This window comes from Myotis daubentonii, chromosome 9 (genome assembly GCF_963259705.1).
Source record: "Myotis daubentonii chromosome 9, mMyoDau2.1, whole genome shotgun sequence".
Lineage (NCBI taxonomy): Eukaryota > Metazoa > Chordata > Mammalia > Chiroptera > Vespertilionidae > Myotis > Myotis daubentonii.
Window position 1 is genome coordinate 66477415 of NC_081848.1, and position 114057 is coordinate 66591471.

At 40.6% G+C, this 114057-nt stretch overlaps 4 protein-coding genes across 7 annotated transcripts; 2 read left to right on the forward strand and 2 right to left on the reverse strand.

Moving 5' to 3' along the window:
- Positions 1-5103: 5103 nt before the first annotated feature.
- CNTF (ciliary neurotrophic factor) lies at positions 5104-12534 on the reverse strand. The gene is made up of 2 exons (XM_059709280.1): positions 11877-12534; positions 5104-10445 (listed from the first exon to the last, which is right to left on the reverse strand). Exons 1-2 carry the CDS (start codon positions 11988-11990, stop codon positions 9957-9959), a joined length of 603 nt encoding a protein of 200 aa, XP_059565263.1. The 5' UTR covers positions 11991-12534; the 3' UTR covers positions 5104-9956.
- A 1278-nt stretch (positions 12535-13812) lies between these two features.
- Positions 13813-45659, reverse strand: ZFP91 (ZFP91 zinc finger protein, atypical E3 ubiquitin ligase). Of its 3 annotated transcripts, none has more exons than XM_059709278.1 (11): positions 45182-45659; positions 41702-41730; positions 25731-25943; positions 24824-24860; positions 23846-23944; positions 22928-23062; positions 21649-21699; positions 21168-21246; positions 19644-19758; positions 18599-18698; positions 13813-17252 (listed from the first exon to the last, which is right to left on the reverse strand). In XM_059709278.1, the coding sequence occupies exons 1-11, from the start codon at positions 45526-45528 to the stop codon at positions 16742-16744; spliced, it is 1716 nt and encodes a 571-aa protein (XP_059565261.1). In that variant the 5' UTR covers positions 45529-45659; the 3' UTR covers positions 13813-16741. The 3 variants fall into 3 exon arrangements, with proteins under 3 accessions (XP_059565261.1, XP_059565259.1, XP_059565262.1); XM_059709276.1 differs by having other exon boundaries at positions 23846-23947; XM_059709279.1 differs by lacking the exons at positions 41702-41730; positions 45182-45659 and adding an exon at positions 29672-29822 and having other exon boundaries at positions 23846-23947.
- A 3400-nt stretch (positions 45660-49059) lies between these two features.
- LPXN (leupaxin) lies at positions 49060-81496 on the forward strand. 2 transcript variants are annotated; one of them, XM_059709281.1, is made up of 9 exons: positions 49060-49198; positions 55362-55513; positions 58822-58868; positions 65855-65954; positions 68985-69152; positions 71101-71274; positions 71391-71472; positions 79876-80024; positions 80352-81496. In XM_059709281.1, exons 1-9 carry the CDS (start codon positions 49186-49188, stop codon positions 80619-80621), a joined length of 1155 nt encoding a protein of 384 aa, XP_059565264.1. In that variant the 5' UTR covers positions 49060-49185; the 3' UTR covers positions 80622-81496. The 2 variants fall into 2 exon arrangements, with proteins under 2 accessions (XP_059565264.1, XP_059565265.1); XM_059709282.1 differs by lacking the exons at positions 49060-49198; positions 58822-58868.
- A 19629-nt stretch (positions 81497-101125) lies between these two features.
- Positions 101126-102135, forward strand: LOC132242251 (olfactory receptor 5B21). Its single transcript, XM_059711153.1, has one exon. The coding sequence runs from the start codon at positions 101129-101131 to the stop codon at positions 102077-102079; it is 951 nt and encodes a 316-aa protein (XP_059567136.1). The 5' UTR covers positions 101126-101128; the 3' UTR covers positions 102080-102135.
- The last annotated feature ends 11922 nt before the right edge of the window (positions 102136-114057 follow it).

Sequence of the window (114057 nt, forward strand, 5' to 3'; positions counted from 1 at the left end):
GTTCTCTTGTCTGTTAAATGGAAATGATTGCATCAAGTGTGATGGGGTGTTATGAGGATTACTGAGCTGCAGAGCATCTAGTTCAATGTCAGAATTCAAAATAATCATTGTTGTTAGTGGCAGTGGTAGTAACAGTAGTCAGAAGTAGATGCAATAGTGATAGAGAATGTATAAGATCACAGCAAAGATGACGGGGCAGTGATATAAGCGTATTGACCAGGGATGTTTTCACAAAGAAGTTGAAATATGATCTGAATCTTAAAGCAGGACAGGACTTACTCATGTGGAGAGGGAGGTAGTGGGACAAAAAATAAATAAAAATAAACCCTTTTGGGGAGATGCAAATTTGCCCAAGATGAGAGAGGGAGTGTGGGGTGGTTTTCTGATATGCCTTAGGTCTACTAAATTCTGGTGACTGTCGGGATAGAGGACGCTCTGCACTTGGATTTAGACAAGGGGACCCTTGCAGTTCCCTTTAAGACTAAGGCAGAAGAACTGACCTGACCCCTGGTGATTTTTCCTTCTTTCCTTTCCCTTCCTTCTTATTGTGGTTTCTTTTATGCTGACTATAAGAGGGTCACTGATCTAACACCCGTGAATGGCCCTACTGGCTTGGCCAGTAGATAGAATGTTGGCCTGTGGACTGAAGGGTCCTGGGTTTGATTCCAGCCAAGGGCACATGCCTGGATTGAGGGCTCGATCCCCAGTGGGGGGCATGCAGGAAGCAGCCAATCAATGATTCTCTCTCATCATTGATGTTTCTATCACCCTCTCCCTCTCCCTTCTTCTCTGAAATCAATAAAAATATATTTAAAAATAATAATAATAAAACCGTGAATGCTTCCACATTGCCTATAAAATGAATCTAAAGTTCAAGGCCCTTACAGTTGAGCCCAGTCTTCATATAGAACTTAATATAATTCCCAGCTATTCCTCTCCCCACTCCTTCCTCCATATATTTTAAAATTTTATTTATTGATTTTAGTGAGAGAGAGAGGAAGAGAGAGAGGGAGGAAGAGAGAAGTTTGTTGTTCTAGGCTTTGCATTTTTAGCTTCTAATTTTGCCAAATTTCTGATAAAAAGTTATCAAATCTGTCAGATTTCAGTGTAGATAAATATTTCTGGCCATATTAAATAATTTCATGAACTCTAGAGATTACGCAGGTCCTTATCTTCCAGGGTCATTTCCTCTGAGAGCCAAAAGAAATAATTGACAGCCTGCTCCTCCCAGTGAAACTGAGGGTCCCATGACTTCCATTAGACTTAGTTTTAAATTCTAGCTCTAGAAACCATCTCTTTCTTTTTCCTTCTACAACCCTCAGAGACCTACCCTTTCCCCCTGCTCATCAGCAACCCCCAGGCAGCAGAAGACAGTGCCTAGACCTCTGCAGGCTAAAGATAACATCTTGACCTAAGTTATGTTTCAGCTCCTGAGCCCTGAGGTGGAATAACCCTCTGGCTACTTCCCAACAGAGGGACACTGAAATAGACCTTTGAACTGTCCTCAAGACCTGAAGAAATGATTCACTATCCTTACCTCACTTCTGATCAATCAGCTCCTAAAAACCCCAATCTCAAACCCATGGTGCCTTGTATTTTGCCTATATAATCTGTTACTTAAAGGCCATCGGGGAGTTTGGGCTTTGAGTATGAGCTTGCCGTTCTGCTGGATGGTGTCATTCATAAATAAATAGCCAATATTTCTCCACCGCAATATTTTTTGGTTCCTAGTGTTTGGCTCTGCCAGCCCTGGGTGGATAAACTCTTTCTGTTCAATAACACCAGGCAGGCAAAAAGTCAAGCCAAGCCTTCAGGGCACAGGCAACAGCTATCCCCGGGAGAGACAGGGTAAATACCAATTGGTCTTACAGACTTTTGTTTTAGGTACTTCTTACATCTTCAATTTTTTTTTTGTTAGCCTATTACAGGAGATTCTTGCTTTTTATTACCTGCTCAGATGATCAAAGTTTCTTTTGGGATTCTTCTAGAGATGTTTTTTTAAAGTAAGTTTGGTTTTTTTTAGAAGCTTTTGCAAATCAAAGAATACATTCCATCGTCCCTGAGAGGTTTAGAATTCCCTCTCTAAGGAAGGGCCCTGGAGGTGGAATTAAAGTTATTCCTTAATGGCTGCTAGAATTTTAAATTATTTTGGCTAAGTTGGTCGGTTTTATTCAAAAGGCAGACGAGGAGGGACCAAAATATTTGTACATATAACTAGCTAGAGTTCCTGAGGAAAGAGCTTTTGGGGACTTTTAGAGGTTGAAAATTCTATGTTAAAGATAAGTTTTGGCCCTGACCAGATAGCTCAGTTGGTTAGAGCATGGTCCTGATATACCAAGGTTGTGGTTTGATCCTTGGACAGGGCACATACAAGTATCAACCAATGAAAGCATAAATGAGTGGAGTAACAATTTGATGTTTTTCTCTCTCTCCCTTTCTCTCTCTCAAATCAATCAATAAATTTTTTTTTTTAAAAAAAGATAAATTCTCCTTAAAGGTGTCACAGCTGGGAAAAAAGAAAAAAAAAGACAAAAGAGATATCAGTCAAAAGCCCCAGGGAGTTTATCTGCAAGCTCATTAGTTTTGGGAGTGGGAGTGGTCCTGGAAAACAGGTTTATAGAATGTATATCTGTGTGCTCCCCTATGAAATCTTTTTCTTATTGGTTGGCCAAGGAAGCTGCACAATAATAAGTGAGTTTAAATTTCTTTTTGTTTAGTCCAGAATTTGCTGTAGTTAGTTTCAAATTTGTTTCTTGGAGGGAGGCTATCTTTGAACCATTGAATTTCTTAGGGGCCTCTAAATATCACTCAGCTTGTTTAGCAGAGCTAAGATTTTCGAATTGTGCATGTAAACATATTAATTTCAGAATCTCAAAAGATACACAAAGTGGCCACTGTAATTTCAAACGGTCCTTATCAGAAGTCCATCAAGGCAAATATTTTGCAGAGGACAGCCTATAAAATCAGCTGGCACTGTAAAATGAATGTGGTTGTCCCTCCATAAACAGACTTAGAAAGTGTGCGCTTGTTACTAGAACCAGTATCAGAGGAGCCAAGAATGAAAGCTCTGAACCAATAGAACTCACCACTGGAATCCAGGAGCAGTCAGGAAGCTGACAGAGCACCAAAGGCTCAAGAAGGTACCCTGCTGGAATCCAGCGGAAGCGCCAGATGCCATGATATTGACACCATATATGTTGAAAGGACGTGAAGAGGCTTTGGCTAGAAACAAATAATAAAGATTTATTCAAGAGTCTTGGAGTTTGCAAGCTTGGAACACAGCTAGGCAAAAACCGACAAGTGTTCCTAAAAGAAAGAAAAGTTAAGGGTTCTTTTAGTAAAAAGTGCATTGTTGAGAATAATCAGTCCTATATTCTTAGCCCTAGGATTGGTCTAGGACGGTTATTAGTCAGATGTTGGCCAGTCTGGATGACGAATGTCAGTAGGTCTGGATACATGTGTCCTTTAGGGGGGTATTCAGAGAGTTATCTACAGGACTGAAAAGTTCAAAGAGTTTAACTTCCCAGGCTAGTCAGAGCAAGAATGCTCAACTTTCATAATGTCAATCATTTTAGCATCTTGTTTAAGTAAAGTTTGTGTTGAGTTGCTGTTTCCAGGCTTCCAAAGGCTGATTGGAGATAAGGATGCTAGAGAGCACTGGGTGAAGAGTAATGAGAATGTAAACAGAGATACCCAGTGTTTCCTAAGATGAAGTTGGTCTAATGGGGAAGCAGGGAGGTGCAATGGGAGGGAATGTCCCGGACTAAGTTCTATTTTCTAGCTAGGACACTGGAATGGATTACTGAACCTTTCTGACTCCATTGTACTGTGTTTAATGATGGGATAGAAATAAATGAACTTTGAGTTCCTTCCTGTATTAACAGGAGGGTGCTGACATATGGCAGGATAGCTACACATCCAAATGCAGGCTTTAACAGATCCTGGGTGGTGCCTTGGTTTGCATGTTTCCTTGGCTATCCAGAGAGCCCGCCAGGCTTCTCCAGAACTTGTCCGACCCGCCTACTGTGAAAGCCATCTTCTGGGTGCAGTGAACAGCCTGAGTCTCGACTCTTCACAGGTAGATGACTCCTGGAGGCTGTGTGAGACTGGGTCAGTCTCTAGTGGCCAAAGGCCCAAGGGCAGGGCAGAGCAGAGTAGGCTGTGACCAGATGGATCTCTGAAAAGCTTACAGAACCCTCTCCTCAGTCTGAAGTCTAACATTAATCCAAGTTATTCCAGACCTTAAATACACTGGATGTTTGTATGTCATTTATAAGCACTTTCAGATACTCAAGTTTGTCTAAATCATGTGATGACCTGTGAAGATAGTATTTGTCCTTTCTGTTTCATACATGAGGAAGCTCAGAAAAAGTAATTTGTCCCAAAGTTTGGAGACTTCATAGCACTTGCCATAGAGCAAGATTTGGTATAAGTCTGTACTGGCTTTGCCCAAGAACAAGTGAATTCCAGGATAAGATGATCTCAATTACTAGATGTCCCATGGCAGGAGGGTGGAGTGACCTTCATAGACAGAACTAAAACTGCAGTCCTATCAGATAGCATTGGAGCAGGGGGCTTACACCAGTAATGTTCATTCTCATTCCCCTTATTGTGAAAGAGAGATGGTACCTCAGAGGATTAAATGACATGAAACAGTGTAGAGATGCCTGACATGAGTAAATGCAGTATTCATTTTATGCCACCTTAAGCAGGTAGTTAAAAACACAGAATCCATTAGCAATTTTTTTATATTTTCCCCTATGCGATTTTCCACAACTCAGTTTCTATCCTCAAACTGACCAGAAATGAGGTAGTCAGAGTTCTTCTGTTTTTGAAAGGCTTGATTGGAGTTCAAATACTTGAGATTAAACCATATTAAAGAAAATCTTGCCCATCTGCAAGCGAGCTGGCGGGTATAGGGGCAGTCTACCTTTCCTAAGCTGAGTGGCCTGCAGAGATTTACCCTAGGGCCTGGCTTCATGGAGATTTACCCAGCACGCCTGATTGAGTCTGGCCTGGCTGGGAAGATTACAAAGTTGAAATCACTTGAAATTCCTCTTGTTCATCCAAAGATACAGAAATAAAAGAAGCAAACTCATGATCTTGCTGAGGTGAGATCTTTATTGTGAGCCATTCCTGCATCTTTTATTTTCTATTTGCCCAAAATTGATCCACCCAAGTACTATAAGAATCACATGCACGTGGATTTTCTTATCTCATGCCCCACACACATTACATCAAAAGAACAAATTTTTTTGGGTCTGTATTTATCTGTAGACCTTTGAGCTCTATAGAAGCTTTTAAGCAGATAGAGGAAATTTTTGTCACATTCATTTTTTTGAATGTACCATCATCATTCAGAGGGTCCATTCTTGGATCTGAGGCTTCAAGCCTAGGTGGAATGAGACAAAAGGCCAAACCATTCTTTTAAATGTCCTGAGCCAAACAATGCTGGCGACACACATGTACGTACATATGCACCCATGCACACAATAAATCAATTGAAGTTATATCCAAATTCTATTTTCTTTCTCCTTTTCCTCTTCCCAACCCCTTTCTTATCCTGATGAAAGCTCCTTCCCCCACCACCACCCTATTCTCAGCTACTTCATAAGGTGAGGATTTACAAAAATCATTCTAAACATTTCAGATATGTCTCCCTGAATATTTACTTGTCCTCTCATAGTTTGACCAGCAGTCACCAAGATGAGTCATCCACTGGGCTTTAGTCCATAGCGTCCTGAAATAACAGCCATACCAGGGCTATGACTTTACACTTTCCATTTTTATTAAAACTCTCACTTCCCTCAAACTTGATTATCTTAAAGCTAATTTTATTCTATGCTTGGCCTTCAAGTTTGTGCTAATTTGCAAGTCTATTCCAAATGGCTCTCTTGAATTAATGCAGGAGGAAGTTATCAACTCTCACACGTGTGGTTCTTTGTCAGTCAGGAAAATAGTCTCTTTCCCCATGAAAGGAGCGTTTCTGGAGGCAGTGGGATGGAAGGAATCCTCTTTACAAAATAAGAGATAGGGGCGCCGTGGCCGATTTGGCTCAGTGGATGGAGCGTCGGCCTGCGGACTGAAGGGTCCTGGGTTCGATTCCGGTCAGGGGCATGTACCTTGGTTGCGGGCACATCCCCAGTGGGGGGTGTGCAGGAGGCAGCTGATCGGTGTTTCTAACTCTATCTCTCTCCCTTCCTCTCTATAAAAAAAATCAATAAAATACATATATTTTTTAAAAAGAATTAGGGGCAAAGAACTAAATTGGTGCATTTTAATCATATACACACATATAGGATATGGCTATATGTACATATTTATATATAGAGTTTATATGTATATAAAAATATTATTTCCCCAGAGATCCTATCCATATACAGATCTGAGGAAAAGAACTGATATCTAAAGATCAAATATCTCTTTTGGATTGTGGATGGTTAAAAACATATAGACTCCCAGGGTCACCATTTTCCCTGTTATAGGACAGGCACCTACAGCCCTGGCCTAATGTCAAACCCTCATTCAGTCTGTTTCATCCACTTCAGGTAGGCATGATGCGATGTCTAACGTGCAGATCCATGCATGCTCGTCTTTATTATTATAGCTAAGTGCTCATTTCCCCCTTCCTTCATCTTTTTTTTCTGAGGAGTCTCCCCACACGTCTTTGGAGGATCCTGTGAGTTTCTTGAAGAAATGGATACACAGCACAGTGCTGGAGGTGCACTCAACAGACCTACCACTTACACATCTTCCTATTTCCTTCCAGTCAGTGGTTAGTACTTGTACCTTTTCTGGACTCTCTGCCACTTCAAATGTGCCTCTTATGCATAAACAGTCCTTCACGTGCAACTCAGCAGAGCTTATGCCATGCTCCAAGGATCCCTGAAACTTCTGCACTGCAACATCCAAATATAGAAGCAAAACCCTTGAAGAGGGGTCATGCTTTTTAGATTAAGCAAGTTTGTAATAGTTTTTATTTCCCATTAAGAAATTTTATGGTCATCTTTCCCCATTAAACAAAGAGCCCAAAATACTATATAAACTTAAGAACTTCACACCAATACGCAGGACTTTATCAATCAGAAATCAGAAATACTGCTTGTAAGCAGAAGAAACAATTCAAATAGGAAAAGCTTGAATTAAATAAACCTCTATGCACTCACTAGGGACTATCGACCTACAACAAAATCACAAATGAAATAAAACCAAACAATAAACCTCAAGGGGCTAGCTGTTCCTCTAGGGATATTATTGCCTCACATTCTTCTTTTTCCTGTTTCTCTCTTGATTTCTATTGATTTGATACTCATCCAACCACTGAGGCACAACTAACTCCTCCCTCCTCCAGGAATAAGTGATTTCTGGTCCTCATTGAGCTCCTTCTTGTTTTTAAACATATTTTATTGATTTTTACAGAAAGGAAGGGAGAGGGATAGAGTTAGAACCATTGATGAGAGAAAAACATCAGCTGCCTCCTGCACACCCCACATTGGGGATCAAGCCCACAATTAAGGTACATGCCTTTGACTGGAATCGAACCCAGGACCCTTCAGTCTTCGGGCTGCTCTATCCACTAAGCCATACTGGTAAGGGTGAGCTCCTTCCTTTAATTCCCTAACATTTAAACCCACGCCCAACTGCAACCTACTACTGATCTCTTATATGCATTCAACTTTGTTTTCATACTAAACAACAGGGCCTTACTTCCCTTGTATTGCCTTAATTTCTACCACAGAGTTTTCACATATTGACTTCGTGCACCCATGTGGGAAAGGACACAAGGTAAGTCACCCATTCCATCTCATGCAATCTATGTGAGCTAGCTCTCTCTGACACATGACTCATTTAAGAATTCAAAAAACTTCAAATAGGTATGTGAAATTTATTTGGACCCCCCAATCCAAGGTCTTGCATCTTAATTGATTGGTGTTATGAAATGATACTCCTACCTGAGAACTTTTGGGCTCCCATTTGTACTAGTTCATAGGCCCAACTGCCAGTGAACTTTTCCATTAATGCCCTCGTTTACTGGTTGGCGCTTGTCCTACTCTTTCTCTCAAAGACATCAAACACAGAGTGCTGCCGCTTTGTTGTGAAGCATGGAGGCTTTGCTGTGTATTGTTTTAGTATCACTGGCTTTCCCACTGGGAACAGAGTGGGCCTCACCCTCTCCTCATGACTAAGCCCAGAGAATGTGTGGTGAAGTAGTTCTGTGACTTTTTAACCTGAGCAGTATTCCCCCCATCGTCCATGAATGCTTGGGTTAGTAACTGTATTGCAGCATTGCTGATTACAATAAATGTGTGCCCAACCCCAAACTCACCAACATTGGTAGACATTTTGAAGCACGAAGCATTACAGCACACCCCCAGCTTCCCGAGTGTAGAAGTTAAGGGGGCCTAATCTTTTCCCCAAGCAGAATCTGCACATCTCTCCTGCTCTCTTCTTTGACGAGAATGGAAAACATTGACACTAACATTGTGCCCTTCAGGACATGTACAGTAGTCCCCCCCTCATCCATAGGGAGTCATCCAAAACCTCCAGAAGATGCCTGAAATGCAGATAGTAGAGAACCCTGTTTTTTCTTAACAATAAAAGATGAACAATAACGAAGAAAAAAACAATTATAATATCCTGTAATAAACGTTAAGTGAATGTGATCTCTCTCTAATAACTGAGATGGCTAAGTGACTAACGGGTGGGTCAGTGTATACAGCGTGGCTACCCTGGACAAAGGAATGATTCATGTCCAGGGTGGGATGGAGCAGACTGCATGAGATTTCATCACAGTACTCAGGACAGCACACAGCTTAAAACTTATAAATTGCTTATTTCTGGAATTTCCCATTTAATATTTTTGTACTGCAGTTGACCATGGATAACAAACCATGGAAAGTGAAACTGCAGATAGTGGGACTACCGTAAGGGGGTTGTTTTTTTCAGTGCTAGGGACAGACTCCATGGATCCATTTTCCAACCCTCTGTGGCAAAGGTGCAGTGATAGAGGTTCATATCAGGCCTCTAAGTGAGGAGCATATAGGCTCTGAAATCAGAAAGATCTGAGTTCAAACTTAGTGCACCATTTGCTAGGTGGGTCGTCTCAAACAAATTATATGTTTCTGTGAACCTGTTACCTCATCTGCCGAATGGAAATAACACCACGTCCCTCATCATGGTTGTAAAAATGGTAATATACATAAAGCCCCTGGCATATTGCTTCAATATAGTAGATACTCAATAAATGTTAGGTACTATCTTTATTTTCCAAGAGTTTGAATTGAATAGAGTCCATGATTCTTAATTTCCTCTTATAGTCCTCTTAGTAGAGTCTTCCAGAACTAGAGTTAAAAATATATATATGTGCCCTGTGAGGCTGTTAAATGTCAAATGTCTGTAGAGGTTACTTAGTGGGTAGGAAAGGTTAGAGCATTGAGGTGGAACAATGGTGTCCCTGCCCCATTCCCATACGGTCCCAGCATCACCCCCATACTCCCACCAACTAAACCTGTATTCCCATTTGTCTAGGTCTCCAACCTTACTTGATGAAAATGCCTGTGGTCTCAAAGGTTTTAAAAAACTTAAGAATGGGAAAGTGAGGCCTCAGAAAACTATAAATATTCCATTAGGAAAGAAGAGAGAGATGGGTAACTGCTACTTTTGTTGTTGTTGATCTTCACCCAAGGACATGCTTAGAGAGAGGAAGGGAGGCAGAGACAAAGGGAAGGAAAGATGAGAGAGAGAGAGAGAGAGAGAGAGAGAGAGAGAGAGAGAGAGAGAGAGAGAGAGAGAGAAGGAGAACGCAAAGAAACATCAATCAGTTGCCTTCTTTCTATATGTGCCCCAACCAGGGATTGAACCAGCAACCCAGGTATGTGCCCTGACCAGGAATCAAACCAGCAACCTTTTAGTGCACAGGATGACACTCAACCGAGCCACTCCAGCTGGACTAACTGCTATGTTTTCTTGTCATTAGCAATATACCGGCTTCCATGTGCTGAGATCCCAGTCTGATGAGAAGAAATGACACGAAGGTCATGGATGGACCTCACTGTCCACTGGGAAAGCTCTTGCAGCACCTTTAGGCCCCACAGCTTCTTCTCAAAGAGACCACCGTCTCCAACAATTTCAGGCATCTCATCAGCCTCACTCGGGGGGATCTTGAGTTCCAGGAGCGCCATTAATTCCTCCAGCTGGTAAGCAAAGGCAGCAACTTGGAGTAGAAGGGTATGTATTGCTTGATGGAAGTCACTGTTAGCTGGAGTAAAATGCACCCGTTGGTCATCTAAAAGCCTGATCAACATACCATGGAAGGTACGATAAGCTTGGAGGTTCTCTAGGAGCCGCTCTGCCTCAGGCAGCTCACTCCACCGATCAGTGCTTGCCATTGGCACACCATCCACGGAATCCAGGTCCATGTCCTCATTCAGGCCCTGATGCTTCACCTGGCCAAGGATACAGAAAAACATCACATTCTCACTTAAATAATCCCCTAAATCTCATATAAAATCTTATTCATCTCCCTGGTCATGGATCCAAATGATAAAGAAAATAAAATGTAGAACAGAAACCCTTGATTCAGGGTCCACGATTGGACTTTTGGGAGATACTTTTGTCCCTGAAATTATACAAATTGCTTTGACTACCTGTTTATTTTTCTTGGGAGAATGTGCCATTTTCCTTAGGTTCTCAAGGTTGAAAACCACTGGTCTGGATTAATTTGTCCTTCCCACTTCAAACTTCCTCCTGGCCATTTTAATCATACTGAAGTTTTTAAGTATTTTAAACATACTTGAAGACACTGGCCACAGTGAGGAAGCCCTAGAATGTAGCCATAGGATTTTTCTAATTATCTCTTCTCCATTGCCTACTCTCCATAGTGAGGACAATCCTTTAGAGCAGTGGTCACCAACCGGTGGTCCGCAGACCACTGGTGGTCCGTGAGATCCGAAAGGTTGGCAACCGCTGCTTTAGAGGATGCAGTGGAAATCAGTTGGAAAAACTGGTGGGGCTGTGCAGATATTCTCCACAGGGTCTGTAGTGTTTTCACAGCAGCTCTTAGAGAATCTCCTACTATCAGAAAACCAATCTGGCACCCATGGTTAATGTTTTAAGAATATAACACTTCCCAGAGAATCTTAAAGGAAATCCTCTTGATAGTGTAGGTGACCTTTCTGTTTAGACCCAGAAACACTTTTTTCCTTTTATATTTATTTTACAGAGGCAGGAATGGAAGGAGAGACACATCAATGTGAGACACATCGACTGGTTGCCTCCTGTACATGCCCCGACTAGGGATCAACCCCGAAACCTAGGTATACCCTGATCGGGAATGGAACCCTCCACCTTCTGGTGCATGGGACAATGCGCCAACCAACCAAGCCAGGGCACTCCAGAAACACTTTTGATGTGTATAGTTAAAAAGTGGGTGGCTAATACTATATAGGAGAAATTGGTTGGGTTTATACTGCTCGTCTCCCAATCCTATAAACCTTACTCTGCCTTTCATTTACATAGTTCAAAAATTCAGAACCTATATGAAGAACCCAAACTTAAAGGGCTCATAGTTAATCTATTCTGATAGAATTCAGATTGTAGGCAATCAAATTAGAAACAGCTTCCAAGACATATAGCCAACTCTACCTAGCACCCATGGATATTTTCTTACTCAGGAACATATCTCCTAAAAAACCTAGAGGAAGGAAATAAACTCATGTAAGTTTCCTTAAGGGAAGGGGCCATATCATATATGTGCCCACTATACAACTGACTGTATTAGGGCTTTCACAATTGGTAATGGTGCTGAAGCATGATGGTAAAGGGTTGGATCAGAATAGATGAAGTCAAAATAGACTACAGCAAAATAGGCAACTTACATAAGATTCCATAAGAGCTGTCAGGTCTGAACGAATCTTCCTTGCTAGCCAGATGGAGCGGCTACAGAGATCCCGACGGTGAGGGGTCAGCGGCGAGTGCTCTGCGAAAGCCATCCCCTAACTCAACTGTCCCAGGAAACAAGTGAGCTGAGTTTGTTTCTATCTACACTGTTCCAAATAAGAAATGTGACACTCAGACTAAATCCACTGGGCATTCTCTAAAGGAATGGTGTTCCCCACCCCCACCCCCTGACTGACTCAGAGGTGGCAGCAAATTCCTGGCTGTGGATTTTTGTGCCTGTGGAATCAAAGGCCCCTTTTACTCAGCTTTTTTTTTCCTGCAGCGTCTGCCTCCATCTCTCTCTGCCACTGAGTGCCTAGCCTACTTGTTTTTATGTCATTGTTTTGCTTTTGCACTTAGCAACAAGGTCACTATCACACTAATCCTCATGATACCTAATGCAATCTATTTTATATACACATATAATCAGGTCACTTTATTACCACTCTCCCTTGTGCTCCCCATGTCCTTTTCTTTTTCTTTTTGGCTTGGTAAAGTCTTCAATAATATTCATCATTATTATTGATATGGCTGCTATTTAGTAAGAACCTATCCTGGACCAGACACTGCTCAAGACTGTAAAGCCTTTGATCTTCAGAATGAATTTATGAACACAAAATACAATAACTTAGGCTCAAAATTTAAATGTAGGTCTTTGATTCTATATCTGTTTCTTCCACTGACTTTTCAATTTCATTGTCTAGGTAGCTCACATTTTGTTCAAGAAAGTAAGTTTATGTGAAAAAGGTCCTTTAAAATAAATCCAGCTTTTTACTCCCATCCTTTTGCTGTGTATTTAAAGTTAATTTAATTTGATTAAAAATTAGCTAAGAAGGCATCTCTGATCTCAATCACAGTGCCTTCCTCATAGCTCCAGGATGAGGAAGATACTGTTTAGGCCTGTTCTTTTCCAAAGGACAGTAAACACCCAACCCTGACAGGGTAACATTACTAAGGCAGCCTCACTCAAGTGACAACACGTTTTTCTTTTTCTTCCTTATCGCAGTTATACCACATGCTTCTTAACTAAATAAGATAATGAGTTGGGCTTTGAAATGAGGGCAAAAGAGTTTCAAAGCAGCTGTAGAGTTGCTATTCTATTGCATTTAACTCAGTAGGTTAGAGGATGGTGCGAATTGGTAGAAGGTCCAAGTCTCAACTTCAAATGAATCAATTAGCTTTCACTACTTCCTATCATAGACATTGCCTCTAAATTGAAACATGCCTTCTCAAGGGCAAATGTCCATATGTGAACAAAAGAGGAAAACAAGAGAGAAAGAAATGAAGCATGGGTGGCTGTCACAGTAGTCTTTCACATAGGTAAAAGGATACGATTTTTTTTTAAAGTTAGTACTTTGCCAACTGATCACATGGCATATCAGCATTAGAAATCAAGAACTAAACATAGTCAAAAGTTAACCCCCCGATTTTCCACAGAGCAAACAGTATCTGCCACATAAAGCCTGCTCCGAGGGCACCTGGTTTTCTTATTTAGCAGTATCAATGTTTCACCCTGGGACAACTGTAACTCAGTACAACCAAGGAAGACCAGTTGCTTCCATGAAGACAATTTTATTTTCTTCTTTACATATTTATTTTGGATATGTCTTACCTAGATTAATAGAAAACAAGAATTTGAAAAGCAGATTATCCCTTTTATTATAATTTCTTTTTACATAACTTTTTCAACCTAGATTCAGGTAACTACCTGTCTCTCCCATAAAAGGAGAAGGGTCCTGCACATTACAATAGGCAAAAAGGCTTTAAGGAAATAAAAATATTTTAAATTGATCCATTACAATTTTTTAATCTTCTTGAGTACATTGGTAAGTGGGAAAAAGACAGGAGAGAAAAATGGAATTTCAAACAACCAGACTGTAATAACCTCAGATTTAATACACTTTTATATTTTTTTCTCCAAACAAGTACAAAGGAGGTTCAAGTGCTCTATGTGGATGCCTTTCCATACCTTAATATATATATTTTTTACTCCCAGTAATCCTGGCCAGTGTTTATCTAAACGTTCTGAAGCATATTAGGTCTCAATTATGCAAAATAATCCTGGGCAATCAAACAAGGGGGAAGCACAGCAATAATGCTTATATCTCAACTACATTTTCAGAATCTAGAATTTCCAATTCAAGATGGAGAATATGCAGTGGGGGAAAAAGATAACAGAATTGACTAGAAGTAGGAAATGCAGAATTTTAAGATTCAAAGAGCTCCTTGGAAGGACAAGTAAACAGCATGAGAAGCAAAAAAGAAAAAGGGAAGAGGGCCCAGTACATACACCAATTCTTTCCTATGCTAGCATCCTCATCTCAAAAGGAAAAAGATAAAGTCCATGAAAAATACTTAAAAGTTTATTGCAAACTGCTATAATAATTTATTGAAGCATATTATAGGCAAATGGTAGCTATGAAAAGGACAACAAAGGGAGAAAGAACAGATAGTTTCAATTATTAGAACTCTGACAGGGAGAGGAGTGTGAGAACATATTTACCTCTATCTCATAAAGATTTTTTTTTAATGCAGTTTGCTTTCATGTACATGGCTAAAATATCTCATTACTAACTACCAAAGATGTAATTTATGGACACAAAGGGTAAAATAAATGTAACAAATATAAAGGTAAATATGGGGAATGGATGTTAGCTAGTGAAACAGTACAAAACAGACTTCTATGGGGGAGGGTGGTAAGGGGAGAACAACTTTGTAGTAGACCCACCCAGTCAGTCATATATATTTTCATATCTAATCAACATACCAAAGTCAACTCCAAATCCTTACTGTGGGCAGGAAAGCACATTCTACATCCCTTCTATCCTTATTCCTTTCTACCCCCACACTGGAGGGATGGCAATGCTGCCACATGCTGAAGAGAAACAATGGTGCATTTAAGACTGTGCACTGTAGGTGTCTCACTCCCCACTCCCTGGTATCCCAGCCATGGACACTCGTGGGTGTCAAGTAAGTCTCTTTCAGAGATGACATTTTGTTACCCTCTTCTTGGGGAAAAAAATCAAAAGAGAAAATTGATAAACTTTGTAGTTTTAGTGTTTGTGAAAAACAAGCTGTTCCTTTTGTTCTCAGCAAAACTTCATTCTTTCCAACAGCCATCACACATTTCTGACAAACAATGCATAGGGCAAGCCTTGAATTCCAACTTCTGAGGTACACAGGACAGAAATTGCCCTTTTAATTCCCTAAAAATGAGCCCAAATAGGTTTTTGTCTTCTGGGAGTTACGAACTTATACACAGTAGTAAGCAATCCATCCCATGAAAATCCCTATTTCAAGGGAAGTGGTCATTCCAAGGATTTCAGGTGGAAGCCAAACCTATTATTACATTGATTTTGTCTATTGAAGCCTTTTTTCTTCTCAAGTGTTACTAAATTTAGGAAACAAAACAAGAGCATTTTCTTTGACTTAAAATTGTACAGCTCCTAGACTATTCCTTCAACAATGGCAGTGTCCTTCACTAATCGGGAGCTGGAATGAACCAATGATAAAGCAAAGCAAAAACAAAAACAAAGCAAGGGGCCAGAGTTGGGCCAATAGGGAGGTATGTGTAAAGAAATGATGGGGACAAAATAAAAACAAGAACAAATTCACAAGAGAAAATCTCGTATCTGTAATTCAGACCCTGAACAACCTTCCTCATCCCCTCAAAATTCCTAAATCTCAATGTTCTAAAAACTCACAGGGCACTAATGACCACAAATATAACATTCTCCCCTAAAAAGGCTTCTGAAAAAGCACTAAGCTACTGTAGTGATTTTTTTAGTGCTGAGGACCAGCTTCAAGGCCACTGGAAAGCTATGATTTTAGAGGCTGGCTGTGCTTCTTCAACCTTTTATCTTGCCTTCAAAAGTACCTCTTATGGAAAGGACCCCATGTCAGAATAATGTAATCTCTCCCAGCCCCACAAAATATAGCAACAAAGACAAAAAAAAGAAAAAAAAAAATCAGACTTTCCGTTAATAAATAAAAAAATCTCAGGTTCCACAACACAAAAACACACATGTTCAAAGTGCAAATTTCTGCCATTAAACTGGGACTTTTCTGTCTCACTGATATGCAGCCCTGTCCTATGGTCAAAGGGACCATGTAAAGGGCAGTCCCCTCCCTGTTGGGAGCCTGCTTCCAAGCAAGTGAGCACCACTGAGAGCCATATAAAGGTGTTGGGAGGAGGACTGAGGTGGTGGGGTCAAAGTGGTCCCCATGTATGTATCCTTCCTTTCTGAAACCAGGTGAGGAACGGAGGAAAAGGGGGTGAGAGATGTGTGCTGTTTTAACAGCTCACCCTGCTAAGGGGCCCTAAAGTGCCAAGTCAAGCTGCCAGCCTCCAGAGATTAGAATTATATGATACTTTGAGAGTAAGTGTGCTGCAGTGGGTAGAAGCCAGACCATAGGGCAGCAGTAAAGGAGGAGAAGGGAATTATGGGACAGTATATATTACTAAGAGTTAAAAGCTGATCCAGAACGTGTAAGATTTACAGGTTGGGAAAGGGAATCTGCTAATCAGCAGAAAGTTTGCCTGGCTGGAACCGAGCATGAGGATAACCCTCGCTTTAAGAGCTTTGTGTTTTTGTCTACCTTTCTGGTAAAGGCAACATCAATTTTATAAAGGGGACAGGAGGAGGAGAGAGAGTAGATATATGTGTGTGTGCTGTGATCCACATTGGGAAGAGCAGGCCCTTCAGTTATTTTACTAGATCTTAAATGCTTTAAATTTTTTTTGTCCTTTTTATCTTTTAAATACAAAGTCTGAGCTGTCCCAGTGCCTAAAGTCTTCCCTCTACTAAGGTCCAGTAGAGTCTGAATCTTCAATCAGAACCTCTGTGGTAGCACCGAGTATATCCGAGTTCATGACCAGCCCTTCAGTGCCCCCACTGCTGCCGCTTCCCACAAAGATTTTCCCATCAGCCATCAGGCTCACCCGTTCTGTCCCACTACAGTATGATTTTGACATCCCTTCGGCCTCTAGCAGGAGGCACTCTCCAGAGGTGGAGTTTCCCAAGGGCTCAGGAAGAAGAGGAAGACCCTGACCATCTGCAGGTTGTGTCAGAGACTCTGGGTTAGTGCCCAAGATATCCGTGCTGGTGATGAGGGCGCCTGCATTGGCAGCCAGAGCTTCGGCAATCAGCACCTCAGGGTGGCTTTTTGCTTTGTGTGCCACTACGCTGTCCTTCTTCTCAAATTTTTTGCCACAGATATTGCAAGAGAACTGGTAGAAGGAGTCTGCATCATGTTTCTTCATGTGCCAATTAAGAGATGCCTTTTGCCGACAAGTGAATCCACAGATCTCGCATCTAAGGAGAGGAAAAGAAAATGGTTGATCAGATAGAGAAATAAAGAGTTCTTATTCAAAGTCAGGTGTGATTTAGAGATCACACACATAAGCAATAGAGTAACATATACTTCTTGTGAGAGACTAGAAAAAGTTACCAGATGGAATGCCGGGAGCCGGTCCATCCTTGCTGTTTCAAGGGACCTGGCATATATAGCATACGGTTCTTAATATGCTTGCTCACCTTCTTGGCGCTGTGTTTTAACCAAGGTCACCTCTCCGAGAAAGGTTGAATCCCCAGGTAGGGATTTTCCCCTGAAGTTAGGGAGGGGATGAAGCTCCTTAACTAAGTGCCAGGCGGGTAGTTAATCAATTTAACTACAAACAATCATGCTTAAGCTACATAATCTTTACTCCCTGGAATGGAGATAAGAAACGCCCTAACCTTTGTAAAAGAAATTGACAGGATTAGAATTAACTGGTATAAATACAGATGCAACAAGACAGCAAGAGACAGAATTCAGAACACAGAACTCAGGAGACAGAATTCAGAAGACAGAAGAACTCAGAACTCAGAACACAGAACTTAGAACACAGGGCTTGGAAGACAGGACCAAGAGAGACAGAGCCTAGGCACAGAACCTACACAGAACGTTCTCTAGGGACAGAAGAACTTTGCTGGCGAGAGCATGCCGGAGGAGCCTGGAGGCGGAGCCTGGCGAGAGAGCATGGCAGGGGATCCTGGACTGAACCTGACTGCAGAGATTGGCAGGAGAGCCTGACTAGAACCTGGTGACCGAACCTGGCTAGAGATCTCAGACAGAACCTGGCTGGAGAACCTAGCGAGGGAACATGGCTACAGATCCTGGCTGGAGGACCAGCAGAACCTCTCTGGAGATGCAGACCAGAACTTGGCTAGAGATCCTGGCTAGGCTGCTGATCAACTGAACACTGTAGCCGTGTCATTCCTTCTTCGCCGACTCCGTCCACACCTTTGGGGACCCCTGGACCTGCTGGGGTTGGACCCCGGCATATGGCGCCCGAACAGGGACCCCTAGGTAAGCGCCCCACACTCGGGACGGATCGGACTCCACCGTAGGAATAGGGTGGATAGTCTTCGCCGACTCCGTCCACACCTTTGGGGACCCGCTGGGGTTGGACCCCGGCAATGGAAAGCTAATCTGACTTCTTCTGTTTGTTTAAACAAAAGAAAAAGTTCACTAAGTAGGCTCACCCAAACCATACCCACTCTAATTTGGTAAAAGTAAAGAATAGCAGAAGCTAAAGTGTATATAAAGGGGCCAACCCTCAAGTGGGGTAAATAAATGTACTTCTCACCCAGATGTTTACCAATAAATAAATACTCACTGTAATGGCTTCTCGCCTGTATGGATCATCCGGTGCACTGCCAGATTGTGGGAACTCTTGAAGGCCCGAGCACAGTATTCACAGATATAATCCCTTTGATCTAGAAAGAAAAAACTGTGGTTAGTGTTCCATTCAGAAACCCTCTAAGTATTTTTTTCCTAGTTTACAGTAAGTAAGCAGATGATTGGGCAGGTCAATTCAGAGTAAGAGCAACACTATCTTCAATGTATAAAAATTGGATAAACAAAAATTTAGAATGAAATAAAAAAACCAATAGAAATATATGAGAACTAAAATCCTAATCTTAATTTTACCAGCAATCCAGATCTTGGATAAATCGCGTGGTAAGTAAACAACTACATTTTCATGGATTTTATTCTTTAAAAATAAAGATAAACAATTTATACTTCTCTCGAATTGCTGCTATCAAATATACAGCACAGTACCTGTATTTACCTTCTTCTCCTACCCCACATCATCTGCACCATTCAACCACCACCCTCTGTCATTTCACAAGCCCTTCAAATTTCACAGGATTTTTGATGAATTTGATAACATGGTGTGGAATCTAAGTGGCAAAGGAGCATCATACTTAATTATTTCTTCATCACTTGGTTCACAAGGGAGTGCACAAACAGATGCTTAATACCATTTGTTCAATGACCAGTACATTTTCTATGTCTTCACTTAAAATTACTACAAATAGAGTGACAACACAAAGATAAATTAAAAGGCAAAGAATAACAAAATTAATCCTATATTCCATCCCAAGCAGTTTTAAAATTAAGTAGGGAGAAGAGCCAAGTTTTTCTCAAGCTTGAATGTACTTAGAAACCACCAAGAGACCTTATTAAATGCAGATGCTGATTCGGCAGGCCATCCCTTGTAAAATTTATGTCATTACATTTTACTTTCCCACCTTTCTCTCATATATTTGACTATAGATTCTTCTAAGATTTATGTTAGAAAAAGAATATAATTACCACCTGCACTTAAAAGTACAGTGCATTTATATACTTGCTGAAAAATTTTATTTTGAAAGTACCTGTATGATGTTTGGCATGTCGCAGAAGTTGCTTCTGGAGCCTGAAGAGTCGCCCGCAGGAGGGATGAGGGCATACGTATTTCTTCTTCAGCAAATGCTGATATTTAATGTGGTGCTAAAACAGTAAAAGTGTAGAGGGATAAAAATGAAAACTTCTTAGATATCTGATCCTTTGCTAAGTCAAAGTGCTGAAGAAAAATCAAATACTTTGTATATGGATAGAGAGGCTATATAATCAAACTAGAGGCCCAGTGCACGAATTTGTGCATGGATGGGGTCCCTCAGCCAGCTGGCTGGTGGGAGGGACAGTGAGAGGATGACCGGCAGTGTGAGCACACTGACCACCAGGGGGCAGCTCATGAGTTGAGCACCTGCCCCCTAATGTTCAGTGCATGTCAGAGCAACCGGTCAATTGGTCGTTTGGTCATTCAGGTCGCTCAGGCCTCTCTAGATAGATAGATAGATAGATAGATAGATAGATAGATAGATAGATAGTTAAGAACACAGGCTACAGAAATAAACTTGAATTCCAATCAGGGCCTGTCATTTACTAACAGCATGATCTTAGGCAGGGGTCCTCAAACTTTTTAAACAGGGGGCCAGTTCACTGTCCCTCAGATCGTTGGAGGGCCCGACTATAGTTTAAAAAAAAACTATGAACAAATTCCTATGCACACTGCACATATCTTATTTTGAAGTAAAAAAACAAAACAGGAACAAATACAATATTTGAGGGCTATAGTTTGAGGACCCCAGATCTCAGGAGATGTGCACTTAATACTGTAAGCTCTAGTTCTCATTTGTAAAATGGAGATCGGCTGTCTTGTAGTGTTGTAAGCATCTAGAGATCATATACTGCGTGGTGCACGGTGCTTAGTGCAGTAAATGACACATAGCACAAGAACACTAGCTATCATTATTGTAACAGAACCAAAAACAGAAAGTAAGGCCTGAATCTCATGTTATATTTGCTGCTAAACTAAATATCAAACAGGCATTTCCTAGGCTTTAGTGACTTGTATTCATTTACAGATTTTCTGTGACACCTAAACATAAGCTGTTATATTTATTCATATTTTTAAAAACCTATTCACTTCTAAAAAACTTTGCAAACTAAAAATTTTAAATTTATTTTAAACAGTATTCAAGAAATCACTGGTTTGAGCTACTAAATTTATTTTTTAAAAACTACACATTAAAATAAAATCTGTTCTCCTTTGTCTTGGTGTGTCATTATAATAATCTCATATAAAAAAATATTTGCACTATAATGGGAAACACTGGAATTTTCAAAGATTCCAAGGAAAATCCTCCATTTGGGCTCAGGTTCTTAGACACTTTACTTCTTCGTTTTTTTTAACCAATGAGTAAACTAATTTTATGTTTAAATAAAGACTTTTCTTGACATTGCATGTTAATAATAAAGCTTACACAAAATCACACATTCTAAAGTCCCATGAAGCTTGAGAACTAAATAAGTAATGGGACATAACCTGGAAGGCTGTCTTACACAACTTCACTGACCTGTAAATAGCGAGGGTGAGCAAGAACGGTTCCACATCCTTCCATTTCACAACGCACATACTGGATTGGAGGTTTTTTCCTAAATCAGCATGTAGGAGAAAAGTTAGCAACAGAGAAGACACAGTCTGCCCAGTGACCTTCAACTCAAACTGCACTATTAGGAAATAGCAACTTTATACTATCATTATAGTTTCCATATAATTTGTTAGAAGTAAACAGCAATTGCAAAATGTTTAAAATAATGTTTATACAAAAAATAACACAAAATAAATTAGTAATCCCATACCCTCAATGGGTAAAAAAGTATTAAGATTTTTAGAAACACTCAGATCCTGCAGTGGAAATAAAAACACAGTAACTTTGTATCACGGACATTAATAAAGTTGCTTTTGTCCATTCCTGCAGCATTATTATAAGGGCATATGTGAGTAAAATACCTACCACCAGAAACAAGGTAAAACACAGGAGTACAAATCCTCACCTCCTTTTGGGTAATCGTGGACTTTTGTCATCTTTTCGTCTTCTTCCTCTCCTATAATAATAATAATAATAAAAAAGAGTAAACTGTACACATATTCTGGATTGACGTTTATTGAGTGAAGGACGGCTGAAGACATATATACTCAAGACCAAAGAGCAGGTAGCAGAATACATAAAGTTACAAACATATCTGGCAAACCAAACCAAGATTTTACTCCCAAGTAATTTTACTTTCCAAAAAGTCTGCATCACAAGTTAAAAATATACTGTTCATAAACTATACAATACTACAGAAGATTTGGATAAATCTCAAGGTTACTACTTGAAGAGTTGTTTCAGTGAAAAGTATACCACTTAAATATTAATTTAAAAAGTAGAATAAAAGAATCTATTATCTAAAAAAACCCTAAATATATAAACTATAGTTTCCTTGCACTAGAACCAGAAAGCCTAAACACACAAAAATCTTACTGCTGCAACGAGAAATGGTTACTAGACAAGAAAGGTTTTACCTGATCAAGGTTATTACATCATTTGCCCTTCTTTTGAAGATCCACATTTGCCATACTTTTTCTTGCTGTTCTACTCCTTCTGCATCCCTATAATTTACTGACTTGCCTATTCATTTGTATGTCTTTAAGTACTGCCTCTGAATTACACTTTTCAAGCTTTTTTGAGAAGAGTCTCTGCAATACAATAGTTAGCTGCTCAAGGCATTGGAATACAGGATGGGGCAAAAGTAGGCTTACAGTTGTGCGTACAGGAAACAGTTTATTACTGTATTAGAGACCCAGTGCACGGATTAGAGCACTGGTGGGGTCCCTCGGCCTGGCCTGAGCCTCTCTCAATCTGTGACCCCTTGGGGATGTCAGAGAGCCGGTTTCAGTCCAATCCCTGCAGGCCAGGCTGAGGAGCCCCACCGGTGCACGAATCCGTGCACTGGGCCTCTAGTATGTATATAAGATATTTTGTTAATCTCTTTTCACCCTCCCCTCTGAGGTTCATCAGCCTGTTCCACGTTTCCAAACCTATGGTTTCTGCTCCTGCGCTGTCTTCCCCCTGGTGGTCAGTGTGCATCATAGATAGCGGACGAACAGTTGGACGGTTGTTTGGCTTTTATATATATAGATTACTTATTTTATTATTTTCCATAAGAACTGCAAACCTACTTTTGCCCCACCCTATATGTATATGTCAACATCTCCCCTCACACTCCCACCTTTTTTCCACCATGCTTTCAAAATGTAAGTTTCCATTTTTAGTAGTAATTGCTCACTCACTTTCTAGGAGGTTCCTCGTCTTCCCTAATTTCATTCTCTTCTTCTTTCACCTCTACCTCTACTTCCACTTTAATTTCTTTCTTCTCTTTCTCCTCTTTCACTTTTCCTGATTTTCTCCGTGGCTTTGGGGTTTCCCTGAAAGCACAAATACATTTCAACATTGGCATCTAGCAAAGTATCCTTTCAAGGAAAACTTGATAAGGTAAAGCCTGAGGTTATCATGGATTTATTATAAAATGATGATCCTTGGCTCATAAAATGTGATTTCCAGCTAACCATTCCTCATAAGCACAGTAATGACAAATATTTCAAGTCTATGGGATGACCTCCACCCAAGGCTAATGATGCCCTAAAATGAAATCTCACTATAGTTACAAAGATAAACAAAAGCAGAAAATTCCAAGTATTCAAGCAATTCATATCTTGTTATGATAAAACACACAAACATCATAATAATATGGATATGATCAAAGTAAAGTTCTATAATGGAAGAAAGGATTTTATGAGGGGTAGGTAATTAAGAATATTAGATTTGTAAAATAAGTGCATAATTATCCATTTAAAATTAAGTCTAGCCCTAGCTGGTTTGGCTCAGTGGATAGAGTATTGGCCTGTGGACTGAAAGGTCCTGGGTTTGATTCCAGTCAAGGGCACATGCTTAGGTTGTGGGCTCAATCCCCAGTAGGGGGCATGCAGGAGGCAGCCAATCAATGATTATCTCTCATCTTTGATGTTTCTATTTCTCTCTCCCTCTCCCTTCCTCTCTGAAATCAATAAAAATATTTTATAAATAAATAAATTAATTAAATAAAATTAAGTCTATACCCATTAGTTTGGCAATAAGCCAAAATAAAAACATGCAACAGTGCTTTCCAAACTTATTTTTCATTGACATGTCTAGAGTAAAATGAGACATACCTTTCTAAGTGGGGCTTATAGGTCTCATCTCTTGGGTCATCCTTGAATGGTATTTCCTCTTCACTGATTAACATTTCTTCTTCTTCTTCTTCCTCCTCACTACTAAAAAGAAGCAAATAAGATTAGAAATTCTAGCTGTAAAGATTGAATCTGAGGGGATTTTCTAATTTAGTATATGTTATTAAGTAAATATTTTTGGAGATAGCCAAAGATTTACAGTAAGTTTTTATCCTTATGATCTAGTTGAACTGCATCTAGCTGCTCTATCCTGAAGAAAAAAATGTAACTAAAAATCCTAGATATGCTATCACTTTATTAAACAAAGGCAAGGTGATGACTGTTCAATGGCATGATGGGCTAAAATCCAATTGACTTCATAATACTACGTTTAGTAATCTGTTGTATCAAAAAACACCTATCAACACACAAAAGAATAAATAAAAATCACATGACTCACCACCAAAGATATTGATAACATTTCAAAACCCTGGTCTAAACAACCTCATTTCATATTGGTGCCAAGCATGGAATAAACCAGAACATAGAAGATGCCTGAGACAATGATTTCTGAACTCTATAACTACGATTACCTGGTCATGGCTCTAATCAAGAACAAAGTGGGCCCTGGCAGGTGTTTGGTTAGAGCCCTGGCCTGAGGATCTTGGGTTCAATTTCCAGTCAAGGGTTGCAGGTTCAATTCTGGCCCTGGTTGGGGTACGTGCAGGAGGCAAACAATAGATGTGTCTCTCTTTCGTCACTCTCTCTCCTGTCTCCCACTCCCCTCCACTCTCTCTTAAAATCAATGGAAAAAATATCCTCTGATGAGGATTAAAAACAACAAAGTGGGATTTAAACTAAATACCAAAACTGAAGTTACTTTCTCTGTTATAGCTCAAAATTCAAATAGAAAACAACTTTAAGAATTTAATGTGACTGTGTTCTATGTTCCCAAGGGATGAAATATCAAATGTTTCTTACCTGATGCCACCTGGAGATTGATGCTCTTCTGCAACGTCTGGAAAAGTAAAGCCAAAACAAAGCATTACCTATGTAGTTTTCTTCCTGCAGCTAAGAGACCAAATTGCTGCCTAAGATAATCATGCAAAAGGAGACTATCTGCAAATTGTTAACATAAAAAAAACATTGAAACCTGTACAGAATTTTTGTGAATTTGAGCCAAACTGTCGACATATGCCAGAAGCAGAACCTCAAGGAATTGAGATAATGCTCTAGAGAATGGCGTGTTACATCTGTATTATACATTGCAGTCAAAGGAGGGCTATAGGTGGGTTACATGAAATTCATTGGTGATAGATTAAGGAGGTGGGAGAAAGCAAAGTGGGGAAACCCCTGGGACTGGATAAAAAGTAAAATGATGGACACATACTTAGGTGGGTGCAGGAACAATTAACATGATAATGAAGGAATTTGTGGTATCTGTCCTGGTGCCCGCCCAGCACATTTGGTTGTACCCCAAGGAGTCCAGAAAAAGGGGAAGTTACAAGTTACCCAGACACTTCAAGGGTATGTTATCCTAGATACAAAAAGACAGATAGGCTCAGTTAAGGTAAAGGTTGACCTTGTCAGTGAAGATACCGGCCTAGAACCTAACTGCCCACCATAACTGCTTTTACTTCAAGTTTTATTTCAGACCATCCTTTGTGGTAACTTTAGGTCTCTAAGTTTGCAAGACTGCCATGCAGATCTCCCCTGAGCTGACCAGATCAGCATGTGGCCCCCTTCGTCCACATTGTCAAAAAAATAACCCTTCCTATATCACCACACCTACCCCTGAAAGTTAAGCTGTTTTGGTAAATGTTTAGCATTACATTTAAAACCAACAGACAACTGGTTCTTACATAACCATTATCTGCTTGCCCCATACCATAATCAAGCTGATCTGTATTTGGTTCTGACTTGCAGATGAGCTGCAATGAACCAGTCTTGGACCTAGAGCTTCGGGTGTTCTCTGTGTCACGATGCCGAGAGACAGATGTCCTGCTGCTACTGCGCCAGCCTCGGCTAGGCCTAGTTGTAGCAATGCAAACTTCCTGAGGGAGGGTAGAATCGTCTTCTTCCTTTTTCTCTTCCTTGGGATCTAGATGAAAACATCATTCTTTTTTAAGTTGACAGTTAACCAAAAACTATCCTTGTATATCTACTATCATAAATTCAGTCAAGAAGGTAAACTTTTAAAAAAATATTTATTTGTATTGATTTCAGGGGAAGTGAGAGGGAGAGAGAGAGAGAAACATCAGTGGTGAGTGAGAATCATTGATTGGCTGCTTCCTGCTAGGGATCGAGCTCACAACCTGGGCATTTGCCCTTGAACAGAATCAAACCCGGGATCCTTCAAGTCCACAAGTTGATGCTTTTTCCACTGACCCAAACCAGCTAGCACAGTAAACATCTTCTTTTTCTTTTCAGAGAAAAAAAAAACCCTCAGCTTTTTAAACACAATAGAAACAATAAAATGAGAGAAAAAGCAGATAAAACTTATCTTACTATCATCTCTTTAATGAAAAAACTTATTTTATACTTCTTTACTAAAAAGTGGAATGCTTAGAGGAGTATATGAAATATACCCAAGTAATTCAATTCATGGATTCTAACTTTTAGATCGAAGACAAAAGAACCTAAATTAAGTGAGTGATCCCAGAAAGATGACTGAAAAAGTACAGAGGCATTAGAAAGAAAGAATCATAGCTCTAGATGTTTTAACAACCAAGAAATTCCTTAACAGGAATGCTTCCCTTGATTCTTGTTACCCTATACTTTCCCCATACTTTAAAAGGAGAATAGGTGAGGTAGGGTCACCCCAGTCTGCACAATGTGCAATAAAAATTTAGCATTAGAAATTGGATTTCAAACCTAGAGTAGTTTGTTGTTTCTATATAAGTTAGTATATTAAAAGTGAGCCTGGAAGATTCCTTTAATAATTTCAAAATAAAAAAGGCCTTTCTAAGAATAGCACAAAATTTCACGTCTTAAGACTAATACAACTGACTACATAAACATAAAATATGGCTTTCAAACATACAATAGGAAAGCTCAATCTACTCATAACAGCAGAAAACTCAAATGAAAATGATAGTATGACACAACTGTTCCCCTATCATGTTGGCAATGATCCAAATGCTTGACCACACACTAAGTATTAGCAAAGCTGTAGGAAAACAGGCATTCTACTACAGATGACAACGGCACGTGCATTGGCAAAAACTCTAAGGCAGTGGTTCTCAACCTGTGGGTCGCGACCCCTTTGGGGGTCAAACGACCTCTTTCACAGGGGTCGCCCAAGACCATCAGAAAACACATATATAATTACATATTGTTTTTGTTATTAATCACTATGCTTTAATTATGTTCGATTTGTAACAAGGAAATTGGGGGGTCACTACAACATGAGGAACTGTATTAAAAGGGTAGCGGCACTAGGAAGGTTGAGAACCACTGCTCTATGGACAATTTGGCAAAATCTATCAAAATTATAAATGCACACACCATTTCACGTTAATTTTAACTACTAGGACTTTATCCTACAAAACTGCAATCACACTTATAAAATGACTTAGATATAGTCATCCTAGCACCAATTTTGGTAGTACAAGAGTAGAAAACTAAATATCAGGGAGGGACTGGTTATATGAATTTTGACATCTCAAATACACATGTAATATATATAAAAGATAAATTTCTTACAGATGGTAATACTTTTGGAGGACTATACAAGAAACTGACAAATATTAGTCACCTACAGGGAAGGTCCAAAATACATCCAGCAATTATACTTCTAAGAATCTACCCAAGGAAAATAAACTGGCAAGAGGAGGTTCACTGTAGCATAAAAGGCTAATATGCAAATAGACTGAACAGTGGAACAGAACAACTGGTTGCTATTTTGTGCACTGACCACCAGGGGGCGTGTGCGGAACATGGCAGGCTTTGGCTGCAGAGAGATGGTGGAGCAGGTGAGTGGGGGTGGTGGTTACTAAAAATGCTTTAGGTGCTCACACCTGCTGCCGGCGCCGCCCCACTTGTACCCTGCTGGTGTCAGAGCCACCACTCACACCCACTGCCAACGCTGGCCCCACTTGCACCCGCTGCCTGGCACTGGTCCCAATCACTTGGCGCCATCAGTGGGTGCGAGTGAAGGCTATTGGTCCTGATTGCCCCTGAGGGCTTCTCCACCTCCCCCTGCTCCTGAGTGGTGATCAGGGCAGAAGCTGCTGCTCGCACCCACCGACGGCACTGGTCCCAATTGCTCCGCACCGTCAGCGCATGGGGGCAGTGGCAGAGGAAGCAGGGCTGCCAGCAGACAGGGGACCGGGGTGGAGACCACGGTAGGAGGGGCCAGGCGGGGGCACGGAGGATGGGCTGAGACCTGCCCCTGTGCCTACTGCAGCCTCGCAGCCCACAGTTCCTTTCAAGGTGCACGGATACATGCACTGGAGCCCTAGTCAACACTAATAAAAGAGAAAAATGGTAATTGACGTACGAGCTACCCTTTTCATTGGCTAATCAGGGCTATATGCAAATTAACTGCCAACTAAGATTGGCAGTTAACTGCCAACAAGATGGTGGTTAATTTGCATATGTAGGCACAATGCAGGGAGGCGAAAGGGAAAGCAGGAAGAAGCCCCCTGCCACTGACAGTGATCGGAAACCCAGCGGGGAGCTAAGAGCTGGGGGGCAGGGCAAAGGCGGCCCTGCCCCCCAGCCATGATCGGAGAATTAGGTGCCTTTTCCGCCCTGGCCAGTGATAGCAGGAAGTAGGGGTGGAGCCAGCGATGGGAGCTGGGCACGGTCGAAGCTGGCAGTCCCAGGAGCTAGGGGTCCCTTGCCTGGGCCTAAAGCGAAGCCCACGATTGTGGGGCCACTGCAGCTGCGGGTCCCCGCTGCCCGGGCCGGACGCCTAGGCCAGAGGCGTCAGGCCTGGGCAAGGGGCCGATCCTGCGATTGGAGGGTGATGGGGGTCAACGCCTGAGGGCTCCCAGTATGTGAGAGGGGGCAGGCTGGGCTGAGGGACACTTCCCCCCACACACACCCAGTGCACGAATTTCGTGCACCGGGCCCCTAGTGTTTATATAACTGAAGAGTGAAAACAACCTAACCCTCCATCAACAAGAAAGTGTTTAAATAAACCAGGCTATATTAGTAAGATATTGTATAGAGAAATTTGTAAAAATTACATGAAATTATTGGCAAAAACATTGTTAAATGGAAAAACTAAGACACAAATAAATCTACCCACCTACCCAGCTAACATTAAAAACAACAACAACTAAGTACTAATGAGTGCTAAAACATGAATAATTCTTGAAAATAAGAACCAAGTTTCTTCTGTATGATACTTCAACAGCAATTACTATTGTTTCTCATAATAGCAGCTATCTGAGGAGGCTTCCTGATATATAAATAATAAAAAGAGAGAAAGCCACAGCAGCCTAGGTCAGTGGTCAGCAAACTGAGGCTTGGCAAACTGCGTCTCGCGAGCCACATGCAGCTCTTTGGCCCCTTGAGTGTGGCTCTTCCACAAAATACCAACTTCTGCACACGGGCCACAAAGTTTCAATCGCACTGTATGTGCGTGCCCGCATGTGGTATTTTGTGGAAGAGCCACACTCAAGGGGCCAAAGAGCCACATGTGGCTCGCGAGCCGCGGTTTGCTGACCATGGGCCTAGGTGAAGGACAACATCAGATAAGCCAATGCCTGAACACGCAGGCACAGTGAATACAACCATGTTCTTGAAAGAGGATGAAGGGACAACGTAAGGATGGTTGATAGTGTGAATTTAGACAAAAAGATAGTAATTAGTACTTACTACTGGCAGGTAATGTTTCTCCTAATTCTTGTAGGTAGCAAAAGATGAAATGTAAGTGATTTATGTCCATCCCACAGCAACAGATTCTTTCAAAGCAACCTAACTCATTAAATTCCAAAAGATGATAGCCACTTCATCATGATAAAATACTTGTAGAGGATCATTCAAATACGATCTGGTCCTCCTCCAGGTTGCCCCATTTTTCTAACTGAAGCTTAGAGTAATGAAACGATTTCAAGATTACAAAGCTAACACAGACACTATTGGGTGAAACGGAGTGGTTGGTTGATAGGCTAGGAAGAAGTTGGAGTAAAGATCTTCCTCTGAGAAATTAACAAATCTTAAATACTGGTTAAGTACTTGGCAGTATATATATTTTTCATCTTTCTAAATTTAGTCTTCATAACCTTGTCAAGTAGTTATTATTCTTACCTTTATAGTTGAAGAAAGCAAGTAGTAACGACTTCTCTAGGCTCACATATAAAATTATAGAGCTGAGATTTGAACCCAGGTGTATGTAAGTCCAAAGTCTATATTTTTTTCATATAATACACCTAACCATATAAAAAAGGCCCAGGGCTTCCTTCAGATTTGGTTCGTTTTCACCCAACCTTAGGTTCAAGTGCCAAGAGAGGGCCCTGTTTATGTAATATACTGGTCTAAAAGATCACAAGAATCCTATATAATAAAAGCCGAATATGCAAATCGACTGGAATGACCGGTTGCTACGATGCATACTGACCACCAGGGGAAGACGCTCAATGCAGGAGCTGCCCCCAGCTCCGCAGGCCCCAGGCCAGCCAGGGCGGGTGCCAGTGGGGCCCCCAAATCGCCCCCCCCAGTTCGGCCCTGATCGCTGGCCAGGCCTAGGGACCCTACCTGTGCACAACTTTCATGCACCAGGCCTCTAGTTACTCTATAAAAGTGAATTTTAATCTAAAACTGTATGCACTATTTTTGTTATGTTGCAAAACAGAATGGAAGAAAAATTTTTTAATTAAAACCCAGCAAAAAAACTGAGATTTTTTTTGTGCATTCCAATCTGACTTATTCTCTTTTAAAATATGTTTTTATTGATTTTTAGAGAGATAGGGCGAGGAATAGAGAAATGGAAACATCAATGAGAAGCACCATCGAATGGCTACCTGCTGCACGCTCCTAGGGGGATTGAGTCTGAAACCTAGGCATGTGTCTTGACCAGGAATTGAACCAGTGACCTCTTGGTTTGTGGTTCGACCCCCAACCACTGAGCCACACGAGTTGGGCAAGTTTATTCATTTTTAAATCAACAAGACTGTGTATATATGTGTGTTAATTCTTAAATTAGATTTTTTCTTTTTTGTTATAGTCACCAGATTCACTGTTTACTACATCTATGTTTTGATTTTATTCCCAGCAGACAACAGGAACACTAAAAGGAAACAAAATATTAATGAGCATTAGCAAAATTTCTATAGATAAATTAGAATCACAAACTAGTGCCACTTACTTTCAAAGTACAAGCATTAGGTAAATACATCCAGTCTCTTCAACACGTTAAAAGACTGCTTAGACATAGGTTTGAGAAGGTGAAAGGATGCTTTCTCTTTGAAACTACCAATCTGAAAACATGTTAATAACTGAATGGTTTCTATAGCTAACAATTAGCTCAAAATTTAACATTTAAGTTTGAATAAATACGGTTGGACTCTTGAGTAGACGGGTGGGTGACAGAGTAGGAGAAAGTAGGCATGTAATTGTCATGAGATGGAAAATGAAAATAAGACCAACATGACTGGAGCAGAGAGAACATGTTGCTGAAGAGGCAGGAAAAATTCTAATAAAAAAGGTAGCCACAGAAAGCCAGGGAAGAGTTTAAGTAGAAAGGCAGGATCAGATTTGGTTTTAATGTTCACTCTGGTTGCAGGTGGGAGAATGACTTAGGTAGGTAAGAGTAGATTCATGGAGACTTGCTAAAAGTCTGCTGCAATAGGCTAGGCCAGTGGTCGGCAAACTCATTAGTCAACAGAGGCAAATATCAATAGTACAACGACTGAAATTTCTTTTGAGAGCCAAATTTTTTAAACTATATAGGTAGGTACATTGTTATTAACTTAATTAGGGTACTCCTAAGGCTTAGGAAGAGCCACACTCAAGGGGCCAAAGAGCCGCATGTGGCTCACGAGTCGCAGTTTGCCAACCACTGGGCTAGGCAATGAATAATAGCTTGATAAAGAATAATATCATGGGAGATGGAAAGAATTAGAAATATGTGAAATACTTAGGAGACAAACCAGACAAAGACTTCATAAAGGAACAGGAGATAGAAAGGTGTCATGGATTTAATTGGTTTCTAGATTTATGACTTAAACAATAGGATGGATGGTGGGAGCATTCACAGAGAAAGACAGGTGTTTTTGTTGTTTTGAGGAAATACTAGAGAGAGTGTGTTTCATTTTGGACATGTAAGTTAGAAGTGTCCACTGAGTAAAACTGTGCATACATAGATCTTCCAATCAGCATTTTAGTACTTTACTCTAAAAAAAAATAAATAAAAAATAAATCAAAAGAAAGTTAGAGAACACCTGAACCTTGAGGAAAATCTCTAATCAGAGGTTAAATAAACAAACAGGAAAAACAACTTAAGAAATGGGCAATTCAGGGAACAGAAAAACATGTTTTTTACATATCCTAGAATGGGAGGCAAGTACACCATTAGATAAAAACAGTATACTACAGGGTTGGGCAAAAGTAGGCTTACAGTTGTGAATACACGAAACAGTTTGTTCTTGTATTATTATTTATTATTGTATTATTTTCCATACAAACAACCATAAACCTACTTTTGCCGCATCCTGTATTTAACAGAAGTACACTGGGGGAAAAAAGTTCTTGGGGAGGAAAAAAGAATAGCAAAAATTAAAACCTTGAAGAAGAGTTTTGAAATTAGGCAAAAAGAACAGAAAACTTGCCCAAAATTAATGATATGAGTGTAATGATTAATTTTATGTGTCAACTTGGCTAGGTTATAATGTGCAGGTATTGGGTCAAATACCAGTCTAGATGTTGCTGTGAATATATTTTTTAGATGTGATTAATATTTAAATCAGTAGACTGTATAAATTATCTTCCATAATGTAGATGGTACTAAGAGCAAAGAAAGGGATTTGGCCTCGAGAATTCAACTAGAAATCCTGAGTTTCCAGTCCTGTGGCTTTTAGACTCAAGACTATAACACCAGCTCTTACCCCACCTTCATGTGAGTTAATTCCTTAAAATAAATTTCTCTCTTTTTCTCTCTCTCTATATATATTCCATTGGTTGTTTCTCTGAAGAACCCTAAAACAGACTGATACTGAAAGTGATTCCAGAGGACGAGAACCTTAAGAGATTCTGAATAGGTTCTGTGGGCTAATCAGATTTAAAGGCATTAAATCAACTAGTATTTCCAGTAATAAAGTGAGCACTGAAAGTCCATTTTATGATGTGACAACAGAAGTAGGCAAAAATATCAGCAATGGATACTCCCAAATAAATACTTATAATGAGGCCAAGTTGATCATGTATTTGATACCTTAGAACACTTCAAACTAACAAGTATAATGAGATTGGCCTGTTACTCCTAAATTGTGCTTGATAAAGTGGGGAAAGGTGAAGATGTGCTCAGAGATTCAAATTCCCAATTCAAGTATCACATAAATGATCTGAAAGAAATCCTTATCTCCTATAGCTGCAGAGCTGAGGTTGCTGAAAACCAAATCCAGGATCTCACACCAAGGCAAAATTGCCGATAGCTACTGCTACCTATAGTCTAATGAGCTAAAGGCAGAGACCAACACTGAGTCCCTGATATGGCCCCATTCCTGGTGACAGGCAGGCTCATTACACTGGACCACTTCTATCATGGAAGTGGCAGTGTTTTGTTCATATTGGATTAGATACTCACTCTGGATATGTATGTTCCTCCCCTACACACAATATTTCTGCTAAAACCATTTGTGGACTTACAGAATACCTTATCCACAGTCATGGTATTCCACACAGCACTTCTTATGATCAAGGAAATGACTTCACAGCAAATGAAACGCAGCAATGGGCCCATGTTTATGGAATTCACTCGTCTTACCATGTTCCTTCCCCACCATCCTAAAGAAACTAACCTGAGAGAATAGTGGGGTGGAAATAACAAAAATTGGTGAAAATTATGAAAAAGCAGAAGCCCTCATTTATAGATGATGGGACATAAGTGTCACAGCCACTATGGAAATGTTTGCAGTTTTTTAAATTTAACATACATTTACCATACAATCAAGCAATTTCAGTATTAGATATCTACCCTAAAGAAATAAAAACATTTTTCTGCTCAAAAACTTTTCCATGATTATTCAAAACATCATTATTCATGATAGCTAGAAAGTGGACAACTGATGAATGGATAAATCAAGTGGATTATCTATATATATATATAAAGCCTAATATGCAAACTGTCCCCTGGGGATTTCGACCGGGAATCCAATCGCTCACTATAACATGCGCTAATAGCCAAGAGGGGGCAGCGCGGAACAAAGGAAGGCCCCCGCCAGCAGGGGAAGGGAGGCCCTGGCCAGCAGCCAGAAGGCCCTCATCTGCCCTGATTGCCAGTCAGGTCTAAGGACCCTACCCATGCACAAATTTCATGCACCAGGCCTCTAGTCTACACTAATAAAAGAGGAAAATGGTAATTGGTGTACGACGATACCCTTTTCATTGGCTAATCAGGGCTATCTGCAAATTAACTGCCAACTATGATTGGCAGTTAACTGCCAACAAGATGGCGGTTAATTTGCATATGTAGGCACAATGCAGGGAGGCGAAAGGGAAAGCAGGAAGAAGCCCCCTGCCACTGACAGTGATCGGAAACCCAGGGGGGGAGCTAAGAGCTGGGGGGCAGGGCAAAGGCGGCCCTGGGGCCGCCTTTGCCCTGCCCCCCAGCCATGATCGGAGAATCAGGCGCCTTTGCCGCCCTGGCCAGTGATAACAGGAAGTAGGGGTGGAGCCAGAGATGGGAGCTGGGCACGGTCGAAGCTGGCAGTCCCGGGAGTTAGGGGTCCCTTGCCTGGGCCTAAAGCGGAGCCCACGATCACGGGGCCGCTGCAGCTGTGGGTCCCCGCTGCCCGGGCCGGATGCCTAGGCCAGAGCCGTTAGGCCTGGGCAGGGGCGGAGCCTGCAACCACGGGGAGCTGGGGATCCCCTGCCCAGGCCTGACACCTCTGCTGGAGGCCTCAGGCCTGGTCAAGGGGCCGATCCGGTGATTGGTGATCAGAGGGTGATGAGGGTCAACTCCTCTGGCCGAGGCATCAGGCCTGGGCGGGGGGCTGAGCCGGGGATTGGGGGGGATATGATGGTCCCCTTGCCCAGGCCTGAAGCCTGGGTCAGAGGCGTCATGCTTGGGCGGGGGGTGGAGCAAGCGATCAGAGGGAGATGGGGGTCCCCTGCCCAGGCATGATTCCTGGGCCAGAGGCCTCAGGCCTGGGTGGGGGCCAGAGTCAGTGATCGGGGGGAGATGGGGGGCCCCCTGTCCAAGCCTGACACCTCTGGCGGAGACGTCAGGCCTGGGCAAGGGGCCGATCAGGTGATCAGAGGGTGAAGGGGGTCTACGCCTCTGGCTGAGGCATCAGGCATGGGCAAGGGGCAGAGCCAGCAATCGGAGGGGTCTGGGGGTCCCCTGCCCAGGCCTAATGCCTGGGCCAGAGGCATCAGGCCTGGGCTGGGGGCAGAACCAGTGATGGGGGGAAATGAGGGTCCCCTGCCCAGGCCTGATACCTCTGTCAGAGGCGTCAGGCCTGGGCAAGGGGCCGATCCTGCGATTGGAGGGTGATGGGGGTCAACGCCTGAGGGCTCCCAGTATGTGAGAGGGGGCAGGCTGGGCTGAGGGACACTCTCCCCCGCCCACACACACACAGTGCACGAATTTCGTGCACCGGGCCCCTTGTTTTAATATAAAGCAATATTATACAAAGGAATGAAAATACCAATACATGCTACAACATGGATTAACTTCAAAAACATTATGCTAAATAAGAGACACAAAAACAATAAACACATATTTATACAATGTCTAGAAAAGGCAAATCTATATATAGAATTGCATACTTGAAATGGGCAAATTTTATGGTGTATAAATTATGCTCAATAAAGTTGCATTAATAAAATATGCGCCCTAGCCTGTTTGGCTCAGTGGATAGAGCATCAGCCTGCGGACTGAAGGGTCCCAGGTTCGATTCCGGTCAAGGGCATGTACCTTGGCTGCAGGCACATCCCCAGTGGGGGGGTGTGCAGGAGGCAGCTGATCGATGTTTCTAACTCTCTATCCCTCTCCCTTCCTCTCTGTAAAAAAATCAATAAAATATATTGAAAAAATAAAAATTAAAAATAAAATAAAATATGCATTGCAGCACTAGTCATAAAGGCCAATAATTAGTTTATGGGCATCTGGGTAGTCATAAGCTACCCAAATGCCCATAAATAGTAAGACGGATAAATAGTGATGTATTCCCACAACGGAACAATATACAGCAATAAAAATAACCTATAACAAACACAACACAGAGGATTGTTACAGAATGGTGAGCAAAGAAACCCTGCACCAAAGAGCACATATTGTATTATTTCATTTATATAAAATTCAAAAATGGCAAAACTAAATTTTGCTACCAAAAGTCAAAATGTTGTTTACCCTTGAGGGTGGTTGATCATGTCCTGCTTCTTAAGACCTGTGAACATTCACAAAACTATACATTTATGGTAAGTGCGCTTTTGTATATCACCTGTAATCCCAGAAAAGAAATACTGAAATATCAAATGTCCTTTAATCAGGTATAATTAAATAAATTATGGTATACATATGTGCAATAGCCATGCTTGGATGCCCACAAAGTATCTCTTCACCTCTTCTTTCTTCCTTAAGAAATCAATCCCACTCTTAGAAAGAGGGTGGAATTCCCTGATTAGTGTAAACTAATAGTTTTCAATGTGTAAGTTATATACTCCAGAGGTACCCCAAGAACTTTTCAAATTTTCTCCACAGAAAAAACCCTGTTGGAATTTTGATTAAATTGCATTTATAGATTAACTAGAGGCCGGATGCATGAAATTCCTTTGTGGGGGGGCTGGGGTGGGGGTCCTTCAGCCCGGCCTGCCACCTCTCGCAATCCAGGACCCCTCGCTCCTAACCACCCGCCTGCTGGCTCCTTACCACTTGGCTCACTGCTCCTAAGTGCTGCCAGAGAGGCACGGGAGGCTCCCGCCACTGTGTCGCCAGCAGAGCCCGGTTTCTGGCTGAGAGGCACTCCCACTGTGGGAGCGCAGTGGCCACCAGGGGGCAGCCTCTGCATTGAGCATCTGCCCCCCCTGGTGGTCAGTGCGGGTCATAGTGACAAGTTGTTCTGGTCGTTCTGCCGTCAATGGTCACTGGGCTTTTATATATATAGATATGGGGAGAAATTATCTTTTTTAAATTAAAAAAAAATTTTAAATTTTAATTTTAAAAAATTTAACTCTAAGTATAGTTGATGTACAATCTTATATTGGTTATATTAGTCTCAGATCTATAATACAGTGATTCAACATTTTTATACCTTACAATGTAATTGCCCCACTAATCCTAGTAATCATCTGTCATGTGTAAGCATCACACTATTAACTATATTCCCCTTCCCCTTTTTACCCGTTCCTTCAACCCCAGAGTCACTGTAAAGAAAAGAGAGTTTAGTGGCAAAATTACAAACAGTAACAGCCAATAAGAAGTTAGGATACAAATTGGGCATATAACTAGGATCAAAGGAGCAACGCAGGTTTAATGAGGTAGGCAGGCAGAAGACTAATCCATAGTCACCCATAAGGGAATTAACTGTACTGAAGATAAAGGGGTCCTTGCCAGATGTAATTAAATCAATCTGGCTAGTTTGAATTCAGAGGAACTTGATCCTTCTTGGACTTAAAATGTCAGGGAGTATATTACATTAGTGCTAATTTCTTTTTGTTAGAGGTTCTGGTCCACTCAGGATCATCTCAGTGTGAGAATAACATTAGGGACTCATGTAGAGATGGATGTCTCTTATGGATTTTAGATTCTTATTAACTGAATATAGGTTTCCCCACTCAGCACCTTAGATTTTCTGTTTCAGTTTTCTTCTACCAGGGCATTCTGATGCAACTCTCAAGTAGTTCTGGGATGGAAAGGGATTTCAATACAAAATAATTACTATATATAACAAAATAAACTTATAGCTGTGTTATAGAATCTTACCTAATAATAGACAAACACGTAAATTGACCATCCCCCCCACTATGCTCACCAGCCAATCAGGAGAGTATGCAAATCAACCCAACAAAGATGGCAGTTAATTTGCATACATAGGCACGAAGCTGCGGAGCGAAGACCGAAGGCTCTGGCCAGAGAAGTGAAGGCCTGGGTCCCGGGTGCTGGAGGAAAACCGGTGCCGGCAGTCAGGGGAAGGGAAGGCCTATTGCACGAATCTCTTCGTGCAATGGGCCTCTAGTCTATATGTATAAAACCCCAATATGCAAATAGACCAAATGGCGGAACAACCAAACAATCGGTGGCTATGATGTGCACTGACCACCAGGGGGTGAGTGCAGAACATGGCAGGCACTGGCAGCAGGCAGCAGAGCGTGGAACATGGCGGGCATCAGCCATGGCAGGATGGTGGAGCAGGTGAGTGAGGGCGCCAGACCAAGGTGGGGCACCAGTTGCTGTCATTGGGGCAAGCCTCTGGTAGTTACTAAAAATTCTTTGCTACCGCATGCTGTGGTCCCACTGGGCGCTTACACCTACTGCCAGCACCGGCCCGCTCACACCTACAGCCAGTGCCTGGTGCCAGTCCCAATTGCTCGGCACCGTCAGTGGGTGCGAGCAGCGGCTGCTGGCCCCAATTGCCCCTGAGGGCTTCTCCATCTTCACCTGCTCCTGAGGGGCAATCGGGGCAACAGCTGCCACTCACACCCCGACGGTGCCAGCCCTGCTCACACCCGCTGCTGGTGCCAGCTCCAAACGCTCTGTGCTGTCAGAGTGTGTGAGCAGGGCCAGCGGGGCCAGCGCCACCAGCGCGAGGGAGTGGGGCTGCCGGCAGACAGGGGACCAGGAGCTGCACCGGGAGGGGCCAGGCAGGGGCGCGGAGGATGGGCCCAGACCACCCCCTATACCCACCGCAGCCTTGTAGCCCAGTTCCTTTCAAGATGCACGAATTTGTGCACTGGGCCCTGGTGTTCTTATAATGTAACTGGCACAGTGTTATAGTTACTTCTTTGTAGGTAAGAGACAGAAAGACTCATTTATATAATGTCCTATAACTGAAATGAGCTGATAATCAAGGCTCTGTAAGCCTGTTTGACAATTCAGATACATCATAAATGAGTTATGTCTGTACTTCTGGGTGTCTGAACCAGGAAAAGGATTTAAAGATATAGGCCATCCTAAGAAGGAACAAGGGTGCCCAAGTAGATCATTCTCACACTGAAAGAAATAATATGGTTTCTGCCATCTTAAGATAAAAGGTTAGGAAGGAAACAGGGCAAATAAAATGCTTATCTAATGTACTGTCACCCATTTGAGACATAAGCATTATTGTAACAGTCAAACACTTGAGTTTCTGAAACCTGATCAGACTACTCTGTGTATTTCTATAATTAGCTCTACTTTTTTCCCCATAAATAATTAGTAAAGTCCATATTGAAATATTAGACAAGCTCAGAAGTATTAAGAGAAGTCAGGAAAAGTGAACTGTTTTTTTAAACTAATATCTAATCCAACATTAGCACTAATTTAATTTGTGCAGGAGAGTTGCTTCAATATTAATAAAACAAAGAGTTGTACCTCTAGAAAATATCACAACCTGTTCAAAGTTTTTAAAAACCTCAGCCTTTGGAATCAGTATGAGTTACTTCAGTTAAAATTCAGTAGACTGAACATGAAAATTATTCTGGAGTAACAGAATAACTTTTTGAGAAGTTAAAAGACAAGGAAAAGGGAAAGAATTGAGGTGAATTCTAAATATTAAACAGCACAGAAAAAAGTGACTACTACACTCTCCATTTCTTTATTCACTGATCTAGCTGTTGAAAGCTACTGTAACAGATAAACTAATGAGGAGGAGATGGAGATGGGAGTTAAAGAGTATCCATTTCTTCAAAATTTTACAAACTTAACAGCTACTATTTACTGAGTGCTCACTGGATGCTAGGCATTGGAATTATTTGCAATAAAAGACAACTTGAATTCAAACCCTGAGCTCTAACTCTAGATCCAGAGCATTTAACTGGTGGATTAGAGTAGGATTGATATCATGACTAAATAAACCATGATGCCGTTTTAATCTCTCCACAGCTGCACAACTACTGTTTAAGTAGTTGCCAACTTCTGGCTTAAGACATCTATACAAAGAGCAACTAATTAATTCAAAATTTCAACCACACTCTCCAAGTTATCCTCAAGGCAATCTAAATTTTTTAGACATATTCTTTAGATACACGAAGTACTTTTAGCTCTGATAAAAGCAGGATGGGATTTTGTTTTGCTGCTGTTGTTTTAGTAAGAACTGCTCTGATACTTGATTGCCAGCTGTCTCTACATTTTCCCCACTTAACAAAATTTCCAAAATGAACACAAGCCCTTCCCTTCTTGGCAGACATACCCTATTTTGCAAGTAGCAACAGTAACAAAACCAAAAACTTGCTAGACAAAATAGTCACATAAAAAATTCCACACAAAAATTTGCCTCATACAAAATACTTCTGCCTGATACTATGGAAATACTAGCCTCAGAATCTAAAATTCAGAGAAAAAGAAACCTGAGCATTAACATCTAATTATTTACAAAACAGCCACCACTTCAAGTTACTGAGGCCTAACACATTGTCATTCTCTAAAACAGCATAAGATCCAGGTTTTAACTTGATACACACACACACACACACACACACACACACATTTATAGTAGAGGCCCAATGCACAAAATTCGTGCAAGAATGGGTCTTCTTTCCCCTGGCTGCCGGCACCAGCTTCCCTCTGGCACCCGGGACTTGGGCTTCCCTCTGGCCGCCAGCAGTCACCAGGGACCCATGCTTCCCTCACAGCTCCAGCTTCATCTGGAAGGTCGTCCGGAAAGACATCCGGTCTAATTAACATATTACGCTTTTATTATGAGAGAGAATAGGAGTAAATTAACCAGTCACACTTCAGTTAAGTAGATTCCTGTCAGATACGATAAATGAAAAATACTTTTAAAAAAAATGCTTAAAGAATATATCTGTTCCAGTTTTAAGACGGATGCTATACATTTAAACTTAGCATCAAGGAACACAGTCAATGACTAGAAAAAATAATTGAAACAAATGAGCAATTGGCCCAACATAATAGGATCAATTTTAATAACCCAATCTGCAAAGCCAGAATGAAGTCTCCTTTAAAAAGTGTTAAAAAAAGGAAACGTGAACATTAGCTTTCCTTCATAATTCAAATAAGAAGACTATATTCAATATATACATTTGGTTTGGTAAAACTCTTTAAAGAGAAACGACCTAATGACCTCATTTAATTATTCACCAGGCTGTCATCTTAGAACACTTTCTTTCCACATTCTTCAAGCTGCATTTATAATTTGAGTCTCTATCAGAATCAAGATTTTGCCTATACTTTACTCTGATATTGTGTATCATTCCTTTTTTTTTGTTACGAGAGAGAGAGAGAGAGAGAGAGAGAGAGAGAGAGAGAGAGAGAGAGAGAGAAAGCTTAAAAAACTGCAATAAATTGGTATCAAATAACCTGCTTTTTCCATTATTAAGTTTCTAAATAAAGTCAAAACGTTCCAATTACCTAAACCTGCCTTTGTCTAAATAGGTTCTATCTATTCCAATAATTCTTAACTAAATAAAAGTCACTTTTAAATGGGAACAATTTAAATGATCCGGCTGAAGTTAATTCTATATTTCTATCAGGTTATAAGACAATTATCAGTGTAATGTACATTAAAGATTAGAATGACCAACTCTTACCTTTGTCTGTTGTTACTTTTTCTATACATCTGAAAGAAAAAAAAATTAAATGAACAATCTTGCACACTTTCTTAAAGCACAAATATTTATCTCAGATTCTTCTACAGTGATTCGGAATTATTGGCTAAAATACAGAAAGTGATGAGTCTAATTTTTAGAGTACTGATATAAAACCTTTCTTCAACTTTGGTTTACCTTTTCTTAGCTTTAGGTTTTTATTTATTCTCTTGAGCGCATTCACTGAAAATTTATTTCTCTTCACAAAAATTTCCTACTCTTTTCATTAACTTCTGAACATTTCAATGCAAATGGAGTTTTTATAAATTTAAGAAAGTTTATAAAAACTGTAACCTATCATCTAACTATAAATCTCATTTCACAAATCATAAATTACCAATTACAGATGAAAAGATTTAAAAAGGTTAAGTGACATGTCCAAGGTCACTTAGTGAGTTGCAAAAAGCTGGGACTTGAAACTTTCTAAGTCCAATGCTTCTGCCACTGTATTATTTTGCCTTCTAATAGGAAAAGAGGTTTCAATCAATCCAATTTGCTGTATTTATTGACCTTTCAAGCTGTTGCACATTTTACTGTCTCTTCAATCATGAGAAAGAAATGTTGGTTAAACAGATGATTACCAGGAGTTTATTGGGGGGGGGGGGGGTAATGTTGAGATATGGAAAAAAGACCTGAATAAAACAATTAATAGAAAGATTAAATTTCTTACTTCATTTTTTAAAAATGTGTCATGTTATTAGGAAAACAGAGATGAATCAAGGTCAGAAGGCACTTGACCAGGGTTTAGAAAAACTGAAACTCAAAAACGCTTGAAATGTCTTAAAAGATTAAACATCCTACTTAGTTTTAAATTTTGTTTCATCACTCTGAACATCTATAATCCAGACACATATTTATAAACCTCCACTAATCAATGAATCTTCCCCTTATACCACAAGGTCCTTGGTTAAGCCTCACTCAAGGATATTTTTCCATTGATTTTTTAGAGAGAGTGAAAGGGAGGGGGAGAGACACAGAGAGAGAAACATCATTGTGAGAGAGACACATCAATTGGCTGCCTCCCGCACTGGGAATGGAGCCTACAACCCAAGGCACATGCCCTTGACCAGAGTCAAACCTGGGACTCTTGAGCCCGCAGGTCGATGCTCTACCACTGAGTTAAATGGACTAGGGTTCATTATCTTTAAAAAAACTCTAGCTCACCACACCATCAGGCCCAGTTACCACTCAATCAAGGTTTACCAAACTCCTTTGATTTCCAGGGCATGCGGCAAATTGAAAATGTGTTAACAAAAAAAATCATGGGAGGTACACTAAGAATTAAGACTATTCCTCCCCACAGAAATATTGTGGAGGAAAAAAAGATTTAATTTAATAATCTTATCCAAGATTGAATGTTGTAACATTTATATTGTGGAGGTAAAGACTCATTTGGTACTTTTTGGTCAAGAATCAGGGAAAAAATAAACTTTTATGGTAAAGCTACAACCACTGTAGTTACAATTATCTTAAACTTAAGAGATCATTTTTATAAGCAAAACTGTTGAAACAGAAGGAGGGGAAAGTTGTCAAGGAGATAGGTATATTGCACTCTCAAATGGGTGGGTCAGAATAAAAGGGAATGTTAAAAAACATATTAAGTTATTAACCTTCCTATGTATGGTAATAGGGGAAAAAAAGAAAGAAGTTCAATCTTACATGAAAATACACCCCTATACACTTATCCCTTTTTCATGCCATCACGATTAAAAACAATAGCTTTTAAAAAATATTCACTATGTAACAGACTTTGTGCTAAGTCAGTGATTTTCAACCATGTGCAGCAAGAATTTTTAAAACATGCTATACCAGACCAATCAGAGGCACTGACCTCTTTTTCCTTAGATTATTAAATAATGACAACAGCCAACACAACAATAGTCATCCGATGTGAGTGAATCAAAATTATAACTATTTTGCCCTGGATGGCTTGGCTCAGTGGATAGAGCGTCAGCCTGAGGACTGAAGGGTCCCAGGTTCGGTTCGGGCCAAGGGCACATGCCTGGGTTTCGGGCTTGATCCCCAGTAGGGGGTGTGCAGGAGGAAGCTGATCAATGATTCTCTTTCATCATTGATGTTTCTATCTCTCTCTCCCTTTCCCTTCCTCTCTGAAATCAATAAAGAAATAAAATTTAAAAAAATTATAACTATTTTATTTGGTCAAATTGGCAAAAAATATATTTTTGGTGTGCCGCAGAATTTTAGTATTTATGTGTACCATGAGATATAAAAAAGGTTGAAAATAGCTGTGCTAAGTGCTACACATGCTGCATTTAATTCTCATAAACTAATCTCATAGGGATTAACATTATATCTTATAGATGAGGAAAATGAGGCACAGGCTGTTTACGAAATTTGCGCAAGAAATTGAGATCCAAATAAGGCTCATAGTAACTAGCTCTTATTTTGGAACAGGTGTGTTTTAAATCTACTGGGTCTGGTATAAACCACATCTTGCCACCCTCTATCAGGAAACTGGGGGACTTAAAACTCTGATTCCTTCCCCTCTTCAACTTTCCCTGCTTTTACTAACTTTTTTCACTTGAAAGTCAAGACACAAATGATGTTATCCGTCACGAATTCGATGGCTAACGTGATTAACTTCTAGGATTTACAAATGTGTGCTTCTGCAACATAGGAAGGTTATTTTAATAAACAGCTTTAAATATTGATGTTCCTGGTTCCTCTATTATCTCTAGGAAATAAAGGAATTCCTTTCAGATTAGTCTGATTTTTAAGGATGAAGTTCCTACATTAAAACGTATGCAAAAACAAACAATAAAACATGTTACTTGGCAAAAAAAAAAAAAGAAAAGAAAAGAAAGATTACCCATTTAAGCGTGCTCTAGGAAAGACGACTACATTTAACAAAACTGGCAAAGTCACGTTTTTTTCCTGCTAGTAAGCACCAGATTTCTAAAACGTGTACAAAGTAATGTGAAAACTTAGTGAGAAAAAGCTCCATGGAGCTACTAGTACAACGGGCTCCCAAGCTAATTAAAGGGGAGGGGAGTGGGGGACGGACCCCCTTTTGAAGGCAGGATCGCGCTGAGCATTTCCTAATGGGGATGTGATGTAATACTGGAGAGCCGCGCACGGAGGGAAAGCGATAGGCTGACAAAGGGATGCAGATGCCCGAGTGCGGGATCAGCCTGCGACGGCAGGGAAGGGTGAGTCACGAGGGAGCGGAAGGGGTATCTGCTACAAAGACCGACTTCACGGAGTGGGGAAGTGGCCCCGCAGACACGCCAACAACGAGGAAGATCAGGCAGCCACCAGGGAAGCGGCGTGACATCTGTCGTGCGAGCCGGCAGGGGGCAGGGCAGGCAGGATGTCACGTGGAGTGGGCACTACGGGAGCCGAGAGGGGAGCGTGCGGACACAGGGGGGTCTACCTCACCGCCTGAAAGACTGCGTTACTCACACGAGTCGCGGACTCTTCTTGCCCTGAGCTGGAGACGCGGGCTTCGCGGCCTGGGACTGCAGCCCCGTGGGGTCCGGGGGCCTGGCGCTGGGGCTGCTCCTCCGCCGGCGGGGATACTCGGCCTTCCTCCGACGGGACACAGCGGCGGCGGCGGCGGCCGCAGCGGCCCGGCCCCGGTCCCGTCCTCCCCTCAGCACGCGGCTGCTAGTGGTCCCCGCAGGCGCCACCGCCTCCGCCTCCAGGGGCTGTTGTTGGAGCTCCTCTGGAGCCGCCTCGGCCACCGCCGCCTCTCCCCCTTCCTGGTCCTGCTGCTCCGGGGGTCTCGGCTCTTCTGTCTCCCCCGGCATCGGGGCTCGCCCGTCCCCCACCCCCTCGTCCCGGGCGGTGGAGGCGGAGGCGGCGGTGGCCGCGGCGCTGCTCCCCCCGCCCCCTGTCTCCTGGAGCGTCCTGCACTCTCTCACTCTGCGCTCCTCTCTCCCCCCCCACCCCTCCGCCCGGCTCAGAGCGTACCCCCCGCCCCCTGCCACTCAAGGCCCCCTACCCCTGGCGCCGCGCGCGCGCGCCCGACAAAACGCTCCGCGAGCCAATCGGAGAGGAAGAATGGCTTCTTCGCCCCGCCCTCCCTCACGCAGCAACGTACCGGGTTCCCGCCCCCTCCCCTTCCTTGAGCCAATCAGGGGACAGCTCCAAGGGAGCGCGCGAGGTTTCCTTCCCCGCGCACCCGTTCTCACCGTTAAACGGCCGCGTCCCGCGACAATCCTAGTGACCTTTCCCTCTCCGGAGTTCCACGCGCACTAGGGGCAGGGGGTGGGGCCGGTTTCGCGAAGAGGTTGGTGGGAAAAAAAGCACCTCTTACCCCGCCTCGCGAGCTCCCTGGAGTGGCTGCGCGCGCACCTGCCTCCCTAAGGATCCGCTAATGCCACAAGGGCTCTTTCTATCCTTCCTCAAAGGCACGGAAGTAGCCCCGGCGTTCTTCTACCTCCACCCAGACCCCACTTTCCTGTATGTGGCCTTTCTGTCCCCAGCGTTGCGAGGTCTTGAGGGAGACGGGGGAAATTTTTTTGAGCTGTCGCTTCTCCTTTAAGAAAAAAAGCCCCGTCGCTGCCGGATGAAAGTCTCTGAAAAAATGGCGGCGGTAGAACAGAGGCGGGGTCGTGAGGGCATGGAGGATCCGCCTCTTCGACGCATGCGCAGAGTTACCTTGCTCAAAAGCATTCTGGGAGTTGAAGTCCTACTTAGCCTGTGGTTTGGTGGGGGCGGGGCATAGAAGGTAGGAAACCAGAGGCGAAATGGTTGCTGGGAGTTTTTGACCGAGGCAGGATGGGGAAAGTAGTTTTTAGTATTTCCACAGTCCAAGTGTACTTTTCCTGGGAGGCAGTGTTTCCGGGTTAAGGCGCGACACCTAAGCAGATCCCGGCGCAAATTTTGAGCCTTTTACCTGTCAGGATTTCCTGGGGAGGTTTTCCCGGCTTGTTTTCTTGGCGTTGGCGAAGCATTTCTAGGGTGGTCACGTCATAGCTCTTACCTTGGTCTTGGTTAGGTGGCTCCTCCGGCTGGCGCTCATGCCTGCAGTATTCGTCTCGTCCTCCTGTGTCTGACCCTCCAACCTGGGAGCCCCTGGAGGTCAGGGGCTGAATCTGGTTCTGTCGGATCCTCGGGGGCCTACCCGTCAATTATTTGGTTACTAATAAAAGTTTGGGGAAATCACTGTGGAGTTGCGTTTCTACTGGGTACCGCGCCCCCGGCTTCACTCGGCGGCGGTCACTGGGCTGGAGGGAAGGTGTTAGCGTGTCGCGGCACCAACCGGAGAAACCTGAGGGCCTCCCTCGGGCTCCCTGCTCTGAAGCCGACGGGTTCTGCGGCTTTTAAATGATTCGGCTGCGCAGGAAGCACAGTCAGATGAGCCCCTTTGCCGGAATTTCTTTTCCGCCCAATAACGTGTGCAACTAAATTGTCCTAATCCGACAAACGGGGGTTTCCGTTTGCTTATCTACAAGATGATGGTCGTGGGCCTCTCACATTCCTTTCTTCTTTCGTCCGTTATAACCTGGGAGCGATTTGCAGGACCACGTTCTTACCCCTGGAAAATAAAGCATCCGGGGGTAACATGCCTAAAAGAAGCGGATGGAAACAAGATCTGGGGAATCCAATTTAAATTTCACATTAATCATTCAGTTAAAGCTGCAGATACAGTACAATCTATGCAAGCCAAGTGCTGACGTGCGATTTTCCTTCCAGTGCTTTGGCTCAGTTATCACTTCAGATTAGGGCGGCAAATGTTTTCTGTTTTCTAATGAGTGTGTTTGCGCTTTCATGGGGCTAAGGGCATTTCAGTTGTAAAAGCTGGCATAGGTGGATGGGAATTTGTGCAAATCCATTTTTAAGGTATGCAGGCTTTGGAACAGCACTGACATCCAATGGCTGCTCGAAGTAATGCAGAGTGGGAATCTTCATTAAAAAAAAAGTCTTGCCCTAACCGGTTTGGCTCAGTGGATAGAGCGTTGGCCTGCGGACTGAAAGGTCCCAGGTTTGATTCCCGTCAAGGGCATGTACCTTGGCTGCGGGCACATCCCCAGTGGGGGGTGTGCAGGAAGCAACTGATCGATGTTTCTCTCTCATTGATGTTTCTAACTCTCTATCCCTCTCCCTTCCTCTCTGTAAAAAATCAATAAAATATATTTAAAAAAAAAAAAAGTCTTCAGCGTCACTAGGGAATGGAGAATGAATGATTCCTTTTCAGTGGCTCTCAACCTTCTGGCCCTTTAAATACAGTTCCTCATGTTGTGACCCAACCATAGAATTATTTTCGTTGCTACTTCATAACCAATGTTGCTACTGTTATGAGTTGTAATGTAAATATCTGATACGCAGGATGGTCTTAGGCGACCCCTGTGAAAGGGTCGTTGGACCGCCAAAGGGGTCGCGACCCACAGGTTGAGAATCGCTGCTTTAGATCATCTGAAAAAAAAAGACCATTGTGTTATAGAGGAAAGTTCACAGGCTTTGAAGTTAAATATAGATTATATTAGGTAGGAAAGCTACCTATTAACTCTATTACTTATGCAAGTTACTATTCCTTGAATATTTCTCACTGGTAAAAATGGGGTAATACCTATTTCACCAGGCCATAATTATAGTTCTTCCCATAGTAGGCCTTTGTAAATGTTTTATTTTGTTGAAGGTGAATAAAATCAGTGGTTTAAAAAAAAGGTAAAAGTTAATCTCAGCGTCACTGTTCAGAAAACTGCTGTAAAGCAATGTGAGTAGGTAGGAATTACTTATATGCTTAATTGAGATGCCTGCAACTTAGCACCTGAGTCTTAAATCTCCCAGTCTCATTCTTCATGACTCCTTTGGTTGTTTGCATTTGGACCCCTGAAATGAACCAAGCCCTGAGAATCCAAAAGTGAATACATCTCCGCTGCATTTAATGGATTTTACAATCTATTCGGCAAATTAGGTAAGCAAAATTTCTGGATAATTAAATAAAGATAGCAAAATGAATCGGGTGCTAGCTATGAAGCAAACAATGCCTCCATGGCTCACCAGCTTCACGGGGCGGGGAGGGGGGGGTGGGGACGGGGGGAGGGAGTTTCCTGATGCAAAGTCGCAGTGCGATACTTACATTGAGCAAAAACACAAGCGCAAATCTGCCATTCCCATGCATTCCAGATGAATTCTGGCATGTAGTAGGTGCTCAAATTTTTCAAAATTACTTTTGAATCTTAATTGCCCTGGCCAGTGTACCATCAGAATTCAAATTTTACTACCTGCCTTTTTTTCTATGTCAGTCCCATTTTAAAAACTCTGACCTATAAAAAAAGAAAAGAAAAGAAAAGAAACCAAATCAAAAGAGAGGAAGTGCTAAGCAAATACAGGAACCAAAAAAGGTTATAGAGGCTGCTTCGCACTGTCTCATTCAGTTCCTTTGCGGTCCTCTTCTTCAGCCAGACCAAAGCGGTTCCTCACAACCTGTGGCACCAGAGCATCTTGGGTGTGTGGCGATGGAAGAGTTGGGTGAGTGAGGAGCTTCGGCGGGGAGAAACTCTGAGGGAATAAAGACCTGGCTGCCATCTCCTTGTGTGGTGGGGTGTACTACCAGCCACATGGAGGGTAGTGCAGGGAGATCTTATTTTCACTTCTCTCCTGACCTCGCTAAGAGTAAAGCACGAGGAACTATAATTGGGGAAATATGGGTTCACTGTTTCTGTGGCACAGAAGGCGGAGAGTTTGGTAAACTCCACACAAATACTTCTGGATTGAATTGTGATTAAAACGGTCATTTTATTATGAGCATTTGCCCTTTGGGGGCTACTGGAGATCATAGAGTGATCACACGGTAGGCAACGGTAGAGATGTGATTTGAGGAGAAAAAGAAAGAAATGAGTGTTATGAGGAGAAGAAGAAAAAGTACAAGAATGAGGGATTCACAAAGATTGGAGAGCAGCCAGGGTGGTTTCAATTGTTCTAGGATTTAGTATTAAATCACGACAACATAGCACTGATAACTCCAGGGATTTTATTGCTCAGCTTTTTATTCAGAGGAACTCTGAAGGAACAGATTTCTATGGCCTGCAAGTGTAATTCCTCCTTCCATTCCAAAGCAATAAAAACCGGCAGTGGAATTATTGGCCATCTTGCTCAAAAGAGATCTCTGATTTCAAGCCTTTGGAGTAACGTAAGATTTATCATTCTTGGGAATGCATTCCATATCCGTTGCCAACGTTTGTTGCCAACAGCCTTACTAACACTGAGTCACTAACCCAGTTTCCAAGCTGTATTAATTACAGGGTGTCCTGGGTTTTTGTATATTTGGGGCATGTCAAAAGTGCAAACAATGACCAAAAACATATTTTACATATTGTCTTTTTTTAAAATTGTGTAGAGTATAATTTGAGAGTTGGAGGAGTAGAGGAAGGAAGGCAAATTGGTGGAGGGAAGAGGAAAAGGTGGTGTTTGATAAATATGTATTGAACTGTTTTGGAGGTAAAGTCTATTTGGATACTTGGGGTAGAATCCAAATTCTTTTTTTTTTTTTTTAAATACATTTTATTGATTTTTTACAGAGAGGAAGGGAGAGGGATAGAGAGTTAGAAACATCGATGAGAGAGAAACATCGATCAGCCGCCTCCTGCACACCCCCTACTGGGGACGTGCCCGCAACCCAGGTACATGCCCTTGACCGGAATCGAACCTGGGACCTTTCAGTCCGCAGGCCAACGCTCTATCCACTGAGCCAAACCGGTTTCGGCTAGAATCCAAATTCTTATCTTGCGTGAGGGTTGGGGAATTTCATATTTCTACCTGAGTTCCACTAGAGTTCAGCTCTGCTTTTTTATGTTAGGGATACCTAATGGCCTTTATGCAGATAATTAAAAAAGCAAGTAATACTTTTTGTGGTCAGTTAAACTAAAACTAGACATTTTTACATATGTTAACCATTTTAGCAATCCACTAAAATGGGTATTATCCACATTTTTTTTTAAAATGAGAAAACTAAGAAAAGCAAAATAACTATTTCAATGACACCAAAACGTATCAAGCTACAAGCTATTCTCCTATTTTAGAAATGTGTTGGCTCAGATGTTCTGGCTGACAGAATAACCTAGGTAACAAAAACATGAAATAAAAAGATTTGCACAGCTTTGCATTTCTTAAGCAAGAAAAATTATAGAGAAATCTGGTCCAGAAATATAGAAAGAAACACACAGCTTGGAGGGTAACATTCCTGTTGATGATTCAGGTGGCTAAACCTCTTCTTCAAATTGTCGTCAGCCCAATTGCTACCCTAATAACTTAGGATGGGTCTCTTCCTGCTGGAGAGAGGTAGCATGAAGGGCAGGTCGGCACAGGTATGCCTGTATTTCCTCTTTGCGTCCTTCTTACACGGGGATACTAGATAAAGAGAAACCAAGAGCAAACTCTGGCTCTGAATGAAATCATTACAATCCAATGAGACCCCCAAGAAACCTTGCTTTACAAATCTTTTCATGTTAATACCGATGAGTATTTGATTTCTGCAGATGAAGGGCTACAGAGAAGGACTGTAGAATTTTCAGTCTAGTATCCCCCACCACCAGTCATCCCATATTTGTCATCCTGAAATTAGTCATCTTCAAATTACGGAATCTGGCAAAAGGCAAGATGATCTTTGGGTGCTGGTGATACGTGCACTCAGGAAACAGGAAGAGAAGGGCCTGTTAACTCCTGACCCAGAAAGAGAGTTGCAATAACTTTAGCGAGCAGGTCCTTCTAAGGGTAACCTTCTACTCTTAGTGGTATGGTTTGTTTCTCTTGTAAATGGTATCTCCTCTCTCCTAATCTTTATTGTAAACTAGTGGCCTGGTGCACGAAAATTCATGCACTCGGGGAGGGGGTCTTTTAGCCCAACCTGCGTGCTCTCACAGTCCGGGACCCCCTCAGGTAGGGTCCAGACCAGCCATGGGCAAACTACGGCCCGCGGGCCGGATCCAGCCCGTTTGAAATGAATAAAACCATTGAAAAAAAAAGACCATACCCTTTTATGTAATGATGTTTACTTTGAATTTATATTAGTTCACACAAACACTCCATCCATGCTTTTGTTCCAGCCCTCCGGTCCAGTTTAAGAACCCATTGTAGCCCTCAAGTCAAAAAGTTTGCCCACCCCTGGTCCAGACCCATCGTAGCATGGCTCTGGTTCCCTGGGCCTGCAGGCAGGGGGGAGGGACCAAGAGGCCAGTCTGATGGCAGCATGGCTCCGTTCCCACAGCTCCCTCCCGTGGGCAGCCAGGAACCAGGACTGACTCCTGCCGCACCAGCCAGAACCCTAGCCTGGTGTTCAGTCATCCATCTGGATGTTTAGGTTGTGACGGATCCTTATATATTAGGATGCCTTTTTATTTTGAATCTAAGAGGATCCATGACTTCTAGTTAGAGAAAAGGTTAGAAATAGAAAAGAAAGGGGCTATATCTTGATGGATATAAACTAAAGATTTGGAATTCAGTCTGACTGTATGAGAAGAGAAGTTTTGCTTTTTCTTTCTACCTCAGTTTTTGTTTTATTTTCTTTTCTGTAAAAATCTTTTAATATAGAGAATTTAAGAATATAGTTTAATGAAATCTGATGTACCCCTCAACCAGTTTAAACTATCAAGTCTTGGTCAATCTTTTTTCATTTATAGACCCTCCCATTCCTTTAATAACTGTATTATTTTAAAACAATCTCAGATTAAATAATTTCACCTGTAAATATTTCATCATACTCTCTAAAATAAATCTATACATACTTACACAAATAACCATAATACCATTATCACACCCAAAAAATCTTTAATAGTAATTCCTTAATATTATGAAATACCATTATCACACCTAAAATATTAACAGAAATAATCAAATATTCTTATCATACCCAAAATAAATTAATAGTATGTACTTAGTATTATTAAATATCCAGCCAGTGTTTAATATTCCTGATTGTTAACAGCCTAAGTGCCCATCAGTAGATGAATGGATTAGAAAACTGTGGTACATCTACACGATGGAATACTATGCTGCTCTAAAAATGAAGGAACTCTTACCATTTGCAACGGCATGGATGGAACTGGAGAGCATTATGCTAAGTGAAATAAGCCAGTCAATTAAGGAAAAATACCACATGATCTCACTCATTCATGGATAATAGAGACCATTATAAACTTTTGAACAATAATAGATACAGAGGCAGAGCTGCCTCAAACAGATTGTCCAACTGCAGCAGGAAGGCCGGGGAGGGTTGGGGGGCAGGAGGTAGGGGGTAAGAGATCAACCAAAGGACTTGTATGCATGCATATAAGTATAACCAATGGACATAAGACACTGGGGGATAGGGGAGGCTAGGGGACTGTCTAGGGCGGGGGGGAAAAAATGGACACATATGTAATACCCTTTGTAATACTTTAAGCAATAAAAAATAAATAAATAAAATACACATTTTTAACGCATGAAAAAAAAATATTCCTGATTGTTTATTTTTTGTTTGCTTGTTTACTTTACTTTTATCCTCAGATTATTTTAAGTTAAGGTTCATATACTAAAATTAGTTATAACTTTCTAAAGTCTTTTTTAATCTATTGGTTCACTCTCCATCTCTTTTTTCATTAAAATTTATTTGTGAAGGGCAATTTTTCCTGAAGAATTTAGCCCAGTGTGCTTCTCTCTAAAGTGGTGTATAAAATTCAGTCTTTTTGTGAGATGGATGATTTAGAAATATATGTAGATTTTTTATTAAATTTATTGCAGTGACATTAGTTAATAAAATTATGTAGTTTTAAATGTACAATTCTGTAATACATCATCTGTGCATTGCATTGTGTGTTTACCACCCAAAGTCAAATATCCTTCTGTCCCAATATATTTTACCCCCTTTACCCTTTGCTACTTCCTCCCACCCCGTTTCCCTCTGGTAACCACCATACTGTTGTCTGTATCTATGAGGTTCTGTTGTTTGCTTGTCTTGTTTGTTCATTCGTTGCTTTCAGTTTTACATTTCACATATGAAAGATCTATAGCTTTCATTTTAAAGAAATGATTAGATCTTTTTTTATGCCATCAAGAAGTATTCATCCCTCCAATATCTGAAATAAATGAAAATCTTTTTTTCATAATGTGTGAAGTTCATTTTATTCATCTGGGGACTTCCAAGGTAGGCATATACTTAGAAACAATATAATCCAGTGTTTTGCAAACTTTTAAAAACTAAAACCTGTGGTAAGGAAACCACTAGAGAATCACTAATGGGTGTTGATCCACAATTTGAAAAGTATTATCCTATATAATAAAGAGCTAATATGCAAATGGTTGTCATGCCATCATGTCGGGGCTGGAGTATTTGAGGCTGGGCTGGGGAGCCTGAGGCCATACCCCCGCCCTGGGGCCAGGGGGCCTGAGGCCACACCCTTGCCCCGGCCCCAGTGCCAGGGGACCTGAGGACATGCCGGGGGACCTGAGGCTGCGCCCCCCTGCCTGACGGGGTGGGGCCAGCCGGGTTTGGGTCTCGCACAATTTCATGGCATGTGTGCGTGGGCGGGGACTTGACTCTGGATCCCAAGGTGTGCCCCAGACTCTGACAGGAGGGAGATTTTCATATACATTTTACTAATTTTCTTTCATCACTGACACTTCTACTATAGAGAAAGGGCAAATAGCAATATTAAAATATTTTCTCTAATTAATTCCCTTGTAAGGTGCATGAATTTCATGCACCAGGCCTCTAGTTGTACTAGAATTGCTTAATTATGTAGATGAAGAAATAGCTTCAGAGAAGAACATGTCATGCCCAAATGACCCAGAGAATCCATGTGAGAATGAGGTCTGGAATTTCTGGCTTGAAGTTAGTGCAGGGGTTGGGGATCAGACAGCCAGGTTCTGAACTCAGTAACAGTGTGAACTCAAACAATTTATTTGGTAATTTCTTGAACTACAAAATAAGCATAATAATGTCATCTGCTTTAAAGAATTAAGATAACTAAATTAAATATATAAACCTTAATTTTTATTAATTGTTATTAATTTCATCATAACAGAAAGGTAATATTGTAATACTTGAAGTCAGAGTCCATTGTTTGTTCCTAAGAAAATATAAGAGAAACAATCAACTATTTGGACTGTAAAATCTTGCTTGATTTTGTAATATCTGTATTTTTCCCCCCAATTTCCTTTTCTCCCCATACCCTAAAAAGACAGAATACTTATATTCTCCTTTGAGAATCTGGTTATGTGCTTGGGATATAAGGAAAAAAATCATCAAGGTTAAGAATAAATGTTACTATCCTGGTATATTTTTTAAAACTGTAGTATAATTGTTTATATCTTTCTGATAGAAAAACTATTTAGAATTTACTTTTTTTTCTAAGTGGGAATCTTTATGAGTGATTCACCCCAAATAAATGACAAAAATTAATACCCTGCAATAAAATAAGCCAAATTATAGAGTGAGACTATGAAACTGAATGCAGCCATAGGAAATAAGAAATAGGCCACAGGATATGGAGGCTTTAAACCACATTCTAGAAGTAAAGGGAAATGTTTTAAGGAAAATAGCCTTAACCCAAGAGAAGAGGGAGATGAATGGGGGTGCAGGGGGAGCGATCTAAGAGGAAAATTATTCCAGAAGACTTCCATGTTCTATACTATGATTCCCTTGTGTGTTATGATATAGATGCTTTATTGGAGGAATTGGAACGCTCTACCCTCCAGGACAGTGGTGAATACTCCAACCCTGCCCCTCTTCCCAAGGACCAGTATTCCAGAAAAGACAGTGCTGAGACGTCAGACAGCCCCTCTGCTCAGGATGACACAAGCCCCTTGCAGGTAACTTTTCATTTATTGGAGTGCCTTGAATACAGATGTTTGAGTGTTTTCTGAATATGAATTGCATCCTACACAAAATAATGTGAAAGGACAATTATATATCCAAGAAAGAGAAGAAAATCCCTCTAAGTAAACTTAAAGGTGCTCTCCCTGCTGTTCCGCCTACTTGGACCAGGTTACTCCTGATATCTTCAAACTTTTCTCACCTCCTCCTATCAGTCCTTGCTCAAGAGTCCCCTTCTCAGTTAATCCTTCCCAGGTCAATTCTTTCTTTCTTTCTTTCTTTCTTTCTTTCTTTCTTTCTTTCTTTCTTTCTTTCTTTAAATTTTTTTTTTCAATTATAGTTGACATTTAATATTATATTAGTTTTGAGGGTACAGCATAGTGGTTAGACAATTTTATAACTTTTGAAGTGATCCCCCCTGATAAGTCTAGTATCCACCTGGCACCATATATAGTTATTACTATAGTATTGACTGTATTCCTTATGCTGTATTTTACATCCCCATGACTATTTTGTAACTTCAATTTGTATTTCTTTTTCTATTAGGTTTTTAATTTTTTTCAATCACAGTTTACATTCAATATTATTTTGTATTAGTTTCAGGTGTATAGCATAGTGGTTAGACAATCATAGACTTTACAAAGTGTTCCCCCTGATATTTCCAGTACCCATCTAGCACCATATATAGTTATTACAATATTATTGACTGTATTTCCTATGCTGTACTTTACATCCCTGTGACTGTTTTCTAACTAGCAATCTGTACTTCTCAATCTCTTCACCTTTTTCGCCCAATCTCCCAACCCCTCTAGCTTCTGGCAACCATCAGTCTGTTCTCTGTATTTATAAGTCTGTTTCTATATTGATTGTTCATCTCTTTTGTTCTTTCAATTCCACATATAAGTGAAATTATATGGTATTTGTCTTTCTCTAACTGACTTATTTCACTTAGCATAATACCCTTTAAATTCATTCATGCTGGCCAAGTAATATTCCACTGTATATATGTACTACCACATTTTCATCCACTCAGCTATTGATGGGCACCTGGGTTGCTTCCATCTCTTGGCTATTACAAATAATGCTGCAATGAACATAGGAGTTCTTTTGAATTAGTGGTTTGTATTTCTTAAGATATATACCCAAAGTGGAATCACTGGGTTATAAGGCAGTTTCATTTTGAATTTTTTGAGGAACTTTCATTCTGTTTTCTACAGTGGCTGCACGAATCTGCATTCCCAGAGTGTTCCCTTTTTTTGTCTACATCCTCATCAACACTTCTTGTTTGTTGATTTATTGATGATAGTCATTCTGACAGATGTGAGGTGATATCTCATTGTGGGTTTTTTTAAAAAACATTTTATTTATTTCAGAGAGGAAGGAGAGGGGGAGAGAGAGAGATAGAAACATCAATGATGAGAGACAATCATTGATTGGCTGCCTTCTGCATGTCCCACACTGGGGATTGAGTCCACAAGCCGGGCATGTGCCCTTGACCAGAATCGAACCTGGGACCCTTCAGTCCACAGGCCGACGCTCTATCTACTGAGCCAAACCAACCAGGGCCTCATTGTGGTTTTACTTTGCATTTTTTTGATGATTAGTGACATTGAGCATCTTTTCATATATCTTTTGGCCATCTATGTGTCCTTGTTGGAGAGGTATCTATTCAGTCCATTGCCCATTTTTAAAATTGGATTGTTTGGGGGTTTTTTGTTGAGTTGTATGTGTACTTTATAAATTTTTATATTAACCCCTTATTAGATCTGCCATTGGCTAATACATTCTTCCATTCAGTGGTGTTCTTATCATTTTCTTGATGGTTTCCTTTGCTGTGCAAAACCTTCTTAGTTTGATATAGTCCCATTTAGTTTTTCTTTTCTTTCTCTTGCCTGGGGAAATAGATCAGAAAAAAATATTAATAAGAGAAATGTTAGAGATTTTATCGCCTATGTTTTCTTCGAGGGTTTTTATGGTATTAAGTCCACTTGTATTTCTTAAGCTCTTCAGCTTTTTTATCCATCTCCTCAGCACTCCTCCCATCTGGCAAACATCAGTTTGTTCTTTATATCTATGAGTCTGTTTTTGTTTTGTTTGCTTATTTTGTTTTTTTTAAAAATATATTTTATTGATTTTTTTTCAGAGAGGAAGGGAGAAGGATAGAGAGTTAGAAACATCGATGAGAGAGAAGCATTGATCAGCTGCCTCCTGCACACCCCCTACTGGGGATGTGCCTGCAACCAAGGTACATGCTCTTGACTGGAATCGAACCTGGGACCCTTCAGTCCGTAGTCCGATGCTCTATCCAGTGAGCCAAACCAGCTAGGGCTGCTTATTTTGTTTTTGAGATTCCACATATGAATAAAATCATATGGTATTTGTCTTCCTCTGTCTGACTTATTTCACTTAGCAAATTATTCTCTAGGTCTATTTGTGTTGTTGTAAACAGTAAGATTTAATTCTTTTTTATGGTGATGAATATATTTATAATTGCCAGCTCTTCTGCATTTTCTATCTCCCACCCCTGATTGATATTACATGTTCATTAATTTATTTTTAGATATTAATTTGTTTATTATCTGTTTCTCACAATGTAAATCGGGGTAGACAATTTTTGTTTATTTATTTTTTGGTTTTTGGTTTTTTGATGGCTACATTCCTAGCCCTGACACATGACAGGCTCTTAATAAATATTTGTTCAACAAATAAATGAGTTGTTAGCCAACTACCCTTTAGAGTCACACATTATTTCTTTTTTAAAAATATATTTTTATTGATTTCAGAAAGGAAGAGAGAGGGAGAGATAGAAATATCAATGATGAGAGAGAATCATCGATTGGCTGCCTCCTGCACGCCCCCTACTGAGGATTGAGCCCGCAATCCTGGGCATGTGCCCTTGACCGGAATCGAACCTGGGACCCTTTGGTCCATAGGCTGATGCTCCATCCACTGAGCCAAACCAGCTAGGGCACATTCTTTCTTTTGGTATGCTAATTTTAATCATGTTATGGTCTATAAAGGGACTTCGCTTATTTTGTTGTTTTATGATTTTTGTCTGAGTACTTCTCTAATTCAGTGCTTTTAGGGCAGGGAGAGGGTCACTTTTTATTCACATGGAAGCTATTCTACTTAGAATTTGGCCTTTCTCTGTGAGATGGCTGGTATTCCTCTGCCTTATAAAAGGATATCTCAGAGACATGCTAGTCATCAGTCTCCTTTAGAATCTAAAAACATTCTTTAATTCTGGGTGTAGATAAGCACCAAGCTTTCACTAACAGAAATCCATTCTGTCGCTCTGTCTTAGGTGCAGCTCGTGTATACTACTAATATCAAGGAGCCCCACGTCTACAGGTATTTTTCAATATTAAATTCTTAAGCAAAGTTATTAGATAATTGTTGTCAATCTGTGTTTGGACAATACTTTTCTTGGAACTCCTACTGCTCTGCTTTTCTTTCCATAGTTTTTGAGCAAAGGTGGAATGGTTTCTGCTCTTTCCTTCACCACCTGAAAAAGTGTAAATAGTTCTAATCATCACAGATGCTTTGGCCCAGCTATTCCAAGTCACAGAAGAAAAACACCAAATGAATTTTCAGCAAGACATTAACAAATTCAGAGCTAGGCCCGAGCCGATTTGATTCAGTAGATAGAGCATTGGCTCTCAGACTGAAGGGTCCCGAGTTCAATTCTCATCAAGGGCACGTACCTAGGCTGCAAACTTGATCCCCGGCATGTGTGGGAGGCAACCAATCCAATCAATTTGTCTCTCTGACATCAATGTTTCTCTCTGTCTCTCCCCCTCCCTCCATTCTCTCTAAAAATCAATGGGAAAATTGGGTGAGGATTTTTTAAAAAGAGCTGGTTTCAGAGTTGAACTAAGAGATTGGATCTCCATGGCAGACTAATGAATATAGACTTCTCATATTTGCTCAAAATTTATTTAGCAGATGGAGAGATTGCCTTTTTACAAAAGTTACAGATTGGAACAGATTCATTTACTAAATAATTTCTACTGGCCAAAGCAGAATTGGCAGCCTGTAAAAAAAAAAAAAAAGAAAACCACTTTTCTTGTTCTCTTTTCAGTTATGGCTTGAAATTTAAAAAGTCAGACAACATTCTGGAAAACAAAATAAAAGGCTTAAAATGTAGATAGTAAAGGCTCATACTTGGTAAAGAATACTACGCCACACCTTATTTGGTTTCAGAATTGCAGCCAATAGTGCACACATGATGCTAAATAAGGAAAGGACCTATGCTATCAAAAAGTCTTTTTATAGCTTTGCACTTGAGGACACTTTCTACTGTAATGGGAGGAAGGCCAATTTATTAATACAATTGTCAGTGTGTTCCAGTTCCAGTGGTCATGCCCCTTTGTAAAAAGCAAACAAAGCAAAACAACAACATCAAAATCAATGCCTGGTACATAATAGGTTAACAGTAAATTTTGGCTTTTTAAATCCAGGAAACCAAGACTTTGATACAAACACTAATGAATATATGAACATCCTATTTAATAAACCGAAAGGCAGGACAACTGGTTGCTATGACGCACACCGACCACCAGGGGGCAGACCAGTGGTGGAACCAGGCCACCAGCCAAGGTGGGTGCCAGCTGGGTCCCTGATTGCCCCACCCGCCCGTCACCCCACAGATCGGCTCTGATCGCGGGCCAGGCCTAGGGACCCTACCCTATATATTGGGAAGGGTCTCTTAGATTTAAAAATTAAAACCTGGCAAGGCTACTCTAACACTGAAAAAACAGGATGATGCAGTGATGACATGCATGGACTCTGGCTTGCACATTTTGTGGTCAGCCCTGATTCGGACACATAACTGTATGACAAAGTCAATTACTTAACTTCTCTCTGCTTCAGTTTTTCCATCCATAAGATGGGGAAAATGGTACTACTGCCTCAGAAGGATCATGTTATGCACTACTTTTTATAATCAGGGGGAAAAAATGTAGCTGCCCATACAACAGCAAGATGCCTTTCACCTGGGTGAAAAGTATGGCCACTGGTACATGCAGTCTCCCAGATTGCAAGAGGGATGTCTGATTGCTGGTTGTCGGACATCCCCCTAGGGGTCCCAGATTGTGAGAAGGATTGGATTGCAATGGATTTCTGTATGTGTGTGTATAAAAGAGAGAGAGAGGAAGAGAGAGAGAGGGGACCTCCCCACTTCCCCCCCCCCGACCCCCAGCCCCCCCCACACAAATTTCGCACACTGGGCCTGTAACATAACATAAAAACCAGTCCAAACAACAACCATTTCCTGTCTGTCTAGCACTGTGATCAATTGATGGCACACCATACTAACTTATCAATGTCTCCTCCCCCATATGAATCTTTTGGTAGATTTCATCAGGCCCATTCCCCCCTCTTCTCTTGGCTTTGCTAGTATTCCCTATGGGTGGGGTTTTGCTGGCTCCAGGCTTCAACCAATGGGAGGCAGTATGGAGAGATTGGAGGGTGAAAGGCACGGAAATTTAAGGCATTTCTCCCCCAATATTTGTCCACAATCTCCATTTGCAGTTACATCTTCCTTATGGCTTCAGATGGAGCAAAACAGGTCTGCGATGGTCCTGCATATGCCTGTTGACCTGGGTCCCTGGGGTCTGATCACTTTGCCTCTTTGCTTTGTCCCTTCAGCCTAATGACTTCCTGCTATGACTAATCTCTGGGATCCCTCAGTGTCTTCTGTTTGCTTTTGTAGCTCTCCCATCATCTGTGTAATCAAATTTCTGGATTATATTCCTTCTGCTGACTCCCAATATCTGTATTTTCCTGAGTGGGCCTCGACTGACACACTTTCCATTACTGAATGATACATGCTGTGTAGATCTTTATGGGAGAGTGAGACAAAATCCAGGTGACCTAGTAAATATGTGATAGAGTGCTACAAATCCCTGAGGCTGGTATAATTCAGAGTGAATAAGGCTGGCATGTACAGACAGAGCATGGGACTCAGAATCTAGATTCTTGCATTCTGTGTTCACCATTTCCTCTAGTTTGCTTAAATGAAGTAAACATTGCTTTGGACCTAGAAAGCATATTCAGTACCAGTTGTGAGTATTACACTATAATACTATTTCCAATATAGTGATATATTAGCAGCATTGTGACCAAATATTTAGAAATTGTTATCTTTTACATGCACAAAAATAATTTTAGTAAGAAGAGGGAGAAACAATTCATAAAAATATTGCAGAGGAAAGGATGGGGAGAAAAGTCCTGCACAATGAAGCCTCTCCCATGAGATGTCTGGATTCTTATAAACATACTAGAGGCCCGATACACGAAATCCGTGCAAGAGTAGGCCTTCACAGCTGCTGCTTCATCCGGAAGGTTATCTGGAAGGTCGTTCTGCTGTTCGGCCATTCGGTCAATTTGCATATTATGCTTTTATTATTATAGATACTTTGTGATTTATATGATTAAAATCTCTGAAAAGTGAACTAAGTTGTTACTGATGTCATAGCAAAGCACCTTTACCATCTTCAAGAGGTCAGGGGACAAATCAAAGGTTTCTATAGTGATACAACCATCAGCCCATTTCTTACTTAGAATGTTAAGTTGTTGACTCAATTACTATTAGGGTAGCATGACAATGATTTACCTCCTTTTATACACTGCACTAGGAGTCTAGTTAAAAGCCAGTGAGAATTCTTTGAATAAACCCAGAATTCAAGATGGACAGGTTGTTAGGATTCTACAAACCCATACATGAAACTACATTTATCCTCCCCTGGGGCACAGAACAGCAGAATGTGCTCACTGTCCAGCCACCTTTTGTACCTCCCAGACACATCTCTGTGGCAACAATTGCTAAGGGATTATAGCTGAAAAGAGTTGCTAGGGTGAATTCCTATGCACTTTTCTTGGACATCTCCAAGGAATGAATCAGTCACTTGATCGTTTTTGTTACCAGGATGCCATGTTGTACTTAAAAGACTAAGTCTTTCATCTTAGGGGGAGAAGATATGCACCTTCCTCCTGCATTTTCCTGCTGTTAAATGCTCAATCATAAGTAAGTCAGGAGTGAAACTGTCAAACCCAAGAGACAGTCTTGTTTTTCTTAAGAGAGAAAGAGATATATTTCCGTCTGCTTTGCTCCTGGTTGATAAATACATAAAAAATAAGTAAAATAGTAAATCTATATTTTCATTGTTGAAAATAAACTTAGTGAAAGCCAGAATATTTGGTTTTGTGTATGTGTGTGTATGTGTGTGTAAAAGAGAGAGAGGGAAAGAGAAAGAGAGAGAGAGAGAGTCAGTTCGGTGGGGAGTTAGCTAAGCTGACTTGGTTAATGTTGATTACAAACATTACTTGAGTCAGTTGCCTGCATGATCCAGTTTTTCCACTTTTCAAAATTTACTCTATGGAAATAATCAAATATTTATTTGACAGCATGGATAACAGCAAAAAGAAATAGTGTAGGTGTCTAATCATAAACGATTGGTTTAATAAATCATGGTACATTATACATCTGAAAACAATATAGCCTTTAAACATCATTTGGAGGATAGCTTAGCATAGCGATAGAGAACATAAGCTTTGCAGTCTTCAGGCTCACACTCTATTGTTTGCCAGCTGTATTATGTAGAGCAAAGTTTTTACCTTCTCTAAGTCCCAGTTTTTTTTTCATTTGGGAGTGACAGTACATCACTCCGATGTAGAATTGTTATAGAACTTAAAGAGGACACATATAAAACCCTTTACAGAGGGCCTGGCTTAGTGAAAACATTCAAGTAGATGTTAGCTGTTATGGTTGCAAAGGACAGATAAGGATGTGCAGAAGGATATGGAAAAACATCTATCTTCAACAAAGGAATGGTGGTTGAATTTGTTTTCAACTGCTTTTGAGCACTTATCAATGTATTTATAAAGTGTTTTTCTTATAATTTGTGGGGAGTGGCTATAGGGTTAAGCCTCATACTGACCTGTTGGCAAAGCCACAAACAAGTCCCAGCTTAGAGGGCACAGCACTCTTAGCATAATTAGGCTTGACCTTATGAAGCTCCCTAGATCTTTTTTTTTTTTTAAATATATTTTATTGATTTTTTTACAGAGAGGAAGGGAGAGAGATAGAGAGTTAGAAACATCGATGAGAGAGAAACATCAATCAGCTGCCTCCTGCACATCTCCTACTGGGGATGTGCCCGCAACCCAGGTACATGCCCTTGACCGGAATCGAACCTGGGACCTTTCAGTCTGCAGGCCGGCGCTCTATCCATTGAGCCAAACCGGTTTCGGCAAGGTCCCTAGATCTTATCTGGGTAGCTGATGGGCTGAGGGAGATGTAGCAAGTGCTGTCAAAACAAGTGAAACTCACAAGAACATTGTAACTATGGTGACCACTACCTTGTTTACCTCTGGCTATAAAATAAAGGCTCAGCTTGCTGTCTGGATCTCTCTCTGTGGCCTCAGCCAGGTACAGGAGATCCACCTAGACCAGGGGTGGGCAAACTTTTTGACTCAGGGCCACAATGGGTTCTTAAACTGGACCGGAGGGCCAGAACAAAAGCATGGGTGGAGTGTTTCTGTGAACTAATATAAACTCAAAGTAAACATCATTACATAAAAGGGTACGGTGGTTTTTTTTTTTTTTTTTTTTTTTTTTTTTTTTTTTTTTTTAGTTTTATTCATTTCAAACGGGCTGGATCCGGCCCGCGGGCCGTAGTTTGCCCACCCTTGACCTAGACCCAGCTTATTATGTCTTGTCTTTTCTACATCCTTCGCCGCACCCCACTCAGGCTCACCGAACCCTTGGCTGAGCTGACACTCCACATACATTATTATAATGCACTAGAGGCCCAATGCACGAAATTCGTGCAAGAGTAGGCCTTCCTTTTCCCGGCTGCCAGCACCGGCTTCCCTCTGGCACCTGGGACCCAGGACCCGGCTCCCTTTTGCGAGGAAGGCCCTGCCCACCTGCTGCAACCCGCCAGTGGCCTGGGCCTCCCTCTTTGGGGCAACTGTGGAACCCCCCGATTGATCACTCTGCCGGCCAGTGGCCTGAGCCTTCCTCTGCGGGGCGGTCATGGGGCAATGGCCAGACCCCTGACCAATCGCATCACACCCACCTTGGTTGGCCTGGTCCATTGGGTGTCATAGCATGGTCCTGGATGGTTATCCGGATGGTTGTTCTGCTGTTCTGCTGTTCGGTCGATTAGCATATTACGCTTTTATTATGTAGGATTATATTAATCCATTAGTAATGTGGAACCATCCTTGTATGACTAGTATAAACACTACCTAGCCATGTTATTTTTAAACACATTTCCTTTGTCTTTATCTTCTCTTCTTTTTTCTCTTTCTCTTCTTCCCCTCCCCCTTCTTCTCCTCCTCCTCCATTTTCCTCTTCTCCCTCTCTCTTTCTCTCTCTCGCACACAATTATGCAAGTATTTTTTAAAAGATATTTTTATTGACTTTAGAGAGGAAGGGAGAGGGAGAGAGAGAAACATCAATGATGGGACAGGTTCATTTATTAGCTGCCTCATGCACTGCCCCCTACTGGGGATCCAGCCCGCAACCCTGGCATATAGCCTGACCAGTTTATTAAAATACTTGCACAATTTGGCCGGCCGGCATGGCTCAACCACTGAGTCATGCTGGCCGGCCAAATTGTGCAAGTATTTTAATAAACTGTGTTCTGTGTCTTTGGTTCAAATTTTTATTTATTAATAATTTAGTCATAATCTATCAACATTACGCACATTATCTAAACTATCAAGAGTCTGCAAACTTTTTCTGTAAAGGAGAAATAGCAAATACTTTAGCTTTGTGGACCATAAGATCTCTCTCTGTCACAGCTGTCCAACTCTGTAGGAAAACAGCTATACCATAGACAGTATGAATGGGCATGGCTGAATTTGGCCCACAGACCTCAATTTATGGGTGAATGCCTGTTCTAGTTTCTCATATTTTTTTGTCTCTCACCTGACCATAACTGAGAAAAGGTATAATACTTTAAAGTTGTAAAAGAATGCTATTAAAAGAAAAACAAACATTTGGGCCAAGGTCTTAAAGCACTTTGCAGAGCCTGCTTTGTATGTGGCTGTTGGGGGCGAATGGCCTGCCAGTTATATGTCCAGTGCTTTTCTTCATGCACTTGAGAACAATAATCACTTTTTGAGATGAGCAGAGTAGGAACATGGAGATACATTTTTAGTCTGGTACCTATATGTATTTTAAAATACTCTCTCAGTCTCTAGTTTTACTGACACCTAAGCATTTAATAGCTAAAACTACATTTTCTAGTACTTTATGTGTGGCTTACATTTATTTGAGTTTTGATATATTAGTATGATTTTTTTTGTTTGTTTTCTCCCTATAGTGACATCCAAGAGCCAAATGAATCACTGCCACATTCCAAAACCTCAGCAGCTGCTCAGTTGGATGAGCTCATGGCCCACCTGTGTGAAATGCAGGCCACGGTGAGCACAGTCCCTGTGATAAAACCTTTGAGTTTACAGTGTCTCTTTGGAACACAGCTCTGCATTCCCCCTTGAGGGACACTTTCCAGACTAAATTTAATTCAATAAATGAACTCAACCTTGTACTATGTATTATATGGACACAAAAGATACTATGATCCAAGCACTGATCTCAAGGAGCTTAGCCTGTTCTTGGCAAAATGAGGCATAAACCTCTATAATATTTATAGAATAAGAGACAGTTCGTTTATCAAAATAATGTGGAGCAAACATCAGGAATGTAGAGAGGTCAAGGAGAGTTCATCAGAGGTGGGCATGGGTATGGGATAGACTCTAAAGAATGAAGAGAGTTTGAACACAAAGAGATGAAAGAAGACGTCCTTTCAGCTGGAGTGAGCCCTGTGGGCACTGGTCTCTAATGCTAGTTAAAGTGTGGCAGGACTGTTAAGGGGACCTGCCTGAGCCGGATAGAGGAGAGCTGTGGACAAGCTAGGGCACACAAGAGAGATCAATTGTGGTTTTTCAAAATGGGTATCATGAGGAGTCCTAAGCCCTACATTGAGATAAAATCCGTCTCTTTGTTCTAGCCTCCAGAGCATGAGTGGCGAGCTCATGTGTCCTGGCAGGGAATGGAAATCAACTACATGGGCTTAAGAATTTATCAAGGGAAATATCACCTAGAATTCTTAAAGTAGAGACTATAACCATTCTAAATTGGTTGGAGGATTTGATACACATACATGAAGTGACTATGAAATAATTTCAAGGCAGTATATAAAAATGTGTGTTGTTGGTGAGAATAAGAACCTTATCGTTGTGGCTCGCTTTTGAACGCCCAATACTCAGCATAGTTCCTGACAATGAATAATACATTCCTATTAGAGGAACAAATGAATAAACATCAGAAACAAGTTTTCTTTAATGTCTACAGTACAGCTGAGTTTATTCCTCATTGAACTGTATATTTGGAAATACTAGAAAAGTAGACTTTATGTTTAATTGTGTGGTGTTACCTAATTGATTTAGCATGTCTCTTGATTTACATTTTTAAATATCTGTTAATTTTTTGAATAGGCCATACATTCTCATTGCACAAAATTCAAAAGCACAAAAGTTTGTAATGAATGGTTTCCTTATCAGCTCATCCCAAATTATCCAGTTCTGCCACCTGGAGACAGTCAATATTTTTTTTTTTGTTTCTTACATACCTACTCAGAAGTATTCTGGGATATAGATGTAAATGTAGTTGTAGATACAGATATATTATTGTATTTTTACTTGTTTTTGTACTTAATATTGGTCACCCTTGCAGGCCTTTTATTTTATTTTATTTTTAAATATATTTTATTGATTTTTTACAGAGAGAAAGGGAGAAGGATAGAGAGTTAGAAACATTGATGAGAGAGAAACATTGATCAGCTGCCTCCTGCACACCTCCTGCTGGGGATGTGCCCACAACCAAGGTACATGCCCTTGACCAGAATTGAACCTGTGACCTTTTAGTCCACAGGCTGACACTCTATCCACTGAGCCAAACCAGCTAGGGCCTTGCAGGCCTTTTAGACATTAACCTTTTGAACACTAATCTTTTCAACATTAACTAATGTCATATAATAGAGGAGAAAGGAAATCTGTTAGATGATAAAAGTTTCTTTTTTTAAAAAAATAACTATTTTAATGTTTTATAACTATTTTGGAATTTTGCTTCAATAACTACAATCCATAAGCAAGTCTTATCTGACAATTTCTCACCACCTTTTCCGCTAACACTGGTCCAAGTAATTATTTCTGGTTTAAACTGTTATCATAGTCTCCCACCTAACTAATGCCTCTAATTCCCTTCTACACTTAATTCCTCACTCAGCTACCATAGGGATCTTATAAATCAGATTATTTCACCCTCCAATGGCTCCATCACCCTTGCAATAAAATCATATCTTTTACTATGAGGGTAAAAATGTGATCATTGTGATCTTTGCCTCCTCTATTATCTTCTCCTGCCACACTCAACTTCACTCTCTCTGTTTTAGCCCCACTGACTTTTCTTACCATTCTTCTAATGTGCTAAGCTTCCTTCCTCTGGGTCTCCCCTCCCCCTGTAATGCTTTCCACAAAAATCAATATTTCTGATTCCCTAAGTACATCACTTAAATATCCACTAAAATATCACATCCTTAGAGGTCCTTCTCTAATCACCATCATCTCAATCAATTCTTCCTCACCATCCCACCCTCTGTCACTTTTGTCTTGATGTATAATGTATATCATATTTCTCTCTGGCATTGCATCATATATTCATTTATCATTTATTATTATTTAACATATTTTTATTGATTTTCAGAGAGGAAGGGAGAGTGAGAGAGAGATAGAAACATCAATGATTTTCAGAGAGGAAGGGAGATGAGAGAGAATCATTGATCGGCTGCCTCCTGCATGCCCCCTACTGGGGATCGAGGCCGCAACCCGGGTATGTGCCCCCAACCAGAATCGAACTCTGGACCCTTCAGTCCACAGGCCGACACTCTATCCACTAAGCCAAACCAGCTAGGGCCATCATATATTCATTTTAATTGTTTATTGTCTGTCAGCCAGGGAATGTAAACTTTGAGGAGAGACACTTGGTTGCTTTTGTACATTGTCTCTACCAAGAGCCAGCCTAGAGCAGGGTTTGGGGAAAACTAGGTGCTCAATAAACACTGCAGAATAAATGAATAAAAAGAAGACTGCTGAGTTGTGGTCATCACAAGAACCAGAATTATATTCATCCACTCAATTTCCTATAGTCAGGAAAAGACTTACAAATGCAGGAAGATTAGTCAGATTTCATTCGGCATGAGGAATTTAGAATGAAGAAGAGATGAAAACATTTTTATTGGTGTTATAATGTTGAATTCTCCATACCTTAGAAGAAGGTTCAGGAAAGACTAAAGGTCCATCAGTAGAGGTGATTTTATAGGGTCATGAAGAAGATGCCACTGAGGATGAATTCCATGAGGCTGACTCTGTTCATGGTTCTCTCCTTGGTACTAGGTGGCAGTGAAAGCAGATGCCAGCAAGAAGTACTTACCAGACAAGCAGGATCACAAGGTCTCCCTGGACTCAATGCTGGGGGGATTGGAGCAGGAATTGCAGGACCTTGGGATTGCCACAGTGCCCAAGGGCCATTGTGCTTCCTGCCAGAAATCGATTGCTGGAAAGGTGGGATGGGCCAAGATGTTGGTCCTACAGCCATCTATGTCTCTGTGTGTGTCGCTCTCTGTCCCACCAAAGATTGTTATTTCTCCTTATATTCTAAGAAGTTTTAATAATCTATATATATAAAAGCCTAAGCAACTGTTTGACCGTTCGACTGGTAGCTATGACGTGCACTGACCACCAGGGGGCAAACGCTCAATGCACAGGCATGGAAACATGGTACAGACTGATGAATCTCAGAAGGAAAGGGGCAGGGGGCAGGGTAGGAAGAGATTAACCAAAGATCTTATATGCATAAGAGAGGCCTGGTGCATGGATTCATGCACCAGTGGGGTCCCTCAGCCTGGCCTATGGGGGTCGGGTTGAAACTGGCAGTCCGACATCCCTCGAGGGGTTCCGGATTGCAAGAGTGCACAGGCCAGGTTGAGGGACCCCATCAGTGCATGAATCCGTACACCAGGCCTCTAGTAGTTAATAATTACTGATTACTTATAGTGTATTACTCTAAGTGCTTTACAAGTATTTCTCCATTTAATGGTTACATTGGTCCTTGAAGGAGACTCTAGTATTATTCCCTTTGTAAAGATGAGGAAACTTGTTGGAAACCAATTCCAGCATGTTCAGCAGGGCTGAATCATCTGGAGTGCAAGGGCAATTCCCCAAACCTGAATAGGATACATTAAATGAATTGCTTGGCTGTCAGACAGCTAAAGGGCATCTTAGTCTACATGTTATTGCCTCCTACTGGCCAAACACCTGAACAGCCGTAGGCTAATTCCCCCATTCTGACAATGCTTGTGTATACCCTTTGAAGTATATATCTCTGCCTCGCCTCAGAACAAATTGTGTTAATAAAAAGCATGGGGTCCTGGGACGAGGAGACCTTAGACCTTAGAACTTAAACTTAGATCTTAGTTTCCTTTAAACTAGGCTCCTCTGACCCCCAAATGCCTTTCAAAATTATATTTCGTCTCTGGACTCCTATTTAATCTACACACAGCCTTCTCCAGATTGCTGAACCCTTCTTAATGCTGGAACAAGAACCCCAGCAGAAACTGAGGGCTCAGGTCCAAGGTCTAGAAAGAGGAAAAGCTAGGATTTGAACCCAGGAAAGTCAAAGCTTTTAATTTGAGTTTAAGCTCTTAACCTTTCTGTACTGCCTGTACTGAAATGAACTTTCTCACTGTTCCCTCTGTGCAAACATTCCTAGTTTAAATTTATTGCATATAATTTTCAGCTGCATTCAGCTCCAAATCATGGCCACTAACTCCTGCTCTGCATCATACTCCACCGAAACCATAACAGGGTTTTGAGACCCAACTCTGCATGGGGTGTGAGATGAGATGTTCAAACCAGAGGAATAAAAACTGTCTTTTGACCTTTTACTCTTCTAGGGATCCCTGCCACACCAAGGCTGTAGTTATCTGCTGTCTATCACTACTGTGCTCTATTTTGTTTCTTATACCATCTGGGGCAGTATAGTGGTAACAAACATTTACAGGCTTTTATCAGGGTGAGCAGTCAAGAAAGTGGGCACTTTTTTCTCTCCATGTGGCAACAGACCACATAGGTCTAGGCCAGTGATGGCGAACCTATGACACGCGTGTCAGAGGTGACACGCGAACTCATTTTTTTGGTTGATTTTTCTTTGTTAAATGGCATTTAAATATATAAAATAAATATCAAAAATATAAGTCTTTGTTTTACTATGGTTGCAAATATCAAAAAATTTCTATATGTGACACAGCACCAGAGTTAAGTTAGGGTTTTTCAAAATGCTGACACGCCGAGCTCAAAAGGTTCGCCATCACTGGTCTAGGCCTTAGTGTTGTGTAACTCCAGAGGGTGTCATTTACTCAGAAAACTGTGTGAAGAGTGCCCACCATGATGTGCAACCTACAGGCCCTAGAGCACCCTACGCCCTCACACCAGGCTTTATTTCCTCCTCCAGGTGATCCATGCTCTAGGGCAAGCATGGCATCCAGAGCACTTCATCTGTAGTCACTGCAAGGAAGAGATTGGCTCCAGTCCCTTCTTTGAGCGCAGTGGTTTGGCCTACTGCCCCAAGGACTACCACCATCTGTTTTCGCCACGCTGTGCTTACTGTGCTGCTCCCATCCTGGATGTAAGTAAACCCCTCTCCCCCTGCTTTCCTGTAGCTTTTCCCCACTCCTTTAGAACCAGGGTCATGTTTTACAGTTCTGAGGCATTCTGATATCTCTCTGTGTGTTCCTTTTCCAGAGAGTGCTGACGGCAATGAACCAAACCTGGCACCCAGAGCACTTCTTCTGCTCTCACTGTGGAGAGGTGTTTGGTGCAGAAGGTATGGCCTGGGGTACCTTGATCTGTCCTGGTTGTCCGGGATTCTGCCTCTACCACCCAAGTGCCCATTTCAGTACCACATGCCATCCTTCCCTACATTTATAGATTTTGTTAAAATGGAATTATTTTAATCAAAGAAATATGATTGCATAGTTTAAAAACTCAAACATTACTTCAAGGGTGATATTGAAAATGAATAATCCCTTGCTCCTCCTTTCTCCACCCCCAAGCCTACTTCTCTCTTGATTTTTTTAGCTTTTTCTTTTGTTATTTACTTTTTTTTTAAGTGACACATTACTATAAATTTATTTTCCCCAAAATTTTAATGATTATGTATTCACTTTCTATCAGAGAAGATGAGGATTTAGAAATGTTATTACTATCCCACCATATTTAGGGATGCCATATTTTCACCCCCAACATATTTCCCCTTCCACATTTTTCTCAGTTTATAATTAGGTCATAATTACAGGTCAGATCAATATTCAGTGTGTACTGGTAGATAATCATGTAAATATTGCTCACAGTTGAGCCTGGGTAGCAAACTGTGATTACAGTAGAGCCCGGCTTTTGGAGTCAGACTACCTGGTTTAAATCTGGGCTATGACATTTATTTGCTAGGTGATGTTGTTCCAGTCATTTAACCTTTCTGTATCTCACTTCCAGTAAAATGGGCCTAATAATGCCTACCTTACAGGATCATCATGAGGATTTTAAGAGTCATGATTAGTGTTTAAAACAGTGTCTGGCACATGGAGTCCTTTTGTATATTTTTGTCCCTGAAGTTTGTATCCTTTTTTCATTAGCTTAATTTTCATTATACTTACCACTAATTTATCTGACAGAACTGTGAAATCCTTCTCAAAGTGGTCAACCACATGTGATGATAGGTCAGTTCCATTTGTTCTTTCTCATAGACATCTGTCCCAGAGACGCCCATATTCCTGCTCCAACCTGGGGCCTGTTGAGAAGCAGTTATTCTGGGTCATTATCTTGGGAATTCCTTTTACTATTTTCCTCTTTGGATCCTCTGTTTCTTGAATCTCAAGTCTTTAAATACATGTTACTGTCTTTATTTTGATAGAGCACAGCCTGTAGTAGCTCTTGAGAACAGGTAAAACTTTGAGACCTTGAATATCTAAAAATATTTTTGTTCTGTTGTCTACCTTCAGTTGCCTGGGCAGACAATTCTAGGTGGAAACTATTTTCCCTCATACTTCTGAAGACTTTGTTTGCTTCACTGTCTTCCAGTTTCCATAGTTGGGAAGTTTATTTTGTTTTCTTATTATTTTTTTAAAATCTTTATTGTTGAAAGTATTACATATATCTCCTTTTTCCCCTATTGACCTCTTCTAGCCCACCCCCACCCCCTGCCCTAGGCCTTCACCACCCTATTGTCTGTGTCCATGGGTTATGCATTTATGCATACAAGCTCTTTGGTTGATCTCTTCCCACCTACCCACCCTACCCCAGCCTTCCCTCTGAGATGCCACAGTCTGTTCCATGTTTCTATGTCTCTGGATCTATTTTGTTCATTAGATTCCACATATGAGTGAGATCATGTGATACTTGTCTTTCAGTTAGCATAATACTCTCCAGGTACCTCCATTCTGTCTCAAAGGGTAAAAGATCCCTCTTCTGCCCTGGCCAGTTTGACCCAGTGGATAGAGCGTCAGCCTGCAGACTGAAGAATCCTGGGTTCGATTCCGGTTGGGAGCACGTGCCTGGGTTGTGGCCTTGATCCCCAGTGGGGTGGCTGATTGGTGATTCTCTCTCATCATTGATATTTCTCCCTCTCCCTTCCTCTCTGAAAAAAAAAAAAAAAGGTCTCTCTTCTTTACTGCTGCATAGTATTCCATGTTGCAAATGTACCACGGCTTTTTTATCCACCCATCTATTTATGGGCACTTGGGCTGTTTCCAGATCTCAGATATGGACATAGGGGTATGCATCATTCTTTCTGACTGGTGTTTCAGGTTTCTTAGGATATATTCCTAGAAGTGGGATCACTGGGTCAAATGGCAGTTCCATATTTAATTTTTTGAGGAAACTCCGTATTGTTCTCCATAATAGCTGCACCATTCTGCATTCCTGTCAGCAGTGTGCTAGGATTCCCTTTTCTCCACATCCTTGCCAGCACTTGTCATTTGTTGATTTGTTGATGGTAGCCATTCTGACAGGTGTGAGGTGATACCTTATTGTCATTTTAATTTGCATTTCTCTGATGATCAGTGACTGAGCATTTTTTCATATGTCTCATGGCCATCTGTATGTCCACTTTGGAAAAGTGTTAATTTAGGTCCTTTGTCAATTTTTAAATTGCATTGTTTATCTTCCTTTTGTTAAGTTGTATAAGTTCCTTATATATTTTGCATATTAACCCTTTATCAGATGTATCATTGCTGAGTATGTTCTCCCATACAATGGGCTCCCTTTTCATTTTGTTGATGGTTTCTTTTGCTGTACAGAAGCTTTATATTTTGATGTAGTCCCATTTGTTTATTTTATCCTTAGTTTCCTTTGCCCTAGGAGATGTATCTGTAAACATATTGCTTTGGGAGATGTCTGAGATTTTGCTGCCTAAGATTTTGTTCTTATTCCTGACCCTTTCTATATTATTTGTTTTTCCCTCTTTGTGTGTTTCTTTTTCCTTCTGTTTTCTGAATTGTCTTGATTTTTTTCCTGACTTCTTTTTATGTTTGTTTTGAACAAATATAACTCATGCATGGATTCAGAAAGCTTCTTTATTTGTCTTTTCCTGTCTTTTTGGAATTAATTCCATGGGGAATGTTTTGTCCTCTCTCCAAAATAAAAACTTGGGCAGTCCCATGTCGTTTCTGATTCCTATTTTCTTTAAAAAGTTTGTAATAAATTTATTCAGGTGACATTTGTTAATAAAATTATCTATTTCAAGTCTACAGTTCTATAACACATCATCTGTATATTGTTGTGTACTCACCACCCAAAGTCTAGTCTCCTATCACCATATATTTGACTCCCTTTACCCTCTTCATCCTCCCCCCAAACTCCTACCATCTGATAACCACCATCCTGTTTTCTATGAGGATTTTTTTTATTTGCTTGTTGCTTTCTGTTTTATATCCCATATATAAGTAAAATCATATGATTCTTATCCTTTTCCATTTGATTTATTTGGCTTCGCATAATGCTCTTGATATCTGATCCCTCCAGAGTTGAAACAGAGATGGAAGGAGTTGAGACTTGGAGGGCAGAAAAATTTAATTTGTCTAGTATTGTTATAAATCTTCTTTATGCTGTCTGGGCCTGGCAGATGTTTAACTCTGGCTTTTTTTTCTTGAATCTTTCTGTGGATTTAGTACAGAACCAATTGTAAACTCAGGAGGACTTGGGCCCCCCGATTGTAAACTCTTAATTGCCCTTCACTTATCTTGGTTCTCCCTTGGCACATTTCTTTGAGGATTCATTCCACACAGATTCATTTTTGCAGGGTTTACATTATTTCCTCCTGCCAATCTCTTAGAAATTATTATAATGGTTCTGGATCATCTCTTTCACTCACATTTGCATATATGGATCACAGGAAACTTGTACCATTCTCTTACAGTCAATGGGATTGAAATTAATTTTCATGTGCATCTCTCTTTTTAACTGCTGTACTTTCAGCCAGACTTTCATCTATGGACTTTTTCCAGAGATAAGTCAAATACCCCACTAATGGCAGGACACATATACCCAGCTCTCTGAATGGTCCTATTAAAGTCCCTCTCTTGACTTGAATTAACAAGAGCCATGCCTCATCTCTCTTGACAGGGGTGGAGTACCCATAGCACAATTTTCTCCAAAGAATTTCCCTTCTCTGAATTCCCTCTCTGAATTTCCCTTCCTCTTTACCTGTTTTGTATCCTCAGTGTGAGTGAGGAGTTCCAGAATCATGAGAATAGACCATGGCTATCTTCTTTGAGGAATGTCTTGTAGCTCAATTTGGAATTGGTATCTATGACATCTCAGTGCCTTCCATCTTGTTATATTGGTCTTGGACAAATCCTGCTGATCTTTGGTTGCCCATTTCCTATTTAAGAATGAGACATTAAAATGCTAATTGGGATATAGGCAGAATGTGTAGGCTGTTGGACTCAACTGTGTGGTACTTAGGTAGGATGCTCTGGCCATTTTGCTGGGAGACTCCTGAATATTAATATTTTAGGCCTTTAATCTTTTTGCTATTGTTGTTAATCCTCACCTGAGGATATTTTTAGAGGGAGTAGAAGGGAGAGACATCGATGTGAAAGAGATAAATCCATTGGTTGCCTCCTGCACGCACCCTGAACAGGACTGGGGAACCTGCAACCCAGGTGCATGCCCTTGACTTGAATCGAACCTGGAACCCTTCAGTCTGAGGGCTGACACTCTATCCACTCAGCCAAACTGGTTAGGGCTGGGTCTTTAATCTTGAATCAATTCAAGAGATACTCTCTCTCCCAGCCTTATGAAAATTTTTTTTTAAAGAATTGGAAAATGTTTCACCATTCAGAATGTCAACTTGTATGTAATTCCTTTTTTTTTTTTTTCAGTAGAAAGCTTTACTTCTTTCCTCATGGGGCCCAGTGGCTCTGGTTTGATATCTCCAGAATTAATTACTGTATCTTATGGTAGGGTGGGGAATCTGATCTTCTAACAGCTCCTCAGAATTACAACCAATCCTGTTCTCAGCCTTGAGACTATTTATGCATTCAGTTCCTGAGCCCCTCTGATGTTATGGAGCTCCAGATGGTTTAAGTTTTATTGGCACCTCCTCTCTCTGGAGATGTAGGTTTCAGTGTCCTTGTTTTTGCCAAGCTAGTTGTCACACTTATGCCTACTTTAAATTTTTGAAAATTTTATTGATATCTCATCTGTGGCATCTCTTTTTCTTTTCTCCTTTTCCCACGGGTCTTTCTATTTTAGATTATTCTTTAACTATCATGTCAGTGATGTTTCAAGCGGAAGTGAAGATAACCCTTCGTGTCTTGCCCTCACCAATGTGGACTCTACTAATGTCAGGCCTGTTATTATGTATATTTCTAATTACCATTCATTTAATCCCATCCACAACTGTGTAAGACTAATTTTATTTCACATTTTATCTAGTTATAGATGAAAACACTGAACCTCAGAAAGGAAAAGTGATTTTCCTAAAGTCATAAGATTGGGAAGTCAAAGAGTTGGAATTTAAATTAAGGTCTTATTTTAGCAAGTTTCGTGTTTGTTTTTCTACAACATCCTAAGTGCCCTTTGACAAAGTCTCAATTCCTCTTCTGTTGGAACTTTGCACTTTCTTGGCACGACATGATGCGCTTTATTTGAAAGTAGACCTGGATTGAGTAGCACTGATATAATCCACTAGCTAAGTGCTTTGTAGTAATTTGCGTGTTCACTGAAGCTTGTTCAATGCTTTTCACAAATCATTAGGCCTTTCATTTCTAAGTTGCACTTTAGGTAAGCATATTTTTCATTGGGATTTAAAATCTAAAGCATATTGAAATGTGTCATGGTAAATTTATATCGCACCAGTAGCCATAGAAGTCTAAGGGTTGAGTAAATAGTAAATAAGAATATAACCCAGAGATAATTATGATGTGGAAGTTGCCTGAGAACAGAACAAGAGGATAAAGATGTATTTCGAGAAGAAATGTAAGTTAGACACAAAAGGAAAATATCCTATTCATAGGATGACCAGGAAGCATCATTGCTTTTGATTCGGGCCTCTTCTAAACTGACAGGCAGGTTAGGTTATTTATAATTTCACATAAATATGAAGCCACACATAAGCTATATTTATTTAGACAACTGATTAAAAAGGCCATTTACTAATCAGAAGCTCCTTTTGAGTAGCATTTTTGTTTTTATTCTTTGCTTTCTGTAAATGGGCCTCCCACTATAGGGTTAGTCTATTAATTAGGTAGCATCCTGCCTTACCCAAGTCACACACAGAGTTTCTATAATGACAGCTAAACCCTTGAGCCTCCTGGGAAATTAAATTCATCTGCATTTTTTTGTTTCAGTTCAGGGAATTCCTCTTTAAGCCTCAAGTTTCTAAGCACACCAGGCTTTAACACCCTCCCATAGGGACCAGGTCCTCATTGCCTACCTTCTTTTTAATTGTTCATTATCCAGGCCATGCAGGTGCTCCCTAATTTCCCTGGTGGATAAGAGCTGCACCAGAGTGTGCACTTTTAATTGTTAGAGTTTCTCATCCATTCTCCAGAGGTAATTGGCCCCAGAGAGAGCCTCCAGGCAAGTAGGTGCTGAAACTTTCTCAATTTATTGCATAACATATGCAAGGGGTATCACAGCAAGTTTGGCTTATTGCTTTTGATTCCTCTCCTGAGACTCACCTGAGTTCACACAGAGGCTGTTACTTCCCTGCTACCTCATTCTTATGACCAGCTACCCTACAAATGAGGGTCATTCCTACAGGCAAGCTCAGTTTTAGGTCATTTGCATCGCCTGAGGACTTGTCTGAAATAAAAATTCTCAGGCCCCATCCCAGACCTACTGAATCAGAAACTCTGGGGTGGGGCCCAGCCAGTAATCTCACCATGTGATGGATGCACAAGAATGTATAAGAAATATAGGGGCACAAAAAGCAAGGAAGGGGTTGTACATGTTGATTTGTTTTTCTTAAATACTAGGCTTGCCCACAGTCAGTTGCACTTGATCAGTCTCTAGAAATTCTTTGATAAAGTGAAAAAAAGTAAGCGAGCTCATCTCTGTCTCAGAGAAAAGAACACAATTATTAGTTTAGAATGTTAGATCTATAGGCCTCAGAAGTCTGTTAAACTATTTTCTTTTCCACGACAGAATCATTGAACAAGGCAAGGCATTGCAAACAGTGACTGGAGATCATGGGAAGATTCAGCCACCTGATTTGGGTCCCATTGCCTTTTTTCTTTTTTCATTTGGCTGCTACTATCAAAATAGATTTCTAGAAATAGTGTTCTTTGTGGGCTACTTTCCAATCCACTGAGTATGCTTTACTTTCACACTCTTTTAGTAGGTACAAGTGGAGCTTTCATATTTGCAGAGAGATTGGCTTATGATAGTTGGGTTCAGCCAACACTATCAGGTCCCACAGAGAGGTCAAGGTCAGGATGTATTGAGATTTCTTTGTAGTTGTTTTTGTCTTTAGAATTCATCCAGTAGGACTGTACAGTCAAAATACTATGTTTTAAGGACACTAGAATGAATTATTGCCTTTCCTTGGTCATATCACCAATTTGTTATGTAGTTTAATTTGTTTCCACTTGATTCAATTTTTAGGGATAAATTTTATAAAACAATAATTGAAACCATGTAATTATTATTTTTAAACATATATTTGAGAGAGGAAGGGAGAAGGACAGAGAGATAGAAATATCAATAAGAGAAATATCACCAATCAGTTGCCTCCTGCATGCCACCCCAGAGGGGATTGAGCCTGCAACCCGGGAATGTGCCCTGACCCAGACTGGAACCGGTGGCCTCTTAATTCCTGGCTCAATGCTCAACCGCTGAGCCACACCAGCTGGCCTAAACCATATAATTATTTAGGGACCTTTGTATTCATTATATTTCTCTGAGATATAATTAACAAATCTTTTCCTTTGTCCTTTCTCTTAGCTTTGCCTACAGTGTTTTTTGGACATGCATAAGTCATTCATATATATTTTTAATGTAGCAAAATTTATTATTTAACTTGCTTTTGAAATTTGAGACATTTTATGACAGTTCTTATTTCATTCCCAGATTAGAGAAGAATACATCCATTTTTAATTCAAATATTTGTATCGTTTGAGTTATTACATTTAGATCTTACATCCATTTGGAAATTATTATTTCATATTTCTTTATTTTTAAATATGAGGCAGGTTTTTTCCAAGTGCCATTTTAGATACTGGAGATTCAGTGTGACAAGACCAACAAAATCTAGTTTCTCTGAGAGCTAATGTTCCAATAGGAAAGACAGACCACAAAGATGATTTTAGATAATGGTAAATAAAGGCAATGAAAAAGACCAAGTGATAGATGTAGGCTGGAGAAATGCCTCTTCGATAAGATGATATTTTAGCTGATTTATGAATGACAAGGTGAGGCTAGCCATATTGAGGCCTGGGGCAGAACTGCCAAGGCTATCGGAATAGCTAATACTAAAGCATCAAGAAGCAATAGCCCTTAACATTGTTAAGTGTTCACGATGACCCAGGAACAATACTGAAACACTTTACCTGCATTATCACTGTATTTTTCAGAATGGCCCTTTGAGGTAGGTATTTGTTATTAGCTCCATTCTGAATACAAAGGCACCAAGTTTGGGAGAGTTTAAAATCATTGGCCTCTTTTCAACCTCCAACTTGGCTTCCAGTCTCAGACTGCAACAATGAAGCCTTGATTTTTCTCCCTCTAGGTTTTCACGAGAAGGACAAGAAGCCATATTGCCGAAAGGATTTCTTAGCCATGTTCTCACCCAAGTGTGGGGGCTGCAACCGCCCGGTGTTGGAAAACTACCTTTCAGCCATGGACACTGTCTGGCACCCAGAGTGCTTTGTTTGTGGGGTTTGTACACTCAGTTATTTTTTGGATTTAAGGAAAGTCAGGGGTTCTCCTCTCTGAGAGGCAGAGCTGCTAAGAGGGTTCAGGGCTTGGGATGAGGGGTTGATGTGGGCTTCCTAAAGGAGCCACGAAACACAGCATTTGTTGTGGCATTTGTTTTCTGTTTTGCAAGTGGGCCATATTCTAGCCTTCATTTGTCAAGGACCCAAGTGAATTCCTGCTACTTACTGGCAGGTAACTGGCAGAAATTTCTAGGCTGAAAGTTTTACTTTGCTGATGTTTTATTCCTGACATCTGCCTTCCTTTCCTTTCTCTTCTCTCCACCCCCAGGACTGCTTCAGCAGTTTCTCCACTGGCTCCTTCTTTGAACTAGATGGACGTCCATTCTGCGAGCTCCATTACCATCATCGCCGAGGAACACTCTGCTTTGGGTGTGAGCAGCCCATCACCGGCCGCTGCATCAGTGCCATGGGCCACAAGTTCCATCCTGAGCACTTCGTCTGTGCTTTCTGCCTGACGCAGTTGTCGAAGGGAATCTTTAGGGAACAGAATGGCAAGACCTATTGTCCACCCTGCTTCAATAAGCTCTTCCAAATATAATCTCAGCTGAACCCACAGCCCCTCCAGATCCTCTTTAACATTTAAACCGAGAGAGGAAAGAGTACATTTGCTGTTACTGACCTTCTGCTCAATAGGCTTAAGAGAAAGTGAAGGTGATGAACAAAGAATGTTAGGCTTGTAGCCTTAAGTTTCAGATTTCTAGTCTTATTTTTTTTAATTGGGTACTTGGATTTAGATCTGGAGCCTGCTAGCTAGTGCCTCTGCAAATATATTTTCCACATGCACACATTCATTTCATAACTGGTTTTCTCAGATTTCTCCATTTTCACCCCTATGATGGCCCTGCTCACATCTAATCTCCTTTTCAAGTTTCCATATTTCCATGTGACTCAGTTCCCCACAATTGTGGTTGTGGACTTTATCCTTGCTGTCAGGAATCATGATAGCACTCTTAAGCTCCTTGCATCTCCTTTCAGTGTATTTCTCTTTTTCAAGAGGTATTAGATTTTAACTGGACAAATTTGAGTGCTGACATAATTGACAAAGTGGCTTGTGTGTGTTTTAAATATGTTTTCATTGATATGAGAGAGAGAGGAAGGGAGAGAGAGAGATACATTGAGGTGAGAGAGAAACATCAATCAATTGCCTCCCATATGCACCCTGACCAGGGATGGATCTTGCAACCTGGGTAGGTGCCCTGACCAGGAATTGAACCTTCGATCTTTCTGATGTATGGGACGACACTCCAACCAACCAAGTCACACTGGCCAGGGCAAGTGACTTGTGTTTTGATGACTCAATATCATGTAGTTTGGTAGATGATCCTTCTGCTTCTCATATTAATAAACTAAGCACTTTGTGCAACTAATTACATTTGTATCGTGCCTCTTGTTTACATCCATACAATAAGCATTTTTTTTTCCACTGAGCTAAACCGGTTAGGGCGATACAATAAGCATTTTTTTTTTAATTAGAAGGAGGGACTCCTATTCAATAACTTTTTTATTAATTTGCACCTATAACATTTATTTTATTTGCACTTAGATAATTAAATCATCTTAAAAGATGGCAAAGCCTTTTAAAATTGTTCTCATCACTTTGTTTACTGAAGGAGAAAACCTGTATCTGCACTGGGCATTGCAAATCTTTATTTGCATATAAACGCATGTCTCTAAACTAAAAAAAAAAAGTATATATTAAATATGTCCAGATTTCTTGTATATCAATTATATCTCAATAAAGCTGTTCTTTAAAAAATGAAAATGCATCTTCCTCAACATCACAATTGTCTTATGAAGATAAACAGGGTGACTGTTTTTAGAACATCTCTGAAGACAGATGTTATAAAAGATCATTTGCCATTTTCTACTTTGGATTAGGAAATTCAAGCCCCCAATGAAAGTCTCCACTTAATTATTTCCTCCTCTGCAAAATATTATAAGTAAAGTTGTAGAAAAGCTAGTCAGGTTATTAAAGAAATCTTACCTTCTCATGTCCTACCTCAAGTAAGCCTCAAAGGAGTCATCCTTACTCAAAAGAGATAGTGATGAGATTTGTACTATATCATTCGTATCACGGTCTTAAAGATATCATAGGATTATTTGTTAAAAAGTAGATTAAGGGACTGTGGAAAACTCCTTAACTAAAGGTATTTCTTGAAAATAGAACTGATTTGGTGTCTAGATTGGTAGGAGCACAGAACTTCTTGGAGAACTGATAGATTAAATGATTCTTGCCAAGCTTTATTATATCTATCTGGGTCCTGCTATCTAATGCCTTTGCAGATACATTTTTCACATGCACCCATTTGTTAGAATGAATGATAAGGGGTTTTGAGAGTTAAGAGGAAGTGGTAACAGTTATAGGAACTTCAAATGCATCCAAGCTATGTAGGAGGCCACACAGATAGGGAGCCATCGGGCCTCATGTTCTATTTGGTTGGCTGAGAGTACCAGACTAAGCAAAATTTACGTTCAGCTTCTAAACATCCCCTTTACTGTATCTGACTCATGATGTCATATGCAGGTGTTAATATGGCAGTGTCCATGGTTGCCTGGGCGATTTGACAAAGTAAACTTGGGGTTTTAGCCTTTAAGAAAGAATGTTCAGGTGCTAAAACTTTTTGTTAAGGATGAGCTATTTTGAAATCTCAGTAGGTCTAAATATTTTAAATTGTCAGAGAAAAGCAAGAGTTCAATAAGGTGCAACTAAGAAGTGAAGATGTTTTCTTCTCACAATAAATATAAGTGGTTATACTTGTTCAAAAAGATATGATGCCTTTGGGACTAATGTTTTAGCCACAAGGAAGCCACTTGCAAGTGAAATATTTTCCCTTTTAAAAAAGCCATAAGTACTATTACTCAAACTGATCACCTATTTACTCTTGATTCTGAGTAACTCATAATTTTTTTAAAATAAAAGCTACCCCCAAAGAGCAGTGCTTTTTCTACCAGTGAGGTATATATACCTAAAAGAATGTGCTATACACTGGAAACTCTATTTTCAAATAGGAATTTCTCAATTTCTTGGCCAATTATTCTTTAGAATAAGTATATAATCCTCCAAGGTGATACTTTGGTAAAGACAATTATTTGCCGTACACATTCTTTTTTTTTTTTTGTCAGTTAATTTTTTTTTTATTGCTTAAAGTAATACAAAGGGTATTACATATGTGTCCATTTCCCCCCCCCCCCCCCCCGCCCTAGACAGTCGCCTAGCCTCCCCTAACCCCCAGTGTCTTATGTCCATTGGTTATGCTTATATGCATGCATACAAGTCCTTTGCCGTACACATTCTGACACGTACTTCTCTCTCCTACCGTTGGTTGTAGGAAGGCTGCCAGCCACATGAACTTCTTTTTCATGACCAGTAGAGGGAGAAAGAGTGCTTTCGTCTAGTTTAGCAAGAAAAGCCCAGAGATTTCTCCTAACTGGGCTAGTTTAGGTCATTCACCTGCAAGTGATTTTTGCTGCGGGAATGGACTACACAGCTTGGCTTAAACCAAACTGGACCATTCCCAGAGTTAGGAGCAGGACTAAATTCCTGAAAACACAAGGACTTTGTGGAGGGGATGTGAATACTTAAAGAAAATCTGGGTTTTACTGGAAAGGAGACAACAAATCTTCAATTTATATGACTACCTATTCCAATATCGCAATAACTTTGTACGGTGACAAATGGATAGTAGACTTTTTGTGGTGATCACTTTGTAATAAATGTCACTATGTTGTACACATGAAACTAATATAATATTGTGTGTCAACTATACTTTAATTAAAAAAAGCTTTACATTTCAGATTTTTTTAAAGCAAAAATATTAAAGTGTTTTCTGAGTTTCAAGGTAATACAGAAAGTAAGCAAATAGATATTCCCAGTGCCCCGAGGGAACATGTCTGAGAACTCTGCAGAGTTCAAAAATAGAAGACAGCCAGGAATAACGGTGTTATAAATAACGCCAGGCCGGAGGTACTGGTCTTCCCTAGGCCCGTAGGGCACAGCAATAAGAAGCATCCTCAGCAGCGTCAGTCTGGGAATCTGAAAAGGGAGCTCTTCTAGCTGAAATAACGGTGAGAAAATGCAACAACTTTCTTTAGGAGCAAGTGTCTTAGGCATGAACAAGTCCTCAATAAGGGTAGTGGTGGCAGCCACTAAAATATGGGACTAAAGAAGCGACAGTCTGTCCCCACAACATTGTGGAGGCTCTTTCACTAGATAAAACTCACCATCAGGGCATCATGTAAGTGCTGAGAACACACTCTAAGGAGAACTTGGAATCTACTGGGATTTGCAGGATGAGAAAGAAAGAAATGTCAGGTAAGAGTTGGTGATTGAGTTGTGCTTGTTGCAAATGTATAACTTTGCCAGGAAGCAGCAATATCTCAAATTGATTCTGTAAGAAAGGAGACAGTTTATGTAGGAGGCTCCACCTCCTGATTGTGTCTAAATTAATCAAATGCACTGTGTCCAAATTAATTTCCTGTGCAAAGAAAGCTCCTAATTGTGTTTAGGTTCATAGTCTGGACAATCACATAGACTTCCTGGCATCTTGGTGGGAATGATCCATCTCCCCTTTGTATTTTGGATATCACCAAATCTCAACAAAAATTACTCTAGGGCCCTAGCTGGTTTGGCTCAGTGGATAGAACGTTGGCCTGTGGACTGAAGGGTCCCGGGTTTGATTCTGGTCAAGGGCACATGCCCAGGTTGTGGGCTCGATCCCCAGTAGGGGGCGTGCAGGAGGCAGCCTACCAATGAGTCTCATCATTAATGTTTCTATCTCTCCCTCTCTCTCTCTGAAATCAATAAAAAATGTATTTTTTAAAAAACAAAACAAAAATAAAACTACTCTAGGAATAACTAGAGTTTGCCTGGGATAACTACCCCAATTCCTAAGAGAGATACCTCAGATCATAGGTGCTTTTGGAACAATTTGTACAGCTGAGAATGAACACACCAATAAGTCAAAGGATTTTACTTCCTTTATACTTGAACTTGAAGGAGGTGAGACAATTTGATTTTGGATTTTACTGCTGTTAGATATGATAAACTATGATAACTAATATGACTGAACATAATCAAAGATGTGAAATAGAATGGGAGCACTTCTCAGCATTATTTCTTTTCAGTCTAGTTTCTCCACGAGGAACCACATCTCTCTCCTGCTTGACCCATGTAGTTATTTATGATGGGCTGACTTTACCATCAGCTCCTGGAATATATACAAGTGTCAGGCCTGACCAGTAAGCTATTTTGTTCTTCTGGACCAAGGTGATTGGATCAGGAGTAGACATGTGACCCTAGCAAAGCAAATCAGATTGCTCCCCAGGACCTTTGTGAATCACTGGGAAAAGGGTATTCTCATTCTGTTGGGATTCTATCTCTAGAATAATAAAAAATTCATTGCTGCTGAGAAATATCTTTATGATCACTTAGAGGGGAGCCTGCTTGAGAAAGAAACCAATACAGAGGAAAGCAGAGTTGAGTACTGATGAGACTTTATCTTCTTTTGAGCACTCAATCCTACCACATCAGTGTCTTGATCCCAGACTGGAAATTATGTGAATAAATAAATTCCCCTTTGTAGAGCGGGGCTATAGGGTTAAGCCTTTGAGTGACCTGTTGGCAAAGCCACAAACAAGTCCCAGCTTAGAGGGCACAGTCCTCTTAGCATAATTAGGCTTGACCTTATGACACTCCCTAGATCTTATCTGGGTAGCAAATGGGCTGAGGGAGATGTAGCAAGTGCTGCCAAAACAAGTGAAACTCACAAGAACATTGTAACTATAGTGACCACTACCTTGTTTACCTCTGGCTATAAAATAAAGGCTCAGCTTGCCTCTGGATCTTTCTCTGTGGCCTCAGCCAGGCACAGGAAGATCCACCAGCCGTGGGCAAACCCGCGGGCCGGATCCGGCCTGTTTGAAATGAATAAAACTAAAAAAAAAAAAAAAAAAAAGACCGTACCCTTTTATGTAATGATGTTTACTTTGAATTTATATTAGTTCACACAAACACTCCATCCATGCTTTTGTTCCGGCCCTCCAGTCCAGTTTAAGAACCCATTGTGGCCCTCGAGTCAAAAACTTTGCCCACCCCTGGCCTAGACCCAGCTTATTCTCTTTGTCTGTCATTTCTTTATCCATTTGCCGCCCTCACTCAGGCTTTCAAATCCTTGGCTGAGCTGGCTCGGCACACCCCTTTTTATTTAAACTGATTTGAGGTGGATATCTTTCACCAGTTAACTGAGTAAGCATAATAGATATGTTCTCTCTCTTACAAGCTTAACATGTTGCAGAAGAATGAATAAATAAATGGACAAATACACTCAACAGTGGCACAGAATGTGCATGTCACCATGAAAAGCAAATAGACAAAAATAGTATCTGATCACTTCCCAATGCTTTTAAATTGGAGAACAGTGAAATGCTTCATATTTTAAGTCTGAGGCATCCTGTGGATAGCTGATATATTTAGAATAAAAACTTCTTTTTCCTGTCCAATTTGTTAGTAAAGTTGAATAATGTGTATCAATATCAGTAAGGAAAGGGGAGGGTACTGTCATCCTCTAAGATGCAAAAATGTGCTGTCAGTTATGTTACATATGCTGCTTTGTCTAGTGTTCATCCGTAGAAAACTATTAAATCTCTAATGTTACTGTAATGTTGAGTATTTGTAATAAAAATAGTTTAAAAAATCTTCATGTCTTACTTGCAAATAAAAAACGAAGAAAAATTTTAATCACAAGATAATTAGATTTACATTTATCCTGAAAAGTTGGTCCTTGAGGAAAATTGGGTTTATAGGAGGTCAAAGAAGAGAAAGAAGACATTTCCAATGAATCTGAGAGGAGGTCTTAGGGACACTTTTCAGTTTGGAGGTTGATGGTGATGATTTTCATTGTGTCCAATGACACTTGGAAAGTATGACTTTCTCACTCCAGGTGTTCTTGAATTTTCAGACATGAATTAAATATTGCAGGTGTAAAAATAAAGTGAGATGCTTAGAAGGAGAGAGAGTTTTCTAGTATAATGTGAAATTTTTGAAAGAGGAAAATAGGAGGGGAGAATGTTATAAGATACCTAAAAGAACTTGTGAGTTGGGCAAGTTGAAATTTCCAGAGCTTCCAGCAAAGGAAGAAACATGGGAAACCGGAAGGGTTACATAGAACATGCTCTCTTGAGAAAAAGAAGGCTGTGGTGCCGAAGCCGGTTTGGCTCAGTGGATAGAGCGTCGGCCTGCGGACAGAAGGGTCCCAGGTTCGATTCCGGTCAAGGGCATGTACCTGGGTTGCGGGCACATCCCCAGTGGGAGATGTGCAGGAGGCAGCTGATCGATGTTTCTCTCTCATTGATGTTTCTAACTCTCTATCCCTCTCCCTTCCTCTCTGTAAAAAATCAATAAAATATATTTAAAAAAAAAAGAAGGCTGTGGTGGTGGTGTGTCTTTTCATTAAATTGCTTTCTTTATACAAACTGCCTGGGGAAACTATCACTTACCCTATGCTGTCTCTTAGTTTGGGTTTTCCTTGAAGCAGACCCTGAGAGGAGGATTATATGCAATAGTCTATTTATTATGGCAACTCTGGATACACAGGTAGAAGAATGGAGAAATAAGATAGCAAAGGGAATCAGGCCAATGCAGTATGCTTTAAAGAGCAGGTTACTGCTGTATGAAGTTGGAGCTCATATTATTGAGAACCTCTGAGATTTAGTGTAGGACACATGGAATGCCAATCAATCTCCCCAACCCCACTTCTGCCTTCTCTGGCCTGGCCTGTATGCAAGCTGGACATGCTTCTCTTGTCAAAGAAAGCCCTTAGTGTAAGTCACAGGTGCCTGAAAGCATCAGCATGCACCTAGCAGTAAGTGCCAATAGATATGGGTGGGGAATTTACAGCATCTGTTGGGGACAGTTAGGAAAGGGTAAGCGTATAAGAAAAAATTCATTGGAAAGCTATTCAAATCACTAATAATCACAATACTTTGAATGTGTGGTAAGCCATTTATTTACAAAGCTTTACAATTTTCCTAGCTCTATGAAGCTTACTTTATGCATTAATCTAGTGCCGTAATGGCCGAGAGGATTGAGGAAGGAAGTGGACAAAGATTATTATTTCCATTTTACTTATGAAAATATTATCTATTACATGAACAGATCATTCAATTTTAGTAATAACACTAGAACCAAACCAAGGTTTGCTTAGTCTTTACCCAAGACCTTTTTTTTTTGTTTTTATAAAGCTCTATATCAACAATGTGAAGCACATTTCGGAAACATGGCCCACAGGGTGAATTTTTAAGGGACAAGTGCGGGCACTAGGCAGGACAATGATTCACGGCTGTAGCTTATGTTGTTCTGGGGGATAGTAACAAGAGCAGTAGCCTTGGCACAAGACAAACCAACACTCAAATGTTGATTCTACCACTTACAAACTGTGTAAACCTCAGTTAAGCTATTTATCTTCTCCAAACTTCAGTTTCATAGTATGCTAAACATGGGCAATAATACTTCCCATGTGGGTTTGTAGTGAGGATTAATCAAGATAATAAGTGAGAAGGGGCTTTGTAAACTGCCAAGAACCATACATGAAAGGCTGAAAGGCATTAGCAAAATAGTCCAAGAGATAAGTGAAGAAGTCAACTTCTAGCATTTCCACAGAGACTGTGAAACTGTAGCCGGCCCTTCGTTGTTTTGGGATGATTTCAGAAGTCTGTTTAAAGGCTCAGGATGAAAGTGGATGGAACTGAAAATACTGGAAGATTAGGAGAAGAGCTTGAGTTTGAGCTCATAATCTTCCTTTGCAGCAACATATTGACAAAGTAATGCTCCAGAGTGAATGATTTCTGTGGCACAGGAAACCCATCCAGTTAGCTGTTTCCCACAGATAGAGAACGGCTAAGTTTGTTTAACAGAGCAGAGCCACACGAAAAAAGTTCAGGAAGCTTCCAATGCAGTGGTTTTCACTGCCCATCAATGGCCTAACCATCATTCAATGGAAATTCCCAGGAGAATTCCTATCATCATTGTTACTTGTATTAGTTTGCTAGGGCTGTCTTAACAAAACACCAAACTTGGGGGCTTACACAACAGAAATTTATTTTCTCACAGTTCTGGAGACTGAAAGTCCAAGATCAAGGTGTCATTGGGTTTGGTTTTTCCTGAAGTCTTTCTCTTTGGCATACAGATGACCGCTTTCTCGCTGTGTCCTCATATAGCCTTTTCTCTGTGTGCCTTTCTAGTATCTCTTCCTTATTAATAAGGACACTGGTCCTATTGGGTTAGGACCTAATTTAACTTTAATTACTGCTTTAAAGGCCCAGTCTCTAAATTCAAACACATTTGGGATCAGGGCTTCACATATTAATTTTGTGGGGACACAATCCAGTCCAAAACTTAAAGAATTACAAATGCAATTACTTAAAAGAATACAGTAGCAAGGATATAATTCCACATCTGATCTCCAGCTAGGTGGCTTCATTCTGTTAACCAATCCCTAACTCACTACATTTTGTTATATCCACAGGTGATAAAAATCCCAGAGCTACTGGTAGGCACGTAAATACACACCCTACTAAAATTTTAATGTTTTCAAACTGCTGTTTCTAGAGAATGATTTTGAGGCGAGCAACCTCAGTTCTGTTTTTCTGTCTGTCTAGGAGAGGGCCTGATCTGGCGGGGAGAGCAGGCCACCACTTCTGTCCTCATTTCCAGCAGCTTCCTTTCACTCAATAGTTACGATTCTTTTATTCTGCTCTTTTCTAGATTAAAGTCTAATTTTGCAACTGTTCAGACTTTGATCAGTTCACCGGTTACTATTATTTTAACTGATGTACTTCAAGTTTTATTTTCGCATATTCTGCTCTGAGGGATGAAAAGTCATTCTACTCCAAAATAATCTTTTTTTTTTTTTAATTAACAATCACAGACATTATTTGCTGAGGAGTGATCTCCAATTGAATCTTGGTGAACATATCTTTGTCCATGTATTCAAGTTGGCCTCCATGGTCAATGATTTCTGCTTGTTGAGTCATAAATCTGTTTTCTTCTAGTTCACACACTGTCATGGTTCATGCATAAGTTTGGTTCATTTAGGATTGATGTATTGAAGTTATAGTTGAAAGGTAAGGAAGACTTTATGATCCATCCAGCTCTATTGCACATTATCTTGTAGACAGCAAGCAAGTAATCAGGGTTTTGAACACCATAGACTGAAGAAAGAATGAGAGACAGTGGAAGGTGAGACCATGCAGCAGCTGAGGGTCCAAGCTTCCCGTGCATGCTCCATCATCCCATTGGATTTTACTTACAAAACACAGGTGCAAAGGTAAAATTATTAATGATTTGAAGATGGCAAGTGCAGGGCATTCAAATGCAAGTATGGGGCCTTTCTGAGACCTGTGTGACCACACTGGATGCCTATCTGTGAAATTGGCTCTGGAGTGACCTTTAAATATTGTCTCAGTAGAATGAGGGTGGAAGTAGTTGAGGTCAGACTGCAGTGGACTGAAGATAGAATGTAGACTACTCTTGATAATTGAAGGAGGAACATCTGTACTAGGGTATATTAGGGTGGGAGAAAGCTTTAGAGTTTTGAGAGAAGGGATAGGTAACAAGCATATTTGTGGCTAAGTCTGGTAGGAGCAAGAAAAGAAGAATATAAAGAACAGGGACTAATTGCTATTGTGAGAGCTCACAAAAGTAAGTAGAGAGAGAATCAACAGTATAGATGGAGGGGGCAAGAGAAAAAGAGGAGAGGTCCTGAGACAGGAAGGCAGAAGAGGACGAGGTTGATTTAAATGGAGAGGTTAAGGGGAAATTAACATTAGATGGCCCCAATCTTAGTAAAGGAGATGAAGATGCCATCCAGAGGGTGCGGATACCTGAATGGGGCTGAAGAGTCAACAGACACTCAGGAAATTCTGGGGAAATCGAGGAACAGAAATAAGTCGAGAGTCTTAGAGTCACAGGTTTCAATGAGTGGCTTTAGTCAGATCACCTCTAACAATCTCAGTTTATTCCTTGATTAAATTGGATATTTAGAAAGCAAGACATATTTATATAGTGCTTGTTTTATAAGTACTTTACATTTATTAACTTAACTCTCACAACAACCCTGTAATGAGAAAGAGAGGATTGGAGATGCTAAATGACTTGTCTGAGCCTTCCAGGCATTAGAAGGGGGAGCTGGGATCTGAATCCATGCATCTGGCTCTAGACTGTACTTATCTCCTCTGGGCTATGGTGCTTTGTGCACCTTAACAACTAGTGATCGCTTAGGTCTTAAAAGGTACTGACATCCAATGTGATCATGAAATTAACAGTTTTAGACAGACACAGTGATGGCGAACCTTTTGAGCTCGGTGTGTCAGCATTTTGAAAAACCCTAACTTAACTCTGGTGCCGTGCCACATATAGAAATTTTTTGATATTTGCAACCATAGTAAAACAAAGACTTATGTTTTTGATATTTATTTTATATATTTAAATGCCATTTAACAAAGAAAAATCAACCAAAAAAATGAGTTCACGTGTCACCTCTGACACGCGTGTCATAGGTTCGCCATCACTGGACTAGTAGCTTCTTGATTCCTCTTCTTTTTTTTTTTAATATATATTTTACTGATTTTTCACAGAGAGGAAGGGAGAGAGATAGAGAGAGTTAGAAACATCGATGAGAGAGAAACATCGATCAGCTGCCTCTTGCACATCCCCCACCGGGAATGTGCCCACAACCCAGGTACATGCCCTTGACCGGAATCGAACCCGGGACCTCTCAGTCCGCAGGCTGACGCTCTATCCACTGAGCCAAACCGGTTTCGGCTTGATTCCTCTTCTAAGTCCAAAGCATTTTTCCTTTATGAACTTACTGGTTAGTGCCTCAGAGGAAGACAACCTCTCATTTTTCCCAGCCAGCACCATGGGAAATAGCTCATCACATGAAAGGCTCGAAATGGCCAGTAGGTGGAAGCATTAACTTGAAGATGGATGGACAGATATTGCCATCTGGCCTTGAACTAATTCAAAAGTCAGAGTTGGCCTCTTGCTTCTCCTTTCTTTATTTTTCCAAAACCTCAACATATGCTATTTGAAGGCAAAGTCACTATTTGATTTTTTTAAGGAGGCCAACAGTGAAGGAGCCAGAGAGGTCAAAATGGAATTATTGGCCCAGAATTGAAGAGCCTTTGGGAGGGTAAAGAAAGATAAATTCAGTGCTGTGAGGAATTGATGAGTCTCAAAGAGATTAATGATTTATCTAAGATATCCATTTAGTAACTAGCAGGTGACCATTACACATTGCCATGTTAATAGTCTTTATAGGCTATTTAATTTTTTTAAAATGTTTAACCCTGATAAGGGAGAGCACTAAATTTTTTCATAGAGCCAGATATTTGGGTTAGATTGTCTCAGTTGCTAGGGTGTTCAAGCTACAGGTGAAATTTCCTCTTCTTTCCCCTCTCTCCCCTTCCGCCTCCCACTTCTTTCTCCTTCTCCTCCTTGCTTTTCTTCTCTCTTTCTTTTTTCTTCTCTTTCACTATTTCTCTCCCTCTTCCTCTTGTTTGTTTTTTCTTGGTTGTTGTATTGATCCACTACAATACTGAGTAGGAAATCTAGTCTTTGGGATCAGGATATTAGATGCTACAAAATTCCAAGAGTGGTACAAAAATATCCTTGGCCTCCTATCACCTGCTTGCCACTTAATTGGCCCTTTCTCATTTTTATTTTTAAAATTATTCTAACAAAAACTTCTTCCATGAAAATAGTATTATGAAAGAAAAAAAGGTAAATAAGCTTCACTTTTGTAGCTGGCTTTACTGGAACACGCATTTGTGAGTCCCTATGGGAATTAAGAATTTTTTCTAGATTCTGCTCCCCATAATTGATTGGAGATACATTGATAGGAGCAGTAGGCACAGGGTAAAAGTATATAGACTTTGAGTCAGACAGACTTGAGCATCTTTTCTTTCTGGACCTACAAGCTGTTCCAAGTCTATATGGTAATTTCCTGCTTTAGTTCTAGAATCAGTCATTTCTCTAAGAAGCCCTGATTCTTTTTATTGAAAAACTAGAGGCCCAGTGCACGAAATTCATGCGCAGGGGCGGAGGGAGGGTTTGGGTCCCTCAGCCTGGCCTGCACACTCTTACAATCCAGGACCGCTGGCTCCTAACCGCTCGCCTGACTGCCCGATCGTCCCTAACCACTTGCCTGCCTGCCTGATTGCCCCTAACTGCCTTTGCCTCGGCTCCTGCTGCAGCAGCTTCGTCCAGAAGGACGTTAGAATGATGTCCGGAATAATGCTTCTATTATCATAGATATTTTTAGAAACCAAGATCTGGGCACTGGTAATATACTGTAGTTTTCACATCTGTAAAATTGGAAAGATAATAGATTTCTCATAGGGTTGTGCAAACATTAAGTGAACTAACACACATATAGTACTTAACAAGGGCCTGAAATATAAAAGGCATCCAGTATATGAAAATTCAGTAGAGCAGTGGCTCTCAACCTTCCTAATGCCGCAACCCTTTAATACAGTTCCTCATGTTGTGGTGACCCCCAACCATAAAATTATTTTTGTTGCTACTTCATAACTGTAATTTTGCTACTGTTATGAATCGTAATGTAAATATCTGATATGCAGGATGTATTTTCATTGTTACAAATTGAACATAATTAAAGAGTAGTGATTAATCACAAAAACAATATGTAATTATATATGTGTTTTCCAACGGTCTTAGGTGACCCCTGTGAAAGGGTCGTTTGACCCGCAAAGAGGTCGCGACCCACAGGTTGAGAACCGCTTCAAGTAGAGGCTGAAATAAAATCTGTTGCTTTCTGTAAAATTCATTTAAAACCAAATTGATTGGGAAATATTTTTTTCTGAAAGTATTTTGATCCACAGAGCTCTTAGGAACGTGGGGTTCTTTAGTCAGAGCTGGGTTTAGGCAAAATAGAGATTCTGATGTTTATCACCTCTATTTGGCATTTTAAAACTTCTCCCCATTTAGTTTTAGAGAAAGAGCCGGATCCCAGTACTCACAGCAATACTCTTCTGTGGGTTGAATAGGAAATGGTTGGACCCTCCAGCTCCTTTGAAGGCATTTTTGATGGAACTTGATCATCAATCATTTAGCCTGAAGAACGGGCTCCCCCCTGAGCCTTCGCTTCCGTGGCATAATAATGTTTCACTCCCTCAGGAAAGCAACCCCTCACTTGATTACTTGTTTGACTGTCACTGAACCTTAGGTCGCCTTGGGGTTGAGACCTAAGAGACCTTCCCTCTAAGGATCCCAGATCTACATAGATGCCAGCTTCTGGCGGACCCACATAGTTTGGTACCATTCACTCTGAAACCAACTGCAAAGGCAGCTGAAATGCCTTTATGCTTTTACCACACAGCCTCAGGTAAACTTTTCCTCTTTGAAATCTGAGGTCCTCAGAAACCAAAACAGCTTTTCTTTTCCTTTTCAGACTTCAAAAAGTCCAGTAGTTGAAGGCAGCTCTAAATTAAGATCTCACAATTCCCAAGGAGCGAGGTATGTTTTCCCTGACCTTTTTTTAAAGCTGCATTCTTCACACTGTGGGCAGAAATAATGGGTTTGTCTAGGAGAAAAGGGCTCAGAAGTCGGTATAAAAATGATTCATTTCTATTTTCCCCACTCTCCTCTGCCACAATCTTATAAAAATCAAGATAGTGTAAGCCTCCCATAGGTAATTTCAGGTCACATTTTCTTAAATAGAAAGGGACATAGTCATTGCTAGTTAGAATGTTGCTACCAACTAGCATGAATAAAACCCAGGAACCAAGTCAATATGATCAATCAACAGTTAATAATAAGATAAATAAATTAGTTTGTGTTGAGAACCCACCATAGGCCACACAGTGGCTTGATTTTTTTCATATTTTATCTTACTAATCCTCTATTAATGGAAAGAACTTGACTTGCTTATAGTCCCACAGCTGTTAAGCTTTAGACCATTATTCTAACTCAACGGTTCAGCTTCTAGTCCATTCATTCATTTAACAAATATTTAAAAATCTATATGCCTGGCACTAGTCTAGGCCATGAATACTGATTGACAGAACAGCGACAACTTTGTCTCTTCATGGAATTTAGTCTGATAGTTTTCTACTAAGAGTCTTCTTTGGAACTCCCCAAATGGAATGTGATGACTGGGGTGTGTGGATGGGGGGGGTAATTCTTCAAATCCCTTTGGAAACAATTTTGATAAAACTTTTATTTTCAGACTGTCTATCTTGGTGGCTTAGATTTCTATAACCCCTTAACACAGTTTCTCATTTGCTATTCAATAAAACAGTCCAACATGTATTATCTTCAAATATGTTCAAAATGTCTTTACTCATTTGAGGCTCCTTGTGATATTTATTTTCAGCCTATGCAGTAGACCTTGGCCTTGGCAGGACTTGGATGGAAGGAAATACACCAGCAGCAGAAGCAAATGAGATTTGGGTTGGGGCCTTTCCTCTCTCTGCATGATTCCAGATTTCTCTCTGCTCTAGATCCAGGCACAATTATTAACAGTGACTGCAGTGCATAGTGGGAAGAGTTGCCCATCAAGAGGACATAGACCATCCCTTGAGTATTAATTGCTGCTGTATGAAGATGGCAATCTGGGGCAGTTCAATATAGGCAGTGTGTGATAACTGTTAGAAATCAGACCTATAGCTGAATGTAACTGGGTGGTCAGTATTAACCAAGGAAATTGATTGAATAAGCATTTGAGAAGGTGTTTTGGAATAGAATTCAGAATCCATGTCTTTTATTCTTGGAGTTTTCCCAGGTCACTTATTCTAGTTTGTGTTGGGAAAGTGGTTGGTTTATGAGGTAAGAGGGTGAATATCTCTTTAGTCAAAGAATCATAGTATTCGGCAAGGAGTTTTCTCTTCTTGGACTCCCTCCATCAATGCAGCAATATTTGGCCGGTATAAAATATATATGTATGCTGTAAAATATATAAAATATGTAACTCGTGGATTATATAAAGAAGGGAAAACAGAGTTTTAAAGACTCTAGAATTCTCAACCAGGGGTGAAGTTGTTGCCTTCCCCTATCCCCGCCCCAGGAAACATTTGATAGTGTCTGTAGACAATGTTGGTTGTCACAACTGGGGAAGGGAGGTGTTACTGGCATCTAGTAGGTAGAGTGCAGGGATACAGCTAAACACCCTGTAATGCATAGAACAGCCTCCCTTCCCCTGTCCTCACCCCACCTCCAGCCAAAGAATAGAGCCAAGGTTGAGAAATTCTGCTCTGTAGCATTGTATAGCTATTGCAGTTAAGTAATTGTGTGACCTTGAAGGACATCACATACCTCAGTTTTCTAATAGGTAAGATCAGGAAACTACTTGTCAAAGATTATAGAACACTGTGTCCATAGAATTTGGGAGTAATGCATATGCTAAAGGTCAAAAGAAAAAAAAATCAAAAGGACTGGATAAATGTAATGGAAAGTTCTGCTGGTTAGAAAGTCAATTGGTACATTATTGGATAGAACTCGACCAATAAACAAAAAGCAGATGAAAAGTATAGAATTCTAGGAATTTATCCTAAGGAAAACGAAAGAGAGGTGAGAAGACATGTCTGAGGGTATTCACTGGAACGTGGTTTTTAGGTGAAACATTGGGAACGAGCAGTGGAATGTCATCCTGATTCCTGAACAGTGCTGGTTCACAAGTTGGTTGAGCCAGTTCTTAGGATGCCAGCCACATACTGTGTGTGTAATTGTTGTCCTGGCAGGACAGGCTGGGCTACCCCACCCCCACCCCCACCCTGTCTATGTGCCCCCCCCCCTTTTTGTGCCCCACCCCATCCCCATTCCCACCCCTTTTTTTTGTGGTATAGAAAAGGCTCCTTCCAATCTGATCACTGCAGTTTCTTTCCAAGGTAAGCCAAGGTCAAGCAGAGCTGAAACATTTTTTTCCTTCTAGTCCCTTGTTTCTTGTTTTCTCTCCTTTCTCCACATCTTTCCTCTCCTCCTTTATCTAGGCCTGTTGCCATCCACTCTGTGACCAAGAACAGGAAGGCCTATAAACACCTCAATCTGAGGAAAAACAATGAGAGACAGTACCCTAGAAATAGGTCACCAGCCTTTCTCCAGGCCAGCCCATCCCCAATCTCATTTTACTTCTGAATATTTTTCATACCACAAGTTGAAGCTAATATTTTGGCAAGAAACTTGGATCCAGCTAGACAAGAGAACAATCAGCTGTTTGTTGTAGAGTTAGCATGAAAAATTTGTTTAAACACTTTGCTATTGATGTTCTTCCAAGTATTTATTTATGTGTGCAAGGGACCATGGTAGGCTTGGTGGGCAGAGGAGATGAAGACATCTCTATCCCAACGGGCTTAAGACCCATTAAGGAGCTGGGTGGTTGTCCAACAAACTGTGATAATCAACCAAGACTTGTGTGCTTTGAGAGAGCAGAGAAGGAAGGACTTAATGGTAAGTAACCAGGATCAATAACAAAGACTTCTGATAGGATGTGGAGATATATCTATCTCCATGTAAATATATAAATATGACTTTCAGTTAAATCATTGTTGAAAGGTAAACTCATAAAGACATTAAATGTTGTAGTTCAGAGCTCTAGATTTAATATCAAACAGACCAAGGTTTGAATTCTACTTCCAACACTCACCAGTTATCTGACTTTGGACAGTAGTTCTTCTCCTTCTTCTTCTTCTTCTTCTTCTTCTTCTTCTTCTTCTTCTTCTTCTTCTTCTTCTTCTTCTTCTTCTTCTTGTTATTATCATCATTTTATAGTAATAGCTCTCCAGTCCCCATCTAAAAGCTACTACACTTTAGGAGCAGAGAGTAGCCAGAAAAAAGAGACCAAGTGTAATGTAGACTGACAGCTGGATATATATAACCCAATAAGAAAGCAAAATGCTCTGTTTGCATGTTTTATCCTATGGGGCATTGTTTGTGAAGGTGACAAGTTGGAAATGAGGGAGTGGATTATGTTCATCTGTACAGTTACTCCTTGTGTAGAATGAGAAAAATAAAAAAATCAACCCAAAAAATTGGTGTGAAAATTAAATGAGTTAACCACCAGTAAAGCCCTTGGAATAATGCTTGGGATATAGTGAGTGATTATTATGATTAATACCAGATAATTATATGTGTGTAGAAAATGTCAGGAAATCACCATAGAAGCTATATTCTTGGGAGTGAAATAAGAAGACAAGGAATGGAGGACTTGTACTTTTTACTTTATACTATTCTCTTTTTTATTTTAAAACTAGAGGCCTGGTGTATGGATTCATGCACCAGTGGGGTCACTCAGCCTGGTCTGCGTGAAGCAGCAGGCAGCTGGGGAGAAGCCGGAGCCTGGGCCAGGTGCCATGCTGCTCCTGCTCATCTCAGCCCTGCTGTGCCTGCTGCCACTGCTGCTCAGTAAGCTCCCTGAGCAGCACTCCAACTGTGGGAGCACACTGACTACCAGGGGGCAGCTCCTATGTTGAGCATCTGCCCCCTAGTGGTCAGTGCGCATCATAGCAATCGGTTGTCTGGTTGAACAGTCAACTGGTCACTTAGGCTTTTATATATATACTAGAGGCCCAGTGCACAAAAATTTTTGCACTCGGGGGGGAGGGGTTGTCCCTCAACCCGGCCTGTGCCCTCTCGCAGTCTGCGACCCCTCAGGGGATGACCACCTGCTGGCTTAGGCCTGCTTCCCAGGGGATTGGGCCTAAGATGGCAATCAGACATCCCTCTGGCAGCCCGGCAGCCCTCGGGGGATGTCCACTTGCCAGCAAGGAGCAGGCCTAAACTGAAGTCGGACATCCTTAGCGCTGCTGAGGAGGCAGGAGAGGCTCCCACCACCACCGCTGTACTGGCAGCCATCAGCCTGGCTTGTGGCTGAGCAGAGCTCCTCCCATGTGAGAGCGCCCTGACCACCAGAGGGCAGCTTTGGCATTGAGCGTCTGCCCCCTGGTGGTCAGTGTGTGTCATAGTGATCAGTCATTCCCAGTCCTTCTGCTGTTAGGGTCAGTTTGCATATTACCCTTTTACTATATAGGATAGAGGCCTGGTGCATGGGTGGGGCTGGCTGGTTTGCCCTGAAGGGTGTCCCAGATCAGGGTGGGGGTCCTGCTTGGGTGCCTGGCCAGCCTGGATGAGGGGATGATGGCTGTTTGCAGCTGGTCACACCCCCTTCAGGGTGGGGGTCCCCAATGGGGTGCCTGGCCAGTCTGGGTGAGGGGCTGAGGGCTGTTTTCAGGCTGGTGGGCAACTGAAGCTCCCAGCCTATTCTTTTTTCTTTTTTTTTTATTCTGGGATTTATTTACCTTCTATAGCTGTCACTGGAGCTGAGAGCCGGCTCCAGCTCTGAGGCCGTTGCCGGCTGAAAGCAGGTATCTGGGTTTGTTTAGATTCTATAATTGAAACTCTGTTGCCATCACTGGCCGCTCTAAGCTCTGAGGCCGCGCTGGCTGAAAGCAGGTACGTGGGGTTTGTTTAGGTTCTATAATTGCAACATTGTTGCATCCGGAGCTCCGAGCTGGGCTGCGGCAGGAGGGGAACCTTGGCTTCCTTCATCACTGGAGCAAGCAAGCCTCATGTTTGTTTCAGCTGCCTGGCTGCCGGCCGCCATCTTGGCTGGCAGTTAATTTGCATATCTCGCTGATTAGCCAATGGGAAGGGTAGCGAAGTTATGGTTAATTACCATGTTTCTCTATTATTAGATAGGATAGATATTAAATAAATAAAATCTTAACAATGATGCTATCAGACACATCATAATTTGTTTTATGTGATGTAAACAAGTAGAAAAACTCAAACTCTGAGTGCATGGGCTTTGCATTTTGAAATATAAAGATGTGAACTTTGAGTCTGACCTCTAACGATTAGGTTATTTTGGTCAATATTAAGCTCCCAAAGCCTTAACTTTCTCATCTATAAAATGGGCATAATAGCATCAATCTAACAGCATTATATAATGAAAGGGTCTGGCATGTACCTTACACATAGTACGTTCTTAATATATATTAGTTTTCTATTTTTATATTGTCAGGGCCCAGAGTGTTATACCCCAAGATATCCCACAATGGCATATTGATTATTTCAAACTAAAATGATTTGAGAAGCAGCAGGAATGGGAGGAGCTCTCTGTCTCTCTAAATGCAGAAAATAAATCTCTATGTGATAGGTGACCTCTCCATTCCTGAGGGCTGAGAGACGACCCCATCACAACACTTAAAAAAAATCCAGAGTGCAGATTAACTAAGGCTCTTTGAAGTTCAGTTGAGCTAGGGTTGATCTGGATTTTTAGAAGGTAGAAAAATGAGCTAAATTTTGTCAGTGTTGATATAATAATTCATTCTTAAAAGAATAACTGTTATTTTCTAATCATTTATCATTCCTAATATGTGCATCATTAAAAATTCTGGTTAGTTTAGGCTTCTGACTACTTGTAATCTTATTAGATTCTAGTTGAGCAATCATCCTCCTATTTTTAAAATATGACTGGCCTTTGGAAAACAAAACTAAAAAGACTTTGAGAATCTAGCTCCATAAACAAAAAGGTAATAGTTGTTTATGCATAATATTATTTATATAAAAATAAATATATAAAAAATTTATTATACTAAAAAATTCCCAAGTCAGAGTTGAAAAAGTCTGTATAAACACACTTCATAACCTTTACTACCCAAGCCCAATCTTCCTTAGATTCCTTTCTAGTGAGCACTGACTTTGCCCTGTCAATTTCTCATAAATTTATTGTCTCTTTGTCTAAAAAAGTACAAAAGGGTGCCTAGTTTGATCATTTCTTTGAGTTTCATTTTATGATCTGAGCATCATATTGTGGTTCTCTTGTGTGCACATATTAAATTGTTTTTCCTCCTATTAATCTAGTCTTCCATCAATGTTATTATTTTATTCTTAGTCAAGCTGTAGGAACTTAAGAAGGGTAGAGGGGGGATTTCTCCCCCTTCCTGACAATAATATCCCAAAATTCCTCTTGTACATCTGAGTTTCATTGGCTTCTCTTCTTTAATTGCCAGGGTAAACTCAAGTTGACCTCAATGGAGAACAGCACAGAAGTGACAACGTTCATCCTCTTGGGATTAACAGATGACCCCAAACTTCAGGTTCCCCTCCTCCTGGTATTTTTGTTCATCTACCTCATTACTCTGGTTGGGAATTGTGGGATCCTGGTGATAATCCACTCAGACTCCCACCTTCACACTCCAATGTACTTCTTCCTCAGCAATCTGTCCTTTGTAGACCTGGGTTACTCATCAGCTGTAGCTCCAAAGATGGTGGCTGCATTGCAGTCAGGGAACAAAGTCATCTCCTACAATGGATGTGCTGCTCAGTTATTTTTGTTTGTGGGTTTTGCCACTGTCGAGGTTTACCTCCTGGCCTCCATGGCCTATGACCGCCATGCAGCCATCTGCAGGCCTCTTCATTATACCAGCACCATGACCACAGGTGTGTGTGCCCTCCTGACAATCGGCTCCTATATCTGTGGCTTCCTCAATGCTTCCATCCACACGGCAAATACCTTCAGACTCTCCTTCTGTGGTTCTAATGAAATTAATCACTTTTTCTGTGACGTTCCCCCACTCCTAGCTCTTTCATGCTCCAACACATATATCAGCAAATTGTTTGTCTTCTGTGTTGTTGGCTTTAATGTCTTTTTCACCTTCCTGGTCATTCTCATCTCTTACCTCTTCATATACATCTCCATTCAGAGGATACATTCTGCTGAAGGAAAGAAGAAAGCCTTCTCTACGTGCGCGTCGCATCTCATGGCAGTGTCCATATTCTATGGCTCAGTCATCTTTATGTACTTACAGCCCAGCTCCAGCCAGTCCATGGACACAGACAAAACAGCATCTGTGTTCTATACGGTGGTGGTTCCCATGCTGAACCCCTTGATCTACAGCCTTCGAAACAAAGAAGTGAAAAATGCTCTCTGGAAAATGCTCAACATACTTCACTCCCAATCTTTAGGTGTGAGAAGGAAATAGGCAGATACCTAAAATATCATACCTAAATGCCTTAATGACTTTTGAGGTTTGATAGATTTCAGTTTTTTCTTTTCCAAAAAGAGTGGTTACTTCTGCTATTAGGAGATGTTGTAAAAGCAGCACTTTGAAATGTCTCACTCAGGAAGATAATTTTATTTTTGGTGAATGGCAGCATGGGACATTTACATCCTTCTTGCATTTGTTTCTTGACATGGTTTAAAGCAAAAGATGAAAACAAGCTGAATGCACTGAATTTCCCCTTCCTATTTTTAATGGGAAAAAATTTCCACTCACTATTAAAATTCTTACCATTTGCAACAGCATGGATGGAACTGGAGAGCATTATGCTAAGTGAAATAAGCCAGTCAGAGAAAGATAAATATCACATGATCTCACTCATTTATGGAATATAATGAACAACATAAACTGATAAACAAAAACAGGTCCAGAGATAGAGAAGCATTGATCAGATTATCAAACCTCAGAGGGAAGGTAGGGGAGGGGAGGGGTAAGGGAGAGAGATCAACCAAAGGACTTGTATGCATGCATATAAGCCTAACCAATGGACACAGACAATATGAGGGTGAGGACATAAGTGGGGGTGGGGAGTCGGGGGGGAGGCAGTTGTGGGATAAGGACACATATGTAATACCTTAATCAATAAAGAAATTTAAAAAATAAAAATTGGTGTCAAGATCACATTGTCCCTGTATAATATTTTTCAACTGGGATGAACATTGCTTTTCATTTCTTTGGTCCATGGATTGCAAAGTAAAATTTCTAATGCTAAAAAAGATGTTTCAGTATTTTTAATAATGTCTTAGAGAAGGTTGTAATGTCTTAGAGAGCGCTGGACCAAGAGTCAGGTGACCCAGTATTAAATCCTTCCAACTCCCCAACTTCTGTGCCCACCCAGAGGTCACTCTTGCTCACCAGTTGTGTGTCATACTCTCCATCTCCTTCCATTGAAGTATTGGGACAGCCTTGGTAGAAAACAATTAGTTACCTTGTGTATGTGACAGCTTCAGCAGATAAATTGTTTAAACTTTAACCCGAATAAACATATCTTTTTTAAAAGAGTTGCATTCTGTTCTATGCTTTTGGCCTTTTTCTAACATCATTACCAAAACTTGCAGAGAAGGTTTGGGGAAAAAAAAAAAGCAATTTCCCACAAGAGGTATAAAAGAGGATATTTGTCTTCTGAATTAAATGCTTGGCTTTCTCAGCACCCTTAAGTTTGGTGAATCTATTGAAAACACACATAATAGCTCTCTGTGCCCTCTTTGCCTCTGTTTTTTCAATAATCAGTTCACCTCTGGATCCCTGTTGCTTTCTGATGTTCTGTAATTAGATGCTCTGAGAATAAAAAAGCCTGTGGAAATTGCATTCTTAAGATAGGAAAGGCACTATGACGCACAAAGCAAGTCTACCAGCAGGTCTTATTTCATGTGCTAGCGGGTGTGAGTGAATGTGTGTGCATGGCAAGGGAGTGAAGATTAATTTAACTTCTCACATATCAACTGCTTGATGGCGTTTATAGCTATAATAAGTCTAAGACATCCCATATTTCATGATTTTAAGATTACATACACACACAAAAATGGATATTTTAAATGTGAAAACCAGAAATCTTGATGTGCTAAATCAAGAAAATTAGCTTTGAGATGATCAAATTCTATTATGCACAGGGCAGTGTCTGTATAAGAAGGGTTGATCATGAGTCTTGTGGAGAAAGGAGCAAAGAAATAATTTTGGAACATGAGGCTGATTTGTAGGAGAAGATTTCTCTGGCATAAGGCCACTGGCTCCTAAGATATCAGGAGCTTCTCCTGGATCCCAGGCCATGACAACCTAGATCTGCCTCATCCATTTTCCTGCTTCCCCCTTTTAACAATGGAGCCTATCCAGCAACACACATAGAACAGCCTTGCAAGGTCAGGATCCACTTCATGTAGAAGTCCTTCTCAGTGGGCACCAAAGCTAAGGTACCCAAATTTGGAGATTTGCTATTCAAGCACCGTGTGCATTCTAGACTTAGCTAAGTTTCTTTTCATATTTTATTGATAGAATTGACTCCTTATCCTCTTTCTCCTGTTCCTCCTTTTCTACTTCCTCTATTCCCTTCTCCTCTTCCTCTTTCTTCCTCCTCAATCTCTGTCTTCAGCCCAAACAAGAACTTTCCTCACCACTAAGCCATTAATTAGGTCCCTATAAGAAATTAAAGTCTATAGTTTGTATATTGTAATTATGACATTACATAGTAAGATGTGTTTCTGGGCACGTTTCTTTCTGCCTTTTTTAGTTAAGGAAGAAATGTATGTGGATTGTCTGAGAGTTAAAGGCCTAATGCCTACATATTTCAATTTTCTGTTGAAGTCATCCCACTGTGTAACAGTTAACTGAAAATGGGTATAAAAGAGTACTAGCTCTGATATCAAAACTGGATGAAAATTTTTACTCTTCATATCAGTTGTGTGACCTCAAAGAGACATTTCATCTCTTGGAACACAACACACAGGACAAACTGTGAAGATACATTTAATAAAGTATATGAACAAGTTTTGGCATAATTAATGTGTATTTGATACAGCTGAGATTACTGGAATAGCTCTCATGTATCTGTCCTTGTACTTATCACTTTCGAGGACCCTCACTGTCTCCATCCTGTCCAAATCCAAGCCTTTATTTTCATTTATGGTTTAACTTTCTTTTCTCCAAACTCCCAGTCCACAGCAGACAAATTTCAAGCTGCCACTACATGAGAATCCATTTATAGAAGCTACTCAGAAGGAGATGTCTTGTTGCCAGAATACACATTCCTGTGGGGAGCCTTTTCACTTCCACACGGGAAATCTGTCAAATGGAGGCCAAATGCCCATTGGGTATTAACAACACCACCCTCTCCCTGCAGGAATGGTCTGATGAGTGAGAGACAATGTGAGTAAGGCCTATAGACCAAGATAATGCAGCAAAAGCATAGAAGAAATGTTTGAAAACAATGTGAAAACACATTAGTCCACATAGGAGGCTCCCTTTGCGCATTAGATGATTTGTTTAGCTTTATGTATAGGAAAAGGAAAAACAAAATATTAGGAGTTCTTGACAATTGAGGCTAGCATTACAGAATCATAACTCTTTAGCCCTCAAAGAGTTTTTAAAAATAGTCTAAACCAACCCTCTCATTGTATAATAGAAAACCCTGATTCCCACAATTTAACTTGCTTAAATTCACAGACAACCAAATCTTGCTTGATTCTTACTCATCTTGTAAATTCCAGAAATTTCTTGATGTGCCAAAAGACATTTTTGCATTTTTATCCGTATTTGTTCATCATGTGAGACAGATTTTTGTGCTTTAATTTTGCAGTTGAAGAAACCAAAGTTTTGAGAAGTTAACTTGACGGCCTACTGTTAACCTGAGGAGCCAATCTTGCCTTCTTTGCCCAATTCTCTGAGAAAAGCAGCCTTATGTGATAGTATATTTCAAAGAGGACTTATTTGATGTATGAATCATTCACAGATACTCTTTCATGATAATTTCCTGCTGTGTGGAAAGTCGCTCTGGAGCATAAGATGTAATTCTTCAACAAAGCAAATCCTCCTGAATATATGGTGACTGATGTAATGTACTTGGAGATTAATGACTCAGTGTTCAATAACTCTGTCAGCAGCAATTTTTTCCCATACTCTATGGAACACAAATGAACCAGGGCAAATTTGTTTGTCTTGGTAGTTGGTGCTGGCTTTTGAATGCTGCAGTCCACAGAGACAGCCAAGTTCCACACAGTGTTTAGTGGGCACAAGCTGCAGGAGAGGCAGGGTGTGAGATCTGTGAAGGAACCAGGTGCTACATGACACTGTTCTTGCTTCAGGAGCAGCATGCAAACAGTGCAGAGAAACAGGGCACATACATCGTGATAGACAGCAATTCAAGGAATTTGTGGTCATAGTCAAGGGAGTAAAATAGAAATAATAATTAGAACTCTTCAGAGATGAGAATCTTGTGGGCAGGGAAAGCTCCCTGGTGGAAGTTGAACGAGGCTTTGAAGAAAAGAATGTAGAAAGAGCCCAGAATTTCAAGAAAGGAGACTTAGCTTCTAGTCAAAACTCAACCACTTACCCCAATCTGTAAGGCTGGCACAAGCCATTTATCTTGAAGTCAATTTCCTCAGCATCAAAGTAGAGATAATGGCACCAGCCACACCTTCCTCAAGGGTGTTATGAGGGTCAAATAAGATAATGGGTGGGAAAGTATTTTATAACTGTTAATCTTCTTTCTAGAGTGGTGAAGGCCTGGGGTGGGGGGTGGGGGCAGGCTGGAGGGGGTTAATGAGGAGAAAAGGGGGACATATATAATACTTTAAACAATAAAATTTAAAAAATAAAATTAAATAAAGAAAAAAGAAAGCCCATATGGCAACAAACAAACAAAAAATTGTTAATCTTCTTTCTAAATAGTATCTCCACTGGTAATTATAAGCAGAGCTGAATGGAGAGCTCCTGAACTCCTGACCAATAGGGAGCCATCTGAACCCAGGTTTATACATGGATAGAACATCATAGCAGCTTCTGTTGGCTGGAGCTTGTAAGAAGAACCACCAACTCCTCCGTCCATTACTTCTATGGGCCATTCAATCTTCTTTCATCGAACTGGATGAAGAGCCTGGACCTATGAGAACAAACAAGTTCTTACAGAGAAATGACACTTTTATAGAGGAATTTCTGTAGAATTCCATGGCTCAGCTATCCAGAATCTTACTTCCCATTCATAACATGGGATTTTTCACTTGTTGGTTTGATTTTTTTCTTAAGATATGTGTGTTGGGGGTGGAGGTAGGGGATAAAATCATTGTAGCACATTTAACCAGCAAAAAGTTAATGTATACACTTTATACATACATATATGTTAAGGCATTTGTGGTCATTGTCAAGGGAGTAAAATAGAAATAATAATTAGAACTCTTCAGAGATGAGAAAGAATCTTGTGGGTAGAGAAAGCTTCCTGGTGGAAGTTGAGTGAGGCTTTGAAGAGAGAATGTAGAAAGAGCCCAGAATTTCAAGAAAGGAGACTTAGCTACTAGTCAAAGTTGAGCCAGGCTTTGAAGAGAGAATGTAGAAAGAGCCAGTAATGGAATAGCTAAATCATGGGTTAGATATATTTTCAACTTTACTATATAATGTGACACTATTTTCCAAAGTGGTTGTACCAATTTATACTCCCATCAATAGTGTGTGAGAGTTCCCACTGCCAACACTTGGCATTACTAGGTTTTTAAATTATGCCAATTTGGAGAGACCTTGGTGTTAATATTGTCTTAACTTGCATTTCCTTGACTACTGATGAAATTAAACCCATCTTTGTGGGAGTGTTTCCCAAGTCTTTCAGCTATCTTTCTATTGTTGTGTAAAAATAAAGAAAACCACAATTGATACAAACAGAATGTGGGAGGGGGCATGTACAGAGGCCTCTGCTCTGTTCTTGACTGGGATGGTGGATAAACTGCACATTGGTGTTTGCTTTGTAATTATTAATAAATTTAAGCTAGATGTTTTATGCATATACATATGTACATATATATCACAATTGAAATGTTTAAAAAGGATATATTCAACAGAGCTCCTATATTTAAGAAATTTACAGTATAAACTAGAGATAGCATCTACATATAAATAACTTTAATTCCATGTAGAAAGTAATAAAAACCAACCTGAGATACATATAAAATGCTATGATAGAATAGAGAAAGAATAGATCCCAGGATGGGGAATTAAAGAAGATAACATTTGTTCTGGACAAAGAAGATAGGTTTAGTGAAATAGGAAGGAAGCTATACAGATGTACTAGGCAAACGGTGTTCTGTTCATCTGGAGTATAATATGCATTGAAAGAAATAATGGAAAATAAGTTTGGAATGCTATAAATTGGTACTCAACTGGTAGAGGATTAAGATTTTTCAAATTTAAACTTCAGATTCAAACTCCACTGAGAAAGTCTGGGCATCATGCATATGACAGAGCTAAGAGTGGAATCCCATCTGCTGTAGAAGAACATTTGGAACAATTTTGCTTACATGCCTATGTTAAGGTAAAGCATTTGTTGCTTCAGCCAAATTATTCAGCATTTTATGTGTGAGCACATATCTTCCTAAAAAGTTATTTGAGCAGCAATTGTAGCAGATATTGTATCCAGAATCCATTTTCCTTCTTCAAAACATTGACTTCTTTGAAGAATGATCTCCTAATCATTGTGTAGATGGAAGAATAACTCCACATTCCCACCCAATTCTATGGAAACTTGGGCAAGGAGAGCCTTTTCTTTCCTGTACCCTCTAGAGTCTAGAGAAATGCATAGAGGTATGTAGAGGGGCAGGCATGAGCCAAAAGCTATGCCAATAACAAGTTCTCACTTCCCCAGATTTGAATCTGAAGCAAGTGATGCAAGGACAACATGAGGACTTGGAACTCATTTGTCTCAGAGATTGGATTCTGGTTGGGCCATCCTGATGGTTTCTTTGCTGCTGACTTCTGCTCCTTCACCCTCTGTAATGCCCTGGGTTCTTACCTTTTGCCTAGTTTCGCTTTGATTCTGTCAACCTCTTTCTTTCTTTTTTTTTTTTTAAATGTATTTTATTTATTTCCCACAGAGAGGAAGGGAGAGAGACAGAGAGCCAGAAACATCGATGAGAGAGAAACATCGATCAGCTACCTCCTGCACATCACCCACTGGGGATATGCCCGCAACCCAGGTACATGCCCCTGATCGGAATCGAACCTGGGACCCTTCAGTACGCAGGCCAACGCTCTATCCACTGAGCCAAACTGGCTTCGGCTCTGTCAACCTCTTGATATCCTTTCAATTACCTCCTGTTTTTTTTTCTTTACATTAGCCTGAGTTGGTCTCTGTAATAAAATATAACTGATTTATCTACTACATGAGAGTTACTCCTTCAAGAACTGTGTAGTGAACAAGTGATAAGTCCCTGTCCTCCAAAAAATTGAAAAATAGAGTGACATGTAAAATGCTAAAACAATAGGATTAAAAAACTCTCAATAACACAAGAGGTGTCTATAAGCATTTCAACTAGCAAATTTGTATGAAAATTAATAATGCAGAGAAAGCATTGCCACAACACTTATCTTACCAGCAATAAGGGAAGTCATTACCAAGTCATCCAATTTGGAATCATTTTTTCTTGCTAACAATGCTGATCAAGACCTGGCATTATTGGTACATAGAAAGAGAGAGATCTTAGGTCTATGTTTGTTCCCCCGTTGCTAGTTACAGACAAGGAAGTTGAGGCCTGGGGAGGGGAAGTGGCCTCTGAGGGTCTTTTATCCAGGAAGTGGCCCAACAGATCCTGTGCTGTATTCCACCACTGCAGACCATACCGCACACCCCACAGCTGCCCTGGCTGGTGGCCACAACCCATTTTGTGCTTGCTTCTCCCTGCATATTTCTGATAGAGTCACCTTTTGTTTTTATAAACACATTACTCATTCTCTCCTCAAATAATGATCACTTTATACCTGAATGACATGTTGGCCTGTTCACAGCTGGAGAGCCAATATATTGCCTTTCAAGTTAATTACAGCAATCACTTTTCTTTGTTTCCTGTTAGTTAATCTTAACACTTTCCTTCTTTAATTCCAATTTTGCATGTCAATAATAATGTCCACCCCCCCCCCCCCAGTGGATGCCTTGGGCTGCCTGGACCTCCAGTAATTACCTTCAGCTGAAGGGTACCACCTCACCCAAGGTAACTATCACTTCCTGGAACATACTGGTAGCAGGTGCTCAATGATTCTCACTGAGTAGATGAATGATTGAACATTCAACAAATGGGAATTATAATATTATTAAGTACCGCTATCATGCCAGATATGTTTGCTATATCATAATGTACATGACTTCTTTTAAATTCCTGATAAAACTGTGAGAGGTGAGTTAAATTTTCTATTTTACAGATGGTGAAACTGTGGCTCAGATATACAGGTGCTAAGTGGTAGAACCAGGACTTTATTCTATTTTCTGGCTCTCCCATGCCTTATACTGTATCTTGATTGCTCTCCTCCATCTCCTATTTCTCAGGTGAGGAAATTGAGGCACAAAAGCCTTACCTAGCTCTTTCCAAGTCATATTGCTAGAGAGTGGCAGCACAGAGGCCAAACCCAGGTTTTCTATCTCCTACTTCACAACACCAGCTAGTTCTTCTACTCAGCATCTCTAGGACTCCAGCTGCCTTTCCCAAACATGGTTGGTGGAGTGGCATTCGCACTTAGATAAAAAAACAACAACTCTTCACCAACTATGAAACTAAAATGTAGGCCACCTGTCCATGTGATTGCATTTCATAACTCAGCTGAAAGTAGCTCTCAGCTTGCTTGGCCTGTTTATAACATATTAAAAGCTCATATTCAAGGTCACTCCCCTCTTGGATGAATGTTAAGATTATGGCTTTCCAGGTTTTCTTCTCTCTCTGGATCTCCCTCACTCAGCAGGAAGTGGATTATGCTTGCCCACATTATTTTCTGCATGAATTACTGAGTGCTTATTTTCAAAGATGAATTTCATGATCCTATTCTCTTTGCTGTCCCTGCAGAATTCATTTTGGAAGGCACAAAACAAGTGGTTAAGGGCATAGGCTCTAGAGCTAGAGGGGGGTTAAGATTGTGTTTTCTTGGGGGAAAGCATGGAATCTTTGTCTTAATTTCCTCATCATTGAAATGGAGACAAAAAATACCTATTTTCTGGCATTGTTATGAGGATTAAAACAAAAAATTCACCACCAGTGTTTAAATCAGTTTTCAACACAGAGAGAGTGCACATATAAGATAACTAAAAATGCCCTAGCCAGTTTGGCTCAGTGGATAGAGTGTTGGCCTACAAACTGAAGTGTCCAGGGTTCAATTCTGGTGAAGGGCATGCATCTCTGTTGCAGGCTTCATCCCCAGCTCTGCGGGAGGCAACCAATCGGTATGTCTCTCTCATAACAATGTATCTCTCTCGGTTTCTCCCCCTCCCACATTCTCTTTAAAAAATCAATGGAAAAATATCCTCCAGTGAGGATTAACAACAACAAATAACTAAAACCAAAAATCAACAAAAAAGAATCACTAGCACCTAGCATGAACACCTTGCCCCAATTTGCCTGGGACTTTCTGGATTTAGCAGCAAAAGTCCCAAGTACCAGGAAATCTCTCAGTCCTGGGTAAATGGGAATGGTTGGTTGCTCTATTCTCCACCAATGAAACAAAAGGTTCTGTTATTCATTTATTCGCAAAGTATTTACTAATAACTCATGCATTTCGGACACTTTGAAGGTATTTGGAAGGTAAGCATGACAAAGTGAGTTCTCATAGACTGCTCAAGCTAAGAGACAGAATCATGAAATTGAGAAAATTATAAATGATCCCTTGAAAGTTGGCATGAACTGTGTAACTCTGAAAGGCATTGCTCCTGGGCGAGGAGGAGGGGGGGGGAGTACATTTGGTAGGAATTTCATGGATTACAAACTTCTGTCTACTAGGAAATTCTTTTCCCCAAACACTAATGCTGTGGGGAGTTAATAGGTTTACATAGGAAAAAGCGTTTCCTTGAGCAATTTACAGTTAAACAGCTTTCTCTACTGCAATACTTCTCAGCATCTTTAATCGGCTAATGGGCATTTGACTCTAGGATGTTTTAAACATTGTTTCCAAACTTTGAAAAGTTTTTGATATCACATAATTATTTTTAGGACTTATAAAATGATGCCAGTGTCCCACAGAGCTTTGACAGAGAATCTAGGTGGTACCTGGCATTAAATACAAAAACTCAACTAGGGAGGAAGGCACCAAATCCCAGATTGTCATAAATAGAGCAGCCAGGCTTCAGCCATAATCACCCAAGCTGTGGTTCTTAACCTTTCTCTGTTGTTGTTGTTCAGGGACTTCTTTTCAAAATTTGATGAGCACATAAGTGCACAGAGGATAAAAGACACCAATCCAGAGGCTTGAGCTTTGCAGAGCATACTGGAGAGATGCTATATCTTCTTAGGAATTAAAAAATCTTGTTCTCTAAGAGAATTTTGAGCCTTCATATCAGCAGGGATGCTGGGGAAAAAACCGCAAAGACTGAAATAACTTCTGACACTGGAAAGAAATATTTGACTGTAGACTAGCACAAAGGCAGTACTTAGTAGACAAAATACTAGTCATCACTTTGACCTGTTGAGTGCTTGCTATTATATAATTATTTTATTTAATCAGGGGGGTAGTTTATTATGTAGCTTAGGCTGTGGCTGCTGCCACCAGACTTCCCAGTTTTAAATATTGTTTTATCATTTTCAGGTGATGCAACACTGGGGAAATTACTAAAATCTCTTAGTATTAGATTTCCCGTCTATAAAGTGGCAATCATAATAGTAATGTTTTTGATAAGTCTTGTAGAGGTTACCTGACATAATTCTTACAACCTAATGCCTAGCTCATATTAAAACTTAGTAAATATTAGCTATTACTAATATTATTGTTTGGTGATTATTACCATTATTTTCATTTCTCAGAAGTAACTGAGGACAAGTGGTCTGTAGAAGATTAATCCTACCAATCACACTCATCTCAGAGAATTAGTTAATATAATCTGATGCAGTGAGTCCAATTGTTTATACAACCTTTCTACTTGGAAGGCCAAAAGGAATCTTAAAATCCGCATGACTAACCAGCAGTGGTCTCTCTTGTTCTTTCCCAAACATCTATTTCTTCTACACCATGGCTTACATCACTACACCAGAAGTCATTCCTTCTTTCTCTAATGCTCCATATTTGATATATGAGAAAATCCAGAAATATATCCAGAATTGGATAGTTTCTCATTACTTTTCTCACTACCACCCTAAAACATGACTCAGGAAATAAATAAATTCTTACTTGGAATAGCTGGACTGGCCACTACCTACAAGAGGAATATTCTGTGAAAAATTGGGGGAATGTATAGAATAAAGAGTGGAAGGAATTTGGGTCAGAAGCAAATGGAAATAGTGAGTATATAGGATGTTAAATTTCATATTTATCTGCAATCTACTACTGCTGTGGCTTGTTTTGTGCATTAACAAATAGTGCAAATGAACCCATGATCTCCCTCAACAAGCAGAGCTGGATCCCCATAGACACATTAATCACTTGTTCCCCCGTTAAGTGAGATAAAGAGTTTTGTAACTCTCTTACGGTATTGTCCCCTGAGAGTTCCATGACTATATAACTTCCTTCTGGTTCTCATTTTTTAATCTTTCAAGACCCACTTAACTCCATTTGGCAGCCTAAGAACCAGAGTTCCTTTAGCCATTCATTCATTCATTCATCTAATTTTTAAATAGTGGTCTAGTAGCCATAATGACCTTCCCCCATAATGACCATGTGATAGTTCTAAGAACAAGAAGCAATGTCCAAGGAAAACAACCACAAATAATAGTGAAAATGATTGTGATTATGATGGACATCCTTGACCAAGTGTAAGGCATTTTAGGGAAGCCCTTACTTTCTTACATAGCAGCAGTATTCAGAGAGGGTGTTATTGAGCTGCCTTTTTATTATCTCTATTTTATACATGAACATATCAAGACTCAAACATGGAAGTGATTTACCTAAGAAAAATGAGCAGCAGATTCAGGGCTAGACCTCTTGTTAGCTGATTCCAAAGCCAATAGAGTTTTTTTCCTTCAGTTTCTCCTTGCCTCCAGAGAACTTTAAAAACTTTGGCCAAACACTAATGAAGAAGATCCAGAAAGACTGTTACTTTTACCACAGACTGAATTTCTAATTTGAGATCCACTCATATATGAAGATGCTGAACTTGTATGATGTATTTTTCATGGAATAAGGTAAACCTATAAATCTACTAGATAAAGTCTGCTGTCTGCATAAATTTGCATGGATAAAGGTAATCAAGAAAATGCATCCAAAAGTAATTTCTCCTTTGATTTATTTAAAGATTGTGCTTG

What these genes read in the sequence shown, in the direction of transcription:
- CNTF (XM_059709280.1), bottom strand. Translation starts at nt 11,990, where the DNA reads ATGGCTTTCGCAGAGCACTCGCCGCTGACCCCTCACCGTCGGGATCTC. An exon ending in CAGCTCTTATGGAATCTTAT is followed by an intron (nt 10,446 to 11,876) that starts GTAAGTTGCCTA and finishes ATCCTTGGCCAG; the next exon opens with GTGAAGCATCAGGGCCTGAA.
- ZFP91 (XM_059709276.1), bottom strand. Translation starts at nt 45,528, where the DNA reads ATGCCGGGGGAGACAGAAGAGCCGAGACCCCCGGAGCAGCAGGACCAG. An exon ending in AAGAAGAGTCCGCGACTCGT is followed by an intron (nt 41,731 to 45,181) that starts GTGAGTAACGCA and finishes TTTTTCTTTCAG; the next exon opens with ATGTATAGAAAAAGTAACAA. An exon ending in CAATCTCCAGGTGGCATCAG is followed by an intron (nt 23,948 to 24,823) that starts GTAAGAAACATT and finishes GCTTCTTTTTAG; the next exon opens with TAGTGAGGAGGAAGAAGAAG.
- LPXN (XM_059709281.1), top strand. An exon ending in ATGACACAAGCCCCTTGCAG is followed by an intron (nt 55,514 to 58,821) that starts GTAACTTTTCAT and finishes GCTCTGTCTTAG; the next exon opens with GTGCAGCTCGTGTATACTAC. An exon ending in CAGAGTGCTTTGTTTGTGGG is followed by an intron (nt 80,025 to 80,351) that starts GTTTGTACACTC and finishes CTCCACCCCCAG; the next exon opens with GACTGCTTCAGCAGTTTCTC.
- LOC132242251 (XM_059711153.1), top strand. Translation starts at nt 101,129, where the DNA reads ATGGAGAACAGCACAGAAGTGACAACGTTCATCCTCTTGGGATTAACA.